At 32.7% G+C, this 118,446-nt stretch overlaps 1 protein-coding gene across 1 annotated transcript; it reads right to left on the reverse strand.

Moving 5' to 3' along the window:
• Nucleotides 1-2,612: 2,612 nt before the first annotated feature.
• LOC133336594 (hemicentin-1) lies at nucleotides 2,613-111,696 on the reverse strand (the record flags this gene model as incomplete). Its single annotated transcript, XM_061544875.1, has 12 exons — nucleotides 2,613-2,834; nucleotides 7,755-7,917; nucleotides 31,739-31,947; nucleotides 46,254-46,413; nucleotides 69,369-69,499; nucleotides 80,228-80,372; nucleotides 80,485-80,636; nucleotides 99,190-99,390; nucleotides 108,390-108,500; nucleotides 109,313-109,397; nucleotides 109,578-109,701; nucleotides 111,566-111,696. Coding segments are annotated over 12 exons (1,834 nt in total), but the record flags the coding sequence as incomplete, so codon positions are not given.
• Between the last annotated feature and the right edge of the window lie 6,750 nt (nucleotides 111,697-118,446).

Consider the following 118,446-nt stretch of genomic DNA (forward strand, 5'->3'; position numbering starts at 1 on the left):
TTATAGGTTTTTGTTGAAAAAAAAAACACGTGGGTCTCTCATTGAAAATTTTAGGACCGACATACAGCAGATCCATGAAATCATCCCATCAAAATAAGTACCTCGTTTTGGACCATGGTGACATCTACATAAGTTTCCCATAACATCACCCTGCTAAATACCCTCATAATACTTTAAGTATTTGCATTTTTAATTGCTCTTGACCACTTCTGATGATATTCTCTTTTAAACATTTGCAGTGAAATGAATTTTTTGTTCTTAGTCCTTTCATATCATTCTTCTTTCATTATCCTGATAATGATTTAGATAGTACAGCTGATTTTTTTGCACGTCATGTTGCAGACAATTTTGCACAATTAGCTAAATGTGTATCAAGTCTTGCTCTTCGTGCTCTAGCAAAATTATTAGTTATGATGGCGCTATGAGGTCATAACAGAATCTAAAAACAAGTAGTCAAAGGAAAGGGAATATAAAAGAAGAACATCCCGTGGAAAGGGAGAAAAGAAAATTTAAACCACACTACACTATACTAATGTTTGGAATGGGCAGGGGTTTTTATATCGGAATCTATCAATATTATTAGTATTTATTAGAAAATATATACTAAAAACCGAAAAATCTTATTACTGCAGAACTGTTAAATAATTTGCTTACTACTGTAAAACATTTTGTGTAGAAATAAATGAATTTTAAATATTTCCAACATGAGCCTCAGCTGTGGTGTTTCCATATAGTTCCCACATTGCCCACCAGACAATCCAATTATAGCCACTCATTGCTGGGCATTATTGTTAATTGAACTAAATTTATCAATTAAGAAGTTTTGTCATTAAAAACAAGGATCTAAGTCAATGAAGGACAATATCTAAAACAAATAAAAACAAACAACAATAAAACTTAAACATTTGTTTGAGCTTCCTTTTTTCGAAAAACCACCAAAAAGTATTTCAAAGAATTATAAAGTACTGAAGACAATATCTCAAAATAATTCCTAATGTCGTTTTTATTTTACATAAACACCCAGGAATTGGAAAATTTTATTTTTTATTTAGATATTTATCCTTGTGGCCATCATTTATGTATGCACTGAGAATGGTATCATTGTCGTCAGCATCATCGTAAAAAAGTTTCAATTTTCTCCTGCCACTTCTGGACAAATATTTAACGCATAATTGCACAAAATATTTTTTTTCCAGTTTGGCTATAATTAAAGCAAATAATACCACCACAAACAAAAAAATAAATTGAGAATGAGTTTTTGTGACCAACAACAACAACAAGGAGATACCCACGCAAGGCCACATAGGGCTCATGAAAAAAAAAAAACGTTGAAAACAACAAATTGAAAAGTGAAAAACAAAGAAAATAAACGAGGGCGTATTACTTCATTTTCCCCCATTTAGCCACAATACCAATCAATAAGGACGAAGTTATTTTTGGTGGTTTTTGTTTTTTTTCTTCTAGTATACATAAGTCCCCCAATGGAATTCAATTGCCACTGCAGATGCTGGATTTTTTAAACTTGTTTTTTTTTTCTTCTCCAATCATCTCCCACCCCAAACAAAAACCAGCGGGGAGAGTTTTTTTGGTGAAAACCAATAAACTTTGTTGAAATGAATATGGCTTAGAGGAGAGCATATTTCCATGGTTGATAAACGGAATTTTCCTTTAATAAAAAAACTGAAATCTAGTTTTTGAAAAAAAAATAAAAAATAAAGAAAATGTTTTGTTTTTTTTCAGGTTAAAATTCTGATTTCAATTTAGGAATAAAAAAAGCATATGACATATTTTTAAAAAATTAAAAAAAATCTCAAGGTAGAACACATTCTTCATAACTTCTGGTTGGTTTCTTTATGATATTATTTTTTTTCTAACTGGCAACATTGCCTTTCCCTCTCCTTCTCAATGACAACAATCCTAAAACAAACAATAGATATTAAAATTTGTTTTGGTGGGCATTATTCTCCTGGCAAGAGGGCTTCCGTAACAATTGATATGTAAATAAAATATTATTTAACATATTTTATTTTCTTTCCTTTGTTTTCCTTCCTTCTCTTTGCGCCACAAAACTCATGAAATATTCATAATTTTAAATTATATGCAAGGCAAAAGAAAAAAGAAAACGAAACACCGAAAAAAATTGCGAACAAAAGAAAAGGACATTTTTGTTCTAAAATATATGCATGTTGCTGGAGTATTTTAGCCTTAAGATATGGTAACCGCTAAAGAAAGGAGACTGCTACTACAAATTACTGTTATTTTCCCCTTTTTTCTCCTCCAAAACCGAAGAGGCTCGGCAAAGTTGTTACAAAAGGCCCCCTAAGGGCCATAACAGAAAAAAAACAAAAAAAAAATACTAAAATTGTTTAAAACAAAATTATTTCGACAACTCAACAACTTGATGAAAAATGAAACCCAACCAAAAATGTTTTTTTTTTTGTAAAGCAGCAAAGAAAATTTGGAAGAAATGTCTAACAAATTTTTATGAGTTTTTTTTAACGACAAGAATTTTGTAGATATTTTACAAAACAACAACACCGTTATGTGGCCCATGAAAATAAAACGTGAACCTGATAATGTTCCATGTGGGAAAAATAAAGTACAAAAATTACCTGTTTGTTTTTCAGCAGCCTTAAGTGTATAACCCTCTAAAAGGACGGGTTCACTACGTCCCCGCACATTAACGGCATACATAAACATTTTGAAAAATCGTCCCGAATCCAAACCGTTGACACTTATTATCGGATATTTAGATGATATGTTGGCCTGCAGTGTGGCCGTTTGTTGATCGAATATTTCGAGAAGGAACCATTGTCGCAGACCGCCATCGAAACCTGGAAAATAATAGAATGTGAACAAATTATTGTCTATTTGAAAATAAAACAAGAAATTATAGAAAAAATAAATTTATAAATATTAACAAATAAAAAGGACCTTGAGGTCGAATTAATAATATCTTCTATCATGAGGCTGATATTCAAAATATCTAAAGTCTATATTTATATGAGAGCTACGATATGGTAAATTGTTGCGAGAATAAATATAAAAATCGAAAAATAGGAGGCATATTTGGGCTAAGACCTTCAAAAATCCGAACATATCGTGAGAAAATATATCTGCAAATCGAGAAATTCCTTCATAAGAGGGCTTTAGCAACACACGGACAAATATTGATTGTTTTCGGTATTAAGAGTTGTCGCCCAAAGAGAACCCAAAGATCCAATTCGTTGTGGAAAACATGAGAACTAATATACTGAAAATTGGGAATTTTGATATGGTGACTAAACCAAAAAAGGCCGAACTTGTTATACCCTCCGCCAAGAGGTTGACATTCAAAATATCAAAAATCTAACGCTAAATTTATATAAGAGCTATTATATGGTAAATGTACCCCAAGAGAAATCAAAATAACAAAACAAAATAGGCTGAAAAATTCGAAAATACCACGTGGCAGTTCAGGAATATATCTGAAATTCTCAAAAAAATGGGACCAATGATCAATGATAACCTAAAAATCTCATTCGGTGGAAGAACCAAAATTGGGTGTACCTTGGTACAGCGGCTATACCAAAAAATGAGTCGTTATTCATTATTTTTGGTAGTAAGATTGACCACCAAACCAGTTTGGTTTGAATTTTTGATCAGACTCTCCAAAATACCGAAACTGTCATAAAAAGTGGACCAAATTTGTTCAGTCTTTATTAAACCCAAAGTACGGCCGCCTGTCCGAATCTTCCGTTTATGGGGGCTCCTAAGAGAAAATTCATGTTATTGTAGCACCTTGCCAATACCGAAAATTTGAAAAATTTACAAGAAATCTCCTTCAATCTAAATATACCTGCCCATTTATTATTTTAATGTATCAAACCCATCCTAGAATCATTTTGATTATACTTCCATTATAAGTATAGAATAACGTCCATCAATGTTTATATTAAACACCATATATGTATGAATAATTATACGTTACAATATCATATATTCAAAGTGTTGTACCGACGATACCGGTTGCGTGTGACTTTTTTTCATTATTGCTTTTCTATTTAAATTCTCTTGCGCAAACACACATCAATGCAGCTGAGTATTGAATATATTTTCCATATTTTCAATACACATCCTGTTGTCTATGACAAAAACCTCGCCCTCCCCCATTCTACTGAATTGAATTGCTAAATGTCCACTGATAGCCCGGTGTGATGACAGTGTACGATAATGGAAACAATATGTAGACACCTCAAACCAACATATTTAACATTTGAAGTGACCTTTCTTTGTGCTGGTCTTCTTCACACTATAAGACGAAAAAACAAACAAAAACGACAACAACAATGGCAACAATTTCAGTCATTGTTCTCAACACAAACAAAAAACAACGAACATACTACTCCTGTGTGGCAGAAGCCACACACTCACGCACACAAAAGAAAATGTCAACTATAATGTATTTCACACACACACATAAACACATTCACACGGCACGGCACGGCACCACACATAAATACATTGAGTCAAGTGAAGAGAACAGAACGGAAATTGAGGAAAACTCTTGAATTGAATACACTGTTGATTGGCATTTTCTATCATGCAATCAATTTCAGTTTGCCATTGTTATTTACTTGAGCGTTTTCTTTTTTCTTATAGTAACACCAACATGAGACTTCAATTTGTGTGTGTGTGTGTGTTTATGTTTGTTACGTTGGTTCAAGAAAAACTTGAATTGTAATAAGTTAACACGTGAATGCATACAACATTGTTGTATTAATAAATTTCTATTGTATTGGTGTTGGAATTTTAATAGAATGTCAGATATGGCAATTTTTTTGGGTTCCAGTTATATATGAAAAAAAAATAATATTTTAAGAAAACACACAACAAAAAACATATCAGGTGAGGCAGCTGATATGCAATGAACAACAAGTGACCCATATTTTTGTTGATAAAAAAAATATAATAATAAAATAACTAGTTACGCTCTTCATTTTGATGTAATCTGACAAAAATATGTATGTGAGCTATGAAGAAAGACTACTTTGTCTTCTAAGGAAGAATATGCCCCAAGACACCATCTGGAAGCAGACTACCAGTTATTATGTTTGTGAAAAAAGGAATAAAACCTCCAAGTTTTCTGAATTATTGAAATTGGAGAAAAACCGTTGAAATTAAGATCTAGCTCCTATATATATTTCTATCCGATTTGCACCAAACATCCATTATTTGTCCGATTGAAATAACATTTTGCAAAGAGCACTTAATAGAGGCTAGAATGAGGTGTATTAAGATTTTTTAAATCGGTTGAGATTCACATTCCTATCGGGTTAGATTTAGATTAGTTTCCCTGCCGTCTATGGGTCATTCCCGAATATATGTACACTAATCTCTGGCTGCTATTGACATATCTATGGCGGCTATGGAGTCTATGGGGCAATAGAAGAATGTCAGGCGAGTCTATGGGGCCATAGATGAGTGTCAGGCGAGTCTATGGGGCCATAGATGAGTGTCAGGAGAGTCTATGGGGCCATAGATGAGTGTCATGAGGGTCTATGGGGCCAAAGATGAGTGTCAGGAGAGTCTATAGGGCCATAGATGAGTGTCAGGAGAGTCTATGGGGCCATAGATGAGTGTCAGGCGAGTCTATGGGGCCATAGATGAGTGTCAGGCGAGTCTATGGGGCCATAGATGAGTGTCAGGCGAGTCTATGGGGCCATAGATGAGTGTCAGGCGAGTCTATGGGGCCATAGATGAGTGTCAGGCGAGTCTATGGGGCCATAGATGAGTGTCAGGCGAGTCTATGGGGCCATAGATGAGTGTCAGGCGAGTCTATGGGGCCATAGATGAGTGTCAGGCGAGTCTATGTTGCCATAGATGAGTGTCAGGCGAGTCTATGTTGCCATAGATGAGTGTCAGGCGAGTCTATGGGGCCATAGATGAGTGTCAGGCGAGTCTATGTTGCCATAGATGAGTGTCAGGCGAGTCTATGTTGCCATAGATGAGTGTCAGGCGAGTCTATGTTGCCATAGATGAGTGTCAGGCGAGTCTATGTTGCCATAGATGAGTATCAGATACGCCTCACAATCATATGTGACGTGATTCGCCGGCCCCATGGACTTGTCTTACAGCCGTCTATAGACAAAAGTACTTGCTCCACAGTCGAATATGTCCCATAGATTCATCCGGCAATCATCTGAGGCCCCAAACACCCCTAACAACCATTTATGACATACACAGCCAAAAACAAAGAGTCAGTATCCCCATCATAAAGAATTTTAAGATTTCATAACCTCCCTTAGAAGTTGCCCAGGTGCTAGAGGGTTTGTATGAAACTAAAATTAGTACCCTAAACCTACATATTTTTATAAAATCATATATATTTTTTAACAGCACAGATATATATGTTTGAGTGTATATATAGATTTTTGTATACATAACTACGTATATTTGCCATTTTTATTTTATCCATGTTTATTTATTTTTCCAATTCTAGGTCTTTATAATCAATTCAATTTTGAAAAATAATTCTCAACATCTATTGTAGTTCATTGTATGTAGGTGGATGTGTGCGTGCGTGTGTGTTTATTTTCTTTAGCAATTTTAATTGACTTCAGTTCTTCTTTATAAATATAAATGAAAAATAAAATTCGAAATAATTTTCTATTCATTGAAATAATAACAAAAAATAAAAATAGAAATGAAACATCTGATGACTTAAACGAATTTTTTTTTCTATGATTTGTATGCTGTCAATAATGCATGTAGATTGAAGGCAGTGTGGACATGTCCTCTCCCAAATCGTTCATATTTTAGTATATGGAAAAATCCCAACTATGTCCTTCCTCCTAAATGAAATTAAAATATTTATATCTGTGTAATCAATGGTAGTGAATGCTCAACATAGACCCACATATGTAAATCGGTATTATGGCAACAAAAATTTTAAAATTTGTTATAAATATTTTCGTTACTATTTGGATATGTTTTTTTCTTCTTCTAAATTTTCAAATAAATTTTTCTATGAATATTTACTAGTACAAATTGAAGTTGATTAGAGACTTCAATGTGGATGAAGCTAAAGATAAAGCAAATACTTTGTAATTATTTTTGAAGAAAAGCGAATTATTTAAATCTGGAAATATTCTCAATTAAAGTGATTGGGTTATGTTTAAGGGTATTTTTTATGAAAAATATAAATAAAAACAAATATATGGGTAATAAGTAAGAAATTTTAAATGGAACATGTAAAAATTTTGTTCAATTTTGTATAGTGTCCAATATAAGCAGAACATACAAAAAACCTATTATTGATTCGAATTTTTATTGGAGGCTATGTAATGGTAAATTGCTGCCAGCAGAGAGCAAATTATTATTATCAAACTATGGACACTCAGGATTGAAACTTGGACAAAGACCTTTAAAATTACGATTCTTCGGCTTTTTGGATTTACTGAAAAAATTTTAATGTTGGAGGTTTTCCTCTATAAATGACCTAGAGGTCTTCTTCCACAGATGACCTAGATGTCTTCTTCCACAGATGACCTAGAGGTCTTCTTCCACATATGACCTAGAGGTCTTCTTTCACAGATGACCTAAAGGCCTTCTATCATATACGCCGGAAAGTTGTTGTGCCATACAGACCTAGATGTCTTCATCTGCTGAAGAGAGAGATGTGGGATTTATGTAGAAATCCCACATCTCTATTACCTATTACAAATTCTATTCAAAATAAATCTTTTTCTCTCCATATGTTTCTCTGAACTTACCTTCAATGCAATAGACCTCCAATGAATCCGATGTTTGATTGACAACCGTACAATTGGATGGCATTTCAGGTTTACCAGCTGCTATTAAATGAAATACACAGGGTTCCTTCTGTTGGCCCACATTGTTATCGGCCCAACACATAATGGTGCCAAAGTCCATTTCCTGTAACAATATCAAGAGAGAAAAAAACACCAATATTGTAAATATGAGACTCAGTCAACGGGAGATCGACAAGGAAACAAATCAGAAAGGAAGTTAGGAGAATAAAAGGAAACAAGTGTCACTAACTGAATGAAATACGGTATACATGAGTGATAATAACAATAAATGTTTTTTGTTGTTGTGTACGACAAAAAATAAGTACGCACAAACACACACACACACATGCATTGTAAGTCAAACCGAAAAAAATCATTAAATTCAGTTCCTTTTTTGCGGACAACGCAGCTGGGCTGGCTGGTTGGTTGTTCGGTTGTTACTACCATTACCACAAATTTGCTCTTCTGGAACTGCACTTTGTCCTCTACCGCCAGCCACACTGTAGCCACAAAACTTCGTCCAAGTACAAAAATGTTTGGGCATTATTTTATGTTGTGTAATTATATTATTAAAGTTTAAAATAAAAAAAAAAAAACAACAACGAAACCAACAACTACAACGACGAAAACAAAATTTTTCGGCTTTTACAGAACTTTGAATTGCTGTTATTAAAGTTAGTGAATAGCCGCATCACAAAAGTTGCCAAACTATGATGAGTGGATTTTGGGCCGCACACACACATACACACAGCCATACACGGCAAGTATTTGCAAGTTTTTTTTTTTTTTTTTTTGTTTTTTGAGCACTTGACAAAATACAATTTTGACATGGCCAACACCACAAAGTGTAAAAATTTTGTACTGTAATTGTCGTTGTATGTGAAGGAAGTAAATTAAAAATTAAAAACATAAAATATGGGTCAAAAATGTTGATGGGTGTGTGGGCGTAGTTTAGTTTTTTTTGCTGTTGTTGCGTTGGCGTTGCTCTCTTGGCTTTGGGGTTTTGGCTTGTTGTTAAGATATAATTATTTGAAAATAAAGTTCATATTTTGTGGTCTGTGCAGAAGTTTCTTCAAGGCAGGGAGGTAAATATTCCCTAGAGATATTTATGAATACCTTTAATAATTGAAACGAAAATTAAAAATAAATAAATTTCAAAAAAGGAGAAATTTTAAAATTAATTGTTTTTCCATATCCAACAAGCGAGTGGATGTTACTTAATGTTTAAATGATCTATTCGTGGATATTCACAAAAATTTCAAAAGCAAACAGAGGCGTACAATTAATAAAATATATTTTTGGTGGATATTTTTACAAATATTTATTCAGCACTAATAGAAACAGAGTTTTTTTAAAAAGGTAATTTTAATATATATTTAAGAAATATATATTTTTAAACGAACATGTTTGAGCTCTAAAATAATGTGTGTTTTTTCAAAAACGAGTAAAATGGAACTTTTAAACATATAAAATAGTCTGAATTTCTTAAGAAAATTTTTAGCTTCAATAGACGTTAATAACGTGCCCTAACCCGAAATAATAATTTTTTAGCATATAAATGATTAATCGATTTATAGTTTTTGAGAGCCTCAAAATTTATGAATTTTATAATAATTAAAAAAAGAACTGAATTTTTTTCACAAAAAAAAGTAAAGTCGGACGGGGCCCACTATATGATACCCTTCACCACTTTGGGTATATTCAACAGCTGAACCCTAACAGAAGTAGCATTTAAAGGACCAGTAAAAGGAAATTGGAACCATAAACAAGTCATTCTGCAACCTATACTAAATTTGTCATTTGTTCAGATATAGAGTAGCTTCTTACAATGGGACAAAATTATGTCCCCGTTCATTATTTGGATAAATATCTGATAAACATGAGGAATTTGGTGCACCATTTACATTTAATCGGACGAAAATATATATGGGAGCTATATCTAAATATGAACCGACTTTCAGAAAACTTCAGACACATCATTCTAGACCTAATTCATTAGGCTATGCAAAATTTCCAGCAAATGGAATGATATGTATTGACTTTGGTGCACCGTTTACATTAAATCGGAGGAATATATATATATATATATATATATATGTGAGATATATCTAAATGTGAACCGATTTCCTCGAAATTTAACACATATCACTCTAGACTTTATTAAGTACGCCATGCCAAATTTCGTGCAAATCGAAAGGTATAGAGGGTGGAGCATTTACATAAAATCGGACGAAACTATATATGGGAGCTATACTTAAATCTGAACCGATTTTCAGGAAACTTAACACACATCATTCTAGTCCTAATTCAGAACTTAATGCTAAATTTCATGCACATCGAAAAATATATATAGTGACTTCGGGGCCCCATTTACCTTAAATCGGACGAAACTATATACGGGAGCTATATCTAAATCTGAACCGATTTTCTTCAATTTCAATAGGGTTCGTCCTTAGGCCAAATAAATGAGCTGTGCCAAATTTCATACAAATCGGATCATAAATATGACATGAACGTTGTTAATAAAAATACATGGACGGACGGACAGACGAACGGACATGCGTAAATTGACTCAGAAAGTGATTCTATGCATATTCTCAAAAGTAACCATGGGTATATCTCGATTCCTCTTGCCTGTAACAAACATATGCACAAAGGCATAATACCCTGTACCACAGTGTTGTGAAGTATAAAAAAAATAAAAAATAAATAAAACTCAAACAAAGCGCGGATTATTAATTTTTTTCAAACACCAAAATAACCGTATAGTGTTTAGAAACAATTTTTTGATCCAGGAATATTTTTTTACTTCTAAGAAAAGTGTAGAAATTTAAGAAAATATTTTTTCAGTCCTAACATATGCGTAGATTCTTTAAATATTCTTTTCGAATCCGGGTTCGTAACTCTACAGTTGCCTAGTAGATGTTTTTCGAGGCCTAACAGAAGCGTAGATTTTTCAAAGATTATTTTTACGAGCCTTAATAGAAGAGTTGATTTTTTCAAGGAATATTTTTTTGAGTCCTAACAGAGACGTAGTTTTTTAAGAATTTTTATTCGACACCTTCCAGAAGCGTAAATCATTAACATAATTTTTTTGGGACCTTACAGATGCGTCGAATTTTTAAAGAATTTTTTATGGGGCCTAAGGAAAGCGTACATTTAAAAAAGATTTTTTGATACCATACAGAAGCTTATATTTTTAAAAGAATTTATTACTATTATTATTTTTTTTTTTTGTTTTGACCTTATAGAAGTGTAGATTTATTTAAAGAATTGTCTTTCAAGACATTACAGACGTGTATGTTTATTTTAGAAGTTTTCGAGAGACATTACAGAGATGTATACATTTTTCAATTCGATTTTTGAAAGAACATTTTCAGCACCTTAGAGAAGTGTAAATTTAGTTTAATTTTTTTTACCTTACAGAAGCGTAGATATTTTAAAGATTTTTTCGGGATCTTACAGAAACGTTGCTTTTTTAAAGATTTTTTTTAGATTTTCCAGAACCTTATAGAACAGAAGCGTAGATTTTTCAAAGAATACTTTTTCAAGTCCTAAATATGTCTTTTTCTGCAACACACTAAAAAGCCATTCTTTCTCTTTAATTTCAAATCGAATTTCAATCACAAATTCTTCAGTTAAATATTTGAACATAAGCAATTAATTTTCGAGACAGAAAACTACAAAACAAACATCTATATATTGTTAGAAATTTTCTTAACATGTTTTGTTTCACGTGTCAATTTACAAGAGAAAAAAAGGAAGAAGAAGAAAGAAAACTTTTATTTCACATATCACTATTCGGGAAACCAAAAAACTTTGTCTGGAATTTGTGTGTGTATGTGTGGCACCGACCAGAACAATACCAGAACACAAAGTTAATAAGATCTACTTGAAAAAAAAAAAACTAAAGAAATAAACGAACGAATGAACACTAAAACTTATTGACAGTTTAACAATCAATCATTTTGACAATTGCTTGTCGAACAGTATTTTTAATGAGTAAGTGTTAGTGGCACACACAAACACTTACATATATATATGATTTCACACATGCTTTAGTGTATAAGTGTGGGAGTGTGTGGTCTTCACTAAATCTAAAACTCATGCCATTCATGTTAGTAGGACCACAAATGGAAAACTCCTGGCAACAACAACATTTCTTCGCTTCCACTCTCTTGGTTTTGCAAACAATGCAAGTTTAGAAAGTCTTTTATGTGTGTGTGTGTTGTTGGGTGGTAGGTAGAACATGTTATAGCTTCTAAAGTTTCACTGATGTTTAGATCCGCTGCCATATTTTGCCATGTTTTATTTGAACTTCCGCTGTGCCGCATTACATGACATGATTATAAATAGATATTGATTGTTTCACAATCCAATGCCATTAATGAAGGAAGAGAACGAAACTGAATGAGTCTGTGTGTGAGAGCCATGATTGAAAGGACATTGATTCCGCATTCCAACGACATTCTTTAGAAAATAACTTTTTTTTGGTGGGGGGTCATAGCCATTATGTTGATACGGACCGACAACGACTACAACGATGATGATGATGGCGGTGCTGCATTGTAATGCTAATTAAATAATGTTGTATGTCAAAACAACAAAAGCATGTTAAACTCACACATATTGGAATTTATTTCCCGTATGCTATAACGATGTAATAAGGGGTGGGGTTTTTGTAATAATGGTGTGGAGCATATCGTCATTGAAAGCTCACATATGTTCTTTAGAGAAATAAATAAATTAAAAATCATGCGGCAGGGCTTAATAGCTGGTGGGAGGTATTTTAAGTTTGGGAAGCAACCATTTCAGGAAATTGTAATTATTTTAAATTTGTATAAAATGAATTTAATACAAACATTTCTTTTACAAGGTTCATGTTGACTTTGACAAATAGGGTGTACAATTCTTAAATTACTTTAACTGTCGGACTCAATATTAACATGATATTAAAGAGCCCAAAAAGGTTTAAATTTATAAAAGGCACAGTGGTCTTAGACGTTTAAAAATATGTTGATGCCAATCATTAGTGTAGCTTAAAATCTCTTTAAAAATATCCTGAGATTCTGCCATTCTCCCTCTATCCATCTCTGAGGAAAACATGTGCAATATGTGAGTGTATTTGCATAGTTGTTTACTTAAGTTAATCAATAATTATTCAATTTCAATTTAATTATCCCCAACTCACGGGTTGCATAATTTTCTGATAGGGGAAAATAATTCTATTTTTTATAGGAATATAAATAAAGTGTTATTACAATATTTTTTTTCTTTACGAAGAATAGGATTATTATTATGTTTGTTTTAAAATCTCTTTCTATTGATGCTAAGTGCATATCAATTGCAGCTTTAGTACTCGAAGTAGTTGTGGTTGAACGATTTTAATTGATTATTATTATTTGTTTTTTACTTTACAAAAAAGGGAATAAATAAACACATTAAATAACTCTTAAAGGGATATAATCTTGTTCTAAGTGAGTAGCCTGCATGGCCTTTAAAATGTAAAACTAATATTTATATAAATATCTACTAGTATTTTAACTAATAATAAATAAAATAATAATTAAATAATTAATGCCTAGATCTTCAGTCCATGCAAAAATATTCTTTAAATATTCAATTAACGGGTTTTAGACTGTACTAAAAGTAATGGCCCTAGAATCAACCATTAGTATCCGGTAATCACTAAAAAAAGTAATCTGTTGTCGTGAATCCATATTTTTAGTTATAAAATTATTTCCTTTCTAAAATTATACATCGAAAATGCGAAACCTCTAATTTGAAGTGGTCGTTTTTTTTTTTTTTTTTTTTGTGGCGAATTCTCAGCTACGCTCACATATTACCTCTGAATTTTGTTTCGTACACTATTGCATTCAATCGATCGGACCTTTCATATGTGGCTATATCATGTTAAATACCAACACCTGAAATACCGACCTACAGACACTCAGTTTGGAATAATGGGATATATAACCTTGAACATACCGAGAATGACTAGATACATTTTTATTGGGACTATGTATAAATTGATACCACTGTGTGAAAACCACTTCTAAAATATATGCCCATGGGTTGGAAAAATGGGCTTGGACTTTGAACATACCGAAACGAACCACCAAGGCATCATAATGCCAGACTAGAGTCACATTGGAAAGAAAAACCCGTAAGGAAAGTAGTAAAGTCGGACTGGGCCGACTAAAGCATATCCTTCACCATTTTGGGTATATTGTACAAATATATCCTTACAATTGAATTTCTGCTACCTATGCTAAGTTTAATTTCATGCTAAGTTTAATTTCATTCATTCGGACTTTGGTGCACTATTTACCTAAAATTGGACAATAATATATATGGAAGCTATATCTAAATCTGAACCGATTTTTACGAAACTTAACACACATAACACTAGACTTACTTTAGTATGCTACGCCACATTTCGTGCAAATCGAAAGATATGTAGGTACATTGGTGCAAAATTTACCTTAAATCAGACGAAAATATATATATGAGAGCTATATCTAAATCTGAACCGATTTTCTCCAATTTCAATAGGGTTCGCCTTTGGGCCAAATTAGTGAACTTTGCCAAATTTCATCCACAAATGTGACCTGTACTGTGTTCACAAAAATATATTGACGGATGGACAGATAGACTGACATGCGTAAATCGACTCAGAAAGTGATTCTATGCATATTCTCAAAAGGAACCATTGATATATTTCTTTTATCTACTACAAACATATGCACAAAGACATAATACCCTGTACAACAGTGTGGTGAAGGGCATAATTATTGACATTTTGTGTAATAAATGTGTTTTGAATAACCAATAAATAGGGTTGTACCCAGTGATCGAATGTTCCTTAATGAGTTATCGTGCCCGCCATTCGTTTAGAGAAAAACGCGTTTAAAGTTTGAGAAGCCCTTCAGCCGTCACATGATTCTGACACAATAAATCGGCTATATCTTCAAAAGTTATTGAGATTTTCACTTGAAATTTTGTAGAGACATGCCTGAATTATTGTAGATTCGAGAATGGGGATCCCCTTAAGTGTATTATTTTATTAATTCCCTGTATCGCAGTGCGGTGAGAAGTTTATAAGTGAAAAAATATTCTGTTTTAAAAATTGGGGTTCCTTGTGGATTTTTTTTCCAATTCACAATCCATATATATAGCTCTATTGAATGGTGAACAAAAAATCTCATTTATGGCTCAGCTATATTTTACAAAAATACCCTGTATGATACTTCCATTAAAATACCTTCGTTTAAGTTACGTTCATTAAATTTTTAATTTACCTTAATTTCCAATGTCCCAGTAAGCTACACAATTTTCATTTATTTTCATTCACAACAACATATGACACGACTTTTATCTTTAGCTAAAGTATGCTCAAACATTAAACTGTTGGCTCCTCATAGTTGTGTTCTAATTTAAAATCTTTGCATATTTTAAGAGGGTTAATGCTTGTGTATGTGTGTTTCTTTCTTTTCCTCTTTCTGTGAAGTATAATCTTTTCACTTTGGCCATAATGCATACGTTTATCTCATGAATGTCTTAACACTCTATTTTTTCCTTATTTTTTGCGTATTTCTATTTGCATATTCATGTACAAACAACATACACTTTGTGCAACCGGAGAGAGGTGTCTAACACATTTTAGACACGTTCCGTATAAAAGGTATTTTGTATTCATGCCCATGCCTATACGCTACTGCTGCTGCAGCTAGACACAAACGCCTTTATGGTATTATTTTCGAACATAAGCTGAAGAAGGTGTTATTTTCATCAGAGTATAAATAAATTATTTAATATTTCCTACACTTTTCACACAAACGAAAACGAATGTCAATTAAAAGTGCATTCATTTTCAGTCAGTCAGACGGACGGGCGGTCGAATAAGCAGGCAGGCAGGCGTTCAAAGAGAAAGTGAGTTTGTGAAGCAAAAATAGATGAATTTATATAAAATATTTAAAAATCTTATTTCAATACTAATAACACATAGCCATGATGATATTGTAGAATATATGCAGACACACACACACATACAAAGCCAAACATAAACAAGCAGCTCCATTGCATATACACATGTCGCCTTTAAATATGCCTTTCTAGGCGGAAGATTTTTGATATGATTAGAAGAAGTCCGGTTCCATTGTTGTGGACTGCAATTTATACTATTGTCTTTATGCTTCCTGCACACATCCACACTCCCACACACAATTTTGCATATGTATGACAGTATGTATATTAATTCTGTTTCAAAATTGTTGCTAAACCATTATCTAATTGACTTGGTCTATACATATGGTTATGTGAGTGTATGCGTTGGTCTTTAAGCCGATATCTGTATGTATGTTCATTGAAATATGTTTTCATATAAACTAAGCAATTTAAAAGTAAATATAGGCTTAGCTTAATTTTCAATTTAAGTCTTTAATGCGATTCGTGCGAACATTCAAATTTTCCATTCATTTTATGGGATTAAAAAAATTTGGCTATTAAAACCGAAAACAACAAAAAATGTGGAAACTAAAATTAAAGTAATAATGTTTTTGAGAAGATTAGGTTGTCATGCGTTATTTTTTCCGGGAACTAAAAATTAAAAGAAGCTTTTTTAAACTTTTAAGGACAGATATTTTACCCTTCAGCACACTGTGGTATAGTGTATTATGTCTTTCTGAGTCGATTTACGCATGTCTGTCTGTCCGTCCGTCCATGTATTTTTCTGAACAAAGTACAGGTCGCATTTAAGATCCGATATTGATGAAATTTGGCACAGTTCACTTATTTGGCCCAAGGACGAACCCTATTGAAATTGGAGAAAATCGGTTCAGATTAAGATATAGCTCCCATGTATAGTTTCATCCGATACAATTCCCAATATTTGTCCGATTGAGACAAAATTTTGCACAGGGTACTGAATTACTTTCAGACTGATGTCTGCGAAGTTTTGTTAAGATCGGTTCAGATTTAGATATAGCTCCCATATATAGTTTCGCCCGATTTTTTGTGAATGATGTACCAAACTCCCAATATTTGTTCAAATGAAACAAAAGTTTGCACGGAGTACTGAATTATGTCCAGATTGATGTCTGCGATGTTTTGTTAAAATCGGTTCAGATTTCGATATAGCTCCCATATATAGTTTCGTCCGATTTTTTGTTAATGATGTACCAAACTCCCAATAATTGTCCGATTGAGACAAAATTTTGCACAGAGTACTGAATTAGGTCCAGACTGATGTCTGCGATGTTTTGTTAAAATCGGTTCAGATTTAGATATAGCTCCCATATATAATTTCTTTCTATTTTTTGTGAATGATAGCAGGGGGGTGCATTTAGGATAATAAATGAATAAAGATAATTATTAGCATTTTGGTTATTTTACCATAGTAGTTTTTCAATGCTTGTCAATGAGCGTGGTGACTTTTTAAGGATATCATTTTGGAAGTACTAACATTCCAATTAGCGTGGATTAATAACGAATATTTGTTTGAGGAATCTTTTTATAGAATAAAAATAATTGTGTCATTTCCCAGGGTTCAGGTCTTCTCATTGGTTGTTTTTGAACATTAAGATGTAACCAATCCCAGCTGACCTCTGTACCTTACTTGATTTTTCTATGTCTTCATTTTACAAAAATAACAACAACAACAACAACAACAACTAAAAAAAAGTGATAAATAAGCAGCAATTTGTGTTGACATTTTACGAAAAAGTGATTTTAATTTTTAATGAGCATTGACTTGAAAGTTAAATAGAAATTCTCTTAAGTCTTCTTTTGCACGTTCTATATGGGTCCTTTGCTGCTGCTTCTTCATGCTCTTGTTGTTGTTTCTGGGTCTTAATTTTAAATGTTTATTTCTGCTGTTGCTGCTGTTGTTGTTGTTGGGCATTTTCTCGTTGAATTTGCACAATGTTTCCGCTTGTTTTATGCGCTTTGGCTCTAATGCATGCTCACCAAGGCAACTGCCAACAAATGTCCTTTTTGCTACAACGTCTTCTTCTTCATCCTATTTTACTTAATTTGCTTGGTATACGTCCTGCTAGTCGTCGGCGTCGTCCTCGTTGGTGTGTTTTTCTTTGTTTGTTTGTGTACAGCTCAGCTCCACTTGATAGATGCCTGTTGTTGTTTATTGAAAGGCAAAGGCAGATTGCCACTGTAACTGCTACCGTTGCTCATTCCTTGCCGTAAGAGAGAAAAAGTAAAGTAGCAAAAAATATTTCCCATGGCACTTAACTCATCTATCCAACTCAACTAAAACAAGCTGGTGGAAGCACAACAACAAAAACAAGAGGCACCCCTAGAAATGGAAATGTTAATGTAACTCATTTTAAAGTCATCTTGATTTAACTGAAATGCAGACGGACGGACGGACATCCAGAGAGACAAACGACCAGACACAGCCCCAGAAAGAAGAAGAAACAACAACGCCAACAACAAGCTTAATGACGATGAGTAGTATGACTCTGAAAAGTATTACAAGTTGGAGAACATGTAGCCTAGTTTGTTGGACAACATAAAATCCAACTAAATCCACTGCGGCTCCAAGGCAAAGTAGTTCTTTAATAAATTATTTTTACGAAAAATCTTTGCAGTTGACAAAGTTTTGTAAAAAAATTGAGTATAACACAAAGAGAGATGAAGAAAGATAGGGGCGACATGATGGACGATTGCAGAACTAAAAGGCTGGTAACAACAAATTAAATATGTATCTTTACTCGTTGTCTATTCTGTTACACACTCTCATCATTCACCATAGTCATTCACAGAGTTGGTGTTTTTGTCCTTAGATTTTTTAGACATTAGTATGCACAAGCAGTCCTTTTTTCAATTTATGTCTTTGTTTTTCAACTAATGTGAGAGTTAATTTAAATAATGTCTCAATGGATATTTTCAATGTTATGGTGTGTTGTAAAGGTTCTAAAAATATTCTTAAAAAAATTACACCTTAAGTGGAGCTAAAAAAAATTTCTTACAAACAAATCAACGTCTTGAGTAAAGCTCAATTTTTTTCCTTAAAAATTCACCCATCAAGTAGAACTCAAAAATATGTTTCTTAAAAAATCTACGCCACAGGAAGAGCCTCAATTAGGGCTTAAAAATATTTTTTTTAACCCCATGCATCAATTAGGGCTTAAGAATTATTTTTTTAAAATATCCACGCTTCCAAGGGCTTACACAATTTTTTTTTTTAAATCCACGCCTCCATTAGAGCTTAATTTTTTTTAAATTATGGCTTACATTTTGTTCAAATCCACGCCGCAATTAGGGCTTAAATATTATTAGGGACTTAAAAATAATTTTTTTAATATACGCCTCAATTATTTCTTAATCTTTTTTAAACCACGCCTTACTTAAGTCTTTATCTTTTTTAAACCACACCTCATTTAGGTCTTAATCTATTTTAAACCACGCCACCTTTAGGTCTTAAACTTTTTTAAACAACGTCTCATTTAGGAGGTAAGAAAGCAGTAAAGTCGGACTGGGCCGACTATAAGATACCCTTCACCACTTTGGGTATATTCAACATAGTCTCCTTTTCGAAAGAACATTGAACGAAAGATATACAAGAAATTTGGTGCACCATTTCTATTAAATCGGACGAAAATATATATATGGAAGCTATCTGAACCATTTTCACGAAACTTAACACACATCATTCTAGACTCCAGTCAGTACGCTATACAAAATTTCGTGCATATATACACAATGGCGCACCATTTACCTTAAATCGGACGACAATATATATGGGAGCTATATCTAAATCTGAACAGATTTTTACGATACTTAGCACACATCGTTCTAGATTCAATTCAGTATGCTGTGTCAAATTTCGTGCGAATCAAAAGATATTTAGGGACTTTGGTGCACTATTTAACTTAAATCGGACGAAACTATATATATGGGAGCTATATCTAAATCTGCACCGATTTTCACGAAACTTGGCAGACATCTCACTAGGCTCAATTCAGTACGTTATGCCGAATTTCGTGCAAATCGAAAAATATATAGGAACTTTGGCACATCAGTTACATTAAATCGGACGAAAATATATATGGGAGCTATATCTAACTCTGGACCGATTTTTCCCAATTTCAATAGGGTTTGTCCTTGGGCCAAATAAGTGACCTTGCCAAATTTCATCCAATTCGGATCTAAATGCGACCTGTACCTAGTTTAGAATTTAACATGGACAGACAGACGGACGGACATGCATAAATCGACTTAGAAAGTGATTCTATGCAAATTCATGTGTCTATCTCGTTTCATTATCCCTGTTACAAACATATGCACAAAGACATAATACCCTGTACCACAGTGTGGTGAAGGGTATAAAAATCATGGTTCAATTAGGGCTTAAAATTATGTGTTAAAAAACTAAGACTCAAGTGGAGCACAAAAAATATTCTTTAAAAATCGAAGTGAGGCAAAAACAAATATTATTCAAAAATTTAAGATTCAAGTGGAGCTCAACAAATTATTCTTTAAAAAATTTGTGCTCAAAATATATTCCTTAAAAAATCTACGCCTCATTTAGAGATCAAAATATTGTTAAAAAATCCATGTCTTAATTAGCACTTAAAAAATTCATTACAAAATGGTTCTTTCCAAGGCTCTAAAAATATTTTTTAAAAAGTCTTTCCACCCCAAATCCACGGTATGTTTGGTTTTGAAAATTTATAAGTGTAAAATCTTAAAAATTCATTATTCCGTTAAAATTAAAAAAATATTAATCGATTTAAATTCCATTTCACTAGCATATAAAATATGATGCATATTTTTCCAGCAAAACATTTCTAATTCTGAAATTTATAATAACCACAGCAAGTGACTAAATATTCCAAAGAACTCCATTGTTGTCATTGTGTTCTCATTTCTCTCTACTCAGAGGTAGAGGTGTGTGAGTGTGCAAGTAAACTCATTGAAATGGTATGTGTTGATGGTTTTATTACTCAAAAAACTGAAAAATGCCTTTAAGCGTATATTATAAAATTTTTGTAGTTATCTTTGCATGACTGTGAGTGTGTTAACGGTTTTGATGCTAGCATAAACAACAACACCAACTACACAAAAAACTGCATAAACTTGATGTGCATTTTTCAGTTATGTTAGAAGTTTTTTTGTTTTACTAGATGGTTTTTCACATCATCATATGCCTCTATGCCTGTGTGTGTTGCATGGAAACATGACAAATGTGAATATATAAACACATATATTTACACATTTAGGTTTTTATTAGTTTTTTTTCATTTTAAAATTTTTCGTTGTATTGAAAATTAATTGTAGAGTGTTGACGCTGATGTTGCTAGAATGACAGCAACATCTAAAATATTTAGATGAAAATGTTGATGTTTGCTTTTTATTTTTTTTTTTGTGGTAGGTAACAGTAGATGACTAAAATATTATGGAGGATAAATCAATTGTGAAATTTTTAAGTAAATAAGTAAGTAAATATTTGTAAACAAATCTATGCTTCTGTAGGCAGTACGAAAACATTCCCCACTTGGATAAGGGCTTGAAGAAATATATTTTGAAAAATCTGTCCATTCTTAAATAATTCAATAAATAAGGGTCCATGAAGAAATATATGATTAATATCGTCCTTGAAAAAATATTATTTAAAAAAATACACTCATCTTGCTCTGATGGTCCTTGGAGAAATATATGCTTTATTTAGTCCTTAAAGATATTGTATGAAAATTATACGCTTTATATCGTCGATAAAATATACTTTTCACAAAATCTAACCATGTTTTTGTCCTTGAAATCACATTCTTAAAAAATCTACCCCAAAAATATGCTTAAAAATCCATTTTACTACTAATCCACGCCTTGTATTGGTCCTTGAAAAAATCCACGCTTTGTGTTCCTACAAGACAAACAATTGCTAAAAAAAATCTACGCCGATTTTTGTCCTCGAAATGGTGTTATTAGAAATCTACGCCTGTTATATTCCTTGAAAAAAAACAATCTCAACAAAATCTACGCCTGTTTCACCCTTGAAAACACTCTACAAAACTGTGCCTTTTTTCATGAAAAAATATACATAACCAGCAAGGAAAGTAGTAAAGTCGGACGGGGCCGACTATATGATACCCTTCACCACTTGGGGTATATTAAACAGATGAATCCAACAGACGTCGTATTTTTAAATACAACGTGACATTTCATCCAAATAATGTCATTCTGCAACTTATACTAAATTGTTCGTTTGGTCAGATATAGTGTTGCTTCTTACAATAGAACAACATTTTGTAAATCATTTTAAGCACATATCGAACGGGCACCCGATGATTATTTGAATAAATATCTAATAAACATGAGAAGTTTAGTGCACCATTTTCATGAGTGCACAATTTTCATAAAATCGGAAGAAAAAATATATATAGGAGCTATTTCTAAATCTGAACCGATTTTTGCGAAACTTAGCACTACTCCACTCTTAATTCAGTACGCTATGGCAAATTTTGTGCCGAAAATATATATGTGGGAGCTATATCTAAATCTGAACCGATTTTTCCCAATTTCAATAGGGTTCGAAATTGGGCCAAATAAGTGACCTGTGACATATTTTATCCAATTCAGATGATAAATGCGACCTGTAAATTGTTTACAACTTAACATGGACAGACAGACGGATAAAGGACGGACATGCATAAATCGACTTAGAGAGTGACTCTATGCTTATTCTTCTGCCTGTGACAAACACATTCACATATGACATAATATCGCGTACCACAGTGTAGTGAAGGGTATAAAAAGTCCACTGCTTGTGTTAGTTAAAAACTATTGAGCGGAGCAGTACAGTTGGACAAGGCCTACCATACGATACCCTACACAACTTCCATGAAAATCTAGCTTTCTGTGGTTCTATATTCTGAGATTGGGCAATATTTCGCGATATTTGCACACTTTTGACTGGCTAGAGGTCAACAAATGTTACTAATAATCAGTACAGCCCCTCTAAATACTTGTCCAGATTCTCTTCAGCGTGTGTTGTGTTGTGATGTTCGACTTCATCCGAAAAATTATTATCTGATCATCACCTAACATTTTAGGCGTTGTCCTTGGCAATAACTGTAATCTCATGGAATATTTCAAAACTATGAGCGCTATATTTCCGCCGTCCAGTGTGGTAATTGGTTACTAAATAATATATGAATACGTAAGCACTTGTAAGTATTTAAGTGTACCTCCCGCATGCGAGTACCTACGACAATATAATTGGTATCAATTTAAAGGTCAACCACTCTTGGATATACTATCAACTTCTCGGGTCTATATCCTTCAGTGGTAAATATATATGCTATAGAATACACATTTTGTCATATTTCACACAAAAGTCAGGGTCCATTTGACCCGCTAAATATTGACCGATCTTTATCAAAACAGGCATGCTTATTCTTTGGCCCGATCCCCTTTTCCATGCGGTGTTAAGGACATAATTGCGACCTCTGGAGCGACCAGAAAAACCGACAAAACTAATGTTTTTGGTCCATTTCATCCCCTAAATATTAATCAGAAGAACCAGAACCCATCCTACATGCAAAATTTCGTGAATATTGGTTCATAACACACATGTCTACCTCGACTCAGCTAGTCGAGATTTGACGATTGGTATTCAATGTTTTGCAACCTTACAATCTTTTGGGGCTGCACAAAGCTATAATACCCTGACAACATAGTTGTGTAGGGTATAATAATATTCTGTAACAAATATAGGGCTGGTGTTAGTCTTTGAAAAATTTTTTTTGGTATTTTTTTTATAGATATTTCACTGCCATAATAATTTTCCCTTTGACTTTTCTTACTTGTAAAGCATCATATGCAATGTTCGCTTTGTTTTTCCTGTTCATCTATTCTTTCAAAATGTCATGTATTTTGTGTAAAATTTAATTAAAAATCTGTGTATTTTACACCAAAAGTAATATTTGGCCCATACACAGAAACATGAACATAAAATTAAATTCCAGTTATTTTTTTAGAGTTTTGTTATTTCTACTCATATTATTTTTCAAATATTGTCACCAAAAATATCTATGTGTGTGTGTGTTTGAAATACTATTTTAATTTAATATATAAAATAACTACATTTTTCAGATGCTTCTTCACTCATCAGGTTTGTCAGAAAAAATAAATATTTCAATATACATTTTTGAGAAGCAGCAAAAACTTTTGTTTATCAAAATTTTATATTTCTATTAAAAGAGAAATGGAAAAAAACATATTTTGTCACTTCCGTTCAACATGTATCCGCTTGTTTTGTACAAATTCATTCATTTATACGTTCTCCATCATATATTTATTTATATTTTACTATCATTACCAGTTATCCATAAGTTTAAATGTATTTATTTTGTACATCCTTTACAAATACATAGAAACATTTTACGATAGAACAACAACAACGAGAGCGACAAAATTGTAACATTCAACAGCTAATAGCGTTGCTTCACAAACAGTCACCGGTTTCCCACCTCTCTCCAGAAAACCCCCCAAAACGTGTTGAATGGAATTGCTTCTCGTATGTTTGCATGTGACATGTTTGTGTGCCAAGGGATGGGTGTGAGAAAAGGTATTCTTATATTTCGGTACATACATATGAACATGTAAATACATATTTTACATAAAATGTCGAAATGTCACTTCCAGCAACGGAAATTGCTTGCAAGAGGAGGCAACAAAAAAAAAAAATACTTAAAAAAATATATAATTTTGTTGAGTTTTTTTTCTGCTTCATCTTCTATGTTTTCCTTAGATATACGTTTAACATGATGGGGGTGAGCAAGGGCATTGAAGGGAGATATATTGGATCGTATCGTTTAAATTATTTTCATTAGTTAATAATAATTTAATAAATTAACAAAAATATTCACCAATTACATTTCATTATAAAATTCTCCATTATATTTTGGTTTTAAAACTGACATTTATTTTAACAACAAATATGTTTTCTTAACCACGACCTTTCCGCTTGACCATAGCCATAACCTCAAGAAACAAAAACAAATGAGCTCATACCACTTAATTATCCCACCGCCCCTCATTTGTCCATCCCCGTTTCCGCATACATTTTATATGCAAATGTTGCAAATGAATGTGTAACTTTTATCATTATATACACCATTCACAATACATACATATATAACATTTTTAACCGGATACCGGAAACAGCAAATATGACAACAAAACGGAAGGGATTTTTTTCCGCCACACAATCAATTGAAATGAGAAATGGATTTTTGTTTTTGTTATTCTTTTTTTTATATTTTCAAAACCAAGGGTTTATTGTGGTCAGGCAAGGAGCTGACGGAGAGAAAAAGAGAGAAGAAAATGTGAATGTGGTTGTGGTATTACTACACACAATTGAACTGAGATTTATAAATAAAGACCGGATGTAAGGATATTTGTATTCCGAATTAAAAGAGGAAGAAGAAAACACACAAGAAGTTACAGAAGTTACCAACACTGCAACCCAACCCAAAGACCCCTATAAAAATTAATAACAATACCAGAAAAAAATATGAAACCAATTTTGGCAAACATCTCTAATGTTTTTGTTGGAATCTGGCAATTTTTAAAATGGTGTGATCACAATTTTATTTTATTACAACTAATTTCTGTCACTTTCATATTTCTTGGCAGAGTATATTAGCAAAAATTGAAACAAAAACATTTGCTATCAAATACTTTTCTCGCCCACATTTATTAAATGTAGGCCAACATTGATGGCAAGACAAATGTGTCATCGATTTTTAAAGAATATTTTTCAAGGATCAATTTTTAAGGAAGGATCAGCCCAGCTCGTGGCCTTTTTGAAAGATATGTTTTCATGGGATCAACACAAGATGTATAATTTTGAAGGTATATTTTTCAAGGATTTTTTTTAAGGATAGAACATGGAGTAGATTTTGTAAAGAACATTTTTTTCAAGGACCATGCAATGTAGTGGATTTTTCAATGAATATTTTTTCAAGGACCCTTGTGTTGGTCGTAGATTTTTTTAAGAAAAAGTTAGGATTTTTCAAGAACCTACACAAGACGTGATATTTTTAAGTACTGACGGGATTTTTTTTAAGCAATTTGTTCTCAGGTAGTACCGCAAGGCGTGGATGTTTAATAAAGAACCATTAATAAGCGTAAAAATTTTCCAAGGACATCAACGTCGTGGATTTTTCAAAGAATATTTTTCAAATTTTTAAATAATATATTTTCAAGGTCCAAGACTAGGCGTGATTTATTAAAGAAAAGTTTAAAAGTTTGTGAAACAGGATCTTCCCGATGCCCATCGAACAAAGAAACTGGGTCATAAACATAAAATTCTAAACAATAACGGGATGAAAGGAAAAACAACGATCACAATCATTGTAAATTTAACAGCTGTTTTGAGTATCTATATGCGCCTAAATATATGCACAATGACAATGGCGACTAGGACAGTTGTAAGTATGCATTGGTAGTAGTAATAGTAGACGGCTATTTCGAAAAACAAGAAAGCAAACCACAGAAAACACAATGGTAACAAATAGAGAACTATGGCTACTTGTTTTTGGGCTAAGTAGACTTGGTAGTACTTTCAAAGTGCTCATGGTTCGTATCTACTTCGTACATGCATAAATGCTTAGGTGGGGGGGTTGTAGAGTATGTATGGTGTACTAAATACCACGAACACAAGCACAAAGCACGCGCAGAAAAATATATAACTAAGTACATGTATGCAGTTGGAATAGGTTTTTATCAGACAGAAACGGAAAACGGTGGTCGCTATACTAACTTGTGACAATGTTTGCCGGGCATATGTGTGATATAACGTTTTCATTTATTAGAGTGTACACAAAAAATACTTAATTGAAATTAATGCAACAAAAGTATTTTGCCTGTAAATGAAGAACGAGGAAAGTTACCATGCAAAGTGGGCGGCTCATTTTACTCCATTCTCAGTATACCCGAAGGTGAAAGTGGAACTAGGTCTTGGTACTGGTTTCAAAGAAAATTTGAAGCTGCCTAAATCAGTCTCCAATACTTTGCGTTTTTTCGGTCCATCCTAATACATTCATGTCATCCTCCGCTAAAATTTCATTCCTAACTCCGACGAATAAGTAGCAGTTTTACGACCGCAACAAATGCTGACATTACTATGTATGCTCGACAGTAGTAACTGGACGGTTTGTATTAAGGCAAGTCCTGCCAAACTGCCTACTTTTTTATTCATTTTCATTTTTGTTTAGCTGTCATACAAAGCCGTCGTTTCAACTAACCAAGAAGCTAATATTAAAAAGTTTGTTGCTCAATAATTTTCATGTTGAGACAAACATTTTTTTCAGGAAGTGAAAAACAATTGGGGTAAGGATATTTCGAAATTGAGAATTATGTAGGAGTGATAGTTAATCGTAAGAGAAACTTTCTGAAATCTCTCAATATAATACTGACTACATGATTGAGAAAATTGCCACAATATTTGCGAACCTTGGTGGCTACCTAGTTTGTCTTTTGCTTAAATCATCTTTCAAGAGACCTAGACACAGAAATTCGTACATATAATACTGACCAAGTAAATGTAGAAAATTGTCTCTTATGACGGAGAATATTGATATAATGTGCTTCCCTTTTTTACTTGTCATTCACATACTAGCCCTCCAATGTAAATCGCAGCGGAAATTTTCTAATTATGCTTACTTCTGTTATATCCCCAAAAAACCGCAAAACAAAAATTCACACGAGTCGCCGAGGACAGCAAACAGTTCAATAGACCTTCATATGGCTTAAGCAAAATGGCTAGGTAGAAATGGTCACATACAACACATTTAAGTTTTAACCTATTCTCTAAATGTCAATGGCTTTTTGGTGTTCGGAGTTCCGCTATTCCCCTACTAAATTTTTTGGCTACCTAGAACGTTGAAAAAAAAAGAGAATACAAATCGTTGAACAAATAAAACCAACACAAAAATTCGTAGTAATTTCTAGTTACAATTACTGAAATTGCAATGCATACAATTTTATGAAGTTCATTTTAATGGAATATTTCCATGGGCAAAGCAGTCGGGTTTTATTTTTTGCATAATCTAACAGCACACGGTAAACTTTTATGAACGCTAAATGGATGTGGGGTGGTGGTTTTATTTGTGGTTTTAAAATGAAAAACAACGAACGAATTGAAAATACTTTGGATTACTAATTCGGTATTCGTGTTGAGTGAATTTTTGTCTTAATTGAAATTAAAATTAGCAATTTTAAAATATAAGTATTTAAAATATATATATTGTTTATTAATTGGATTTATGTCCTCAGTTTGCGATTTAAAATCGGGAATCGTATATGCAATCCCAAATGAACAAAATACTATGCCAATATTATTTTCCTATCAACAATAATAAAACAAATAATGAAATTAAACGAAACTGGTTGTCTTCTTTGGCTTATCAGCTGTTTTCGGCATTAATGTGCTCCCAAAAATATGCACACTAATTATGATGACTGTTGTACACGAGATCCAACCAACTGCTAAATTTAAAGGAACGATCAACAAACAACAACTGTTCATTGCATTTTTAGCTTAAAGGTTATTTTTACATTCGCCTAAAAATAAGCACTCTGAATAAAAAATAAAGAAAAGCCATTAGTGTATATTTTGAACATAAACGCCCAAAAGTATGCACCACGGTTATTGTACCAAACTGTGACAACCAAGACCGAAGTCTACTAAAACTAACTATCAAAATGTTAAGGAAAATAAATCATATAAGACTTAAATCACAGATTACAGACATTAATGTTGGGATGTACGGCTGGCACCATCAAAATTCAGGAAATGGGGTGCAATCTTTATACGGGACTGTATGAAAGCATAGACATACATATATTGAATATTTTCTGTGAAAAATTTATATAACCACCAATATAAAGAGACAATGCCCAAAATGGACTTGGAATAAAAGTTTTGTTTTTATACCCTACACAACTATGTTGTCAGGATATTATAGCTTTGTGCAGCCCCAAGAATTTGTAAAGCTGCGAAATATTGGACCCACCTTTAAGTATACCGATCGTCATATCTCGACTAGCTGAATCGATCTAGACATGTGTGTCCGTCCGTCTGTCCATTATAAATTGTAAACACGATACAGGCCACAGTTATGGACCAATCTTCACGAAATTTTGCATGTAGGATATAGGGGATGAAATGGATCGGTTTTTCTGGTCGCTCCAGAGGCCGCAATTATGGGCCAAACATCGCGAATTTTTGCAAGGAGAAGGGGATCGGGCCAAATAATAAGCATGCATGTTTTGATAAAGATCGGTCAATATTTAGCGGGTCAAATGGACCCTGACTTTTGTGTGAGAAATGACAACATTTGTATTCTATAGCGTATATATTTACTCCTGAAGGATATGGACCCAAGAAATTGATAGTATATCCTAGAGGATTGATTTACCTTTAAATTGATACGGATCTGTTCAGATATGGGAGTTATGCATAATAAGGTAAATGCGACTATGTGCATAGTATTGCTATTACTCCATTAGAAGACGGAAAATGTCGCGCTGATCGCTTTGAAATTTTAAAGGAAGTTCCGATTATGGTCAAGGACGACGCCTATAGTTTTCGGTGAAGTTGAGATTTCATTCAGGGGTGCAATGAACGGAAAACTTTTATTTTGTCAGATTTTCTAGTCGCTCTAGAGGCAATTATAATATGCAGAACATCGTTTATTTTACAAGGTGAAAAGGATGTGACCAATGAAAGATGATGATCGGTAAATATTCCGAGGGTCAAATCAACAAAAAACCTAAAGTGACAGTTTTTTATTTTATGGCGTACAAATTCAGTTGAATAAAAAATGGAAAATATGCCAGGGTTAGAAAATGGAGCTGTTGACCTATAATCGATCAAGTGGGTGCAAATATCACGAAATATTGTCCAGTTTCAGAATATAGAACCGCAGAAAGTTAGAGTTCCGTGGTAGTTGTGTAGGGTATCAGTATAGTCGATGTTTCTTACTCTGCAACAACGCAGAGTTCCGAATACTTCTGGGACATTAAAAAATATATATTATGGGTACAGGAGATTTATATTAAGACTAAGTCAAAGCAGGGACCTTTTTTTAAAGCTTCTTTAAGCCTTTTCTTTTTCAAATATAAAGTAGGCTGAAAGAAAAAAAAATTAAAACATCACTATATTGAATAGAGAAAAGTCTATATAACTCTCTATGGGATAGCAAAAACTATACGCCTCTGAATGGGATAGAGTATATGCCTCTGCTTGGGATAGAAAACAAACTATAGCTCTGTATGTGATAGATACAGAAAATCTACGCACCTGTATAGGATCCACGCCTTAGTAGGAAATAGAAAAGCTTAAGGTCTTCTTATAGATGAAATGGAGGTCTTATTATAGAAGAGCTTAAGGTCTTCTTATAGAAGAACTTAAAGTCTAAAACATCTACGCCTCCGTAGAAGTTATAGAAAATATTATTTAAAACTTCTACGCATCCATACGCGCTCTACGAATTCGTAAAAAACGACGACTCTTTAGGAGTTTAAGTGATTTTTTAGTCTACGCTTTTCTGCGATCTAAAATGAACTTTAACAAAATCTATGGCTATGTACAAAAGGTTCTCCGAAACTTGGGAATTTGAAATTATATTTTGCATAGACTGTACCAAAGTCCTCCTCAAAAAATATATTCATAAAATAATCGATCATAATAATCTTATAAATCGAAGCTTTGAAAAAAACCGAGATCCTTTGAAAATCATTATGTAATAAATCGCCGCTTCGGAGAATTAAAAAAACGAGTAAAATATTTGTAAATTCATGCTAAGGAGAAATCCCTAAATATATTATTTAAAAATCTATGATTTTATAATTTTACTGAAGCATTTATTTGCGTCGATCAATGAAATATAAAAACTACACGCCTTGTTGATCTCCTGAAAAAATAGTCTTCAACAAATTAATGTTTTTGATGACCCCAGATTTTTCTTAACTTCCCTTCTATTGTTGATATCAAAATGCTGATGATCCTTAAAAAAATATTTTTTAAAAAATCTACATTTATAAAAGGAATAATTGAAAATTTTTATTAAAAATCTTTGGAATTTCTTTAAAACATATTCTTTGAAAAATAAAAGTTTTTTTGTCCTTTGAAAACAAAAATATATTGAAAATTCTTAAATTGCAGATTTTTAAATAATTTTTTCAAATTTTATTACAAAAATTCATATTCATGCTGGGTGTTCGTTGTAAACTAAATGGACATGGTAGCGTATACATGCTGACACAACGTATACGTCATGAAAGTTTGAGCACTTGCAATGTGTATATTTTACTTGGGATATAGTCTTACAACGTGACATTTGAAACCAGACGAGACTTCTATAGTAATTTGGCATTCCATGATATTTAACAAAAATGTCTATTTCATATTGTCTTGCCAGCTGTAGGTGTGTAGGCATATACTAAATCGTTTTAGGTTGAAAATGTTAATATATCAGTCTTTTATTTTTATTGAAGTAAACTAAATCTTTATTGGCTTATAATTTGTCCAAAAATTTAAAACATTCTGTTGTCAATTTTTTTAGTTTCAATGGGCTTTCCTTTCGGTTTTGACACTTAATTATTGTAATTACAACAATTAGGCCATCTCCAATATGACGATTTTCTTCCGCTCAACATCTATCCAATCATTCAAATCGAGAGTGATAAATTCACTCTTCTTCTTGTTTTAGGTTTTAAATAACTATAATTATTTTAAGAACTTTCCCCCGAAAAACTAAATATGACGTTAACAAAATATGAATAGCTACCATGTGTGTTTCTATAATTTATAAAACATGTGTGTGGGTGTGTTTGAAAAATACGGAAGTTTTTTTTTCTTCTTCGTCTCTTTTGGTATTTTTTATGATTTTTGTTAAATGCCCTTGACGTGGCCTTACCTTAACTGGAGTATATGTCAAAGTGGATCCTTGTGCTGAGTGTGCTCGAAAACCACTTTGTGGCATATCAAAGGTTTCAGCTGTATTATTAAATGACCACTTGAAATTTTCTGGCGGTGGAAATGCATCAACCTCACATAGAATTTCAGCGGCTTCGTTGCGGGCAACACCATAGATTTTCTTTTGATCGGCGCGGCAAATTGGTTTATCTGTAATGGAAAATAAATTGAGGATGACCATGAGAATTTAGAAATATGTGCTATCGATTATTAAAATAGAGAGACATAAAGGTGCTGTGGGCTAGATGAGTAAGTAAATTGTTAAAATGTATCTTTTTATTTATCGAATATTTTAGAATATATTCTAAGGTTTTCATTTTAACTTAATTTTAATTTTATTTCAGTTTATTTTAATTTAATAATTACATTTAATTTTGGGTCATCTTTTGTATTCACATTTAATTTAATAGTAATTTATTTTAATTTTAATTCACTTTAATCGGTATATCTTTGAATACTATCTCTGGTCAACTGATTTCATAATTTATTTATATTCCCAAATTTATTTTGTTGAAGGATACAAAATGTTATCCTTCCATCTTATTTCCTACCAATTTAAATTCCTTAAATAATCAAATAATTCAACGAGAAAAATGGAATAAAGTAAAAAAACAACAGCAAGAAATTCTTTGTCCAAGCATAACAACAAGAATTGACCCAATATTTTCGATTCAAATAAAATAAGAAACAAGGAACAAGGAAAAACATTCAACAACAGGATTATAAAAATTCTTTGCACATCAAGAACAACAACAATTTCCAAAAAAAGAAAAGAAAAAACTGCCCTTGCAATAGGACACGTTTAAGACAACTTATGGCAAAACTGTGACCAAGAAAACACCAAAACTACCGAAGATGAACGGAAGAAATACTACCAGCAAAACAAATGTTTTTCTGTGGGTGTGAAGACACCCAAGAAGAATTGAAAAATAAAAAAAACATCCCAAAACAACGTCCAAGATAACTTAAACTTATTCACACCACGACAACATTTATATAAAAAACTAAATGGAAAACTTTACGGCCATTGCACATTTATTGACACCAGCAACAACAACAGCGGAAACCTCAACAAGGACAATACAAAACAAAAAATAAATACAAGAGTTGGACAAATAAAATGTGTCAAAATAAAATCAAGCAGTCAAAAAAAAAAACGAAAGACGAAGAAATAAATAAAAAGGACTAACGGAACGGGACATGAATAAAATAGTGTAGGCCACAATAACACGAATTGAAAATGATGCTTGCAAGACGACATCAACAACAGTATTCTTGGGAATTTCATGTTAACTTCTTTAAAAGAAAAATCTAGGAAAATGTCGAAGGTACAAAAACATTTGTAATCAGCCACTGGAACTACTGTAAACAACGAAAGACCCTTGATTTAGAAAGCCGAAAGAAGGAAGTGAGCCAAAATTTTCAGAGTATCTATAGAAGATACTGATTATTTCCTATAGTCAATGGTGACTGCAAATGTAAGATCCGTGATTGAGGATTTTCATCTATAAAAGGCAGTCTGTTCCTCATAGCCAGAGAGTTTTCTACCAGTATCGTATTAAAAAACCAACAAGTGAAAAAGCGTTAAGTTCGGCCGGAACGAACTTTGGATACCCTCCACCATAGATATACTGACATGTACTTGAAATGAAAATATTGGTAACATACCAAAAATTGGACCTATACAGACATTTCTAAAAACGGATAATGTAAACCATAATACAAATTTCAGAAATTTTTAATCGATATTTATACCCTCAGCCTTAGGGCTAATGAGGGTGTATACACTTTAACACGCTGAAAATGTGCTTCATCGAAATATTGGTTCTAGACCCCATGTTTCTTTGGACCAAATCCGTTTCAGAAAATTTAGATTTCATCCGAACTTTGCCCATCTTATTATTTCTTCCAAGCTTAGTTCAAATTCGAAGATGGGGAATATTGGTCCACTCCTTGTGGAACCTCCAATCAGGGTCTAGGTCTAAATGCGGCTATAGTTCATTATCGAACCTTACGTTATAATTGTTTATCTCTCTATCCTCCGCAGGTGAAATGATTACAAAAGAGTCTTAGAACCAAACTCAAAACGCGGAACAAATCAGATAACTATCTTAATATAAAAAAGGGGGTTATATGGGGACTACCCCAAAAAGGGGACGAATATTAATAATTTTTGGTAGAGGGATTTGTTACCATATACGACTACAAATTACCAAATTGCAGCAAATTCGGTTGAAAAATGCGCTCAAGAACCCCCAAATACCGAAAATTGGGGGTACCCTTATATGGGGGCTATCCGAAAAAATGGACCTATATTCATAATTTTTTGTGGAGAGATTTGGAACCTATTAAAAACCCAATGTACCAAATTTCAGCGTATTCGGTTGAAAAACGCGCTCAAGAACCCCAAATACCGAAAATTGGGGGTACCCTTATATGGGGGATATCCGAAAAAATTGACCTATATTTATAATTTTATGTGGAGAGATTTGGTACCCATTAAAAACTCGAAATACTAAATTACAGCCAATTCGGTAGAAAAATACGATCAAAACCCCCAAAATGCTGTATATTAGGAGGTACCGTTATATGGGGGCTACCAGAAAAAGTGGACCTATATTTACATTTAGTACCCAATAAGAACCCACTGTACCAAATTTCAGCGTATTCGGTTGAAAAACGCGCCCAAGAACCTCAAAATACCGAAAATTGGGGGGTACTGTTATATGGGAGCTATGTCTAAATGTGGACCGATATATCCCATCTTCGAACTTGACCTGCCTGCAGACAAAAGACAACCCTATGCAAAATTTCAGCATCCTATCTCAATTCCTTCAGAAGATAGCAGACGGACGGACAGACGGACGGACGGACATGGTTAGATCGTCTTATAATTTTACCCTGATCAAGAAAATATATATACTTTATAGGGTCGGAAATGAATATTTCGATGAGTTACAAACGGAATGGCAAAATTAATATACCCTCCATACTATGGTGGAGGGTATAAAAAAATCTATGAACCAAGATAGGTTTTTTATAGGATTTTTTTTTTTTTGGTTAATATAATTGGTATTGTTTTTCCAACAAATTGACTGTAATTTAGTATTTTCAGTTCTCACTGGCTATTTACACGTTTCAAAAATTATCAGGATAGCCCCCATATGACAGCACTTCTCAAATTTCGCTATTTTGCCCAAATTTTAATTTATTTTTAATTATTTTTTTTTTATTACTTTTAACTTATCCACCTCATGGTGGAGGGTATAACATGTTTGGCCCGGTCGAACTTAATGAAGATTTTTTTTGTTTAAAATTAATTTCCATTTAATTTATACTTCATTTATAGCTCGCATATAAATTTTCGACCGATTTAATGTAAACGGTGTGCCAAAGTCCTTATATATCGTTCTATTTGCACCAAATTCGGCACAGCCTAATCAATTAGGTCTAGAATGATGTGTCTTAAGTTTCCTTAAAATCGCTTCAGATTTAGATATAGCTCCCATATATATTTTCGTCCGATTTAATGTAAATGGTGCGCAAAAGACCCTGAGGTAGTGAATCACGTGGATTTTTTAGAGAATTTTTTGTTTCAATGACTTTTTAAAGAAAAAATTTTTCAAGGTCGTGGAATTTAAAAAAAAATATTTATAACCTACACAACTATTTTGTCAGGATATTATAGATTTGTGCAGCCACAAGAGTTTGTAACGCCGCGAAATATTGGGCATACACCCACTTTAGGTATAGCGATCGTCATATCTCGACTAGCTGAGTTGATCTAGCCATGTGTATCCGTCCATCCCTCTGTCTGTCCATTATATTTTGTAAACACGGTACAGGCCACAGTTATGAACCAATCTTTACGAAATTTTGCATGTAGGATGGTTTCTGGTCAATGAAGACCCCTAGGCCCAAACATGGAGAAGGGGAACGGGCGAAGAAAAAGCATACCTGTTTCGATAAAGATGGATCAATACGTTTGTGTGAAAAATAACGACGTTTGTGTGAAAAAGAACGTAATTTGTATTCAAGGGTGTTTATATTTACTCCTGGAGACATTGACCCTAGAAGTTCAAAATATATCAAAGAGGAGTGGTTGGCCTTTAAATTGATACCAATTCGTTGAGTTATACGTAAATATTTAAAGGTTTTCGTGTGTTATGATATTGTTTAGTATTTTACTACTAAACAATCAGTGGAAGTGCGCTGATCGCTTCGAATTTATCCATGAAGTTGCGGATGTGGTCAAGGACTATACACATAATATTCGAAGAGGATGCTACAATATTTAGAGGGTGCAATGAAATAAAAACTTTATTCTTATTAGATTTCCTAGTCGCTCTAGAGACCATTTTTATATACAGAACGTCGCAATATTCGGAGGATCAAATCAACCAAAAGCTAAAGTGGGTTTGGGTTCTTACAATTTAATATTCTTTTAATTCAAAATTAATAACAATATAAATTAAATTCCTATTTATTTCTTATTTATATTAAGTTAGCTTTATGTTATTTCCATTTAAATTTAAATTTCAGTTTACTTTAAAATTAAATTCGATAAAATTCTAGATAAAATTGCAATTACTTTTGTTCATATTCTTTTATTGTGAATATTTGCTTAATATTACTTTAGTTATTTGTATCTTGTTTTGAATTATTATTATTAATTTGTTTTTACTTATATTATTATGCTATGTTTTCCTTAAAAAAATTTAATTTGTTATTTTCACATTTCAGTAGACAATTCAGAAAACATAATGTAAATATTTCAAATAAATGTTGACATTGCCAAAAATTTGTTTCTCATTTTTTTATTTGTTTTCCTCTGAAATTACCAGCATCTAACGTTGATGCTTCAATTTTCATGTTAGCGTTGGGTTTTTCGACATTTTTTGTGCATTGTTTAATTTGAATGCCAAAAACTATCATCATGTTTTGTTATTAACATCAGTTCACTCGGGGTGTTTTTTTTTGTGGTGTCAGCGCGAGAATAAAATCGCGACAGCAACAACAACAAAACATGAGATAAAGAAAAGGATTAACAACTAAATGAGTGAACAAATTTTGTGTATGTGTGTGTGTGCTGTCACAAAAATAGCCTTGACACAAAAACACGACGTCGAGTAAAAAAATGAAAATTTTAATGAAAATTTATTCTTGGCGAGAAAATAAGCAGAATAGCAAAAAAAAAAAAACAACAAACGTGCTTATACAATCTCATTTAGCGGTTAGGTTCCACAAAATGGGTAGAATTGACATGTTGGAAAGGCATATTAGCAGAATCATGTATGACACACAGAAGGATTGAATGTGGACAGAAAGACTAAGCTGTTAACAGAGAAAATTATCATCAGTGATAATTCAAACATCGATAATTCAAACAAATTGTAGAAAAAGCTATGTCCTCTGTTACTGAGCTATTAAAATATATCATTAGAGACTGAGAAATTTTGTTTCGTCTAAAGAAATTTTTTCTAGAGAATAAAATTGACTCAAGAAATATTGCGCGATACAATAACTGTCCAGCGTTTGGCCACTTTTATATCTATTAAAAAAATCGGCACCCTTGAATTTTTATATATAGAACCAGTAAGGAATGAAGTAAAGTCGGACGTGGCCTTCACCACTTTGGGTATATTTAACAGATGGAATCCTAACAGACGCCACACTTTTGAAGGATCAATAACATGAAATGAAACATATCATTCTGCAACCTATACTAAATGTTGGTCAGATATAGAGTTGCTTCTTTCAATGGAACAAAATTATGTAAATAAATTTAAAGAAAACTATCAAAATCTAAACCGATTTCATCGAAACCTGACATATATTAGGTTACACTTATTTCAGTATGTTTTGTGCATTCGGCCACATTTTGAGTTCTTCATTTACTTATAAATAGGGACTTTGGTGCATCATTTATTTAAAATCGGACGAAAATATATATGGGAGCTATATCTAAATCTGGATCGACTTTTACGAAATTTAACTCACATCTTTCTAGACTTAATTCAGTACGCTATGCCAAATTTCGTGCAAATCGAAAGATATATAGGGACTTTGGTGCAGCATTTACATAAAAATGGGCGAAAATATATGGAAAATTACAAAATTCTTTTAAAATGCAATTTTAAAAATTTGAAAAAATAATGCGAGCACATTTATGATTTTTGGTACATAGGTTAAGAAAAATATGGTTATTCGAAATCTGTTCGTGTTCACAAATTCGGATGCTGCGCACAAAAGTTATAGCGGTTTTAAATCTGGTATTTTAAATATAATAATAATAATTATGCATTTTTCATTGAAATACGGTATAATTCGCGAAAAACAAATTGAAGATATCGGAAAATAAAATAAATTAAGTGTGCCTGCAAATTCTTTTAGATGATTGTTAAATATCGGTAAATTTTGCATTTTTCGTGGTTTCATTAAGCGACCAAAGTGTGCCGCTCGATGCACTTTGCTATGCAAAAACCCTATAAATGACTAAAAATGGCGCAACGTGCATACGATTTTTATGTGTATCCGATTTCAGTAATCTCCAGTTTTTCCCACATTCAATGTACCTATATCCGCCGTTTAATTGGGCAGAAGTTTTTGAACATTCAAGGTACCTATATGGGTTCAGAATTGAACATGGATGGGCTCATAATATCCGGCACGTAAAAAAACTAAAATCACGTGGGGTTCCACGGTATTTGAATGTACCTTCTTAAATTAGGACTCAAATTTTCGTCTTTGGAACCCAATTGAAGCTACGGTGAGCACATTCATGAGATATACACTAAACGAAGCAAAATCACTAGTTCTACAATCCTATAATTAGTTTAGTCCATTATCTGGATGCGCGTCCTAATTATAAGAAAAATTTAAAAAAAAACACCGAAAATCCGGCTACAAAATGTCAGCATCCATTTTGGGTGGTTGCAGTGATTATATCGAAAATCATATATTAGAACCATATTGTCCATGGGGTACTCTGCAACTTAGTCACGGATCACATGTGCGTGCGTTGTGTAGTTTAGCCACAAATCAGGAAGAAACACAAAAAAAAAACTCGTTGGCTTCAACACATTTTCATCCTTCACAGCTTCCACGCAACTTATTATTTATTGCCAATATTTTAAGATTTTGACAAGAACACTTCATTTTATAGAAATTAATTTAAATTTTATGCAATATGTTCATATTTCGCGAGTTATATCCTTGCAAACCTCAGTTTCAAGGAATTTAAACGATTTTTGTAATTTCCCATATGTGTGAGCTACATCTATATCTGAACCGATTTTTACAAAATTTCTAGACTTAATTCAGAACGCTATGCCAAATTTCGTGCAAATCGAAGGATATATAAAGATTTTGGTGCACCAATTATATATCTAAATCTGAACCGATTTTCACGAAATGTAGCACACATCACTCTAGGCTTATTTCAGTACGCTGTGCCAAATTTCATACAAATCGAATGATATTTAGAGTCTTTGGTGCACCATTTACCTTAAATCGGTCGAAAATTATAAAATTATATCTAAATCCAATAGGGTTCGTCCTTGGGCAAAATAAATGAGCTGTGCCAAATTTCATCCAATTCGGATCATAAATGCGACCTGTACTTTGTTTACAATTTAACATGGACAGACAGACGGACGGACATGCATAAATCGACTTAGAAATTGATTCTATGCATATTCTCAAAAGAAACCATGTGTCTATCTCGTTTCCTTTTCGCTGTTACAAACATATGCACAAAACATAATACCCTGTACCACAGTGTGATGAAGAGTATAAAAATCGAAATGTTTTCTTAGGAATATATTTGGACCAGCTGAAATATTTTTATACACAAAAATAAACCAGTGTTATGCGTTATTTGCACCCTCTTGACACCCGACTAAAAGTCAACAATATAGCAATATTCAATAGACGAGGGCTGTACTTGTCCAGATTCTCTTTACCGTGGGTTATGTTGTGATGTTGGGCTTTCAATTGTGGCCTATAGATTGAGTCAAAAAAGCACAAAAAGTTAAGTTTTCGGTCGACTTCATCCCAAAATTATTATGTGATCATCACCGAAAATTATAGGCGTTGTCGTTGACCATAACTGGAATCTCATGGAAATTTTTCTGCCCTCTATTGTGGTATTGGGTTACTAAATAATGCCTGAATACTTAAGCACATGTAAATATTTAAGCGTAACTCTCACATCTGAGTACATACGACCATATAATCAATGTAAAGGTCAACCACTCCTCTTGAACACACTATAAACTTCTCGGGCCTGGGTTTTTCAGGGGCAAATATATACGCTATAGCATACAAATGTTGAAATTTTTTACACAAAAGTCAGGGTTCATTTGACCCGATAAATATTGACTGATCTTTATCAAAACAGGCATGTTTATTCTTTGGCCCTATCCCTTTCTCCATGCAAAAATTCGCGGTGTTTGGGCCATAATTGCGGCCCCTGGAATGACCAGAAAAACCGACAAAAATAAAGTTTTTGGTCCATTTCATCCCCTAAATATTAACCGATCTTTTCCAAAACAATAAGGGTCTTCATTGGCCAGAACTCATTCTACATGTAAAATTTCGTGAAGATTGGTCCATAACTGTGGCCTGTATCGTGTTTAGAAATTATAATGGACGGACCGACGGATGGACACACATGTCTAGATCGACTCAGCTAGTTGAGATATGACGATCGGTGTATTTAAACGTGGGTCTAGGACCATTATTTCGCGGCGTTACCAACTCTTGGGGCTGCACAAAGCTATAATACCTTGACAACATAGTTGTGTAGGGTATAAAAATGTAGTTATTAAACAACTATTTTTCACAATAAAACAACTTATTTTTATAATTCTTTAAGAAACAACACCAACATATACTAAACCCGCCTCACTTTCACTTCATACACAACATACTTATATACTCGTATGTATGTGCCTACATGTCCTCAGGCTGACTACATTCAGAGAACTATCTACTTATTGTAGAAAAGCAACATTAATACCGCTAGCTATTATGTATTAGCTGGCGCAATACAAGAGGTAAGCAGGCACCAAGGATAACAACAACTATGACAGGTAAAATAACAAAAGCCACAACAATAACAACTACAAAGTAACACTAACACATCCCGCTTACAAAATGGTTAAAAGTATGCGTAAATTTTGAATGCACTTTTACCCGAAAACATAAAAGCAGCAACAACAACAACCATGACTACAACTGTATTAACAGCACTAAGAGACATACTTGTAGTGGGTGTTATTGTTACTGTTGTAGTACTTATGGTATTAGTAACAACAACAACAACGACGACGACAACAACCAGTGGCAAAGCTAAAACTACAAACCCACAATAACAATTACGCCTTAAGGATTTTTATCAACAGCATCAAAGTACTCGTCAACTGGCAACCAGCAGCCATCGCCATCATCATCGTCGTCGACATCACCGTCATCGCCATCATCCACATCATCAGCAACACTGACTGTTGTTATCATCAAACCAACAACGAGTTTTTCTAAATGTTGTTGTTGTTGCTTATTTCATTGTCGTTTGTTGCGTTAATGTGTGGCTGTTGTAACAATGCTTGCCACCATTTCAAATGGGGGGAGGTGGACTCCATGAATGCCTGACGAACTGACTGGATGGTTGGTTGAATGGATGGATGGGTGTTAAAACAAAGCTAGGTGCTATAAATACCAGTCGACAAACTACTCCAGTCATTGCATTGCGTTTCACATTATCTCCAACCGAATGAAATGCAATCTCTTCAATGTGATTTTCGTCGTTGTTGTTGTTGTTGCTGCTGTTATGGCGTTAAAACATCCATTCGCACAAAAGAGGGTTAAGTAGTTTCCAATGCAGCCTTTCTTTACGGGAGCTTTGCGAAACCCGTTTATGTCGAATTCGTTGTTAAGAACAATTTTTCTCATCGCGTCTCTTCAAAAATTACCGGATAATGCAATTTTGCATTGGCGTTGTTATTGTTGTTGTTGTCGTTGTTGTTGCATCGAAGCCACATGGCGTGGGAGTTGCTTTGGTTGTTAGTCTGAATTTTATCGTCATTGTATGTCGCTTTGTTTCGTCCAGCACCTTTTTCATTGGCTTGATTGTTAATTTAAAGATAGTGCAAAGTTTTGAAATAGCAGGACAGTCATCCGCTTAATTGTAGTAGTTAAGCAGATGAATATTTGAGAAGAAAACGAAAATGTTAATTGGCAGACATTGTGGTTGCTGTATAGAAAATCGTGATCTCAGTGAGGAGTTAAGGTAATTCAAAGGATTGGTTTTTTAGAAGAATGATGAATCCTCAGTTTATTAAAAACTATTTTATTCTTCAGAACAAATTCCTAGTACAGTGACGATTTTTACTAAAGCAGATTTTTGGAGGAAAATGACAACCACTGAATAGTATTAACATTAAAAAACATCTTCAACGCAAAACACACTTTGTATAACAAATTGAAACAAGTAACAAATTTCAGTCGGTATTGGAACTACACAGAGGTTTTATAATTCGCTTTATATATGTTTTTATCAAGTTTTGAATTCGCTTCAAATTAAATTTACACAGAGGTTTTATAATTCGCTTTATATATGTTTTTATCAAGTTTTGAATTCGCTTCAAATTAAATTTACAAGTTTATAAAATATAGACCCTTTTGTGTAGAGATAACAGATGGTGTGGACCAATGAGTCCCACCGTCGAACTAGGTTGTACAAAGTTCAGTTCAAATCTGGTCAATTTTTGGTGGATATTTCGAGCGATTGATTCCACCTTCGAACTTTGTCTAAGTGTAGTAAAAATATAACTTTGTGCAAAGATAGCACCAAAACACAAACATTTTAACACTTTTAGGGGGATACCAGAAGAATTTGGCAGAGTCACCCAGTTTTCGGACTTAATCTGGGCTTATTAAAATTATTACAATGGACAAAGTTTGAATTGAATGGGGCACTCAATCCGAAGTATATTTTATATTTTGGAAAGAAGCGGACTAAAGTGATCCATCTCCGAATATTATATAGGTTTAATGAAAATATTAAGATTATGAATTTTGAGATTTCAAATCGGACACCAACTTCGGTTTATATTGAATTTATATATTTTGACACTTTGTGCGTAGGTACTAGAAGGAATGGACCCATTGAGACCCTATCTAGGTCTCATAAAAATATTACAATGTGCTTCAATTTAATAATTAAAATTCCATAATTTCTAATGTATGTGAAAACGGTCTATAGATCAAATTCGTATCATGGTGGAAATTATTGTCCTGAAAACTGTTCCCCGTATTCGACGAATAATCAGTTCATACTCGATGTTTATAATTTTTGTTGCGCTGTTTCATTTTTTACCTAAAGCATTAAAACAATTCTGGCTTAAACATGAAATAGTGACATATGTGGCATTATCTATTCACCGACAATACCACACGCCTTCTTCATTCTCAACAGATATTTTTTTTTTCAAAAATCGCACAAAACTATTGTTCGATTACAAGTATTTCGATATAAGCATAAATGCATACATATGTATGAATGCATGGATGCCAAGGAAATTTCAAGATAGCAAGCATTACATGCCACATTGAAAAACGAAGACAACAACAATAAAAACTAAAGAAAAACATATACGAATAGCAAAAGATTTCAAGGTTCGTGACATTTGTAATGTGAAAGTCGTATTGAATTCATTGCTGGTACTGCTCTCTGTTAAGTGTTCACGATGCAGATGGGTTCTTGAAAATTCTATGAATATGTATGTATGTATACATGCATGAAAGTGCAAATCTATAGACACTCGACTGTTGAAAGAGTTGTTTGCTGTCAAACGTTGTTCACCCGGAAATTCTTTTACGAAACATGTTGTATGGAAAATATGTAGTGTTTATGTAAAGGATGGGGGTTTCAGGGAAAACCAAATGTATAAAATGTTAACAATTCAATATTGTTTTGATTGTCACAGCAAACAATGTACGCCGCTGTTAACTGGGAATGTTTCGATTTTAATTACACATTTACTTTCATGGTGTATAATTAGGATTTCGCATGGCTTGGAAATAAATAAGAGATAAGAATAGAAATTTGTTTGTGGTGTATAACATTATATATTGGCTTATAAATAGAAAAATTGCATAATATTTGCATTAGTGTGATTTGAAGCTTCCTATCTAAATAAATAGTACACTGTGACGTATGATTAGGAAATATATAAGTGATTAACATACGCCATATGACACCGCAAATTAGAGAAATAGTAATACCGCCAAACATCATGTTCATCATAAACAAGTGAGCGGAGTAGTATAATCGGACGAGGTGAGCGGAGTAGTACAGTGGGACACTAACTTTCTGCGGAAATATATACCGTGCCTGGGCAACATTTCGCGATATTTACACACTCTTGACCGAGTAGAGATCGACAGCTACTCTTCCTACCCCTCGCATATTTTCGGAATATTTTTTTCCGGGGTGAACATTTACGCCATAAGATATTGATTGATTTGACCCACTTAATATTGATCGATCAAAATAGTCATTCTAATTAGTTAACCTGATTTCTTTCACCATGTGATGTGTTGTAATGTTCGGTTTAATATTTGGTCTATAGAACGACTTGAAAAATAAAACACATACAAATTAAGTTTTTGCCCTATTTCAACCACTAAATATCATCTGATCATATCCGAAATTTATAGGCAAGGATAATGCCTATAATTTTCATCAACGGAACAATGTGTAAAATTTCAAATCGATCAGCGAGAAATATATGCTGTATAGAGAGGCAATGGTAATCAGAATACACAGATCTCTGTAAATACTTACGTATAACTCCCACATTCGAGAATATACACTGATATAATTAGTATCAGTTTAAAGGCCAACCACTCCTCTAGTACATACTATCATCTTCTAAGGTTTATATCCTTCAGGAGTAAATATATTCGCCGTAGAATACAAATGTTGTAATTTTTCACACACAAGTCTGGGTCCATACGACCCGCTAACTATTGGCAGATCTTCATAAAAAAGAGTTATGGCGTTTCCATGGTCAGACAACTTTCTCAGCGTAAAATTTTGTGATGCTCGGGTCATAATTGTGGCCTCTAGAGCGACCAGAAAAACAGGCAAAAATAAAATTATTGGTCCAATTCATGCCCTAACTATTAGGATGGGATAAATAAATTCATTATTTTTATATAAACGATGTCCGATTTGGACCAAATATACACCGTTTTGTAGTATGATTTGTTGTCATTTTAAAGGTATCTTCATAATGACTAGAGATTGGCAGTGGGTAAATACCCAAAGGGTAAATACCCGGTAAATTTGGTAAATACCCGGTAAATCGGGTATTTACCAAATACCCATTTGTGGGTATTTATTATATTGAATCGGTAATACAACATCTTACACCCTATTTCCGGGTTTCTGTTATCAAATCGATGTAGAATGGATAGATTTACGATACTTTAAAGACGTGGGTAAATACTTGGGTAAATACCCGAGTTTTTACCCAAAAATTGGGTATAAACTCATTAACTGCCGAACCACTTGACATAGGCGGCCAAAATTTTGCATACATTTTTTTAATGTCAAAGCAAGTATAGAAAAGCAAAATGGGGTCCCTGGGTCCAATTTTTTGTATAGCCCCCATATAACCGTACCTTCCGATTTTAGGTAATTTTTATCTATTAGCCAATTTGATTGGCTGGATTTTGGCTCAGAGAATTCTCTATGAGTTCCAATTGTCTACGCTAGCCCATGTTATCTGTCCTATATAAAGGTCCTGATTTTGGGTATTTATATATATTTATAAACTCTTTAACGGCCGAACCACTTGACGTGAGTTTTTAAGGTCTCATTCTCCATACAGGAAATAACGTTGATATTTGAACCATTTGTGTCAAAAAACACATTTCGAGTGAATATTTCGTGCGAAAAGAGATCTCACTATGGCAAATTATAACCAATTTGATCGTAAAATGTGTCTAATAGGCAAAAAATACCTTAAATCGGGAGATACGGTTATATGGGGGCTATATCAAAACTTGGACCCAGGGACCCCATGTTGGATTTCTATATTTGCTTTGTCATTAGAAACATGCGTGCAAAATTTTTGATACGGATCTGGATCCAAAGAAACCATAAGGTATATTTTTGTCATCATCCATGAGGCTGAATGAGAATATTAATTAAATTTGCAGTCTGATTTTTGTCTACAGAACAAAATCACGTTTCTACTAGCTTATTGTTAAATTTTTGAAAATTACAAGCGTATTTAATCATTTATAAGTGTTTATATTTTATACCAATATCCGAGGTGGCCTTAATGATGTACTGGTTCTTTGAAGTCTTCCTCTTTTTATATTTTTTGTTTTTATAAATTTTAACAATTTGCTGTCATTGAAAAAAAAACTTGCATACTTACACATCACTTTAAGTTCCACAACATTGCTGTCGCCATCACCTTCAACATTGGAGGCGGTACAGGTGTAATTGCCCGCCTGGTGACGTGTTACACCCTGCAAGGCTAAATCACCGCTGCTAACTATGACACCGGCACGTTGATTATGTTGGATGATTTGATTCTAAAAATAGAGAAGAAGAAGAAAATAAAAACAAATAAGACAAACATCAGGAGGGAGTGAATAAATAAACACCATAACATACACGACACAAAATTATAATGATGATGATGACGAGGACGAGGACGGCGATGAAGAGATAAATTAGCAAAAGTTGCAGATATGCACAGACACACATACATATGCATGGGTGTATGTGTGGCAGCATTCTTTGTCAAGTTGTGTCAAACTAAAAAACTTGGAAAGAAAACAAAAAGGTTCCCCGAGAAATATCATCAGAATTGTCTTTTCTTGTCTTGTTGTATTTCTTTCCAATAATAATGGCAACAACGCGTTTGCGTGTGTGCTGTCTGTTTAACAACGCTAATGAGTATTTGACTAAAACAACAATAACAGCAACAAAGGCACCAGCAAGGAATGACAAATAAATGAAACTTCGACAACGTGTTGTTTGTTTGATCTTTCAAAGCGTCTTCGTGTTCAGTTGCTTCTTCATGGGGTGTGTAAGTGTGAGTGTGCAGTATAACTTAGTCCCATTAATATTTGTGTGTGTGTATGTGTGAATTTAGAGTTTCTGTTCATTCTTTCTTCACAAAATTTTATGTTTTCTTGTCATGTCCTTGTCTACTATTATCATTATTGTTTTTTCTTCATGTTGTTCTTATTGTTGTTATTTCTCTAATCCACCATTCCAGCAAGGCTTATGTGCCAAAGACAACAGCAGCACACAATAGTGTTTCGGTGCTTTGTGACAAACTGAAATTATATTTTAGTCCTGCTTTGGCATTTAAGTTCGAAATTGCCGTTGTTGCTGCTGTTGTAAGTGCCGCATTAAATAGAAATAGAAAGAGTTGATAATAAGGCGTTAGATATCCTTTGATGTGGCTGCTTTGGCGTTAAGGCATCATTTCTAATTCCCAACCGCACAAAGAGAAGAAAATTGTTTTTTTTCTCGTTCGGCAAATGAATTGTCGTTTGTCTTTTAGCCGAAAATTTGCTGAAATCTAACATCAAAAGTGAAAATGGAGGGGCGGGTTGAATTGCTTTCGTTTGTCGTCTTTGGTAAATTAGCAGAAATTATGCTCAAATGAAAATTGAACAAAAATTGTCGTTTCAAAAGCTAAATGTTGCTGATTACCTTAGGCAGTTATATGCTTGGTCGCTTTGATGACAGATGTCGCAAAAGAGCTGTGGACGGAATTTTCTTTAACATCAGAGAAAAACAGAGAAAGTAGGGGGAATCCAACATTAAATATTTACATCCATTGTTGTGTATCCAATAAAAGTGTACATCCTGATTCAACACATGACTCAGTCCGTGATCACGGTATAGCCGAAAAGGCGGACGGATTGTATATAAAATCTCACAGAAATGATGAATATTTTTCGACTTTTGGGTATAACCTCCATTGAAAGGTAGCCTCAAACTTTTCGTTTTTCAAAAAATTTGAATGCGTTTTCTCATCGAATTGGTTGTCCACTATTAGATGAAGACTACGTTTACGATCTAATTCCGATGAAATTTGGTACAAATCACATATTTGGCCTCAGGACTTTTCTCTCTCTAAATATCCTAAATGCAGTTTCTTAATAAGTAATGGTTCCATGGAATATAATGCATAGAATCACTTTCTGAATGTCCGTCCGTCCGTATGTCCGTCGATCTGTCTGTCCATGTTAAATTGTAAACAAAGAACAGGTCGCATTTATGATCCGAATTGGATGAAATTTGGCGCGGATCATTTGTTTGGCACAAGGAAGAATCCTATTGATATTGGGAAAAATCAGTTCTTAGATATCATATATCGATTTAAGGTAAATGGTGTACCCCTATATATCTCTCGATTTGCACGAAATTTGGCACAGTGTAATGAATAAGGTCTAGAATGATGTGTGTTAAGTTTCGTGAAAATCGGTTCAGATTTAGATATAGCTCCCATATATATCTTTGTCCGATTTCAGGTAAATGGTGTACCAAAGTTCTTTATATATTTTTCGATTTGCACGAAATTTGCAAATAGCGTCTCTCTAGAATGATGTGTGCAAAGTTTCTAAATTAGAAGATATATATCCCATATATATTTTCATCCGAATTTTGGTAAATATATGACATCATTCAGGAGAAAGATGCTATGTTTCATTAATGAAATCGGTTCAGATATAGTTAAAAAACAAAAATGCGACGTCTGTTAGGATATATATGTACAATATACCCAAAGTAGTGAAGGGTATCGGCCCAGTCCGACTTTACTACTTTCCTTACTTGAAGAATTTAAAATTTGAAAATTTTAATATTATATTCAAATAAAATAGATTTTATTTTACATAAACAAAACCTCAATTTTTAATTATAAATGATTTTAATTTTTTCTACTAATAAAATACTAAAAAATCAGAATTATAAACCCAACACTAATAAGCAATTAATAAAAAAGAAGTGGTTTACTTGTTATTAATTAAGCTACAAAAATGCAAATCTTTATTTAGTAGATAATTAACCCAAGTGGCTTAGGAATAAATCTTAACGTCTATAAGTATCCCCTTAACCATTCATTTATTTATACAAAATTCCCTATAGTAAATCAAAGTATTTGAATTTTCATTAATTGACTTTACCATATATTTGAGGTCATAAAGGTTTACATTTGATATTACCACACAATCGACAATTTATCTGCCTTTGTAATGGGCCAGTAAATGTGTATATGTGTGTGTGTGTGGCTTGCAACTCAAAATGATGTTCTAGATTCAATTTGAATACAAACCGAGAGAGTATTTAATTACAAACAAAGCCAAGAAATTAATAACAAATAATTTGTAAAATACACACATATACACAAACAAAGTCTCTTCGACACATCCACATATATTTGTGATTAGACAAATAACCACCAACACCACCATAGATAAAAAGGCCACAAAAGATCGAAGAAAGGCCAAAAAATAATATATTCTGGATTTGTTGTTGTGTTGCTGGATTAGTATTTCAAATAATCCCAGTGACCTATGTTTTTGGAAATTAAGCAGAAATGTTGTTGGTCATTTAGTTTATGACCTCAGCATTGTGATGACAATAGTTTACACACACACACACACAGATACAACACACATTTTCTATATTTTCCCATAAGAAAAACCACACAACCAAGCATCGAATGTCCCTTGTCATTTATTTATTATATAATAAAATACACAACGGCAACAACAAAAAATCCTTACAAATAAATTGAAACAATATTAATTAGTAACAGCAGTAGTAGTAGTTAGTTAGACAAATAGACAAACATGCACACACACACACACACACCAATGACAACTACACAAATATTCCAGCAATTCCGAGGAAAAAAGAACTCTATCTAGGATGATATACATATGGTTTGGTCACTGGGACATGGACGATTACAAATTAAAGAAATTAAGGACAAATTTGTCGAACAACCAAAAAACATCAGCTATGATAAAACCAACTACATACATGTATACATAATATCATCAAAATTCGACCAACTAACAAATTCACACACACACATACACACTAAACCAAAAAAACCATCATGAACAACATCCAACTCCATTAGACAAGGCTTATGTGAGCTAACTAGAAAGAAAAAAAAACGCAAAAACAAAAAAATGTACCAAATGAGAAACGTGATGACATATCAGGAAAAGTGACAAAAAGGGAATAGAATGGACGTCACAGTACACTCACTCACACATACACACAATTACAACAAATATTAATGACAAGACGGACATGATAAACAAAACACACAAAAATGATTATAATGACGTTGAAAAATTTTGAAAAGTAACAAACATGACGGGCATTTCAACTAGAATCTAACTTAGCTCACAACACCCACACAAATACACACATTTACGTACACAATTATAAATGTAATCGAATGTGTTCGAATGTACTCAACAGCAATGGCTACTCAAAAATAAAAGCTGAAAGGTTTTCTCATAAATGGCAACACCTTCATCGTTTGGTCAGAATAAAGCACACACACACACTAACATATATACCGAGATTTTGTATAATTAATGACAACAAATTGACAACTAGCAGACAATCTAAGTTTTTTTTAATCTGGAGAGGGAGAATGTATTAACCCAAAGAAAAATAGGGAAACAAAAATAAAGGATAAAGTTTTAAAGGATAATTCTGAGCATCCATCATAAAGTAAAACAAATTAAAATTGTTATTTAATTCGGCCATTTCCAAAATTGTTATACAGTCACCTTGGTGGTACAATAAGGACCCTGAAAATACGTTAAATTAAAACAGTGCAGCACTATATTTGATACCCTACACAACTCCCATTGAGCGAACAGTTTCTGTGGATCTAAATTCCGAGCCTGGGTAATATTTGGTGGTATTTTTACTCTCTTCATCGATTAGATGTCAACACTACATATTGGTTTTCATTACTATGACAGCCATTGAATTAGTTGGTCAGAGTGCCATCCTCATGAAAAATTTGTTATGTTCGGCTTTTAATTGTGGCGTTTATAGCGACTAGAAAACAGACAAAAATAAAGTTTTTGGTCTATTTCATCCTCGAAATATCATCTGATCATCATCGAAAATTACAGGCGTCGTCCTTGGCTATAACCTGAACGTAATGCAAAATTTTGCCAGCCATCATTTCCGCCCTCTAGTGTATTAATACTAAACAATATAAGAAAACATAGATCGCGGTAAAGTTTAAGTAAAACCCTGGGTCCATTTGCCCCCAAATATATTGACAAATCTTTACCAAAACAGTCGAGTTTTGGTGAAGATAGGAGAAGATCCAAAATACCGAATATTGCGGATACCGTTGTATGGGGGCTACCATGAATTTTGGGTTAATATTAATAATTTTTCGTACGGATATGTGCCATTCAATGAGGAATTAGTTGGTCAGAGTGCCTTCCTCATGGAAAGTTCGTTATGTTCGGCTTTTAATTGTGGCGTTTAGAGCGACTAAAAAACAGACAAAAATAAAGTTTTTGGTCTATTTCATCCTCGAAATATCATCGGATCATCATCGAAAATTACAGGCGTCGTCCTTGGCAATGACCTGAACCTAATGCAAAATTTTGCTAGCCATCAGTGCTACATTTCCGCCCTCTAGTGTAATAATTGCAATACTAAACAATATAAGAATACATAGATCGCGGTAAAGTTTAAGTAAAACGCTGGGTCCATTTGACCCGATAAATATTGACAAATATTCACCAAAACAGTCGATTTTCGGTGAAGATAGGAGAAGATCCAAAATACCGAATATTGCGGATACCGTTGTATGTGGGCTACCATGAATCTTGGGTTAGTAATAATAATTTTTCGTACGAATATGTGCTATTCAATGAGAACCCAAAATACCTAATTGCACCCAATTCGGTGGAAAAACGTGTCCAAAATATCCAAAATACCGTGTATTGGGGGTACTATTATATGGGGGCTACATCAAAACGTGGACCGATATATCCTATTTGCAATACCGAACATCCCAGGAGTACAAACATTGTCTGTACAAATTTACATAGATCTATCTTAAATACTACGATCTCTATCGTGATTTCAACAGACAGGCGGACATGCGTAAATCGACTCTGTTGGGTCTTCCGTAAATATTTTGAAGAGTTGCAAACAGAATGACAAATTTAATATGCACTCCTCCTTATGGTGGAAGGTATAATAAATAGTTGTCTTCTTTGGTCTGAACCCATTCTACATGCAAAATTTCGTGAAGATTTGTCCATAACTGTGGTCTGTATCGTGTTTAGAAATTATGCTCTAGATCGACTCAGCTAGTCGAGGCATGACAAACAGTATACTGAAAGATTTAAGTCTAGGACCACTATTTCGCGGCGTTACAAACTCTTGGGGCTGTACAAAGCTATAATATCCTTACAAAATAGTTGTGTTGGGTATAAAAATTAGAAAATAATGTTCAATAGTCGGACGAGCAGGGTATGTGGTACTATTCACCGGTTTGGGTATATACAAGATGTGCTTCTAAGATTGTAAGCAACTGTAATATTATAAAATCAAATGAAATTATATATGAGAACTACAGCTAAATCTGAAGCAATTTTCACCAATTTCAATAAGCCAAATAAACTAGCTGTACCAATTTTCATCAAGTTCCGATCATAAATATGAACTTTACTTTGTTTACAATTTAACATGGAGAGGAAGACGGATGGACGGACGGACAACGAAGAAAGTGACTCTCTGCATATTCTCAAAAGAAACAATGCGTCTATCTCGTATCCTTTTTCAAATGCACAAAGACATAATATCCTGTACCACAGTGTGCTGAAGGGGCTAAAAATTACCGTATACGTGTTGGCAAAAATTATACGCCATCTCACTGTAGAAAATGTGAAAGTGAGGCGTATACGTGTTGGCAACAATTATACGTCATCTCACTACTAAAAATGTGAAAGTGAGGCGTATACGTTTTGTCAATCATTATACGTCACCATGTTACTGAAAAAATATATTTGCGCATATTTTGTATTTTTTTTTTTATTTAAAAAAATCATTTATGTTATTTTTTATTCAAACCCAATTTCTCGTATTTCCCGAGCTATAGAAATATATGTCTTATGCCACAATTTGCCTGTCCACATGGTTTTAGGGGAAATATATCGATATAACTCAATATTGCAATTTAGGAATAATGCAATTTTGTACAAATGTTGATAGAACTCTAAGCTCTATTTAAAACATTTTTAGGGTTTCAATATAATTGTTCGTGATTTGTTAGTCCGGTTATTATAATAAATAAAACAAAATCTGAATCAATTATACCTCCTTTCTCATTGTAGAGAAAATATTTAAACTACCCATTTGCTTTGTTGTAACACAAATATTTCTATGAACAAAAACAACAACAAAATAAACTAATTGCATGCAATAGCAAATAGAATCCATTAAGAAGCCATTTACAACAAATGCAATACTGCGTCTTGAGAAAATATCAGGCAAAAAAAAAAAACATTAATTCTTTAAGCTGTTACAAATTGCAATATTGCATTTAACCCCTTAGACAATACCTCCGCAGCAACTACATTTTGCAATGAACCGTCTTCTTTAAGATTACATATTTCCATCTCTTCCTCCACCTTCTACCATTTTCTTGTATTTCTCATTTTCTTTGCTACTCAATAAAAATTCAAGTGTTTCGTGCAATTTGTTTGGTATTATTCGAAAATATTCAATTACCCCTATTATTAATTACATTAAGTGTTTAATTGTAGCATAGCATTAATTATCGGGGAAAAAACAACGACAACGGCAACAAGAACAACAACAACAAAAAACAATTATCATTAATTTATTCAAATTGAAGGCAAATAAATTCTTCTTTGTGTCATTTGTCTTTTTGTGTTTTTTTGTCTCCTCGTTCTTTAGTTGATTTCTTTGTGTTTGGTTGTGTGTATGTGTGCTGAAAAATTGGTCAGTCAAGAAGAAGAAAGCGTAAATAATGAGCGCAGAAGAATATTTGCAAGTAGACAATCAATTTAATTATGTGTCAAAAATGTATATTAAAAAATCCTAACAGACAGTTAAATGTTGTTAACGGAAAAAATATATATATATTTTTTTAATTAATTATTTTTCTTTGGTTTGGAACTTTTTAATTACAATTATTAAAATAATATTTTCGAAAACCCACTCTACAACCAAGATTTTATTTTAAATTTTGCAAACATATTGCTGATAAGATGTATGATATTGAAAATGCTACTCATTATTGTGGATCACTTTTGATATGAGCCCATATTTTTTTGGTGTTTTAAAACTTCTAGCTACAGTAATTTTGCATTCAGGGTTCTTAGAGGAGGAAACAAATCTTTGCGGAACATTTTCGGATAGGTCCATATTTATACCCTTCACCACACTGTAGTACAGGGTATTATGTCTTTGTGCATATGTTTGTAACAGGCAAAAGGAAACGAGATAGACACATGGTTCCTTTTGAGAATATGCATAGAAATACTTTTTAAGTCGATTTATGCATGTCCGTCCGTCTGTCTGTCTGTCCATGTTAAATTGTAAACAAAGTACAGGTCGCATTTATGATATCAATTGGATGAAATTTGGCATAGGTCACTTATTTGGCCCAAGCACGAACCCTATTGAAATTGGGAAAAATCGGTTCAGATTTATAAACCCATATATATTTTCACCATTTAATGTAAATGGTGTACCAAAGTCCCAATGTATCTTTCGATTTGCACGAAATTTGCCACAACGTATTGAATTAGGTCTAGAATGATGTGTGTTAAGTTTCCTGAAAATCGGTCCAGATTTAGATATAGCTCCCATATATATTTTCGGTCGATTTAATGTAAATGGTGCACCAAAGTCCTTATATAGCTATCGAGTTGCACGAAATTTGGCACAGCGTAAGGAATTAGGTCAAGAATGGTGTGTGATAAGTTTCGTGAAAATCGGATCTATGAACTGTCCTTTCCTTCCTTAGCTGGCTTGTTACAGAACGGTTGTTCCATAAACCGAGCTTACAATAGTTTTCCGTCTCTCCGTCGGTCTTGTGCGCAAATCTACCAAGGTAAAAGGTGTCTTCCCCTTCTACTGGAACCAAAGTCCTTTTATATGCCTTTTCGATTTGCACGAAATTTAGCATAGCTTAATGTATTGGGTATATAATGATGTGTGCTAAGTTTCCTGAAAATCCTATAATAGCACGGGTAGTATCAGCGTCTTGTAAAGTGTGACTTTGGTCTGGCAGGAATTCTTCGACATATGGTTATGGTTTCGGTTTATTTATGGCGGTCCCAGTATATAAAGTCTTCGACATCTTCAAGTTCCACAGTTATTATATTGATTGCGCGTTATACCATTAGGCGTTTACGGGAACTTTGGCAGACTCCTTTTCAAATTGTTCAAAGGTGGCTGTAGTGAACTGTAGTTAATTAATCCCTGTTGAAATTACAGAATATGCACCAAACTCCTCGAAGATCATCCAAATAATCAACGGGTGTCCGATTGATATTTGCTTTAAATTGATTTACATAATTTTGCTCCATTGTAAGGAGCAACTCCTTATCTGACCAAATGAAAAATTTAGTATAGGCCTCAGAATGACATGTTTATGGAGACAACTTCATTTTACTGGTCCTTCAATAATGCGACGTCCGTTAGGATTCATCAAAGTGGTGAAGGATATCATATAGTCGGCCCCGTCCGACTTTACTACTTTCCTTACTGATTTTACTTGGTTTAAGCCCAAGTGACTCCAATGGGAAATAAGCAAATGTTTCCAGGAATTCTTTCACATGTATTTATGTCCATATAAAGGTATTGCTTATATATAAAAAGTATTGTGTACCGAACCGCACTTGAGAACTTTTAGTATACTGATTGTCATATATCGATTGTCATAGGCGAGGAAGGGAATCTGAAAGAGGTGCAAACATCCCTGGTTCAGAACATAGATCCGAAGATAGAGTTCAGTGATAATTGTGTATGATGTCATATACGTCGGCCCCGTCCGGCTCTTCTGCATCGTCCACTTGTTTTTGGGTTTATTTAATTTGGTACGCCTGCCACTTAACTTCCACAGCCTTCCATTGCGTATTTTCCCATAACAAGAAAATAAAGGGTTAATACAAACGAACAACAACTACAACAATGAAGCAAACCAACCCCATCAACCCCACCAATAAACAAATTTACTCATCGAAATAGTTAAACCGCAATTAAACTTGGCAAATCCCATTTCAATGCCATACTCTAAGGCTATTGTATGCTTTAGCAAATGCTTTTGTTTTCTTCTATGGCATTGTCGTTTCTTTTCCTATTTCCCTTACTTTAACAGAGAAAAAAACTATTGTGGATTTTTATGAAAACGTGAGAAAGAAGGAGAACGGGTGAGAGACAGAGCTTTTCAATTTGCCTTGAACTCATTTAGTTTAACAAAACAAGAAAACCCCTTTTGTACGCTAGACCATTTGACTATGCCACCGAGACACCCCCCCCCTCCCCCTAATATTGGAGAGGGGATTGCCTTTTCTTTTCGTTTTTTTTTTTTTTTTCATTCTTTGTAACGATGATGTTATGCCATCGTCAACGTCATTTGTAATTGTTGTTGTTATTGAAAACTCATTGTAATTTGTTTTCAGTGCAAACAAACAAACAACTTGACATACCTACACCCAGCCATCCACCCATACATGCAAGCATGCACACACTATACATTCCACAATAATTGTAAATGTTTCTATTATTAATACATATTATTAGATGATGAGTATATTGAGAGTGTACAAGGATAACCGATATGAGTTCATTGCTGGCTTTTTGTATTGTTTTGTGTTCCACTTACACCATCGCATTACGATTTGTTTTTTTTTTTTTTATTTTATAATATTCAATAGCAATACCAATCAATAGCATACGAGTACCCATTTTCACAAGGAGTCTATGTGGTTCCTTTTATTCTTTGTTTGCCTATCCACTTTTTTGCCTAGCAAAGTGAATTGTAGTTCCCCGCCCCTCCCCTCACATTTATGTCTTCAATAAATGTAATAGCATTTTTTTGCCATGAGAAAATTATTTTCAACTTTTGCTTTTTCTTGAATCTAAAATTCCGTGTTCCCCTCTGCACCCCTTTTTGGAATATATAACTATGGTGTATACTTTGTATTGAGTTTGTTTTGCCAACATTTGCATAGAAAACATCAAGTCAATTGGCAAAGAAGCCTACTGATGTTGTAAAATAAAATAGAAAATAATAATAAACATTAGCTTGTATAATATTACAGGGTGCTGCAGAACGTTTTATAGCAAAAATGTATTGGGGTAAATAAAGGGGGGAATTTTAGAAAGTTTTTTTTTACAATGACTATTTGTTGAAAAAATCCTTTTCAAAAAATTCACTATTGAAGATAGGCTTTAGAAAAATGATTCAAAAAATTCACAAGTGGGGATAGACTTTGAATCTTTGTTTCAAAATACAATTATTTGATATACAAATATTTAAAAAAACATACCCTCTCAGCAAACATTTAAAAATATTTTTAAGCAAATGACGACTGTGGATACTTCAATACGTGTAAGAGTATAAGCTTTTAATAATCATATGCCTAAGGGTTGGCTTTTTTGATTTCATGCTTCATATTTTTAAAACCTCTAAAAACCTTCGTGGATACATAGTTCAAAACTACGCTTAAAATCGGCTTTGAAAAAAAAAAATAAAAAATCTAGGACTGAGTATTGTCTTTCAATATTATTTCTAAAAAATACATGCCTACACATAGACATTGAAATAACCTCGACTGAAGATAGGCTTTAGCTTTGAAAAATATTGTTAAAAATCCTGGCATGAGAATAGCCCTAGGATAGGCTTTGAAAAAAAATATTTAAAAAACCAGTGAGCGGAGCAGTATAGTCGGACGGGACCGAAGATACGATACCCTACACAACTACCGCGGAACTCAAATTTTCTGCGAATGTTTATTCCGTCCAGATTCCCTTCACCGTGGGTTGTGTTGTGATGTTCGGCTTTCATTTGTGGTCTATATATCGACTCGAAAATAACACAAAAAATTAAGTTTTCGGTCCACATCATTCCAAAATTATTATCTGATAATCACCGAAAATTATAGGCGTTGTCCTTGACCATAATTGGAAGCTTATGGAACATTTCAAAGCGATCATCACTATAGTTCCGCTCTCTAGAGTGATAATGGGTTACTAAATAATATACGAATACGGAGATACCTGTAAATATTTATGTGTAACTCCCACATCCGAGCACATACAACAATATAATTGGCCTTAATTTAAAGGTAAACCACTCCTCTTGGATATAATATCAAACTCTCGGATCTATGTCATTCAGGGGTAAATATATACGCCATAGAATACAAATGTTGTCATTTTTCACACAAAAGTCAGGGTCCGTTTGACCCGCTAAATATTGACCGATCTTTATCAAAACAGGCATGCTTATTCTTTGGCTCGACCCCCTTCTCCATGCAAAATTTCACGATGTTCGGGCCATTATTGCGGCCTGTGGAGCGACCAGAAAAACCGACAAAAATTTAATTTCGTGAAGATTGGTCAATAACTGTGGCCTGTATCGTGTTTACAAACTATAATGAACAGACGGACGGACGGACACACATGTCTAGATCGACTCAGCTAGTCGAGATACGACGATCGGTATACTTAAAGGTGGGTCTAGTACCAATATTTCGCGGCGTTACAAACTTTTGGGGCTGCACAAGGCTATAATACCCTGAAAACATAGTTGTGTAGGGTATAAAAATACATGCCTACACATAGACATTGAAATAACCTCGACTGAAGATAGGCTTTGGCTTATTTTTGGCTTTAAAAAAATATTGTTAAAAATCCTGGCATGAGAATAGTCCTAGGATAGGCTTTGAAAAAAATATTTAAAAAAATCGCTTGAATATAGGCTTTGAAAAAATAAAAAAAACACCAAACTGAAGATAGCCTTTGAAAAAATCCAAACCAAAAGATAGTTTCTGAAAAATATTAACAAAAACCAGACCTGAGAATAGCTGTTAATAAAATATGTTTAAAAAAATAGCCTGGGAATAGTCTAAAGATAGGCTTTGAAATATGTTTAATATATCCACATCTGAGGATACGCTTAAAAAATATATATTTTAAAAAATCCACGCCTGGGAATAGACGTTGAAAACATTTTTTTTATAAACTCTAAGCTTGTGTATAGTTTTAAAGAAGACATAAATATTTCTTTTTTCAAAAATTGACGCGTGTGTATACCCTTTAAAAATCTACGGCTTGGAATAGTCTTTGTAAAAAATCGAAGCCAGTTAATTGACCTAAAAATTAGTTGTCAACATTTCACACCTGTTTAAAAATATTAAAAATTAATCTATAGATAAATTGTGAAGTCTTTGAAAACCAATTTCATTAAATCCACGCCTGAGGTTAGACTTTTGAAAAAACTTAGCTGCGGAATGGATATCATAAAAAGAATTCTAGAAAGTCCACGCCTTTAAAAACCATAGAAATATATTTTTAAAACTCCTAGCCTTTGCTCAACTTAAACTTGTTAAATCACTGCCTGATTTCAGACCTTTCAACTTTCTTGGATAAAAAAATAGAAATTATGTTTTCTAAATATTGTATCTAAATTAGGAGTTTTTACATTTTCCAAATCGTCCATTATTTACAAACACTATTTTCCGTCAGAATAAAAGGGGCTCATATCTGATGTGGTAATAGTATTTTTCACAGTGCTTTATATCCGGCGATATATGTGTATACATATTGTTACAGACGCCCAATTAAAATGTTACCAAGCCCTTTTAGTCGTTACTCAACACTCTGTGATTTTTTTTAACCGCTGCTAATGGTTACCAGTATCAGTTTACTTCCTAGATACGCTTTTCATTTTTGTTTTTTTTTTTTTTGTGCAGCTTGTTTCCCAAGGATTTTACAAATGAAAAGAAAAATCATTCAATTATGCATTGTCTGATGTTGCTGTGCTGTTGGTTGTTGGTGTTTTCGTTTTTTTTACCCCGTTTGCCTAACAGCTTTGAATCTTTAAGTTGTTATACCCCCGGCCTAGTGTGGCATAATAACGCATTTGCTCTTTGACACAAACGCACGAACACACATACACATAAACATTTATACCAGGAAAAACGTTAATTTAAACGCTGATGGGTTTGTTGATGCGTGCCATGGTGTTTTTTTCGTTCCTTCTTTTGTATGCTGTTAACATGCGTGTGTAGTTGGAGGGATGTGTGAGTGAGTGTGTGTGTGCTTTCGGTGCATTGGTGTATAAATTTGTTTTGCCTGCCTACATTTGCAAAGTGCAAAGGCACGGAAAATCCCCATACTCTGCCGTTGCCTAGTTGGATGGATATTCGCTTTATGTGTTTAATTGGCGTAGAATGGAATTTTAGCGTTACGTTGCGTAGCCAAACAAAACAACTTTTATATTTGCATATAAATAATTTATGGCAATTTTGAATTTAAAACTGGTATTTTGTTGGTGTATTGTGAGTGATGGTGTATTATGTAGGGGGAAGGCAATGGAAAAATCAACGGATTATAATAATATCCTTCAAATATTCGTTTGATGCAGCGAAAGGTGTTGATAGCTGGTATGTCATGGCTGCATGCATTTAAGTGTTTACTTAATGTCAAGGATTAATACAAAGTGTAATGTGAATGGTATTGTATTAGTTGTGGATCAATATTTTATGTTGTCGAGGAAAGGTCAAATGATAAACATAATAATATACATAGTAATTAAACATAATAATATACATTTTGTATGAATTATCAGACTGCATTAAAAATAATGTTTTCAAGGCCCTGGATTAGGCGCACATTTTTTTACAAAATATTTTTCTAGGCACACTGTTGTGAGTTTTTATACCCTTTTTGTAGACCCAAATGGTGCACCAAAGTCCCTCAACATATTTCGATTTGCACGTAATTTGGCACACCATACTGAATTGAGTATGGCCATGATAATTTTACACCAAATAATCAATGAGTGTCTGATTGAGATTAAACTATAAACAGTGCAGCATACCGAATAGCGTGTGTCAAATTTGTTTTAAATCGGTTTACAAAATTTAGCATATGTTGCAGAATGTGAAGTTAATATAAATTATTCTCTGATAAGTTTCCTTGAATTCAAAATTTAGGTTCATGTGTAGGGATATGTTAGTCGGTTCAGATATAGACAAAGGTCACATATTTAAGTTCGTTCAATTTCATGTAAATTTTCCTTCGAAAAATCATAGTCTTTTAGGATACATATGTTGACTATACCCAAAGTGGTGAAGGGTATCATAAAGTCGGCCCAGTCCGACTTTACTACCTTCCGTACTGGTTTTAAAAATAATTTGCCTGGTGAATTTTTCAAAATATTTCGAGAGTTGATTTTGTGTCTTGCCTTTTAGACAAATATTATATTCAAGTCCCAGTATGTGGAGTAGATTTCTTAAGGTTTTTTTTTCCGATTGTTCTCCTATTAAATTGCAAGTACTTTTTCTCTTATATATATATATATTTCATTTTTTAGAAATTATTTAACCCCTTTTATTTTTAATATTTGCAATCAATTTTAATGCTATGTAAAAATGTCAAAAATCATGCCACATAGATAAAATGGACCTTCAAATAAATATATATTTTTTCCATTTTTAATCCTACACTATGATTGTCATATTCAATTTCCTGCTCCATTCGCAAAATATTACCACGAAATCTAATTTTAAAATTTCCTCTTTTCAACTGTAGGATTAATTAAAGCGGCTAAGAAGAAAATAAAACATTTATTTTTGTTCTCCTGCTTGTGGTTTTCGTTTTTATTATCTTAACCTAAATGTATAATTTACATTAGCACTATCTCTAAATCAGTAATCCCTTGTCACAGGTTTTGGGGTCATACTTTCGGTAGTTGTGTGTGAAAAGAAGGATTAAATCAAAAAAACTAAAATAAACTCAACCGAACCGAACCGACACCAAAAATGAGGCCATGTTTTAGATTTTAGTAATAGTCCCAGTAACCAAAATTGTAATAGAAATGGTGAATTGCAGATAAAATGAAATCGAGTGACACAATTTTGTGTCACTTACTAGCAAGGCTTTAGCTGCAGTACCAAAAAAAAAAAAACAACAACACTAATTCCCAAATGGACCACAAAAACCAACCTTTAATGTGACCCTTTAGACAAAACTAACATCCATGGAAAAAAAAAAAGTTTGGTTTAACCCATTTCAGAAAAAAACCCTTAAACTAAAACATACACACATAATTAGTAAAACCTTCATCACCTCTTCCCCACCCGATGTGGGTGCACTCACGCATTCACACGCTTAGTTGGTTTTATAGACATTTGTATAACTATTTAAGTTCAAGGTTACACAATAATTCTTTCTGAAAAGTCAAAACAAACAAACAAACGTTTTTTTTTTTTGTAATTATGGACCTGTCATGTGAGTGTGTGTGCGTGTTTTGGACATGCAAGTAGGTAAATAAGCATGGGTTTTTTATGGCTTGTTTTAGAATTCTGTCCTGACCAATGCAAAATTTACATTTGCGGTAAATATAAATTACAATTTTAAGGACATTTACAAGTAGTCCTCCGAGACCTTGATATATGTAACCCAAGCATTTGAACAGAGTATGTATGTATGAGGGCTTATGTGTTTGTCAGATGTTTCTCTAACACGAATTTAATATACAGAAATATATATTAAAGATTTCAAATAGAAGTATAACAATTTTTTTGGCATTGGAAGGAATTTGATGATGAAGCCAAGCCTCTATAGGGTCTTTGAAAAAAAAAGAAAAAAAAATTGAATAATTCAGGCTTCTGTACGGACTTTGAATATATATATATATATATATATATATATATAAGAAATATAACAATTTTTTTATTGAAGAATTTAGGAAAATATATATATATATATATATATATATATATTGAAAAATCAAGGCCTCTGTAGGGTCTTTGAAAAAATTCTTTAAATACAGCTCGATGCTGTAAAAAATCCACACATATATCTTTTGGTTCCATGAGGAAATTACGTTAGTTTCGATATAGACCCTCATGCATATACATGTTGACAACACGCATACGCAACAAGACCTTGATATATGTAACCCAGACCTTTATACAACGTATGTATGTATGAGGGCTGAAGTGCTTGTGAGATGTTTCTTTAACACGAATTTAATATACAGAAATATATATTAAAGATTTAAAATAGAAGTATAACAATTTTTTTTTTTTTTGGCATTGAAAGGAATTTGTTTAAGAAGCCAAGCCTCTATAGGGTCTTGGAAAAAGGAAAAAAATATTGAAGAATTCACGCTTTCAGGTCTTTGAAATATATATAAAAAAACTCTTTAAATACAGGTTGATGCTGTAAAAAATCCACATATATCTCTCTTGGTTCCTTGAGGAAATTACGTTAATTTCGATATAGACCCTGTTGCGTATACATATTGACAACACGCATACGCAACAGTGTATATGAAGCTTGAATATGAAAAATACGTCTAATCGATTATTATTATTAAATTCAAATAACACCCAATAATGAATGTGTTCAATTTTTATGTTATTTCATTACATTTAATAGAATAATTTCATGGCAGTAAATAATGAATGGTATAGCTCTCCATGTGCTTCATTTCCACAATGTTATTCCCTCAATACATCTTCAAATAATTAACGGTAATTAAAACAACAGCAACAATTTGTCTTGCTTGTCATAATTAATTCAATTTAGCCTGTCAGTACTAACACAAATCCATTACACACACATACCCACGCAGATAATCAACAAATATTTAATGAAATACTAGAAAATTTCACATAACTAGGCATAATTAAGTGCATACCGTCATTACTACTTATCCAAGACCAGAATAATTTCTGGAAGGTAAAATTTATGTTCAAAGTTCAGTTCATTAGCAAGTTTACACCTCAGTGATGAGTGGCATTAGCTGATAAAACGTAATGTAAGGCAACAGGGCTACGATACGCTATGTCAGCCACATCGATGAATACACGTTCATTAATATTAATTGTCCTTTTCTTGGTAAAAATAATACAATACAACTAGAAATCAACAACAACAACAACGAGAGCAGCAGCATGGAGTCCTGTTGTTGTATTTCGTAAATACAATTCTGTGATCTGATTAACAAAGAAGGTTAACTTGTTGTTGTAGTTGTTAGTAGCTGGAAGAAGAACTGCCGAGGCCGTCACTCACCTAGAAAATTTATGGTGAGTTGGTAATTTTTAGTCGAAATGCAGCTTTCAAGTATCAATTAAGCGGTCTTTCATTTTGACTTCCCAATGTGGTTTTGTTGTTGTCGTTGTTGCTGGTGTAGTTGTAGACAACTTTAATCAAACTAATTATTAATTTATGTTGCGTGCTTGCTTGTTAATTGTCAATGTTAATGAATAATTCAATAAAACCGTGTAAATCGTATTCGAATAACCTCGAACACTGGTAGATTGGCATATGGAGTGGGGTGCGGTACGGTGCGGTGCGTTGGAGGCAATATGTATATGTGGTCTACCCCTCTCCCTCTCTTTCACTTTCTGTGTGCATAGCTGAACAAAGAAACACTTCGTTAAATGCTGAGTGTTTTCTTTTGCATGATATCCTTGTAGAGCAGGTCTTGACTCATTGAGTATGCTGTGCAAAACTCTATTTGGTAGAAGGGAGGGAGGATTTATTGCAATGCACAGTTGTTAGGCAAAAGGAGGAATAAAGGGTTATATGAAAAACAATAGAGAAAATGACGATTATATTGAATAAATAAACATGGACATCACAGCGTATACGTGTTGACACTATGTATACGCCACCATAGACAAAGAACGAACATTTGTTATTAGGAGACAAAATAAAATGTAGGTCTTTTAGGATTGCAATTATAAACGTTTTTTAGGATCGGAAACTATTTTGCAAAAACAAAATACAAATGGTATCCCAAATAAACCGCCAACACTATTGGAAATATATATTTTTTTCCTATTTCCCAATCTATCGCTCTTCAATCTTAATGTCCTTGAATTATATACTTGTAGATTATATATAGGGTAAAATATCAAATGACACATAGTAATTTTCTGTGTTCAATAAATTTGTTGCAAACAACAAAAAATCCATATTTAACCTTACAATAACCCTTTAAATGCTATTCTCTGTGTTGTTCCTTCTCACCCCGTAACCAAAATAGAATCACAAATGGATATACTATTGTAGTCGGTTAAAAGTTCGTTGTATTTTTAACGTTTATAGCAGAACACCAACCAACCTTAGCAAATATTAATGAATGCCAAAAAAAGCTTTAGATATCCTTGAAAATGTATATAAAATGAAACTTTATTTGGTTTTGTTTGACAAACGGAATATTTTAACACCATTGCTAAATTAACAGAAATGTCGTAAAATTGGCGAGTACTAAACGTTTCCTTGGTATGAGTTTTATGTTTTAGCTGAGTTGAGGTTAATATCCATAATATCATTTACAAGCGAAGTAGATTTTTATTGAAACCATTTTTCTGCTCATGATTTTTATGAGAACAACTGAATAAGAAAAAAAAACTATTTTAGGGATATTTTATTGATGGAAACAATAAAGAAACTGAGGGAATTTGAATACGTTGGGGATATTTAAAAAATTAAACGTAGCCCCCAATTTTGAAAATATAGTTTTTCAAGTACTATATCAAGTGCCGAGCAAGCAAGGACACCAAGATTGGATTTTTTCAAATAAACAAACCAGTATTTCATGTATACAGATTTTTAAAAAATTGTTTAAGGGACTACCAAGAAGTATGGATTTTCAAAGAATAGTTTTTCAAGGACCAACCGATAAATGTGAATTTTTAAGAATTATTTTTTTAAGGACCAGGGCGTGAATTAAAAAAAGAGTGGATTTTTAAAGAGTATTTTTTCAAGGATCAACTGACCAATAAGCGTGGATTTTTAAACAATATTTTTTCAAGGATCAACTGACCATTAAAACAACAACATTTTTTCAAGGATCAACTGACCAATAAGCGTGGATTTTGAAACAATATTTTTTCAAGAATCAGTTGACCAATATGCGTGGATGTTTAAAGAATATTTTTTCAAAGATCAACAGACCAATAAGCGTGGAGTATTAAAGAATATATCTTCAAGGATCAACTGACCAATAAGCGTGGATTTTTAAATAATGTTTTTTCAAGGATCAACTGACAATAAGCGTGGATTTTTAAACAATATTTTTTCAAGGATCAACTGACCAATATGCGTGAACTTTTAAACAATATTTTTTCAAGGATCAACTGACCAATAAGCGTGGATTTTTAACGAATATTTTTTCAAGGATCAACTGACCAAAAAGCGTGGTTAATAATCCACGGATATTTTTTTTCATGGATCAACTGACCAATAAGCGTGGATTTTTAAACAATATTTTTTCAAGGATCAACTGACCAATATGCGTTGACTTTTAAACCATATTTTTTCAAGGATCAACTGACCAATAAACGTGGATTTTTAAACAATATTTTTTCAAGGATCAACTGACCAATAAGCGTGGATTTTTAAACAACATTTTTTCAAGGATCAACTGACCAATAAGCGTGGATTTTTAAACAATATTTTTTCAAGGATCAACTGACCAATATGCGTGAACTTTTAAACAATATTTTTTCAAGGATCAACTGACCAATAAGCGTGGATTTTTAACGAATATTTTTTCAAGGATCAACTGACCAAAAAGCGTGGATTTTAATAATCCACGGATATTTTTTTTTCATGGATCAACTGACCAATAAGCGTGGATTTTTAAACAATATTTTTTCAAGGATCAACTGACCAATATGCGTGGACTTTTAAACAATATTTTTTCAAGGATCAACTGACCAATAAACGTGGATTTTTAAACAATATTTTTTCAAGGATCAACTGACCAATAAGCGTGGATTTTTAAATATTATTTTGCAAGGATCAACTGACCAATAAGCGTGGATTTTTAAATATTATTTTGCAAGGATCAACTGACCAATAAGCGTGGATTTTTAAACAATATTTTTTTAACGATTTAAACCATTTTTTTCAAAGACCATGCCTTGTCACAAAGTTTTATAAAAGTCAAAAATAAATTATTTTCACATCCATGTATAAAATTAAAAAAAAATCTTAGTTTATTTGCAAATCAACAGATTTCTGATTCAATGACTTTAAAATAAACCTAAAATTCATATATATTTTGCAAAACTCTCCTAAAACTATAAATTTTATTATACATATTTTTTATTCTTCCTGTAGAAAATTCTATAAAATATGAAAGGGAATGAAAGCATGTTATACAAAATGCAATCAAGCAAATTGAAAACAGTACTTAATTGCTACAAATTAATTGAATACAGAAAATAACTTATATATATAAACGAATGTGAGTGTGTGTGCGTGTAAACCATACATATTACACACAGAAGCAAATAAAGTCTTTAGTTATGCTTGTAAAAGCAAATCTGTAAATATGGCATTTGTCGATTTGTCTTGTTTTTTGCCACTAGATGCAGTTGTCTAATAATGTTTAATTTTCTTTTTTCTAAATTTGTTTTTCTTCTTCTTCATCCTGTTCTACGGAGAATAGTTCATATATTCTTTCATTGTACAGATGTTATAATACAATTTTACCATATATATATATATATATATAGAGAGTTTTCCATGTGTTCTGTCGTCCACAAAACCTATATACACTAGATAGAGTGTGTCTCTGTGTGTTTGCATTAGGCATTATTTGTTAACTAGATGTGAGTACTTGTACTTCTTTTTTTTGTGGAATATTTTTCTATGTCTTTTTGAACCGCATTGCCCAAAAAATATATATTTTTTTCCCAATGATATCACATTGTCAGTTTTAAAATGCATAGTCATTTTGCATTTTTGTTATTATTGTTATTGAGTATATATATCATGGACACATGTGTGTGTTCGTGTGTGTTTGTGTGCTTATGCATAGATTTGAACCCATAAGCCAATCAATGTCTATGTTGTTTTATTTCTAAATGGAATTTTCAATTATTGTTCACAAAATGTAGTTAGAGCCTTGTTAAGCATCTCAATGCACAATGGGTTGAAAATACATAATTTAAAATGTATATTTTTAAATTTACAACTTTATAAATTCTATTTATTGTTTCTGGATATTTTTAAAAATTTATTCATGCCTTAAAAAGAAACAAAGAATTTTTTTAAGACTTGTATCTCTTTTTTAAATAATATAGGCTCCTTTTAAAAAGAAAAATATTAACTATGTTTAAATGATACTAAAGGTCCTTACAGTAATTGTTTCCAAGTTCCTGCGCTTATCTATTTGTGTATAAACACGCTTTACGGAGCCCTTCAAATGTTTTTTTTTTCAAAAAATCTACGCCTTACGGAGTCCTTCAAATATGTGTTTTAAAAAACCCCACGGCATACGGAGTCCTTAAATATCATCGACCTACGGGGACTCTGTAGTTCGATAATATTTAATGACAAAATATTTTTTTTAAATCCACGGCTCAGGGAGTCCATCAAAATTGCAAATAAATTTCCGACTCAAATATATTTGTTTTTAATCCACGTTTTAGGGAGTCCTTCAAAAGTATTTTTAAAAAAAACATCAATGCTTAAGAAGTCTTTGAAAATTCTTTTTTTTAACAAATCAATGGTTAAAGAAATCTTTCAAAATCACCTCAAAAAACTCAATCCACTACTTAGAGAAAATAGTTTATTCCAAGTTTTATTTCTTAAATAAAATATACTCCCGGTTGAGGCCTTGAATTTATTTTACATAAATCCACATTTTAAGAGTCATTGAAAATAAAAAAAGAGTTCTTGAAATATTATTTCAAAATATCCACACCTTTTTAACAAATTTTATTTATTATTTTATTTTGATGTTTCTCATTAATTGCCCATTGTATTGGTAATTAATTTAATTCAAAAAAAGAAATATTTCAATGCAAATCAATGAAGAAGACTATTTCAGCATGTAAATTAAAAATTCAATTTAGTTTCTGTGTGTGCGGTTAGTTTGCCAACAAAATGAAAACCCAAAGTAATATCCATTTGGAGTTCATGTATTCGAATGCTATTCAATTGAACTTTAACATTCCAATAAATATTATCAAAATATGAAATAGTTATTGCCAACAAATTTTTCTAAATTAAAATTTAAAATATTTCTTGAAAAAAAAACTGGAAATTTTCAAATTAATGATTGTGGAGAGCAATAAAATGCTTTTCTAAGAGGAATTTAATATTTTTGGTTAAATAAATAAAATTCCTAAAATTTTAGATTAAATTTCAGAATTTTTTTTTATTTTTAATTTCATATTTTTATCTAAAAAATAATAATAATAATTGTTATACAATATCTACTTACATTGTGTTTCCATACAACTTTATATGCTGCTGGATTTGCATGGACTTTACACTCAAAATAGACATCATCGCCTTCTTCAATATCTTCGGGATTAAGATTTGAGCCTAAATCCAATTGTAATGTTGGCACAACTGAAACAAAAACAACAAGAACAGCCATAAGACAAATAAAATATTGTTCGAAGAATCAAAATTGATTTTCAGAGAAAATAAAAATGCAATTTGATTTATGCAGAAAATTTAATTAAAAGAAAATATACCATAGATATTGAAAATAAACTAATACTTTATGTTATTATTTAAAAATAACTCATACACACGCATATGCACATGCAAGTGTATGTGTATGTGTGCATGCTTAAAGTTTGTTTAGCTCTGGATCTTATTACTTGGCTTTGTCGAAGAAAAAAATATTCTTATTTTCTTATCGGAAAAAGATTTTGTACTTGAATGGATTTTTTGTTTTTGTTTGGACTTTGTGTGTGTTTTTTCATTTTCTCTCTCTATCTTTCCCCTTTTCATAAAATCTGTTTTCTTTCAAGGAAAAAGATACACAAATGTGTGTGTGTGCATATAAAGGGCTTACAGTGTCACATGAAAGTTTGTTTGTGTGCGGTAGAGAGAGGGGTAGTGATGTCGAAAAGGGGGGGGCGACACAAGTAAAATAACACCAAAATAGTATCATTACGGTTTGCAACGAGCTCTTCAACAAGAACCCTACAACAACAGCAGCAACGACAAAGGGTTAAGCTGTGATTATCGGGTATTAGTGTCACTTACTTTCCAGCTCAATCTTAGTGAATGTTTGTTGATGGCTAACAGACACAGACGCACATACACAACCAAACACAGACAGACAGACAGCGCAGCACCAAGGTCCCTCTTTCTTCGTTATTAATAATATCTGTGTATCTCATCATTGCTAGTTTTCTTTTGTTTTTTCTTCATTTTTTTCTTTCTCACAGATTATTTTAATTATTTGTATCTTACTTTCTTCATATTCTTTGTTTCACAATGGAATTTTGGTTTTCCTTTTCGTCTCATTTAAAAAAAAGATTTGTTGGATTTACTTAAAGACCAAAAAAAAACTAATTTGGTTTCTTGTTTTCCCGTTTGATGTTGTTGTTTTTTTTTTTTCAATAATATTTGCAATACCCTAAGCTGATTTATTTTTACTTTTCTGCAAAATACTGTTTACAGCTTGTCAGGAATTTTTGTGCAAATATTTGTTGTCGTTTCTTTACCTCGTTAAAATGACTAATAGCAGGAAAAACAACAGCAACGACGACAAACCAAAGAAATAATTACATGTATTATCACAGAAGGGACGGGTGAAGGGGGTGGGGAAAAGGAAAATTGAGCGATTGACAGTAATAACATTTTGTGGCTACTTCTTAATTTGTTTTCTACACGAAATGTTCGTTCGTTCGTTAAATGTATTAAGCAGATTTTTTTGTTTCATTTTTTCAAAAACAAGTCGATAACAATTTATCCAAGTTTTGCAAAAAATAGGAAACAAATTAGCCAACTAATGAGAAATGTTATTATTAGGAAAGATAGTTTAAAAAAAAACTGGGAAAAACAAGAATATTTGTTGGTATATTAATCTCCAATATTGATTTGTAACTGACAATGTTCACGAAATGTTCAACGAAAAGTCCACAAGAAAAATTTCGAAATCAGATATTTGGAGATACTTAAAAAAACAGTCCTGTGGTCCTATAATTAAAACGAATCGCAATCCTGTAGCCCTGCGATTTTTTTTTATTTTATCGAAAATAACAGTCCTGTGGTCTTTCGATTTTTTCTATAGAAAAAAGCATTCCTGTGGTCCCGCGAATATTTTTCTGCAGAACATAACATCAGTTGTGTGATCTTTAGAAAAAACATTCAGATGGTCTGAAATGTTCTCTATAAACATGTAAAAACATGGCTGACTGAATACTAGATTACGCGGCCTTTCGGTTGGAAAATGCGACTATAATAAAAACATTTTTGCTGTCCTGCATTCTTAAGGACCTGTAAATATATAAAAACCAGTAAGGTTAAATCTGAACCGATTTACCGAAAACTTAGCACACATCATTCTAGACTTAATTCAGTACGATATGCCAAATCGCGCAAATCAAAGGATATATAGGGACTTTGGTGCACTATTTACATTAAATCGGAAAAAATATATATGGGAGCTATATCTATATCTACACACCAAACCAAACACCAATTGAGTACGCTATGTTAAATTTCGTGCAAATCGAGGGCTATATAGGTGCACCATTTACCTTAAATCGGCCGAAACCGATTTTCACGAAACTTAGCATACATCATTCTAGACTTAAAAATTCGTGCAAATCAAATGATTTTCAGGGACTTTGGTGCATCATTCAACTAAAATCGGACGAAAATATATATGGGAGCTATATATAAATCTGAAGCGATGTTCACAAAACTTAGCACACATCATTCTAGGCTTAATTCAGTACACTTTACCAAATTTCGTGCAAATCGACACATCACTCTAGTAGTACGTTTACATTTAACCAGATTTCGTTAACCCAGTGGGTTTCAAATGTCATATCCTTTGCATATATGTCAAATAAATCCTCATAAAGTAGGTTAACCCGGTAAAAAAGTTCTAATGTACAAGGAGTTTAGGCCTATTTCAATACGCCTTGCCAAATTTTGTGCAAATGAGAGATATTTAGGGTCTTTAGTTCACCATTTACCTTAAATCGAACGAAAATATATATGGGAGCTATATCTAAATCTAAACCGATTTTCACGAAACTTAGCACACATCATACTAGGCTTAATTCAGTACACTTTACCAAATTTCGTGCAAATCGAAAAATATTTAAGGACTTCGGTGCTCCATTTACCTTAAATCGGACGAAAATATATATGGGAGCTATATCTAAATCTGAACCGATTTTTACCAATTCCAAAAGGGTTCATCCTTGGGCCAAATAAAGAAGCTTTGCAAAATTTCATCCAATTCGAATCAAAAATGCGACCTGTACTTTGTTTACAATTTAACATGGACAGACGGACGGACGGACATGCATAAATCGACTTAAAACGTGATTCTATGCATATTCTCAAAAGCAACCATGTGTTTATCTCGTTTCCTTTTGCCTGTTACAAACATATGCACTGTACCACAGTGTGGTGAAGGGTATAACAAAAGTTTCTGGGACTTGCGTTTTTATACCCTACACAACTATGTTGTCAGGGTATTATAGCTTTGTGCAGCCCCAAAAGTTTGTAACGCCGCGAAATATTGGTCCTAGACCCACCTTTAAATATACCGATCGTCATATCTCGACTAGCTGAGTCGATCTAGACATGTGTGTGTCCGTCCATCCGTCTGTCCATTATAATTTGTAAACACGATACAGGCCACAGTTATGGACCAATCTTCACGAAATTTGGCATGTAGGATGGGTTCTGGCCAATGAAGACCCCTATATATTAGAATAGAATAAGCATGCCTGTTTTCATAAAGATCGATCAATATTTAGCGGGTCAAATGGACACTGACTTTTGTGTGAAAAATTACAAAATTTTTATTCTATAGCGTATATATTTACCCCTGAAGGACATAGACCCGAAAAGTTTATATTATATCCAAGATGAGTGGTTGACCTTTAAATTAATACCAATTTTGGAATGAAGTGGACCGAAAACTTAATTTTTTGTGTTATTTTCGAGTCGATCTATTGACTACAAATGAAAGCCGAACATCACAACACAACCCACGGTGAAGGGAATCTGGACAATAACTGTACTGCATACTTGTAATATTCGGAAAATATGTCAGTGTAAGGAAGAGGTGCTGTTTACCTCTAATCGGGTAAGAGGGTGCAAATATCATGAAATATTGCCCAGGCTCGGAATATACATCCGCAGAAAATTTGAGTTCCGTGAAAGTTGTGTAGGGTATCGTATGGTCGGCCCCGTCCGACTATACTGCTCCGCTTACTGTTTTTTTTTTTAATTTTTATATTTTTAACAAATTCTTGTTCGATTCAATTTTTTTTTGTTGCTCAAATTCAAAAGTTTCCATCCAACAATCTTCCCGCTTTTCAACACCCATCACATCTTTTTGTCGCTGTTATCTTGGCAAATGTTTCTTTGTATTGTTGTAACTTCGCAATGATTTTTTCGTTATGCCATTAAACAGTAGATAACATTTTTCAATTTCCCCTTTTACACACATTTACATGAAAATAGCGTGTTTGCACAACAAGAAAAAGAAGAGGTTAAAGTTTGTTGTTGTAGATTTTTTTTCAACAATAACTTTATAAAATTGCTTTGACAAGAAAAAAAGTTGATATCATAAGAAAAATTGAAAAAAAATATATCACTTATAGATTCCATTCAGAACCGAAGAGTTTTGTTTTCGGGCAAAGGTGTCATAAAATAAGCATTGACAAAATTTCCATCTTTTTTGAGAAAGGATGTGAGATTTTAGGAAAAAAATAAGAGTGTTGCGTTTTTTTTAAGCCACTAAACTCCCTTTATGGGTGTACATAGTGAAGCGATGGCATTGAACATCTTTAAGGTGATAAAATTTCATAGATCATTGGGTTTATGGCAACACACATACACTTAGACAAAGAGGTTTGTTGCATACATATGCTAAAAACAATGCTTTTTTAAAACAAGTGGAACATAACTGGGGAAATATCCATATAAAAGATAGGAAATGGTTACTTTTATGTTCGTTGAAGTTTACCTAGTGTTCCACTTTAGAAGTAAACCATTGGAATTGTTTTACGACCATTTTGAAAACATTTAATATTCGGATATTATGCAATTCTTATTCTCGTAGTTTTTATTGCTTCAACTTCATTTTTGGAGTTCAGGATGCTTTTTATTTTGAAATGGGTTTTTTTATTTAGCAGCTATAACAACTTGTCTTTAAATGCTTTATGTTATTTACTTCCCTCTTAATATCTTTACTAATCTTTCTCATTTTCCTCTTTCAATTATGGACTTAACATAAACGCCATAAAACAGTATACAATAAAACGGCATCCTCTTAAATATTTATTTTTTTAATTTTTTTATTGCCCTTCAGTATAACGAGAAGGACATTATAATCTCCAATAATAAGGTTATGGTCTTAAGCCGGTCATATTTATTTAAAATCCTTTTAAAACGTGTGCACCCTACACAACTAAAAATTATGGAACCAATATGGAAAGTAAAAAGCGTCGGACGGGGCCCATCGTCACTTTGGATATATACAAGGGAGGCTTCTAAGAATTGTAACCTAGGGTTATATATACCTACCTAAACCTAGCATAACAACAATCATATCATCTCTCTAAAATGACATTTTTTGGAGGACCATTTAATACGCTATTCAAAACTTGGGGTATAGCAAACAAAAATGTAAGTATTGGTTCGGATGAAAATATTAGGTTAGGGAAAAAGAAATTCATTATAATACCCTTCAAACTTCAGTGAATTCAGCTGAAAACCCCGCTCAAAAACCCCAAAATAGTGGAAGTTAGGGGTTACCCTTATATGAGGAACTGGTTATTTCGATAAGTTACAAACTGAAATAACAAATGCCGAAGTGCTTCTCCTTATCCAGAAACTGGAAATGCAAAATTACAGCCAGTTTACATGGAAAATATGTTACAACCTTTTAAATTCCGCAAATTTTGTGGGAGCATTTTGTGAAAGCTAATATATATCGATATATTTTTGGGAAATTTTTTCAAAACCAATATGAGGCTAGGACTCTTATTGGGGAGATATGTCAAAATATTGATCTGCAAAAATGCTTCTCCTTCTCCAGGAATCCGGTATGCAAAATTATAGCCAATTTGGTGCGAATATACGGTAAAATACGTAAAAATACTGAAAATGGGACGGTACTTTCATATGTGGTTTATCTCAAAACGGTGATCATCATCGTAAAAGATCAACAAGAATGCTTCTCGTCCTCCAGGAACCCCAAAATACTGATGCTTTTCTCCAAATTTGGCATCACTGTCGTCAGCGCCATCTACCTCATTTGATATCCTATAATTTTTGATCTACTTTAGATTTTCAATGAAATTGGTGTCATGTGAGGGGTATAATTGTATACTTTTTGTGAACTAGAAAAATTTTATTTGATTTTTATACCCTTCACCACACTGTGGTACAGGGCATTACGTCTTTGTGTATATGTTTCTAACAGGCAAAAGGAAACGAGATACCACATGATTCCTTTTGAGAATATGCATAGAATCTCTATTGAAATTGGGAACAATCGGTTCAGATTTAGATATAGTTCCCATATATATTTTCTTCCGATTTTAGGTAAATAGTGCACCAAAGTCCCCGTGTGCTAAATTTCATGAAAATCGGTGCAGAATTAAATGTAGCTCCCATATATATTTTCGTCCGATTTTAGGTAAATGGTGTACCAAAGTCTCTATATATCCTTCAATTTGCACGATATTTGGCATAGCGTACTGAATTGAGTCTTCAATGATGTGTGTAAAGATTCATGAAAATCGGTTCAGATTTAAATATAGCTCCCACATATATTTTCGTCCGATTTTAGGTAAGTGGAGCACAAAAGTCCCTACATATAATTCGATTTGCACGAAATTTGGCATAGCGTACTGAATCGAGTCTTGAACGATGAGTGTTAAGATTCGTGAAAATCGGTTCAGATTTAGATATAGCTCCCATATATATTTTCGTCCGATTTTATATAAATGGTGGTCCAACCTCCTTAGGTTTGTCCGATTAACACGAAATTTTGCACAATTTTATTGTTTTGTTGAAATTGGTGCAGATGTAGCCATGTGTTCCATATGTATTTAAATTTTTAACAATGCGACGTACCGAATACAAATTTGCCCCATGGTACGCAGACGGCTTTATGTCTTCCCGACTGAAATTAAATTTATCATAGGTTGCAGATTCGAGGGAACATTGACATGCAACTGTAAGGGTACATATGTACAATATACCCAAAGTGGTGAAGGGTATATTGTGCATATGTCGGCGCAGTCCCACTTTATTAATTTCCTTACTGGTTTTAATATGAAATGCAGATATGAAGTTTTTTTTATTTTACTCGGTACCAATTTCGTTGAAATGTTCAAACGGTTTGCGTTTTGAAAGTGTGCTTCAAAAACTGACTTCAACAATGTCCACCAATAGATGGCGCTGAAGACGGGTTTACAAAAATTTTCTGTCTCATTTATTTTTGTCATAACTCTATTCGTATTGCTGGTATTCAGATAATAGTTGGGCATATGAAAGGTATAATCGAATCCTTTATCACAAATTAAATACATTTATAAAATTCCATGTTGTTGAATACGAAATTACGTGCACTTGGTTTTTCAAGTGCACGTTCATTTTTTACACGTTTGAAAGTAGCCGAAATTTTAAATCGAGAATTCAGAATTATATTGTGATCAGCATTATATCTTTTATCGGTCTCCAGGGAATATTTCCAGGTGTTTAATTGAATGACAATTTTTTATGACCTCCATTTTAATGTGGAGTGTATAATTGGAATTATAATGGACAATTGTGAATGGTCTCAAAATGTAGAGTTATACATTTTACTCTCCAAAGGGACCTTAAAAAATCCTCATAATGTGATTATGCTACCCTGCAATTGACCACGCTTTTTTCTACAAAAAACAATTTTATTTTTCGCTTACTGTCGCCTCTTATATTCTATTTATATTTCTGTTCAGTGTTGATGGGTTCTATTAATACCCGTGTCGAGTATATAACCCAGTTTGTTGCCGATGTTGTTGTTGTTTTTTAATAACATGCCACGTATAAAATCCTTGCTTTTCATCACATTAACACTAAGCTTCAGCTGCTACTACTGTTTCTGTCATTCGAAGGAAGAAGGCATCTTGTTTGCCTGTTACCAGAGTGGTGCGGTTGCTTTGGCCACTATGAATGAGCCTTGTCGGGTTTGTTTTTAATTTTGAAAAATAAACCGAGTAAATACCCAATGTGCCATCACGAAAAGCTCTTTTATCCCTTCTTCTTCTTCTGCTACTTTATTTTCCTTAATAAGCTCAGCGGCAAAAAAATGTCTAATAAAATTTGGTGTTGCCCAGTATTATTATGGAATTTCAAAGTAAAATAAAAAGGGGAAAATGAAACATTCTTTATTTTTTGCCTTCGTTGTTGGTTTGACCACAGGATTTAGCTTGGATTTCAATTTTCTATAGCTTGTTGTGGTACTTTCCAAACGGCAGCAGTCCACAGAGGGTGGTCCCTACGGAAGCAATGGCCAAACGGTTGTTCGTGAACATCAAGGCTGGCAATATGGCTGTTTGGTTGGTTGTTCTACACTGTCCGAGGACTAGTCGTGGCTCATTTTATTATCCCAACACCCTTCACATTCAATTTTATAAACACAAAGCCCATTAAAACATTACCATTACCCGTTATACTTAGTGGATACTTCGTACAACGATGATATGGCGCCCCTGCCGCCTCATTTACTGGGTCATGCAACTAAATCTGAAAGCAAGTGTCCACAGACAAAATGGGGGAGAGAGAATGAAAGGGAGAAGAATGAATAAACAAAATACGATTTTACAAGCTTAAGCGGAGGTGGGTTTGAGTTATCCACCATCACACAAAGAGCAAGCCCTTAGTAATGGGGAATAAGTAAAAAAGAATAAAAAGGGGTAATCAAAGGTCATAAAAAATAACAAAAGCAGGGAATAAGCACAACTCGATTTTTATTTCGTTTTACTTGGAATACCAAATGTAAAGCACGAATCCTAACCATCAAAAATATCAAATTTAATGATCTATAATATTTATTCAGTCCATATAGTAAAAACAAAAATGCGCAACAACAACTTTTGCTCATTTCCACAAGTACTTATATATCCGTTGTTGATGTTGCTGTTGTATTAGCCAATTGACTGAAAAGTGATTTAGTCGATTACTAAGGCTTCAGATTTTAAGTGCTTTACATACATCTCGCACATCCACCTGCCCCATTCAGTTATAATCCACTTACTTTCAGTTTCAATAGAATTAACAACATTGTTGTTGAACAAGAGCGAACAGATCCTTTTGATTTAACCCCTCTTTTTGTGTCCTTTCTTTGTTGGACTTAGATTAATTAAAAACTTTGAAGCACCCACTTTCAATACTTTCCCTTTTCAATTTTAATTTAGCTAATGTTAGGTATTTTGATTGATCCATTATCAGACTGAAAAGCACCTTTGTTTGGCTTCCATAATGAAGGGCGGGGAGAATGGCTTCTTTTGTAAGTGGCGGCCAATTTTTGTAAAATTATTTATTCGCAAATTTATTTCAAGTGGGAATATAAGTGGACTTTAAATTTTTGGTAATAGTAAAGCACTTTGAGAGTGAAACTTAAATAATAAACTGTCACGCTGAAGTATATAAAGGGGCTATCCATTTCGCGGTTTTAAAAGTAAGGGAATGGAATTCGTCATCTGATAAAAGCTATTAAACCAATATTTTTCCAATATTTGATACCAAATGTGAATTGATGGCTCTGAATTACAGCCACACTGTCTACCGTTGGTATTATGTCTTTGTGATATGGTTGTAACAGGCAAATGTTTTGTATGGAGATTTAGTACCCAATCAAACCTCAAAGTGTAATATTACAGCTAATTTGTTTAAAACCTAAAACACCGAATGTGTGAGGTAGATTTACACATGTGGTCCGATATATCCCTTTTTTTGTAAAAAGTAAGCGTAGTAAACATGTTATGATCCGAATTGGATCTTACATTTTGGAAGCTCTATCATGATTTCAAGAGACAGACGTGCTCAATATATTGAACCGGACTATTGTAGGATTTAACCGGACTATTATAATATATATATATATATATTTTCTTCCTCGAAAATAAATGTGGCACCAGTTTTTATATATCTTATATAGATATAATTTGCACGAAATTTGGCACAGACTACTGAATTAGGTCCACCAAATGTGTGCTAATTTTTTCGACAGAGAAATCGGTTCAGATTAAGATGTAGCTGCCATATATAGTTTCGTTCGATTTAAGGTAAATGGCGAACCAAAGTCCTTATATATCTTTCAATTTGCACGAAATTTGGCATGGAGTACTGAAAAGATATAGCTCCCATATATATTTTCGTCCGATTTAATGTAAATGGTGTACCAAAGCCCCTATATATGTATTTCGATTTTCATGAAAGTTGCCATGGCTTACTAAATTAAGTCTAAAATGACGATGAACCTGAAAAACCGTTCAGATTTTGATATAGCTCAAATATATATTTTTGTCGGATTTAATGTAAATGTTGCACCAAAATTCCTACATATCTTTCGATTTCTACCAAATAGCGTACTGAAGTGAGACTAGAATAAGGTGCGTTAAGTTTCAAGAATATCTGTTCAGATTTAGATATAAGTCCCACATATATATTTTCGTCCGATTTTAGGTAAATGGTGCTCCAAACTCCTAATGTTTGTCCGATTGACAAGAAAATTTGCACAACGTATTATATATATTTCGAACGGGTGTCTGATTGAGACTATAGTTTTAACAGTGCGGCATATGGAGTAGCGTGTATCATATTTTCTATAAATCGATTTCCATAAATTTGTCCCATTGTACGCAAACGACTCTTAATCTTCTCGATTGGAATTATATTTAGCATAGTTTGGAGAAAGGTGTATGTTCCTTCGAGGATACATTTACATGAAGTTGTTAGGATACATATGTAAAATATACATGAAGTGGTGAAGCGTATCATATAGTCGGCCCAGTCCGACTTTACTACTTTCCTTACTGGTTCTTTTTTATTTTACTATCAGAAGTATATGTAGTACCAAATTGAAATACTTACAGAAGACATTCAGTTTCATGGCCGTTTCACGTATACCATTTCGTACCAGCTCATTGGTGGCACGACAGGACAACGCCTTGCCATGATCCTCGCGGGTGGGTGTTATTGACAATACGGAAGTACTGACATTGCCATCTTCGGAGACCTAAAATTTAAAAAAAAGTAAATATTTTGAGATTAGAATTCATTAGGGAACTTAAAAAAAATATATATGAACCCCCGTTCCGCCCTTTTAACCACCCTCTCATCATACTCACCTTTTGACTATGGCCATGCAATTCAATATTGCCCATCCACCAGGTTATTTTGGCGGGTGGTCGTGAACCAATGGCCTGGCATTCAATTTCATATTTACGATCTGCTGACATGGGTTGATTGTTAAATGAAATTTCCACCAAGAGAGGGCGCACTGCAAGAGAAACACATAGAAAAAATGACAATAATATTAAAATAAATATTAAAAAAAGAAAAACAAAAAATGATGAAAATTAAATTAATTATTAATGTGTAGACACATTAAATGCGTAATGCAAAGAGCGAACCGTTTTTATTGGATTTTCCGTTAGGTTTTTATGGTAGTTCAGGGTTTGTGTTTTTGCCATTTAATGAGACAAAGCGCACTCATGGCTTGACACAAAGTGCTATGACATTTTAATTATTTGTGCAAACCATAGTTGTTGGATTGTAAGTTTTTATTGTATATTTGGTATGTTGTGTTTTTATTTGAAACCGCAATAAAAATATGTTATTGTTAATATTTACTTTGTGTGAATGTTATTTTTATACGCAAAAAAACACACACACTCACACAAATGCATGCAAATACGTTTTTTTGATGGATATTTGTAATTCAATGTTTTTTGTTTATGTATTGCATGTGTGCGCCAGTGTGTGTGAGTCCGTTTTTGCATTTACACATAATTAATTAATTCATAATTTTTAATTCTTTTTTTAGAGAGGCCATAGTAGGCCATGCGGAAGTTTTTTGTTTCTGTTGTTCTTTTTTGTCAGTGGTGCATTGTTTTGTTTTTGTTTGTGGTAAAATTTCATTATGATTAAGTTATGTCAAATAATTAAATCGATTGCATTTAAAAACTGTTATCTGTGAATATTAAATTAAAAAAAAACAACAACTACGAAGATGAATAATGGTGGGGGAAAATCCCAGCATCATTGGGATATGACACTTTGGCATAAATGTGCCATTAAATTAATTGCTTGATTACAATACAATAACCTTCTATGCGGCGGCGGAACACGATGTGAAGGGAAGAAGAAAAAATGGTGGGGAAGTTGCCAGACCGAACAGAAAACCAGTAAGGGATTGCCGCTAAGGCAATATGCAAGAGATCCTCCCAGGGTTCTTATAGTAAACTACGAAAAAATTGGGTGCAACATTGGGCAAAGAAATGGCCCCTATCAATTATCATGGTTTCAAAAGTCGAGGTTTTATAAGTATGGGACTAAAATTTAACATCTGTCAAGCTAAATCTATTCTTTCTTTTTTCGAATATAGTTTTTCCATTCATGACTTTTAAAAATATATTATTAAAAAACCAAAAATTTTTTGAAAATCTCCGCTTCGTATGGTTCACGAAAAAACCGATCTTTGTTTAATTCTTAAAAATATTTTTTACGATTTTTTTTTTTATTATTTTTTTCATTTTTAAAAATTGTAATAATTGGCCGACTTTGAAACCACTGGGAATGTGGCATCTCTTGTGTTGTTTTTTAATTGATATTTATACTCCTCCTCCTCCCCTCTCTCCCCGCAACCTTGTCATTAGATAAAGAATTATTAATTATTGCAAATTAATGTAGTTAATACATGCAAAGCTATGATGGATTTTTGGTTAATCGAGCAGAAATTTGTAATTTAATTTGGTTAATTAACCTATTAGGACAGGTAAGTGGCAATGTTATGTTATGTTGGTGGTGTTAACATACACACACACACATATATACATGAATATCATTGTACGAGAATGTGTGTGTTATTTGTTTATTATGACAGATTATCTTATGTTATCGAATGGACATTTCTGTGTGTGTATGTGGATTAATTTGTTTAATTAATTCAAGGCAAGTGTGGTTGAAAAACCTTTTAACATAATTACTAAACAAATGTATATACAAATGTGTGACAAATTATAGATTTCTATGTATCTATATATGGGATATTTCAAAAGAAATTCTAAAAAATAAAATAGTGATTATTGATACTCTTTCGAGTCGAGCTTGATGATCTAAGTTTTGCAATGAAAAGGAAAGCAAGGAGAAGAACCTACGCACCCACCATTATGCGACGCGTTTCGCCGATGGTTAAGCGGCTCATCAGGCATATTGGCCTATGTGGCTTTACAAATGTCGTACGTTGATACCTTGTATTTATTCCGCCCTGATGCGAAACTTGCATATGCGAATTAAATTCAAATTTGTCAAAGTTTGACATTTGTCTTCATTCTAGGAACAGTTCTTTTCAAAGCAGATTTTTGTTGTAGCGATGGATGATTAATCCACACACCTACAATTGCTTCCATGGTATACACATGTTTTTGCGCAAGTGTGTTGATGTCTTAGAACGTTAAGTGGCCTTGGCAACATTTGTGTTGCTCCGAGGACCTATGTACGAGCCCTAGCCGTGCTCGACTGAAATTAATTTTTGTTATTTGAATTTTGCCTTGTAAGGGCAGTGCTCATTTGCATAATGATCGCATAATGGTGGGTGCGTAGATTCTTCTCCTGGGTTTCTTTTTCATTGCAAAACTTAGATCTTCAAGCTCGACTCGAAAGAGTATAAATAATCACTTAAAATTACTTTCAAATGATCACTGCCCTTACAAGGCAAAATTCAAATAACAAAAAAAAAATATATATATATTATTTTCAGGATATTTTCTTATTAAAACTATTATGATAAGAAATGTTTTGTCTTTTGGGTTCCATGGTGATACATGTCATTCAGTCCAATATTCGGAAGAAAATAATTTCATGGAATGTACTTTCCTTCACAAATCTCGCTTCAATTTCTTATTATTAAAAATTCTAGTATTATCCCAATTAATGTTGCTTTTAACTGCAATATCTTCAATATCCCATATATATTCCCTTTGTCGGTATGTTATTATTAAAAATTAAGATATCTGTTTAGAAATATTCGAAGTTAATTAAATGAATTGCCACTTTGTCACAATTGATTGTTACAACAATGTTTTTGTGGTAGTAACATTTATTTTACAAATATCACAAAATTAAAAACTTGTCGGTGTTGTGGTCTTGCGTTTGTAATAAATAAAAAAATATAATTTTTTATAATTTAGGCCAAAATGGCTAAGCCAATAAATAATGTATAGTATAAAAAATTCTGATATTCATTGGAAGCCTTTTAAATATAGAGGGGGGAGAGGACACCAATAATAAACAAAAAACATATTTAAACATATTTATATCCATTGCTGTATTTCAAAAAAAAAAAAAAAATAATTAATAATAATAAAAAAAAAATAAAATAACTATACCCATTTTCTATTTTTCAAAACAAATTATAATTTTTTTTTAAAAACAAAGAATATAAAAATATAAGCCTTGTTTCTCTTTGAAAACATATTTTTTATTTCACGCATTGTTATTCTTTAGAAAATCTTTTTTAAACAATCCGCGGCTTGTTGCTCTTTGAAAAATCCACGACTTGTTTTTTGCAAAATTACTTTTTAAACCACTAAGGAAAGCAGTAAAATCGGACTGAGCCGACAAAGTCACCGAACAGACTTTTCGAAAGAACATTGACATGAAATTGAACGAAAGATATATAAGAACTTTGGTGCACTATTCACCTTAAATCGGACGAAAATATATATGGGAGCTATATCTAAATCTGAACCGAATTTCACGAAACTTAGCACACATTATTGTAAACTTAATTACATACGATATGCCAAATGCAAATCGAATGATATATAGGGACTTTGGTGCACCATTTACCTCAAATCGGACGAAAATATATATGGGAGCTATATCTAAATCTGAACCGATTTTCACGAATCTTTTCACACATCATTCAATACTCGATTCAGTACGCTATGCCAAAATTTCGTGCAAATCGAAGGATATGTAGAGACTTTTGTGCATCACTTACCTAAAATCGGACGAATATATATATATATATATATATATGGACCTAAATCATTAGGCTTTATATCTTAATCGTGAACCGAAATATATATATATATATATATATATATGGGAGCTACAGTACGCTATGCCAAACTTAACACACACTTCACACATATTTCTAGACCTAAATCATTAGGCTTTACCAAATTTCGTCCAAATCGAAAGATATTTAGGAACTCTGGTGCACAATTAACCTTAAATCGGACGAATGTATATATATATATATATATATATATATGGGAGCTATATCTAAATATGAACCGATTTTCACAAAATTTACGAACGTCATTCTAGGCCTACTTTAGTTCGCTATGCCATATTTCGTGAAATCGAAAGATATTTGGGGACTTTGGTGCACCATTTACCTCAAACCGGACGAAAATATATATGGGAGCTATATCTAAATCTGAACCGATTTTCACGAAACTTTACTTACGTCATTCTAGGCCTATCTCAGTACGCTATGACAAATTTCGTGCAAACCGAAGTGACCTTAGTACACCAATTTTTTTACCAATTTCAATAGGGACTCATCCAGGGTATAAACATAAACTAGTATACGCTTTTTATACCCTACACAACTATGTTGTCAGGGTATTATAGCTTTGTGCAGCCCACCTTTAAGGGTATAAACATATATCACATGTGTGGTGTCCGTCCGTCTGTCCATTATGATTTGTAAACACTATATAGGCCACAGTTGTGGACCAATCTTCAAGAAATTTTGCATGTGGGATGGGTTCTGGCCAATGAAGACCCCTATTGTTTTTGGAAAACATTGGTGAATATTTAGGGGATGAAATGGACCAAAAACTTTATTTTTATCGGTTTTTCTGGTCGCTCCAGAGGCCGCAATTATGGCCCAAACACGAATTTTTGCACGGAGAAGGGGATCGGGCCAAAGAATAAGCATGCCTGTTTTGATAAAGATCGGTCAATATTTAGCGCGTCAAATGGACCCCAAATTTGTGTGAAAAATTATACAATTTGTATTCTATAGCGTATATATTTACCACTGAAGGACATAGACCAGAGAAGTTGATAGTATATCCAAGAGGAGAGTTTGACCTTTAAATTGATACCAATTATATTGCCGTAGGTACTCGGATGCGGAAGTTACACTTAAATATTTACAGGTGCTTACGTATTCATATGTTATTTAGTAACCTATTACCACACTGGAGGGCGGAAATATAGCGCTGATCGCTTTGAAATGTTCCATGAGGTTCCAGGTATGGTCAAGGACAACGCCTAAAATGTTAGGTGATGATCAGATATTAATTTTTCGGATGAAGTGGACCGAAAATTTAATTATTTGTACTTTTCGAGTTGAAAGCCGAACATCACAACCCACGGTGAAGAGAATCTGGACAAGTAATTAGAGGGGCTGTACTGATTATTAGTAACATTTGTTGACCTATAGCCAGTCAACAGTGTGCAAATATCTCAGAATATAGAACCACATAAAGTTTTTTTTTCGTGGAAGTCGGCCCCCTCCGACTATACTGCTCCGCTCACTTGTTTATTTCTTTAAAAATGCAGAATTTAATTTCTCAATTTTTTTCTAAAATCCATCCATTATTGTTCTCGAAATAATTAGTTTCTAAAATCCAAACTCAATGTTTGATTCCAAAAAAATGTTTTTTTTTTAATATCAAACTTGTAATAAAATATATCCTTTTTTTGCTTCACTCTTACTTCGTTGGTTTTAATTTTGTTTTAATCAAATTCAAAAATTCCAGCTAAATAATAACCATTGAAATCCATTCCATTAAAAATCAGAAAATCATTCAGTTTATTGATTTAACTTGTTTTTTTTTCATAAAATATTTAATTATGCAACAACCTGCCAATTTAACATATTCCCAAAAAAAGTGAAATACAAAATCGTTAATAATTTAATTAAACTAAAATAGATTTTCAACTGATAACACATTCCGTTAAATCTCTAAAATCAAATGGAAAATGAGTGGGAAAGAGAGAAAAACGACACCACCTTTTGAACTTAATCTGCTATGTATGTGCATAAATAAATAATTATCCACAATTTATCTACATTATATAATTAAATTAATTATCAATAGACATTAAGTATTTAAATCGTTGTTACGGTAATGCCAAAATCACATTCCCAGAATCAAACACACAAACGTACGAAAAAAAGCATACATTTTTATATAAATAGCAACAATATATAAATATTTATATATATAAAATATGCCACAAAAGGCCAATAACAATACAAAAACATACCCACACACGTAACAATAGATATATAGGTGATGCGATGGGGGGGGGTGATGGAATCCCTATTACAAAAAACGTGTTTGCATTGCATTGATAATTCGCTGTTAAAACCCCAAACACATATAGAAACGTTATCTTTTATGCGGTTTTCACAATGAAAATATATATTCAAATAAAATGTGAGAGTGTGTGGGTGTGTATGTATGTGTGTATAATTAAAGCCCGGATACCGGAAGGCAATTGCATGCGCTTCAATTGTCGTTGCGCTTCCGCAATTTATTGGGGCGTATGATTGATTACATTATTCTGTTACAGTTTCTGATTTTTTTCTCCATCTCTCACTAAAATATGGCACATGATGATGATTAGTTGATATCTCACTTACAGACCACCAGAGTGTTAATAAATTTGCAACCACAAATTTGTTTAACATTAATGGAATTTATTAATGATAACGACAATGGTTTGGTGAATCGTGTAAGGGCAGGAAAGGGGAATTAATAAAATAAAAAAAATCTTTTTTTAATCAAATCCTTTTAACGTAACATACAAATATATATTCAAAGGACTAATGTAAGGACATAATACCATATTAAAAATTTGCCCTCAAATATACCCCTGACAGTCAAGATTTCCACCCTTTATTTGCAAAATTTCCTCTAGCATTGAAAATTATCAAAAATTGTCCAAAATTTTTTTTATTTAATTCCCAACTTTAATATGCTAAAATAAAATTCCAAAATATTTCCTTTTTCTATATTCATGAATATTTTCCAGGCCACACATAAATGCCCTACAAATTGAAGCAAAAACTTTTTTGTTTCTAATAACGTTCCAAATATCAAATTATCATAATGCCAATTGACATGATGCCCCCTCACATACACACATAGATGTGTGTGTGTTTTCATGCATAAATGGTGTTCCCCATATAATTGAACGGCAGCTCGAAAATTATATATTTTTGTGTGCATCAACAGCAACAACAACAATAATGTATTCATCTATTGGGACATCAATTCATTAGAAATAATTAGCAAATGTTTGCCACAAAAATTCACATTCGCATAAAATTCGAAAATGTGACGGTAATGCTGCTACTGCTGCCGCCGACTGTGATGATGACAACGATGATTTGAAAATTAAGCACGTTTCTGCGCGATAATGAAGACCGTGAATAAATTGTAGGTGTTTCGCCAACAAACAATTGTGTATGGAACCAATAATGGGTAGAGGTACATTCAGTTAGGCAGAACTTTAAAAAAAACAATGTTAAAAATTTGGAAAATTGGAATACATTTTTATACCCTTCACCACACTGTGGTGCAGGATATTATGTCTTTATGCATATGTTTGTAACAGCAAAAGGAAACGAGATAGACATATGGTTCATTTTGAGAATATGCATAGAATCACTTTCTGGGTCGATTTATGCATGTCCGTCCGTCCGTCTGTTGGTGTTAAATTGTAAACAAATTACAGGTCGCATTTATAATCCGAATTGGATGAAATTTGGCACAGCTTATTTATTTGGCCCAAGGACGAACCCTATTGACATAGCGTACTGATTTAGGTCCAGAACGATGTGTGCCAAGTTTCCTGAACTTTGAAAAAAAAATGTTAAAAATTTGGAAAATTGGAATACATTTTTATACCCTTCACCACACTGTGGTACAGGATATTATGTCTTTGTGAATATGTTTGTAACAGGCAAAAGGAAACGAGATAGACACATGGTTCCTTTTGAGAATATGCATAGAATCACTTTCTGGGTCGACTTATGCATGTCCGTCCGTCCGTCTGTTGGTGTTAAATTGTAAACAAATTACAGGTCGCATTTATAATCCGAATTGGATGAAATTTGGCACAGCTTATTTATTTGAAATTTGGCATAGCGTACTGATTTAGGTCCAGAACGATGTGTGCCAAGTTTCCTGAAAATCGGTTCAGATTTCGATATAGCTCCCATAGATAGTTTTGTCCAATTTTATGTAAATGGTCAACCAAAGTCCCTATATATCTTTCGATTTTCACGAAATTTGGCATGACGTTCTAAATTAAGCCTGGAATGATGTGTGCTAAGTTTCGTGAAAATCGATTCAGATTTAGATATAGCTCCCATATATATTTTCGTCCGATTTAAAGAAAATGTTCCACCAAAGTCCCCATAAATCTTTCGATTTCCATGAAAATTGGCATAGGGTACTGAATTGGGTCCAGAATGATGTGTGCCAAGTTTCGTGAAAATAGGTTTATATTTAGATATATAGTTTTTCCGATTTTATGTAAATGGTGCACCAAAGTCCCTATATATCTTTCGATTTGCACGAAATTTAGCATGTCGTACTGAATTAAGTCTGGAATGATGTGTGTTAAGTTTCGAGAAAATCGGGTCAGATTTAGATATAGCTACCATATATATTTTCGTCCGATTTAAGGTAAATGGGCCACCAAAGTCCCCATATATCTTTTGATTTGCACGAAATTTGGCATAGGGTACTGATTTAGGTCCAGAATGATGTGTGCTAAGTTTCGAGAAAATCGGTTCAGATTTAGATATAGCTCCCGTATATAGCTTTGTCCGATTTTATGTAAATGGTGCACCAAAGTCCCTATATATCTTTTGATTTGCACGAAATTTGGTATGTCGTACTGAACCCATATATCTTTCAATTTGCACGCAATTTGTTATAGCGCATTGAATTGAGTATAGAATTAAATATGTTGAGTTTCGTGAAAATCGGTTCAGATTAGGATATAGCTCCCATATATATTTTCATCCGATTTTATGTATATAGTGCAGCAAAGCCCCTATATATCTTTCGATTTTCACGAAATTTGGCATGACGTTCTAAATTAAGTCTAAAATGATGATGAACCTGAAAATCGGTTCAGATTTTGCACCAAAGTCCCTATATATCTTTTACTGATATACTTTGGCTTAGCTTACTGAATTGGGTCTAGAATGAGGTGTGTTTAGTTTCGAGAATATCGGTTCAGATTTTAGGTAAATGGTGCACCAAACTCCTAATGTTTGTCGAATTGACACGAAATTTTGCACAACGTAACATATATATTTCGAATGGGTGTCTGATTGGGACTATATTTTTAACAGTGAGGCATGGTGAGTAGCGTGTATCAAATTTCCTATAAATCGATTTCTGTAAATTTGTCCCATTGTACACAAACGATTCTTAATCTGCCCGATTGAAATTAAATTTAAGGTGTATGTTCCTTCGGCGGAACATTGACATGAAATTGTTAGTATACATATGTACAATATATATAAAGTGGTGAAAGGTATCATATAGTCGGCCCAGTCCGACTTTACAACATTCCTTACTGGTTTTATTTGAAATAACAATTTTTTAATAAGGAAAATCATTTTAAAAATCTAAGCCTTGATGAACTCTAGGAAAAAAAAATTAAAATCTACGCCTTGATGGACTAGGAAAGAAATTAAAAAATCTGAAATCTGAACCCTGATGAACTCTAGGAAAAAATATTTTTTAGTTTATACCTTGATGCACTCTAGGAAAAAAGATTAAAAATCTATGCCTTGATGTTGTAGGAAAAAATTATTTTAAAAATCTATGGAGAAAAAATATTTTAAAAGTATACACCCTAATGGGATTTCCTATTAAGTTCTTTCCCTCCTTAGCTTCATTAAAAATTCGCAAAAAACTATGTTTTTGATTTATTCCAAAAGCAAATATTTTTTAGTACATATCAACTGCCAATCTACAACTAATTCAGCAATTATAGATTTTGTAAATATTATGTTTATATTATAATTATTTTAATGTTTTTGCATAATTAAAATTAATTTTCACAAGCCAATAATACTAATAATAATCACAGTTGCAATTTGTTGAATCATCAAGGGGATTGTTTAGAGACCATTAAATCTCCCGGGCAACGACAAAAATACCCTCATTATCAATTAAAGTTAAGTGTTGTAGTTAACAATGTGGAAAAAGCCTCAATATTGAATGAAATGCAATGCACCCGCAGTGGCAATGGCTTATAAACAACAACATCAAACACAATAATATGGGAAATGAAAGCAGGGGCGGAGGTAAAACTATGAAAAATGGAGGAGGGTGTAATAGAAAAAATAAACTTTTCATAAAAGTAAAGATCATTTGGGGATCTTCAAAACCATATTTTGATTGCAAAAAAAAAAAAAAATATATATTTGGGACCCTTAGAAAAATTGTATTTGACGCGCCACTGCAATTGGTTTTAAAAACTGCTGTTTTGCCACATATATATTTTCAAATGGTAGCAATACTTAAAACTTTTGTTTGTTGGAGGAGGCTACATATGTCGACAATTGCGTTGCTAAACCCCATTAAAGACCGACCATAGCAATAATGCCAACACCTATGTATCCCGGTATGTTATCGCAAAATATTTGATCTCCATTATGGTTTTGTTTTTAGAATCGCTATGCTGTTTTATTCACATAATAATTACCATTCTGAATGAAATCTATATTCACAGGAGCATATTAAACATATTTATGCAAATAATAATTCGACATATTTATGTGGAGCAACTTATAATTGGTAGTTAGTGATAATATTGTGATTTGCGAAGAAGGGTGGAGAAGAGGTAAGAAGGAACTGTCCACTGTTTTTTTTTAGGGAACTAAGGATAAAGTCATGTTACATTATGTTGGCAAATAAAATTATGAACTATATTTTATCCTATTGCGAACTCAAACCCTGATATGCATATCACAACTTTTTCAATTAAAGTTAAATCCGCAGTCGTCTTAGCGTAATTTCAAAGTACCTTACCTATCCAAAAACTTTAAAACCTTTTTAAAGGATTGCATGAATGTGAATATGACTAAATTCTAAATTCAGGTTCTTAGGTTATTCTTATAAGTTTACTATAAAATAGATAATATGGATGGGACCAATATCCCTCATTTAGCCTTTAAAAAAGGATATTATATATTCCTTGATTATTCCACACTTCCATGAAATTAATTCCATTTATTCTTCAACTTCATTAGTTTATCCAGATCCCCCTATTGTCACTGGCGTGGCTGTAATACATCACACATACGCACTCAAACTTGTCATTATACCACAGTATATTAACATTTGTGTGTATCTGACCATCATTATGTACAAAAAATATGTTTACTTGTCACTAACTCCATTTATGAAATCCTAGAGGACTGGACACAAAAACCAACAAAATAAAATTAACAAATTATGTTTGTCCGACTTGATGGTCGAGTTAGTCAGGATATATGACATACCATTTTTATTATTTTCATTATTTGTTTTTTTTTCAAATTATTGTGAAGAGGCACAACGAGGGTCAGGGAAGCATGATTAAGAAATAATTTATTTTTTTAATTTTATTGTTAAAAAGTATATAACCTATTCGCTACAGAAATATACCTCCACCGATAGGTTTTAATTTGAAGCCTATTGGTAGGTTTGTCAATTATGTTAAAATGTCCATCTATATATAATCGTCGAAAGACTTACTTACTTACTTAGCTGGCTTGTTACAGAACGGTTGTTACATAAGCCGAGCTTAAAAAAGATTTCCAAGCGCGTCGGTCTTGTGCGCAAGTCCACCAATTTGGAAGACCACGTTCCAAGATGTTGTTTTCTACTTGGTCTTTCCATCTAATTCGTGGCCTTCCCCTTCTACGGGAACCATCAGTAGGCTCATTTTTATATGCCTTTTGAGCTGGGGCATCTTCATTCATCCGCACAACATGGCCTAGCCACCGTAGTCGCTGCAGCTCAATACGACTGACTATGTCGATGTCCGCGTATAAATTGTAGAGCTCGTGGTTCATTCGACGCCGATATTCACCGTCGACGCATCACCGAAAGAGCCATCCCATAAATCATCATAAGTAATGGGCCGATAGCCTCTGTCTTCAAACTCGATGTAGGTTGATCAGAAGTATTCATACATAAAAATTTCCGTATTAAACCGGTATTTCTCTGTTTAAAAATATCCATGATGCTGATCCTTGCGGAGGTATGAAGATTGAGTCAAACCACTTCATCTTCAAATTTGTGATAAAAAACCAGTAAGGAAAATAGTAAAGTCGGACGGGGCTGACTATATGATACCCTTCACCACTATGGGCATATTAAACAGGACTATTAACATGAAATTGGATGAAATAAAATATGTGATATTTATCTAAATGTGAATCGACTTAGATCTATCAATAAACTTGTCATTCGTTTGTTACAATGTTCAATTAAGTACGTAATGCCAAATTTCGTGCAAATCGAAAAATATATAAGGACTTTTGTCCACCATTTACCTAAAATCGGACGAATCTATATATGGGAGCTATATCTAAATCTGGACCGATTTTCACGAAACTTGGCACACATAACTCTAGCCTCAATTCAGTACGTTATACCAAATTTCGTGCAAATCGACAGATATATAGGGTCTTTGGTACACAATTTACCTTAAATCGGACGAAAATATATATGGGAGCTATATGTAAATCTGAACCGATTTTTCCCAATTTCAATAGGGTTCGTCCTTGGGCCAAACAAATGATCTGTGTCAAATTTCATCCAAATCGGATTATAAATGCGACCTGTACTTTGTTTACAATTTAACACCAACAGACGGGCAGACGGACGGACATGCATAAATCGACTTATAAAGTGATTCTATGCTTATTCTCAAAAGGAAATATGGGTCTATCTCATTTCCTTTTCCCTGTTACAAACATATGCACAAAGACATAATACCCTGTACCACAGTGTGGTGAAGGGTATAACAAAAACTAAAAAATGTGAGCTGTGTCATAAAATGTACCTATATTACCGTCCTGAATTCTAATTTAAAGTACAATCGATTTAAAGGTGGTTTATGATTAGTCTTGATTAGCGTTGGTCCTTTAATTTTTTTAAATCGTCATCTATTGCTCTGAAGGTCCTATGAAAAATATGCTTTAAGATATCTACATGTATTCCTCTGAACGTAGTTGAAAAAATATTTATTTAAAAAATCCACGCAAATCGAGGATCCTTGTAATCGCTAATCGAGGATCATTGAAATCCCAAATCGAGGATAATTGAAATATATTGATCTGAAGACCTATCAAGGGTCCTTGAAAAAATGGTTTTCAAAAATCCACGCCTATCACGACTAGAAAAAAAAACTTTTTTTTTAATCCAAGCCTATCAAAAAATATTTGTTTTATATCATGCCTATCAAGAATTCGTGGAAAAATGTTTGTTTTAAGCCACACCTATCAAGGATCCTTGGAAAAATATTTCTTTAAGAATCCACGGATATAAATGTTCCTTGATTTTTTTAAGTCCACGCCTATTGAGGATCTTTGAAAACATTTTTTTTAAATCCATCTTTGAAAAATATATCCGCGACTTAGAATATTTGTTTTAATTCAATCTTATATAATCCTTCAAAATATTTACTAAAAATCCATGTAAACATTATGTAAAAAATTTACTCCTTAGGTTCGGTCAACAAATCCTGGCCTTGTGTTAGTCCTAGAAAAAGTATTCTTTTAAATGTCCACGCCTTCGTTAGTCTCAAAACATTATTTTTTTAAACAATTCTTATATCTATTGATAAAGTCTTTTCAATAAATAAAATAGTTTTATTTCCTTACCGATTAAACCTCTCCCTTCGTACGGTCTGTCAAAATAATGCCTATGTAAAAATTGTTACCACATGTTACATTTTCATAGTTTGTCATACATTTATTATTAATAAACCAACCAACTATGATCAAAGTGTTTGTCAATTGCGTTTTGCTGTTGTTGTTGTAGTTGGAGTTGTAACATGTTTGTTATGGTTAGTAAATGTTTGGTTTCAATGGGTTGTGTGACATTATTTTAAAGTAACTAAAAACAAAATTATTGTAAATGAACTGTGTATGTGCTTATATAAATTGAACACAGTTACACTTTGCAGTTTAAAAAAAAAACCCAAATTTGGCTTACACTTTGCAGTTGTTCGATCAGAATTAACTTTAACTAACATCTGCTTCATTATTGTCTTACCATTTTCCGAATATAATTTAAGTAAACGTTTCCCAATATATTCCCCTTAGCTGTCAATGTAATTGATAGCACTTAACCTGAAGTACGATAATAAAATATAACAACAATTTATTAAATGCCCAGAAAATTTGTTAATAATTTGTTGCATATCAATTTATTGTTTTAATAGCATAGATTGCCTCCCGAGGCATATCATTTATCGTTTCTTGTTATTTGATATTTGAAAAAGTCAGATATCAGAAAATGCCAATGATAATCTTAGACTATGACATTTAACAGCAATAGCCAATAGATTCTCAGGCGTCAAAGACATGAACAAATATTTATATTGGTCTGACGATGTTGATTATGTTAGAGGAACATTTCTAATAATTGGCCAATGGCATCAGAAATCCATTTGTGTGTGCGGGTATGTGTGTGCTTTTTTTTTGTTCTCGCATTCCGTTAACTATCACAATCTGCCTGCCATGGAATTGTCGACATATTTGTTCTTGCGAATTGCTACTAGACAAATGCTATTTGCTATACCATTTTTATATTTTTTCTTCATTGTCTGTCTAACACCAAAAACTAAATTGTATTATATCATATTTGTTTAACTGAAATGTTAGCTATATATTCTAGCAACAACAACAACAGCAAAAATACCAATAATAACCATAAAAAACAGCAACGAGACAATGACAATATGTGAATGGTGATGGTACTGGCAATGGCAACAAAACGTTTTATACACCATCTCATGGTTCCTCGTTTTCTTTTTCGCCTTTTTGTTGTTGTTTGTTGTATTTGCTATTGGATTCCCGAAAGGTAACCACTGGGATAAATACGAATAGAGTTTATTTGTTTGTAAAAGATTTGATTCATATGCTATTCTAGATATATATATATATGAGATATGCCACAAAATAATAGGAATAGGGGTTGAGGGAAATTGTAGCATGAAAAATTCTATATCAATTAATGGAACTAATAGGGAATAACGGATCAACTGGTATATTTATATAATTGTTCACACCAAATGTGGATGTGTAAAATAGCTTGATTACCTAGGGCTGTGTACGATGTTTTGGAATAATTTATTTGTCAATTTCTCAGATGTTAGTACTTGTATGCCACCCGTATTCTGATACCATTAGATGATTTTATGAGCTTCTGACATTTCTTAAATTGAAACCAGTAACTATAAACACCAAATTCAAATAGGCATCCTCTATGATATTTATCGTCAATTTGGCGGGTCCTCTTTTACCGGATCAAATTATATCAATTGAATGGAATCGAGTTTTTAGATAATATTCCTCAAGGACTTTAAGGATCATGATTTCTTTAAGAATATTTTTGAAGGACTTGAGAGTGAATTTTACAAGAAATAATTTCTAGGAGTTTTAGTGCAATAGCATTTGTAAAATAATATTTTTCAAAGAAGTCCACAGGAACAAATTTTCTTCGAGGACTTCAAGAGTGTGAATTTTGTAAAGAATATTTTAAAGACTTTAAAAGCCACAGATGGAATATTAAGAAGGAATATTTTTCACAGAAGTTAAGAGTCACCAGCGTTATCCTAATTTTCAAAAATTGTAAGGCCACAGCAGTGGATTTTTTTAAGTATAGTTATAGTGCAAGAACTTCAAAGGCCACAATCGTGAAATTTATGACTATTAAGGACTTTGAAAGCCACAGATTGAATAGAATTTTATGAATATTATTTCAAGGACTGTAAGGATGACTAACGTGTCATTTTTATAGACAAATTGTTGAAGGGCTTTAAGGAGTATTTTTAAGGACTTCAAATGTTTTTAAGTTATATGTTTAAAGGACATCCAAAAACATAAACGTCTATATCTAGGGATATCTAGGGATATAAGCGTCGATTCTAAAATGAAATATTTTAAGGAGGTCCATATACACAAGCGTGAATTACAAAAAAAAAAAAAAAAAACATTTAAAGGACCCCCCCATTCTCCAATCTACCCTAATTCCCTGGTATTTGTTTACCAGCCCATTTAAAATCTTAAAAATAAAAAATCGTGAATGGGGGGGTTCCCTTAAAGAACGTCTAGGTGTACACCAACGCGCAAATTTTTTTAAACAATATTTTTCAATTACCAAGCGCTTCCTCAGCCTCAAGTATGTTTTTAAATAACTTGTATCAAAAACTGTGGATTTTTATACCCTACACCACACTGTGGTGGCCAAAGAATAGAGATAGACCCATGGTTCCTTATGAGAATATGTATATAATCACTTTCAGAGACGATTTATGTATGTCCGTCCGTCGGTCTGTCCGTCTGTTGGTGTTAAATTGTAAACAAAGTCCCTCCGTCTGTTACTGTTAAATTGTATACAAAGTACAGGTCGCATTTATAATTCCAATAAGATGAAATTTGGTACAGCTAATTTTTTTGGGCCATGGACGAACCCTATTGAAATTGGAGAGAATCGGTTCATATTTAGATATAGCTTCCATATATATTTTCGTCCGATTTTATGTAAATGGTGCACCAAATCGGTTCCGATTTAGATATAACTAACATAAATAGTTTTGTCCGATTTTATGTAAATGATGCACCAAAGTCCCTATATATTTTTCGATTGACACGAAATTTGTGATGGCGTACTGAATTGAGTCTTGAATGACGTGTGCTAAGTTTCCTGAAAATCGGTTTTCATTTATAAATAGCTCCCATATATATTTTCGTCCGTTTTCATGTAAATGATGCACCAAAATCCCTACATATCATTCGATTTGCACGAAATTTGGCATGGCGTAATGAATTGACTCTAGAATGACGTGTGAAAAGTTTCGTGAAAATCGGTTCAGATTATTTATAGCTCCCTAATGTATTATAGTTTCGTCCGATTTAATGTAAATTGTGCATTATAGACCCAAAGTTTGTCTGATTGACAAAAATTTGGGTACAATGTTTTAAATTTAATATAAATAAACCTCTGGCAAATTTCGTTGAAATCAGTTCATATTTAGATATAGCTCCAATTTTTATTTTCGAATGAAACCTAGCATAGGTTGCAGGAAGGTATGTGTATGGACTGATGTTACTCGGATCACATATCGAAATATGAAGAAGTTTTAGAAATCTGAAATAATCGGGAATATCTTCCTTGAACATGGTATGAAGGCTGCTGTCAGGGTTCGAACCCAACAACATCTATGAGAAGTATTAACTTAGAATCAATTCACCCAGCTGCATATCACATATCACCTCGATCTCTTTCTAAATTGTACACTATAGTTTTGTCCAATTTAATGTAAATTGTACACTATAGACCCAAAGTTTGTCTGATTGACACACAATTTTCTATAAATAACCCTCTGGCAAATTTCGTTGAAATCAGTCCATATTTAGATATAGCTCCAATTTTTATCTTCGAATGAAACCTAGCATAGGTTGCAGGAAGGTATGTGTATGGACTGATGTTACTTGGATCACATTACTAAATATGAGCAAGTTTTAGAGATCTGAAATAATCGGTAATATATTCCTTGAACATGGGATGATGCTGTTGTCAGGGTTCGAACCCAGCAATATCTATGAGAAGTATTACCTTAGAATCAATTCACCCAGCTGCATATCACATTTCACCTCGATCTCTTTCTACCACAAAATATCTCATAATTCATAACAACAAAATTTTTGCTGACAATCGGTCTGTCTATGATGGCATAACGTATGTATGCATTTCTGGGCATTATTTGTTTTTCTCCTTTTCACATGGAATTTTGTCTTTATTTGTATATGAATATGTATGCGAACAAATATCCGAAATAGTGAGACAAATACTAACCAACATAAAGTGGCAAAATATGTTTCTGTTTCCCTTTTTGTTTTTGGGTGTTTTCATATTATTTACCAAATAGACAATGGCGAATGGAATATTGTAGTGGCAATAAACGGAAACACAATTTACCAATGGAATCATAAATAAAGCTAAATAAACATAAAGAAGAAACAAAACGAAAAAAAAATTGCCAACTAATATATATGGTGCTGATATTTGGGAATGTCAATATCAATATGGTAAAGATTATGTGAGATATATATTTTTTTGTTATTTTCAAAGTGTTGATTGGATTTTGGGAGAGAAAAAAAGAAGTATTTTTAAACAAACATTTTAATATTTTTGAGAATTTAAAGGTTTCTAATTTTTATGGAGTAAAATAAAAAAAATGGATACAGAATTTTTACTAATGAACAACAATGGTATATAAATTTAAAAGACTTTAATTTATTATCTGCAATCATATACAAATATTTATTTTGTATTTTTTTCGTAATTTAAGGTTTCCATATAAACCATAACCCCCACAAATCCTCCCCTTGATCTTCAAATAAATGTCTATATTAATCACATTTATAAAAATTGCTTAATAACCCCCCTATTAATAATTAATGGTGTGCTATTACACACACACATACATCCATAAATGATATGAAATATTTATTGCTATCGAATGTCAGTTTATAGTTCAATACTTACAATACAATTCAATGGTGATATTGGTCGAGACATATTTCTTGTGAAAATTACTCGCCTGACAGGTGTACACTGCATGTTGGTGGATTCGTGATAAATTTCGTACCACTAATTTGCTATTTATCGTATTGTCATAGCTATAATCGACAACACTATTTTGGATTTGACCATTCATCAGCCAGGTAACAGTTGGCGGTGGTTTGCCTAGAGGAAAAATGAGAAGAAGGGAAATTGATATCAATTAAATGTTTAGTAAATCATTTTTTTTTTTTATATATTTTTAATAGGTATTTATTGAAAAGTTTTGTTTTGTTTGTATTTGAATGAAATATTAAAAATAAACAAAAGTTCTGTCGTTTTTCGGCAAAGTCTAGACTGTAATTAAACAAAAAACAACAAACATTCCTTTAAAGTTTCGAATAATTCATTAGAAAAAAAAGTTTTTGCTTTGATAGCAAAAAAGCAAATATTGGAGTGTAGGAGAGAGACTAAAACACCCATAGAAAAAAATGTTGTACCCATGTGGATAATATAAGAGATTGGAAAAATTGTAATAAATTGGTGCTCCCTCGAACCTTCTCCTTACTCAGTTGTATATGTGTCTATGAAATTTTTTCTTTTCTCTGACAAGCATTTAACATTTTTGCCTTTACAAACAAACACAAAAGAATATTTTTAATTCAAAGTAAACTAAAAACCTTGAAAGTTTTCCCAATCCCAAAAGGTTTTCATATTAATTTCATAGTAATTTATCTACTTTTCTAAATTATTCTTTGAGTCGCAATCACAACAAAGTTAGTTGGCTATCCAAAACTTAGAAAAGTAAATACAGATAATGAAAGTTTAGTAAATTGCAATATTATTGGTCTTTTTTGAAATCGTTGAAAAATAATTTTAAGTCTTCAATACATATTTTTAGTTTGTATTATTCCAGATATTGGATAATGTTTTTAATATTTGACCCCATAATGGTGTTGGCGGTGCATGAAATAAACATATTAAAAAACCTACGCGTTGGTTGAACGTGCAAAAATATATTTCCTCAAAAACATTTTTCATGCAATTTTTTTCGACTTTTTGAGGGTGCCTAAGAATTATTCTAGTCATGTTGGGCTAGTGCCTCGAACATACAAAAAATTAAGCCAGTAAGGAAAGTAGTAAAGTCGGACGGAGCCGACTATATGATACCCTTCACAACTATGGGTATATTTAAATAATGCATCCTAACAGAAAGGCCATTAACATGAAATTGGGTGAACTAAAATATGTGACTTGTATCTAAATGTGAATCGACTTACATCAACCCATAAACATGCCCTTCATTGTTACAATGGTACAAAATTATGTAAATCGATTTAAGGGGACCCCAACCATTCTCTGGGTCAAATTTTTTTTTTGATTTAATTCGAATCAGCACTAATTGAAGTGAAAATCTCAAGAACTCTTGAAGATATAGCCGATTTATTGTGTCAGCATCAAGTGACGGCAAGAGTGATTCTCAAACTTTAAAAGCGTTTTTCTCTTTTGTGAATGGCGGGCACGATAACTCAAAAACTAATAACCCAATCGATTCCAAATTTTTACACGTTTCTCTGTGAGTGTATAGCTATCGTATGAACTAGGATAAAGCCAATCGGTGAAGATCTTCCTTATTTTTTAACTTGGTTTTTGGTCAAAAATCGGCGATTTTCCAAAAATATTTTTTTAAAGTTCCGCCATTTTGTTGATTTTAGAGCGAAGTCAATAATCCTAGTTCATACGAGAGCCTGACATGTACTCTTTCTAACACCGTTGGAATTTTCGGATTCCGACGTTCCAGTGAGGAGTTATCATGCCCGCCATCAAAAATAAGGACTTTTCTTTAATTACAAAAAACAACAACAAATTCTCTTTTAAATCTTCAAATATACATGTGCAAAGTTACAAACCTTAACAAGCATTGGTATTGATTTACCAGCCCATTGAAAATCTTGAAAAATTAAAATCGAGAATGGGGGGGTTCCCTTAAAGCAACTATCAAACGTGCACCCGTTGAATACTTAGAACACGAAGTCGGTCCAAAATATATATGGGCTACATGTGTACTTCCACACGCAACTACGTCCATCTATTCTGAACGAAAAAACATGAAGAGCATAGTGCAACATTTACATAAAATCGGATGAAAATAGATACGAAAGCTATAACCAAATATGAACGGATTTCAACGATACTTGTCACAGTTTAGGTTAGACTAATTTATGCACTTTTTGTTCTTAATAGATATATTTTGAATCCTACTTAAATTCGGACGAAACCATATAGGGGTTATATCTAAATCTAGACGGATTCCAAAAAAACTTCACACACGTATGGTTAAACTATCTTAAGTACGCTGTGTAAAATGTTGTGTAAATCTGAACCGATTTCCACGAAACTTCACACACTTTCGTCCAAATCGAAAAAAAAAACTGTAGGCAATTTGGTGCACCATTTACATTAAATCGGACGAAAATATATATGGGAGCTATATCTAAATCTGAACCGATTATCAAGAAATTTTACACACATCATTCTAAACTCAATTTCGTACGCTATATATAGGGACTTTGGTACACCATTTACATTAAATCGGTCGAACATATATAAGAGACCTATATCTAAATCTGAACCGATTTTCAAGAAATTTTACACACATCATTCTAAACTCAATTCTGTACGCTGTACCAATTTTTGTTGCAAATCGAATGATTTTCAGGGACTTTGGTGCACCATTTAACTAAAATCGGGCGAAACTATATATGGGACCTATATCTTAATCTGAACCGATTTTTACGAAACTAAACACACATCATGTTAGACTCAATTTAGTACGATATGCTAAATTTCGTGCAAATCGAATGATTTGTAGGGACTTTGGTGAACCATTTACCTAACATCGGACGAAACTATATATGGGAGCTATAACTAAATCTGAACTTAGCAAACGTCATTCAAGACTTAATTCAGTACGCTGTACCAAATTTCGGGCAAATCGAATGATTTTCAGGGACTTTGGTGCACCATTTACATTAAACTGAGCACACATCATTCTAGACTCATTTCAGTACGCTATGCCAAAATTCGTGCAAATCAAATAATTTTCAGGGACTTTGGTGCACCATTTACCTAAAATCGGGCGAAACTATATATGGGAGCTATATCTAAATCTGAACCGATTTTCACGAAATATAGCACACGTCATTCTAGACTGACGCTGTACCAAATTTCGAGCAAATCGAATGATTTTCAAAGACTTTGGTGCAGCATTTACCTAAAATCGGGCGAAACTATATATGGGAGCTTTATCTAAATCTGAAACGATTTTCTCGAAACTTAGCACACGTCATTCTAAACCTAATTCATTACGCTGTGCCAAATTTCGTGTAAATCAAAATATATATAGGGACTTTGGTGCACCATTTACCTTAAATCGAACGAAAATATATATGGGAGCTATATCTAAATTTGAACCTATTTTTCCCAATTTCAAAAGGGTTCGTCCTTGTGCCGAATAAGTGACCTAAGCCAAATTTCATCCAATTCGGACCATAAATACGCCCTGTACTTTGTTTACAATTTAACATGGACAGACGGACGGACATGCATAAATCGGCTTAAAAAGTGATTCTATGCATTTTCTAAAAAGGAACCATGTGTCGTTTCCTTTTGCCTGTTACAAACTTATGCACAAAGACATAATACCCTGTACAACAGTGTGGTAAAGGGTATAATGAGGCTTCAGAAAAATTCCCTCTTATGTTGAATCTCTCAAAATGTTTCTTTAAACGCCCAATATTATTCTTTTAAAATTCCAGCCTTTTGATGGGCTCCCATATAGAAGACCACAAAAAATTCTTTAACAAATTCCTGCTTATGTTGGACCACCATATTTAAGACTACAATATTCTAAAAATAATTGTTTAAAAGCCACCGGCTAATGAGGATTCTCTAAAAATAATTCTTGAAAATCCACCGCCTATTGAGGGTCCTCTAAAAATAATTCTTCAAAAATCCATACTTATTGAAGGCTTGAAATTCAACAGATTTTTTTCTATTAACTTTAATTTTTAATTAATTAATTTTAAGTTTTAATTAGATTTATATTAGATCAAAATAATGGGGATTTTGAAAGAATATTTTCCAAAGTATTAAGAAAGGTGAGGACTGGTTGAAGAAATATTTCCCACAGACTAACAATGCGGTCATTGTTTTAAAAAAATCTTTATAAAAAGGAGGGACAATTTTAAATCTTCGATATTTTTAAAATATATTATATCAAAGATCATTAGTACGCTTAAATATCAATTGTAAAAAAATATGTTTTTAAAACTGCCAATGAGCTTGAAAAAAAATGGCTGGCAACCTTGATTAATTTGCAGAATATTTCCTCAATGATCTGTAAGAAGAGCGGTGTTATAAGAACAGTTTTTTTCAAGGAAAGGGTCTTCAAGAATTTTTTCATTGTTTCCCAATGCAAATTTGTTTAAAACAATATTTTCTCAAGCTCTTTCAATAGCTAAATTTTTTCGAACGAGTTTTTTTTCAAAGACAATCAAAACATCCATACTTCATTTTGTCACAGTATATTTAAAGAAATCATTCTGGATGTTGTGATATCTACAAAAATAATTCACATATATGTCCCTCATAAATATTTCCCCCATCCCCACTCTCCCTCCCTTTTTGTTCTTTATCATAACTACATATTCTTTCTTGTTTGTATGTATGTATGAAAAATTGTTTGGAAATAAATTAAGTTAATGCACGTGTGCTTAATATTGATTATTATTTACTTCCTTTAAACAATAAATTATATTTAACATATGAACTAGTGGAGAGATGGTGCTGGTCGGTTGGTCTAGCAAGGACTATTGTCAGTAGCAACAACATCAACAACACAGACAATACCAATAACCTAATATTCCTAGTGACTGGGGGGCACTTCAATGAACAAAAAACTGGTCTAAGGGCAGGCTGTATATTTTTGCATTAGTATTGGTTTCTTCTTGGTTGTTTAGCTAAAATATATCGACTAAAATAGACCATAAATATATATTTCTTTGCACACACAAACTCACACGAACACACAGATTTCTATCATAAAGTCTTCCTCCCACATCCACTATTAGAACAGAAAATAATAAATTTTATGATATAAAGTGTATATTTGTTGGTTTATGACCAGCTGTGGAGGTCTTTTAAATGGTGTACTCGTATATGCGTGTGTGTGTTTACGATTAGATATTACACATTTTTGTTGTTGTTGCCTTTTTCTATTTCTTTTCTATGGTAAGACCTAAATGTCAGACCAACATTTACAGGGCCAGGAGAATGTAATCAACTAAACTTAATGTTATTATTTATCAAAAAACGTAAACAGAATGAAATGGAATGTAGGAAAAACAAGCTTCATATAAAAGCCATTCACATCCTTTCATTGTGTGCGAACACTTAACAATAGACGAACAGACACAACTGATTTTTTTCTGTTTTTACCTTGATTTTTTCATTTCTAGTCTCAAGGATATTCAATACACTTATAATTCAATTTTAATAATTTCTTTTTTTAAAAAAAAAACTGTCCAAAAACTGAATTTTCTAGAATTTGTTTGAAGGATCGGTAAGAAAAGTGGTGTTATAAGAACAGTTTTTTCAAGCTATATTTTTAAATGACCTTTAAGAAGCGCAAATTTATAATATTTTTTTGTCGAGAGCAGGATTTTGAAAGAATATTTTTCAAAGATATTAATAAGGGTAAATTTTTAAAGATTGTTTTCAAGGACCTTTAAGATGCGTGAATTTAAAAAAAATAATTTTCAAGGACGTTTAAGAAGTATGGAATATTTTCCAAGGACTTTAGGTAAATTGGATTTTGAAAAAAATATTTTGCAAGGACCTTTATGTTGAAAATATGCAACACAATTATTAAAGTAGTATAGTAGGCTATGCATAATGGAATAATTTATTGTAACATAGTTGTCCTTGCCCTTATATATACATATTTTGGTTTTGTTTGTCGTTGGAATTATTGGAAATGTTAGTCTCTATTGAATTGTATTGCTGTTAATATTAATAAATATCTCGTCGGAAGTTTATGGGCCCAGGCAGGCTATGACGTTACGATGAGTGGATTTTTGAAGCATATTTTTTAGAAAATTTAAGAAGCATGCATTTGTTATGAATATTTTTCCTGGATCTTTAGGATTATTGGATTTTAAAAATATTTTTCAGGAAGAATTAGTAATAGTGGATTTTTAAAGAAATTGATTTCAGGGGGCCTTTTCGAAGCGCGGATTTTCAAAGAATATATTTCAAGGAATTTTTAAAAGCCTGAATTTTCCATGAATATCTTTTAAGGAACGTTCAAGGACCTTTAAGGAGGCTGAATTATAAAGAAAATTTTTTCAATGACGTTTTAGAGACGTAGTTTTTTAAGGAATATTTTTCGAGGATGCATAATATAAGTAAATTTTGTAATGAAACAAAAATTTTTTGACTAATTGTCAAGGATCCTTAAAAAATAAGAATTTTTAAGGACCAACATTTTTAGAAAAAAATCCAACAATCTCTTTGAAGCGTGGGTTTTGTAGGGAGGTGTTTAAAAAGAATTTTTGAAGAGTGGGTTTCATATAATATTTTTTAAAGGATCTTTAGGAAACGCGTTGTTCTAAGGCAAAGACCTTAATTAAATCTCTATATTTAACGAACGGTTGGTAGGACTTTTATCAAGCGTAGATTTTTAAGTGATGTTTTGCAATATTTTCTCAAGGTCTGTTATGAATGTTAATTTCATTAAAATATCAGGGAATATGTAGAGACTATTTTTCAAGACCCATTATGAATTATTCATAGCCACAAAATTATTATATATTGCCCCTCCGCTTTCACCTCAACTTTTCCATGTACGTGTTTTTTTTTTTTTTTTTTGAAAACTGTACAGCCGAACAAACCTATCTTTCATCATCATCATTTAGTTACAAATCGAAAATGCTAAGTAAGACCATGACAATGGCGATTCAGTGTCCAACACAAAAATAAATACAATTACCATTGTAATTGATTGATCGGACAATGAGACATGGATAATGGTTTCCATTTGTTGAAATGAAAAAAATGGAGAAAAAACTTTTTCAAACTCGTGTTTAGATAACAAATATCAAATTTAATGGCCACAATTCTGCATCAAGAGAAAAGAGAGATGGGAATATTGAATTTATATGTTCTTAAAAAGAAACAATTTAAAATATCAAAATGCCCTTCGGAAAAAAATATTTGCCAACAATAATGAATATGCTCGAGGTACTTTAAAAAATATTACTTAAATTACTCAATTCATATAGCCTCAAAAATTCTTTAAATTATATACAGGACAACTCACATAACTCTTTGAAAACGCTTCGATAATAGTCCTTAAATTTGCAGCAAACTCAGTCCCTCCCACATGGAGAAAAAAAAAAAGAAATTGATTTGATCATAACTCATAAAACATGCAAATCCATTCATGGAAATCTAAAGTAGGACAATTTTAAACTCTAAGGCGGTCATAAAGAACTACTGCTAGTTAAGTTATAAAAAAGTTAAGGTAATACAATGTAGGATATTTTCAGTTATTTCATATCGCCAACACGTAAAGGAGAATGTACAAAAACAAAGTAAAATAATATAGTAATTATTTTTTTGTAAAAATTGAAAAGGAAGCTTTTTAAATGGTAAACCCTAAATTGGAGGAAGGAAATTCACCGTACAAAAAAGATTTTTTTTAAATGAATCAAATCTTTGAAATCATTACAAGCTTCTTGAAAAAATATCTGTAAAAAATCTTTACATATTTTATAATTCAAACCAGTAAGAAAAGTAATAAAGTCGGACTGGGCCGACTATATGATAACCCCCACCACTTTAGGTATACTCTACATATGTATCCTAATAGACGTCGCATTTTCGAAGGAACAATGGCGTGAAAACTATACTATATCTCAATCTGAACCGATTTCAAAGAAACTTGCCAGAGATTAGTTTATATTAACTTCAGTAAGTTGTGCCAATCGGACAAACTGTAGGCCTTAGTGCACCATTTATTTACATTAACATAAAATCGGACGAATATATATATATATATATGGGAGCTATATCTAAATCTGAACCCATGTTCACGAAATTTACCACACGTCATTCTAGATTTAGTGCAGTAAGCTGTACCAAATTTCGTGCAAATCGAATGATTTTCAGGGACTTTGGTACACCATTTATCTTAAATCGGACGAAAAAATGTATGGGAGCTACATTTATTAATTTATTACGCTGTGCCAAATTTCGTGCATATCGAAAGATATATAGGGACTTTGGTGCACCATTTACATTAAATCGGACGAAAATTTATATGGGAGCTATATCTAAATCTGAACCGATTTTCATGAAATTTAACACACGTCGTTCCAATCTCAATTCAGTACCCAATGCCAAATTTCGTGCAAATCGAAGGATATATAGGGACTTTGGTGCAATATTTACCTAAAATCGGACGAAAATATATATGGAAGCTATATCTAAATCTGAACCGATTTTCACGAAACTTAACACACATCATTCCAGGCTTAATTCAATATGCTATGCCAAATTTCGTGCAAATCGAAAGATATTTAGGGACATTGGTACACCATTTACCTTAAATCGAACGAAAATATATATGGGAGCTTTATCTAAGTCTAAACCTAATTTCAAGAAACTTCACGTACGTCATTCTAGGCCTAATTCGATACGCTATGACTCCCTCTTCACGGCTGTTAAATGCCTTGTACAAAACACTTCTGCTTTTTTTGTTTGTTATTTAAATCAACAGTTCAAGGTGGAAAAATTTCTGATCTCTTGCTAATTCACTTCATTAAGCCGTTGAGCTTTTAATGGCTAAATGAAATATATTGCCAAATAACTTTTGCCGTTTATTATTACCGTCCCTCATTAGCATTATCAAATGTCATAATCATAAATTTTATTATCGCCAATATATTGACAGTCCAATGACCACCACCCACCCAATAAACCCCCCTGTACACTTAATTAAGCTCAGCAATAATTCCTAGAGAAATTTCTCATTTTTATTGTTTTGAAAACAATTTCCTGAAAATTCCTAAAGTCATAAAAATAATTACAGGAAAATAAAATCGAGAATCAAGAGAACTTACCTTCCTGTACGACACAGGTCACTTCCAGGCTGCCGCCTTCCTCATAGGGACCAGCTCTTGAATCGATGCGCATACGACGTTCATTGAAGATTAAAGGTTGTTTGGGTGGTACTGTCGTTATCGAGGTTGGAGAAAATTGTGAGCGAAAGAGAAAAGAGAAGAGGGGAATAAAATAAATCAGTAAATTTGAAAAAATCAATTAACATAGCTTACAAATATTTATTTTCCAAATGCTAATCTAAGCGGCCATAATAAACCTCAAATTGAATGCCACAAATAAATAAAGTTTTTGTTCACGATTTGTTGTTGTTTGGAAAGTGTTTTTTTTCTCTTTGGAATTTTAAAAGGAATTTTCCGAATGAATTCCCAAATATGTTGGTTTAATTAAAATTGTGGCCAGCTGCAACAATGTTGGCTATAATAGTAGTTGGCAGGGCCATTACACTAGAAATTTGGTTGTTTGCATTGGGTTTTTATTTAAAACTTTTTTGAGCTATGAATGAACAGTGTTGCCATTTTAAAATGAATAAAATTCTCAAGAAAAATAAGGAAATTAGAATGTATTAGGGTCGAAATAAAAGTTTAAATTTCAGCTCTTACGACTGTATACCTTGAATAGTTCCGATCATCTTTGAAAGATAAATTTAACAATGGCAATCACGTTCATGGCAAAAAGTGTATAGCTGCCACTGAGATTTATTTGGAATTTTTGGGGATTTAATAAAAACAACAACCCTACTATTGTTGTATATAAAATAAAGCAAAAAAATCGTATCACAAGTCAACAAACCAAAATTTTACAACTAAAAAAATTACATTGATGGTCAACCAGTTCTAAGCTACTTTTCCATCACAACAATACAAGCAATTATTAAAAAAAAAAAGAAATCCCTCCCCGATATTATTGACCTCTTTTTACTTACCCACAACCTCCAAATTGACATTGCTATTTCGTGTTTGTGAAAGTTTGAAATCAACTCTACATCGAAAATTGCCAGCATCTTTTTCCTAAATAATTACAAATACAAATTTTTTCCGCAATTAATGCATTTCCGTTGTAAAATGGAAGAGAGTAAGAAATGGAGGAAGGGAAGAAAAGAGAAGAGAAAACAGGAAAGTTTTATTATTTCATTAAATTATTTACTAATTGCAAAAATGTTGTGTTTCATTTCTGTTATGTTCAATTACCTTGACAGGACTCAGTGCCAGTTCCGCTGGTTCACGATGTGTATGAAAGACGGCACGACTTTCTAATACCTCTTCGTCCCGCCAATGGGATGGTGTCCCCGCATGGGCACCACGAGTGTCATAACTGAATGGGGATAGAGAAGAAGAAAAATAATGTTTATTTTTTCCTCTAAAAATTTAGGATTCAAAAATCATTAAACATTTTCCTTAAATTAATTGAGCATATTAAAGTTATTTAAAAATTATTCAAAATCCTTAAATTGTTGAATATTTTTCTCACCAGGGGGCCCACTCTCCTTGAAAAATCCTAAAAAAAATACCGAATCTACAATCCTTCAAAATTATTCTTAAAATGATTCAGGACCCTACCGAGTCCTATAATTATTACAAAAATTATTCTTAAAAATTCAGTAAATGAAATTTGTTATTTATTTGAAATTTTATTCCAATTTTTAAGAATCAAAATCTTTCAAAAATTCAAAACGCAACAAAAGTCATTGAAAACATATTCTGTAAAACCTCAGGACATCAAAATCCTTGGTGAAAAAATTAATTGCATGGAAATGGCAGTCCTTCAAAAATATCCTCTTTAAAAATCTACATCTCTGATAGTCTTTCAAAAATATCCTCTTTAAAAATCTACGCCTCTGATAGTCTTTCAAAAATATCCTCTTTAAAAATCTACGCCTCTGATAGTCTTTAAAAAATATCCTCTTTAAAAATCGACGCCTCTGATAGCCTTTAAAAAATATCCTCTTTAAAATCTACGCCTCTGATAGTCTTTAAAAAATATCCTCTTTAAAAATCTACGCCTCTGAGAGTCTTTCAAAAATATCCTCTTTAAAAATCTACGCCTCTGATAGTCCTTCAAAAATATCCTCTTTAAAATCTACGCCTCTGATAGTCTTTCAAAAATATCCTCTTTAAAAATCTACGCCTCTGATAGTCTTTCAAAAATATCCTCTTTAAAAATCTACGTCTCTGATAGTCTTTCAAAAATATCCTCTTTAAAAATCTACGCCTCTGTTAGTCTTTCAAAAATATCCTCTTTAAAAATCTACGCATCTGTTAGTCTTTCAAAAATATCCTCCTTAAAAATCTACGCCTCTGAAAGTCTTTCAAAAATATCCTCTTTAAAAATCTACGCCTCTGATAGTCTTTCAAAAATATCCTCTTTAAAAATCTACGCCTCTGATAGTCTTTCAAAAATATCATTCAAAAATCTACGCCTGATGGTCTTTCAAAAATATCTGTCAATAATCTATAACTGATAGTCCTTAAAATATCCTTCAAAAATCTAAAAAAAACGCCTTCAATGATAGTCTTTCAAAAATATCATTCAAAACTCTACGCCTCTGATAGTCTTTCAAAAATATCATTCAAAAATATACACCTCTCTTTCTACACATCTCTTTCAAAAATACCCTTCAAAAATCTACGCCACTGATAGTCTTTCAAAATATCCTTAAAAAATCTACGCATCTGATAGTCTTTCAAAAATATCCTTCAATATTCTATAACTGATAGTCCTTAAAAATATCCTTCAAAAATCAACGTCTCTGACAATCTTTCAAAAATATTCTTCAAAAATCTACCTTAAAAAAACTTTAAACTTGTCTTTAATAAATCCACGCCTGTTTTGGCCCTTGAAAAATATTCTTTAATAAATCCACGCCTCAGTTTTAGTCCTTTAAAACTTGTCTTTAATAAATCCACGCCTGTTTTAGTCCTTTAAAACTTGTCTTTAAAAATCCACGCCTGTTTTAGTCCTTTAAAACTTATATTTAATAAATCCAATCCAATAAATTTTTTAAAACGTGTCTTTAATAAATCCCCTCCTGTTTAGTCCTTTAAAAATCCTCACCAAGTAAATTTTCAAAACAGTTAAAAATATTCTCATTTTTTTTAATTTCAATATTTTGTATTTTTGCCCTTAAAATGTATCTAAAAATAAAAATCAAAAAAATTAAATAATTCAAAATATGTACCTGTAAATGGGTAAATTGTTTTTATACCAAACAACTAAAAGTACTTTATCATCCGGTAAACTTGAGCCAACATCACATTTAATTTGAGCAGTGCTATTAACCAGGACACGTAATACTTCACCATCTGCAATAAAATATGAGAAAGAAGAAGAAGAAAGAAAACGGATAAATAAAAGATATTGCCAAAAGAAATTATCGTTGAAAATTTAGACGCGGAAAACGAGAACGCGGGAGATAGGGAGGGAGGAATGGAAGTAAAGATGTATCAAATTGGAGTTAGGGGAATACAACAGGGCAACAAGGAACGAACACAAAGTACAAAAGATTTATTATTTAGCTGCAATTTTATTTATGACTTTATAGCTTACAGCAAAAGGTTGTTGTAACAACAGCAATAACAACAGTGCCGATAACAATAAGAAACAAATATATATAAATAAATAAAAATATAAAAAATGCATAGAAACAGCAATGGAAAATCTTGCTCTCATCTTATACTATGGGGAGTTACAGTGGGGCAGAGGGTATATTTGAAAATAATAATAGAAATAATATAATAATCCAGGATTAGAATATATATATTTTTATAGTTTCTGAATAATAACGCTGGAGTACTTAGGAAGAAAATCCGGAAACCCATATTTTCCCAAACATATTATATTATTAAATTTTTTAGCTTCTCAAAAAATAACCCAAACATCATATCACGTTTACCCCACTGTCCATCCATCCATAGATAACAAAACGACATTACTCGTTTTTCCCTTAATGGCGCAAAACAACTAAAGCTTAACGGCTAAATAAAATGGATGATGAAGACGATGGAAGAAAAATAAACTTAAAGGAAAAAAATATTAAAAGCCAAAAAAAGAAATCTACAATTCTCAGTGTACAAATAATGGTGTACAAAACAATTTCAATCAATTGATTTACAAACAGGGAAAAAACAACAACCAGAACTGAACCTACTCACAGCAATGGACGTCAGCAGATATAGACACACACAATCACAAATTGATGTACTTATGAAGAAAATATAAATCTATTTCTGGATAGCAAAAGAAACAGAAGAAGAAAAAGAAACAGATTGAAACACATGGACATCGATATAATAATTGCAAAGAATTGATTCAATTTTAGCAAGTATATGTTAGAGTTTTTTATTCAGTGGCGTAGGGGAGGGTCGGAGATATAAGGTCATAGAAAAGTTGTATATTTTTGGAAAAAAAACCAAAAATAATAATTCGCAAAACAACTCTAGTAGTCGATTTTCACAATCCTCCCTAGATATCATTTTTTTTAACATTAAAGAACTTTTGTAATGCAAGAAAAAGACAATAATCGCTTCTTGCCGGTCTGTATGGCGAATGCATTAAAAATTACCAACCAAGCTCCCGAAGTTTCTGCCACGATATTTAAGATGTGTGTAGCCACTGGTGGAACACGAGCGCATAATAAGTCTTGAAGGAAGTAACCGAATCGATGTTAACTTAGCACATCGATATATTTCTACCAAACATATATCAAGTTCAAAGTTGGGAAATATCGGTCCTCCCCGTCTGATTCCATACCCACCAAATGGTCAGCATATATATTACATAATGCGAATATCCGATTTTCACCAAACTTTGCACAACATATTATCTTTACCAAGCCTGGATGAAGTCCGAAGATGGGACCCATTGGCTCACTCCACTATTCAATATTTATAAATGCAATATCAGGCTAATGGAATGTCGGACGAGAACCATACTTTGCGCAACCTATTATCTTTACCAATCCACTACTTCTGACACATCTCCCACAAATGGTCAAAATATACAATATTTATTAATCCAATATCAGCCAAATGGAATGTCTGATTTGAACCAAACTTTGCACAATCTATTATCTTTACCAAGCCTAGATCTAGTCCGAAGATGGGACCCATTGACCTTCTCCCTCTGGTAACTCCTCCACAAAAGGTCAATACTTTATAAAATTTTAAACATAATTTGAAGCGGTTTGAATTATCGGTTTGATCATTTTTATAAAAAATTTTCTTTGATATTCCTTGTTTTAAACCCCGCAAAACTATGTTGTCAGGGTATTATAGCTTTGTGCAGCCACGAGATTTTGTAACGCCGCGAAATATCGGTCCTAGACCCAATTTAAAGTATACCAATTGTCATATCTTGACTATCTGAGTCGATCTAGACATGTTTGTCCATCATGACTGTTTTGATGAAGATCAATTAAAACTTAGCGGGTCATATGGACGCAGACTTTTGCGTTTGTATTCTGGGGTGTATCTATGTACTCCTGAAGCACATATTCACGAGATAAGTGGTTGACCTTTAAATTGATACCACTTGATCTATGCATGTGGGATGTGGGGCTAGTACGTAAATATATGTGGGGCTAGTACGTAAATATATATTGGGGTCTATCTATGCTGATACTGTTTAGTATTACTATTACCTCACTAGTGGGCGGAAATGTCGCGCTGATGGTTTTGCAATTTTACATAAAGTTCCGGTTATGTTGAGATGATATTTGGGGGTGCAATGAACCGAAAAATTTATTCTTGTCAGATTTTCTAGTCGCTCTAGAGGTCATTAATATACACATATTTTACACGGTGAAGGGGATCTGACCAAATACTTAAAACAGTTGGTTAGATTATAGTCGTTCAATATTCCGAAGGTCAAATTAATCAAAACCTAAAACAACCAATTTTTATGGTGTAAATATTCATATCGGGAAAACAAGATTTGGAAAATATGCCAGGGGTAGAAAGTGGATCTGTTGACCTATAATCGGCCAAAAGGTTGCAAATGTCCCGAAAAATTTTCCATGCTCAGAATATAAAAAACAGAAAGATAGATTTTCGTTGTACTTGTGTAGTGCTTCTGTTAATAAAGTGTGATTTATTTTTTTATGGTGATTCAACAAATTATTTTTTATCCATATTTCCTATAAAATATTTTTCTTGAAACGAAAGCTTGTCACAAAATCTTTTTCAGAAAATAAAAAAATAGGTTTTGGGAAAATATTATTTAAAAGTTTCTTAAGCTACCGATGTTTCATTAAATTATTTTTTTCTCTATTGATTTATTTCCATCCCCTACCCAGTGTTACGCCACAGCTTGACAGTCAGGACACACAAGTTCTCTCCTTGCAATTATCTTTCATTGTTATTAATTATTAAGTTTTTCTTTCAATTTTCAATGACGTTTTGTTGCAATAACATACGTTAACAATATTAAACTGTCAATTGTGATTTTGTGTGGCAGTAACCATGGAAAAAATTTATTGGTAACAAGTCTTTGGCTAATCATATTAAGTAATAGAGAATGACAGAACCAATAAAACAAAAACAAATTATATTAAATTTTTGATTTACTCTGAGAGGAATGTATATGATTGAAATTTCCAAGATATAACAAGGGTAAAGAAATTAATACAGGCCCATGCCAATGTGTAGACTTTTTTCGCAATTTGTTTTTTTTTATTAAGTAAATTCTCATATCCTTCTTTAACATAAAATTCATGTGTTTCATTAAAAAATATTGATTTTATTTACATGACATTATTCGATTCAATTTTGAACAATATTGTAAATATAGTTTTCAAACTAGTTTCAAAAAAAAAAAAAAAAATTTCCACAGATCTTTCCAAATATAGCAATTCAAACAAGTTTTATTTATTGGGAGAAAAAGAGAGCGATAGAGAAGAAAACCGCATACAAGTGCTTATTGTTGTGAACAATTTTGTTTGAAACTTGTATTGGTATTTGTTGTCCCTTCAACTGCTATCAATACAGAGACGACTTTGCTGTTGTACATATGTACAGCAATGACAGCAGTAGTTGTAGCAGGGTAGTTGTAGTGGTAATGGTTATTGCGGTAATGGTCTAGTTGTCGATATTCGAGGACACTGACGAGTGTCGACAACACTATTGTTGTTGTTTTGGAACGTTTATCCATGAAAGTTGTATTGCAAAGTTTAGTTGAATTTTCCACTTGCAGCGGAAAATGTACATTGTCCGAAAAATCGGGTAATTTTTTAGAGAGAGAGAGACCATGCACACACACGAGATCTATGTGACACAGTGTCTATGGCAACCAATAAATTTGTGGTATTTTATGGTTTAAGCATGACAAAAGACAAATTGTTGCAATCTTAACCAAATTTGCAAAAACACAAATGCTAACAATAGAAACAACAACAACAACAGTCAGATACACATCATCATATGTACACATGCATAGATATGTGTTTATGTTGTTTACTGTATTCTTTTGAATGAATTGTGGTATTTTGCATTTGAAAGTTTCAAAACTTTTTAAATTGAATAGTTTGAAAGCCTTTAAGAAGTTGCAGCATGAAAGGGAAAACGGAATTACTGCAGATGTGATATTTCATTTATGATTGAAAGGGAGTTAGTTAAAAAACTAAGAGGTTTAGGAAACAAATTTTATTTAATATTATAAACTGTTATATATAACTTTGAGTCCACTTAAATTACCTGAAGAATGTTTTTTTTTAAATTTTATAATACATACAATAATATATAATACATTTTTATAGCCTACACAACAATGTTTAAGGGGAATTAATGTTGCCCAAGAGTTCGTAACGTCGCGAAATATAGGTCCTAGACTCACTTTTTTGTATGCCGATCGTCTTATCACGACCAGCTGAGTGGATCTAGACATGTGTGTCCGCCCCTCTGTCTGCCATTTTATTTTGTGAATGGGAGACCGGGTACAGTATTTGACAGATTCCGGCCAAATAAGACCCCTATTGTTCTTAGAAATTATCGGCTAATAATAAGAGGATAAAATGGATCAAAAACAAAAGGAAACGAGATAGACACATGGTTCCTTTTGAGAATATGCATAGAATCACATTCTGAGTCGATTTACGCATGTCCGTCCGTCTGTCCGTCCATGTATTTTTGTGAACAAAGTACAGGTCGTATTTATGATCCGATTTAGATGAAATTTGGCATAGGTCACCCAAAGACGAACCCTATTGAAATTGGGAAAAATCGGTTCAGATTTAGATATAGCTCCCATATATATTATCGTCCGATTTAATGTAAATGGTGCAACAAAGTCTCTATATATTTTTCGATTTGCACGAAATTTGGCATAGCGTAATGAATTAGTTCTAGAATGATGTGTGTTAAGTTTCGTGAAAATCGGTTCAGATTTAGATATAGCGTCCATATATATTTTCGTCCGATTTAATGTAAATGGTGCACCAAAGATCCTACATATCTTTCAATTTGTACGAAATTTGCCACAGCGTAATGAATTAGGCCTTGAATGATGTGTCTTAAGTTTCATGAAAATCGGTTCAGATTTAGATTATCTCCCGTATATAGTTTCGTCCGATTTAATGTAAATGGTCCACCAAAGTCCCTATAATCTTTCGATTTGCACGAAATTTGGCACAGCGTAATGAATTAAGTCTAGAATGATATGTGTAAAGTTTACTGAAAATCGGTTCAGATTTAGATATAGCTCCCATATATATATATATATTCGTCGGATTTAAGGTAAATGGTGCACCAAAGTCCCTATATATCTTTTCATTTGCACGAAATTTGGCACAGCGTAATGTATTAGGCCTAGAATGACGTGTGTAAAAATTCTTCAAAATGGGTTCAGATTTAGATGTAGCTCCCATATATGTTTTCGTCCGATTTAATGTAAATAGTCCACCAAAGTCCCTATATATCTTTCGTTTTTCACGAAATTTGGCACAGCGTAATGAATTAGATCTAAATTGATGTGTGTTAGGTTTCCTGACATTGTTGAAATCGGTTCAGATTTTTCTTTAAAATTTGCGACGTCAGTAAATATTGACCTCGGGAAAACAAAATTTGGGAAATGTGCCAGGGTTAGAAAGTGAAGCTGTTGACATATAATCGTACGCGAAATATTGCGCAGCCGCAGAATATAGAACCGTAAAAAGTTTTTTTAATACACTTGCTACAAAAAAAAATAAATAAATAAATAAAAATTATTAAAAATCTACGCAAACTTTTACTTATAAATATTCACATATTTTTGTTTGGTTGTTTTACTCGGAAAAGTGTCCGTCTTCAAGGATTTTTTTTTTTCTGTACATAAAAATTTATTCTTCTAAAGAATACCATGTGAATTATAAATATTACCTAATAACTCACATGAATTCCTTTAAATGTTTAATATCCGCCAACTAATTTGATAGTAAAAGAAAACAAATTAATCTATATTTATTATTTTCCATACTAGTTCATTATAGCCCCAATGAGAATTGTGTTGTGCACGGATATTTTTCCAACGAAATCAATATTTCTTTTCTTAACTAAACAGAAAAAATATATCGAAAGAAAAATATATTTTCTTTTGATATGTAACTGACATGCGACAAGGCATCGAACATAAATACTTGTTTTTATGATTGGTTTCGGTTGTATTTTTCGTTATTTTCTTCATTATGTATGTATGTGTGTTTTTTTATAGTCTCAAGTGTCCATATAATATATAGGAAATAGGTTTTCTGATCTTGAACTTCAGTGTATTATTAATGTTTGCTGTTCGTTTGCTTGCTCGGTCTTATTAATTTTGTTAATTGTTTACATGGAATTACTTACATACACTGTTGTTGTATTATGCGATGTTAATTATCCTTTTCAAAAGGATATTCAATCATTATTGCGTCTTATATGCGACTGTCATTGAGTGATGGAATTGAATTTGCCATTGACACAAAGTAAATATCAATTACACGAATTGAATAGCTTGTGGTGGGATTTTGTGGCTTTGGATTTGGGTAATAGAAATTAAAAGACCGTTTACAGGATTCTATTTAAAAGGAAATTAGAAAATATTGCTAGGATAAAA

The sequence above is a fragment of the Musca vetustissima genome, unplaced genomic scaffold (assembly GCF_032173495.1).
Source record: "Musca vetustissima isolate MV318-11 ecotype Yass unplaced genomic scaffold, APGP_CSIRO_Mvet_v1 utg39299, whole genome shotgun sequence".
NCBI lineage: Eukaryota > Metazoa > Arthropoda > Insecta > Diptera > Muscidae > Musca > Musca vetustissima.